The 136538-nt window shown below is 46.2% G+C and overlaps 18 protein-coding genes, 1 long non-coding RNA gene and 1 pseudogene across 39 annotated transcripts in view; 6 read left to right on the top strand and 14 right to left on the bottom strand.

The window, feature by feature from the left end:
• LOC112885255 (beta-arabinofuranosyltransferase RAY1) overlaps positions 1–957 on the bottom strand; it is a 3147-nt gene extending 2190 nt beyond the window's left edge. Inside the window, exons 1-3 of the mRNA XM_025950904.1 lie at positions 545–957; positions 161–416; positions 1–56 (exon numbers count right to left, since the gene is read on the bottom strand). The exon at positions 1–56 is cut by the window's left edge and continues 658 nt beyond it. Of these exons, the coding sequence (XP_025806689.1) occupies positions 1–56; positions 161–416; positions 545–957 (725 nt within the window). The remainder of the gene's footprint in view (positions 57–160; positions 417–544) is intronic.
• Positions 958–2662: 1705 nt separating this feature from the next.
• On the top strand, positions 2663–5334 carry LOC112884074 (rac-like GTP-binding protein 2). Its single transcript, XM_025949391.1, has 8 exons — positions 2663–3104; positions 3458–3545; positions 3632–3741; positions 4107–4170; positions 4287–4351; positions 4469–4534; positions 4651–4763; positions 5028–5334. Exons 1-8 carry the CDS (start codon positions 3006–3008, stop codon positions 5059–5061), a joined length of 639 nt encoding a protein of 212 aa, XP_025805176.1. The 5' UTR covers positions 2663–3005; the 3' UTR covers positions 5062–5334.
• Positions 5335–5401: 67 nt separating this feature from the next.
• Positions 5402–9247, bottom strand: LOC112884073 (proline iminopeptidase). The gene is made up of 11 exons (XM_025949390.1): positions 9006–9247; positions 8643–8866; positions 8409–8507; positions 8195–8305; positions 8055–8117; positions 7848–7941; positions 7473–7570; positions 7218–7319; positions 6672–6785; positions 6284–6358; positions 5402–5730 (listed from the first exon to the last, which is right to left on the bottom strand). Exons 1-11 carry the CDS (start codon positions 9091–9093, stop codon positions 5635–5637), a joined length of 1164 nt encoding a protein of 387 aa, XP_025805175.1. The 5' UTR covers positions 9094–9247; the 3' UTR covers positions 5402–5634.
• A 3054-nt stretch (positions 9248–12301) lies between these two features.
• On the top strand, positions 12302–17023 carry LOC112884071 (CBL-interacting protein kinase 19). Of its 16 annotated transcripts, none has more exons than XR_003227021.1 (5): positions 12302–14024; positions 15941–15994; positions 16160–16253; positions 16338–16467; positions 16732–17023. XR_003227021.1 is itself a non-coding variant. In XM_025949388.1 (2 exons), the coding sequence occupies exon 1, from the start codon at positions 12511–12513 to the stop codon at positions 14014–14016; it is 1506 nt and encodes a 501-aa protein (XP_025805173.1). In that variant the 5' UTR covers positions 12302–12510; the 3' UTR covers positions 14017–14024; positions 16732–17023. The 16 variants fall into 16 exon arrangements, 2 of the variants coding, with proteins under 2 accessions (XP_025805173.1, XP_025805174.1); XR_003227022.1 differs by having other exon boundaries at positions 16160–16241; XR_003227015.1 differs by having other exon boundaries at positions 15941–16253.
• Positions 17024–18875: 1852 nt separating this feature from the next.
• Positions 18876–24437, top strand: LOC112885795 (tubby-like F-box protein 9). The gene is made up of 4 exons (XM_025951441.1): positions 18876–19436; positions 20218–20305; positions 21540–21669; positions 23623–24437. The coding sequence occupies exons 1-4, from the start codon at positions 19095–19097 to the stop codon at positions 24176–24178; spliced, it is 1116 nt and encodes a 371-aa protein (XP_025807226.1). The 5' UTR covers positions 18876–19094; the 3' UTR covers positions 24179–24437.
• A 111-nt stretch (positions 24438–24548) lies between these two features.
• On the bottom strand, positions 24549–26454 carry LOC112885794. Its single transcript, XM_025951440.1, has 2 exons — positions 25546–26454; positions 24549–25427 (listed from the first exon to the last, which is right to left on the bottom strand). Exons 1-2 carry the CDS (start codon positions 26452–26454, stop codon positions 24795–24797), a joined length of 1542 nt encoding a protein of 513 aa, XP_025807225.1. The 3' UTR covers positions 24549–24794.
• Positions 26455–39348: 12894 nt separating this feature from the next.
• Positions 39349–42725, bottom strand: LOC112884319. 4 transcript variants are annotated; one of them, XR_003227083.1, is made up of 7 exons: positions 41703–42725; positions 41545–41619; positions 41247–41399; positions 40962–41061; positions 40658–40762; positions 40500–40561; positions 39349–39659 (listed from the first exon to the last, which is right to left on the bottom strand). It is a non-coding gene; the product is annotated as an uncharacterized LOC112884319 (long non-coding RNA). The 4 variants fall into 4 exon arrangements; XR_003227081.1 differs by lacking the exon at positions 40500–40561 and having other exon boundaries at positions 41703–42142; positions 42247–42723; XR_003227082.1 differs by lacking the exon at positions 40500–40561 and having other exon boundaries at positions 41703–41779; positions 42089–42723.
• A 554-nt stretch (positions 42726–43279) lies between these two features.
• Positions 43280–44448, bottom strand: LOC112885256. Its single transcript, XM_025950906.1, has 2 exons — positions 43852–44448; positions 43280–43810 (listed from the first exon to the last, which is right to left on the bottom strand). Exons 1-2 carry the CDS (start codon positions 44446–44448, stop codon positions 43280–43282), a joined length of 1128 nt encoding a protein of 375 aa, XP_025806691.1.
• Positions 44449–45757: 1309 nt separating this feature from the next.
• LOC112887356 (dof zinc finger protein 5-like) lies at positions 45758–46738 on the top strand. The gene has a single exon (XM_025953501.1). It carries the CDS (start codon positions 45840–45842, stop codon positions 46500–46502), a length of 663 nt encoding a protein of 220 aa, XP_025809286.1. The 5' UTR covers positions 45758–45839; the 3' UTR covers positions 46503–46738.
• A 50-nt stretch (positions 46739–46788) lies between these two features.
• On the bottom strand, positions 46789–48119 carry LOC112887029. Of its 3 annotated transcripts, none has more exons than XR_003227475.1 (3): positions 47577–48080; positions 47293–47391; positions 46792–47208 (listed from the first exon to the last, which is right to left on the bottom strand). XR_003227475.1 is itself a non-coding variant. In XM_025953102.1 (3 exons), exons 1-3 carry the CDS (start codon positions 47747–47749, stop codon positions 46984–46986), a joined length of 525 nt encoding a protein of 174 aa, XP_025808887.1. In that variant the 5' UTR covers positions 47750–48090; the 3' UTR covers positions 46804–46983. The 3 variants fall into 3 exon arrangements, 1 of the variants encoding a protein (XP_025808887.1); XM_025953102.1 differs by having other exon boundaries at positions 46804–47208; positions 47293–47419; positions 47577–48090; XR_003227474.1 differs by having other exon boundaries at positions 46789–47391; positions 47577–48119.
• A 392-nt stretch (positions 48120–48511) lies between these two features.
• LOC112886255 lies at positions 48512–50708 on the bottom strand. Its single transcript, XM_025952086.1, has 2 exons — positions 50313–50708; positions 48512–50214 (listed from the first exon to the last, which is right to left on the bottom strand). Exon 2 carries the CDS (start codon positions 49954–49956, stop codon positions 48739–48741), a length of 1218 nt encoding a protein of 405 aa, XP_025807871.1. The 5' UTR covers positions 49957–50214; positions 50313–50708; the 3' UTR covers positions 48512–48738.
• A 6188-nt stretch (positions 50709–56896) lies between these two features.
• On the bottom strand, positions 56897–61708 carry LOC112886010 (calreticulin-3-like). The gene is made up of 14 exons (XM_025951745.1): positions 61512–61708; positions 60835–60942; positions 60220–60412; positions 59388–59646; positions 59250–59306; positions 59124–59171; positions 58730–58816; positions 58593–58650; positions 58334–58401; positions 58138–58233; positions 58006–58062; positions 57795–57884; positions 57383–57406; positions 56897–57285 (listed from the first exon to the last, which is right to left on the bottom strand). Exons 1-14 carry the CDS (start codon positions 61600–61602, stop codon positions 57274–57276), a joined length of 1248 nt encoding a protein of 415 aa, XP_025807530.1. The 5' UTR covers positions 61603–61708; the 3' UTR covers positions 56897–57273.
• A 2271-nt stretch (positions 61709–63979) lies between these two features.
• On the bottom strand, positions 63980–65979 carry LOC112886409 (60S ribosomal protein L38-like). Its single transcript, XM_025952307.1, has 3 exons — positions 65886–65979; positions 65090–65273; positions 63980–64209 (listed from the first exon to the last, which is right to left on the bottom strand). The coding sequence occupies exons 1-3, from the start codon at positions 65886–65888 to the stop codon at positions 64187–64189; spliced, it is 210 nt and encodes a 69-aa protein (XP_025808092.1). The 5' UTR covers positions 65889–65979; the 3' UTR covers positions 63980–64186.
• Positions 65980–66464: 485 nt separating this feature from the next.
• On the bottom strand, positions 66465–67320 carry LOC112887842. Its single transcript, XM_025954115.1, has one exon. It carries the CDS (start codon positions 67182–67184, stop codon positions 66684–66686), a length of 501 nt encoding a protein of 166 aa, XP_025809900.1. The 5' UTR covers positions 67185–67320; the 3' UTR covers positions 66465–66683.
• Positions 67321–67697: 377 nt separating this feature from the next.
• LOC112887841 (ribosome production factor 2 homolog) lies at positions 67698–70872 on the top strand. The gene is made up of 6 exons (XM_025954114.1): positions 67698–67889; positions 69056–69259; positions 69588–69833; positions 69918–70154; positions 70324–70389; positions 70481–70872. The coding sequence occupies exons 1-6, from the start codon at positions 67818–67820 to the stop codon at positions 70586–70588; spliced, it is 933 nt and encodes a 310-aa protein (XP_025809899.1). The 5' UTR covers positions 67698–67817; the 3' UTR covers positions 70589–70872.
• Positions 70873–72117: 1245 nt separating this feature from the next.
• LOC112887840 (GDSL esterase/lipase At2g27360-like) lies at positions 72118–73658 on the top strand. Its single transcript, XM_025954112.1, has 4 exons — positions 72118–72371; positions 72469–72851; positions 73024–73297; positions 73401–73658. Exons 1-4 carry the CDS (start codon positions 72122–72124, stop codon positions 73631–73633), a joined length of 1140 nt encoding a protein of 379 aa, XP_025809897.1. The 5' UTR covers positions 72118–72121; the 3' UTR covers positions 73634–73658.
• A 121-nt stretch (positions 73659–73779) lies between these two features.
• LOC112885257 (GDSL esterase/lipase At2g27360-like) lies at positions 73780–74801 on the bottom strand. The gene is made up of 3 exons (XM_025950907.1): positions 74774–74801; positions 74114–74359; positions 73780–74009 (listed from the first exon to the last, which is right to left on the bottom strand). The coding sequence occupies exons 1-3, from the start codon at positions 74799–74801 to the stop codon at positions 73780–73782; spliced, it is 504 nt and encodes a 167-aa protein (XP_025806692.1).
• Positions 74802–76265: 1464 nt separating this feature from the next.
• Positions 76266–77645, bottom strand: LOC112888029 (annotated as a pseudogene).
• Positions 77646–82268: 4623 nt separating this feature from the next.
• On the bottom strand, positions 82269–94031 carry LOC112887891 (protein RNA-directed DNA methylation 3). Its single transcript, XM_025954178.1, has 21 exons — positions 93747–94031; positions 92534–92778; positions 92295–92450; positions 91752–91910; positions 91564–91647; positions 91044–91111; positions 90553–90930; positions 90424–90472; positions 90195–90347; positions 89696–89851; positions 89558–89615; positions 89325–89483; positions 89221–89257; positions 89016–89074; positions 88769–88820; positions 87124–87173; positions 84795–86312; positions 84306–84350; positions 84066–84173; positions 83920–83970; positions 82269–83801 (listed from the first exon to the last, which is right to left on the bottom strand). Exons 1-21 carry the CDS (start codon positions 93982–93984, stop codon positions 82585–82587), a joined length of 5040 nt encoding a protein of 1679 aa, XP_025809963.1. The 5' UTR covers positions 93985–94031; the 3' UTR covers positions 82269–82584.
• A 3580-nt stretch (positions 94032–97611) lies between these two features.
• Positions 97612–99848, bottom strand: LOC112886268 (protein SULFUR DEFICIENCY-INDUCED 1-like). The gene is made up of 4 exons (XM_025952107.1): positions 99599–99848; positions 98665–98877; positions 98425–98580; positions 97612–98317 (listed from the first exon to the last, which is right to left on the bottom strand). Exons 1-4 carry the CDS (start codon positions 99716–99718, stop codon positions 97913–97915), a joined length of 894 nt encoding a protein of 297 aa, XP_025807892.1. The 5' UTR covers positions 99719–99848; the 3' UTR covers positions 97612–97912.
• Positions 99849–136538: the final 36690 nt, after the last annotated feature.

Consider the following 136538-nt stretch of genomic DNA (forward strand, 5'->3'; position numbering starts at 1 on the left):
ATCAGCCCCTTGTCAGAGCTTTCTGATGCCCACTTGTCAGCTGGAATCTCCCGCAACTAATGGAGATAGAGAACATCTGATCAGCAAGCTACATGTATAGAACCAGTGGTAATTTTATATTAATTAATGTTACATTGTTCACAGATGGATGAAAAGGTACCTTCCTGAAGCTCACTGTTTTACCATCTGCTTGTACCCAATGGCTTCCGTTGTCAGCAAGCTGGTAATGGAACTCGGTGATGTTACGCGACATTGCAACAAGGAACCAATCACGATCAACCTTGCTTAAATGTGCCAACGCGTTGACAATTTCAGGAAGAAGGATGATCTCGGCATCGACAAGGACGCAAATGTCGGAGTCAGAGGCAGCTTGTGCCCTCGCGACGATCGAGTGGAAGAATGGCGTCCCCGTGAACCTAAACCAAGGATGAAGACGGCACTGATCAGCTCCATGTTGCAACAGAAATCTCTGAAGAATCGGGTTGGGGGGAACTGATTTTGTCTTGCGCAAGATTATGAGGTTAAGGGGGTTGGGAATGCGTACGCGGAATCGATGGCGGCATCGACGGTAACCCGGCGCCCGAGCCGGCCGGCGATCGCGAGCGAGGAGGCGTGAGCGCCTAGGAGCACGACGCTAACATTCCCCGGGAGCGCCAGCCAAGAGCGCACCGCCAGCTCCTGCCGCGCCGGCGAGCCCTCCGGCGCCGGGCGCGGCGCTGAGAAGATCGTGACCCTCGGCGTCGCTCCGCTGCCGCTGGGCAGGGTCTCGCGGCTGCCGCCGTCCTCGTGCTGGAGACGGGAGCGCGCGCGGGAGGACGAGGAGGACAGGCAGAACACGGCCGCGGCCGCTACGAGGGCGAGGAGGAGAAGGCACCCAGCGAGGTCCGCGACGCCGCTGCGGGGCCGGCGCCCTCCGCGGCGCGGGGGAGCGCAGCGGTGGTGCGAAGTGAGCAGCATCTGGGTGCGCGCCGCGGCGCGCCGGCGGAGGAAGCGTAGGAGTAGTATAGTTTGTTTGGCTGGTTGGTGGGGCCGACCTGTCATTGAGTCGAGGTCAAAGGACTAAGACACAAACGTTATCCGAAAGCAAAGCGCTGTACAGAAAACACAGTAGAACCAGGAAGCGCGCGTCGCGTCGGGGTGCGTACCCACATTGTCACTTGCATATGGGGCTCATGTGTATATGGGACCACATGTCAGTGGGCTGTAGTCGTCTCGTCTTTGTCGAGTTCTGAGCAGCTGCAGAGACTCGGGGAGCTAACTAACGTGACGCTGCAGAAAAGATGATCGTTCACATGCGGGAAAGAATGGGCTGAATTCATGCTGCCAGACCTTCCGACCGGGTGGGCACGGCCCAATGCAAGACGGGCTCGTCCCAGTTGGGCCCAATGCACAGCGGAGCCGCCATCCCATAATACCGATCAGGACTCGGGAATTTTGAATCGCCAGTTTGGACTCGTCCAACGGCCGCATCCTCCCACCAATAAACCACCCAGGCCGTTACGCTACGCATTCAATCCCCGATCCCCCCGGGAACCCGCGCTGCTTCGTCACGCACCCCACCAGCTGCCTGTGGGTCCCGGCGCCCCGCGTCCCCTCCTGTCAGTGAGCGGTGGGACGCCAACTTCCAGTAGATCGGTCGGATTCCCCCGCATTTAATTCCCACCCGTAGCAGGGCATAGAGCAGGTGGAGGGGGAGTCCGCGGAGGATCGGGCGTACGAGAGGACAGCGCGGCCGACCCCCGCGCGCCTCGGAAACCGTTGTCAAACGGCGTGGCTGGCTCGCTCGCTGCCGCTGGCTTCAAAAGGTCGCTGAAAAGAAAAGGACTCGAGTTTTTTTCATCAGAAAAGAAAAGGACTCGAGGAGGCCTGGATAGAGAGAACTAGTGAAGAGGAGCGTAACAGGCACGTGGCCCCTGCAGCGAATCGGCCCCACGGGTCAGCCAGCAGCGCGGGTGCTGTTACCGGTCGCTTAAACCCTGCTTCGGTTAGCGAAATCTCCTTGCTTTGAGGCGAGCGACCGAGGAGACAGGATCCCCGACCCGCTCCGCGTGCCGGGGTAGGCTCCTCGTGGGCCGGGCCGCTGCGGGGCCCACCGCCCCGCTCCAGTCTTCTCCCCGCTCCCCTCCCCTCCCGCTGGTGATCGGTTTGAATATGCAACAGGGCAAGGAAAAGCAGCTTCCGACTCCTTTTGACTCTTTTCGCTTTCTTTCGGGGAGGAATAAAAACGCTCCCCCAGATTTGAACGTTGAAACTTGAGCTCGAACTTAACAAATTCGAACGCTTTCCGTGCACACGAGTCCTACCCTTTTCACATGTACTACTAGCGCAAGAAATTTGAATATTTTGCCCCTTTTCGCTTAGTAATGAGACCCAGATTTTTTTTAGAAAAAAAAAACTAGGCTCAAAGGTCGCACGTTGTGGGCGTAGTACAGCGTACCGTGCCCTCCCGATCCGTGATCACGCTACCGCAGCACGGAACAGGACGCGTGCGGTTAAGATTCCGTAACACGAGCAGGAGGGCAATCTTTGTGAGGAATAGTAGCAGCGGCAGGCCGTCAGAGGCTCAGAGCGAGAGCTGTCAGCGTAGCTGGCCTCAGGAGAAGGGCACTTGCGGCAAGGCGAGCAACCTTCTTCTTGAATCTTGACCGGCCGGCCCCGGCCCTGCCCGGCCCCTGCGCGTCGCATTTACACCGCGCCTCCCGAGGCCAGCGGTAGCAGGGCGCACCACAGACAGCTGCGAGCGGCGAGTTCTTTAAGGAAGCGGCAGGCCGGTGCCTTTGCCCGGCTTGGCTTGGAGTGGGAGTGGCTTGCCTTCTCGGAGAAGACAAGCGAGCATTCTTGTCTCTGTCCCTCCTCGCTCCCTCCTGCTTTCCTTCTTGTCCTGTTTCTACTAGTAGCAGCAGCAGCCAGCCGCCGCCTCTGCCTGTGGCGCTGTGCGTGAGGAGGAGGAGGAGAGAGCCAGCAGGGGAAGAAGAGGAGGAAGCGGCCGGGGTTGGGAGGGAGAGATGAGCGTGACCAAGTTCATCAAGTGCGTGACGGTGGGCGACGGCGCGGTGGGCAAGACCTGCATGCTCATCTGCTACACCAGCAACAAGTTCCCCACGGTATGCCTGATTCCCTCCTCCATTCGCGGCGCCCATCTCCTCCTCCGTGAGATTCATTCTGCTCGATTTGGCGCTCATCTTTTGGGCCGTTTCTTCTCACCTCCCCGTGCAGAACTGGCAGTTCAGTGGTAGGAGTGGTACATTTTTCAGTTTGTTTCTGAATCGTTTCATGTTTTCCGGAATTCGAAGTAGGCTCTTTAAACTCACTCATCGTAACCATGTGTGTTCTGCTCCATCTGCACCTGTTCGTTTCCTCTTTGAGAACGAGGGAATCATCAGTTTGCGATGCGCATTCAGTTCCCTGGTTGCTGAAACTGACGGCGCTCTGCTCGGCTGCTCGCGATTTCTGACAGGATTACATCCCCACGGTGTTCGACAACTTCAGCGCCAACGTCTCCGTGGATGGCAACATCGTCAACTTGGGCCTCTGGGATACTGCTGGTACTGCTTCCCATTTCACAGCTCAAACTTTTATACAGTCAGTGGCTCAATATCTGAAAATTGTTCTGTCTGTTATCTTCGTTCAGGGCAAGAGGACTACAGCAGACTGAGGCCACTGAGCTACAGGGGCGCAGACGTGTTCGTGCTGGCGTTCTCCCTGATCAGCAGGGCGAGCTATGAGAATGTTCTTAAGAAGGTATGCACATAAGATCGGCAAGTGCTTTGTTTGGTGGGGTTGTGTTTTAGGGAGACTGGGAGAGAACCCGAGAATTAGAAAGCCTGAAGCTTGGAGTTGTAGTGCAGATTAGATCGGCCATTGCCTGTGTAGGAGGGGATCCAGGAAAACCTGAAGTTCCAGTGTAGATTTCAGATATCTCAATCTCTGACACATGATAATGGTACTGAACAAAGTAGCTGCAGAAGAGCATTGTTTTTTTTTCTTGTGACTGACCACCTTGGCCAGTATTCCTAGCAGTATATTTGCAGTTTCTGTCTTTTCAGATTATGTGGTTATTATTGCTGGAGCATCATGAACTGATCATTCTATTTCTGACCAAACAGTGGGTGCCAGAGCTGCGCAGATTTGCACCCAATGTTCCAGTTGTTCTTGTTGGGACCAAGTTAGGTGAGGAAACTCTGAATATGGCCTTGATTCAATGAAGTTTAATGCCACATATTCGTTGTCATGATTGTTCTTCCAAGTTCCAATAGCTAATCGAGGAATTGGGTTGGATTGTCCAGATCTCCGTGACCATAGAGCCTACCTTGCTGACCATCCCGGAGCTTCAACAATCACAACGGCACAGGTTAGCTCTTTCGTCATCTACTTTTAAGTGCTGAATGCTGTATCTTACCAGCAGCTAGTTATGCAAAGTAGCTTACAATTTCTGTTATGGTCTTATCCTTTTTCCTCTTGTATGCAGGGTGAAGAACTGAGGAAGCAGATTGGTGCTGCAGCTTACATCGAGTGCAGTTCCAAAACACAGCAGGTAGTCATGTCCTATTAAAAATACGGATTGTTGTTTGGTTATTTTGAGTTAGACATATATGGATAGTTGGTAATAGACCGATATACTAACTTTTGTAATGACGTTGGCCATACTAGAATGTCAAGGCTGTCTTTGATACCGCCATCAAAGTGGTCCTTCAGCCTCCTCGGAGAAGGGAGGCAATGCCTGCCAGGAGGAAAAGTAGGCGTGGCTCCGGATGCTCTATTATGTAAGCTTCATCTTTCTATCGTTTACTAGTTCATCATATGATGATATTAAACTGTTATAGTGATTTCAAACAAGTGAAATATTAAAATCTATGTTTGAAGACTTGAAATAAATTGAGAATGTACAGTCTGCTGGTCAGTTTATATCAGAAAAAACAGTCTATTACATCAAGAAGGCACCTGTCTGTACTACTGTTCTGACTTCAAAACAAAATTTTGGAGTGAATGATGACACTGATTTTCTTGTAATGACTCTCCTCCTTCAGGAACCTGATGTGTGGCAGCACGTGTGCTGCTTAGGAGGTCGAGGGAGGTGAAGGCGTGAATCATGGTGTGTATGTGTCGTGGCAAGTGAATTTGCTATAGAATGGGACAGCATGGATGCCTGCTGCTCTTGTTTTCCGTGGCTCTTCTGCTGTATGCTTGGGTTTTTAGTCTTAGTGCGTCAGACTCTTCAAGGACTGACTTACCAGACTTCAGTGTCATGTAACAAGTTTGTTAGACGAGGATTGCTGTAATCTTCTGCAAGAGGGATGTGGTATAAGTACTTAGTACTAAGATATAAGTAAGCCAGAGCGTGTGTTGTGCATCATGAATGTTCAAGGCTACGTTGGCGTTACTTTGCTACAAATTCTGTAAGTTTACCGGCAAAAGTAGCCAATCTTGGAATTTTAATTGCTTGAACCAACCAACAAAGCGGTTCTGAAAGATAACACGGAGTCAAGCCTGCTCTGATGGTAAAGGCATGTTTGAAGGTGACATACACATTCCAATCAAGATCTGCTAACAGCTAACCGCTACAGCCATGGCTTTATTCCGCGCCTCTAAATTTCATCATAAGACAGGTGCTGCACATGTATGCCTTTCGCCGGCTCATTTCCGCCACATGTCTCTCAGCTTTTCTGTGGCTGACCTCAGTTCGGCAGCAATACCTACTTCATTGGCCGAGTGCCCTGCATCTGGGACCACCTGCATCCGGTAGAGGAATTATAAAGTGGTCAAATTTACCAGGGATTAAGAGCATAAGGTACAAAGTGGAAAATTCTAGTCAATTTGCCAAGGGTTTTGAATATTGGCTATGCAGATGCCAGGTGTGTCAAACAATGGTAAGCAAAATATGATACCATCTTAGCTCTTGTGAAATCATGCCGAGAACTATTGCTTCGCAAACATGTTGGACGAATGATTAGTCATATGGCACATCGCAAGTCAAATAAAGATGTCTATAAATATTTAGCACTGTGCTCGACAAAAGTACAAACACAGCATGTCTTCCAGCTTCAGTTTAGTGGCCATATACTATCAAAAATGCTCAAGACTTCAAAAGGCCACAATCAATTGACAGTGCCCTATGTTGATTGAAAAAAGGAGATGACACCAACTTTCGCCACTGGTTCATTCAAGACCCAAACTCTTTGGAGAAACTATTTTTGTGCTCCAATATTAACAGTCTAATTAAAACCAGCTCCCAACATGAATATAGCATATGGTATTTAGAAGAATAATTGAAGCATCGTTGTACCTTGAATTCTGCTTCAGGCCAAACTTTATGAAGATCCCAAGCAGACATCATGGGGCAACAAACATCATAACGCCCCTGCAACAAAATAAGTAATCAGGTATATGAGCACACTGGCACTTTTTAGCGGTTTCATTTCCATCATGGATTTGAGGTTCCAACATTCAGGCAACCACACAAGACAAGATAACAAAAAGTTAAATGATTGGCCAGAAGTGTAATGGCAATTGAAGGTAAACGAGGATGAAGAGTTAAAGGTAATGTGCAGCCTTGATGCATGAAATATAACATTTACCATTTGCTCATCATTACTGATATGCACAGATATACCCAGCTAGCAGCAGATGCACATGGATATTGTGTAAAGAACAAAGCTTAATGGCTAGCATACCTGTACAATAAAAGCTTTAATATGTCGAATCTTGTCAACATTATCTAATAGATATGAGTCTGAGGGTAAAAATCCCTTATTCACAAAATAGTGATTTTCAATCCTTGCAAATGCCTGCAAAAATGAATCATGTGTCAACAAATATAAGGGAGTATGTAATTCGACCACATAACTCATAGAAACATCAACTTCCTGCCTTAGAAAGAAATATGTTGCAAATGTAATTTTAAATACAAAGTCAGTGCAGATTTCTACAGCCACCGGTTGCAACGGTTTATTAGCATTATGGAATATGTTTCAAAATTGTAACTGTACAATGATTGCTTATTGTTGCTATTTTAAGTCCAGACTCCAAACTAATATTGAGCGTATAAACAATTTAATTCAAATTGTACAGGTCCCTTGAAGGACATATTTTTCTCAATCTCTATACAAAGCTAAAGATCAGAATGAAAGCTGAAAAAATGAACACACTAAGTTGGTGACACAAAAGGAATTGGAATAATGGTAATGATACCCAAAAAAGGTGCTTGTGAGAGGACTTGCCAGTGAAAACTTGTCATCTTCCCCTCGTTTAATGTTATCATTATTTTGGATAAGATGCGCAGTCATCATCTCCCACATCGTCCATCGCTTCGCAGCTTCAATCTAATTGGGAAAAGGCAAATGTCTCTTTATCAAAAGAATCATGAAAGGATACCTATATCTTGACTTCTAAGTAATAACACGGAAAAGAAATTAAGAAACTAAGAGAAGGCATACAAGTATTTAGACATATTTACTTGTGTGGGGCCATCATACCTGAACGGTAGGATCAGATGAAGTTAGCCTTCTGCTATATGCAGCTATGAAACAATTCCTTTCCTCCTCAGGAATAAAATCTCTAAATGGTTCCCATGCTGCAGATTTGAAACTAAAGTTATTAATATACTCAAACAAAAGCGTTACAGTCACATAGGTTGGCTTTTATATTTCATAAAATTGGAAAGTAATGATTTCAGAGAACACCAGAACACATTGTATTAACATTTTGTTTGTCATTTAACTTCAAGTATAGTTGCTGAAAAGGATGATGCATGATTAATAAAAGTAGCTACTATCATTCTGGAACAGTGAAAATGATTTGGTAATACAAAGCCTTTTTTTTCTCTAGGACACAAAACTGAGAACACAAACCATCTGGGAAAATGGCTGCTGCACCACCCTCATAGAACCAATCAAGCTCCTTTTTCCTAAGCAAGAAAATCCCTCTTAGAACAATGCCAGTGACCTGGTGAGCATGTAAGGAGTGCTAGTTAGATCCACAATATAGCTTCCGTGCATACCTGTACGCTACACAAGATTCAGGTGAAATAGAAATGGAATGGACGATAAATCACTTGCCTTATCAGGGTGTGTCTGACTGTAAGCAAGGGCCAAGGTGCTTCCCCATGAACCGCCAAACACCTACATTATATCAGAACAGTAAGTTCCACTGCAGAAGAGTGAGTAACCAAAGCTGATGGGGAAAAAAGGATAATTACCTGCCATTCAGGGATGTCAAGATGTTCCCTGAGCTTCTCAATGTCAGCTACCAAGTCCCAAGTAGTGTTCTGCTCTAAGCAAGCATGGGGAGTACTTCTGCCTGCGCCCCTCTGCAACCACAGAAAACCCATATTAAACAACTAAATGGAATCCCCAGCATTCCAGCGATAACGATAAACAACGACGTGAGAGTGAGAGGGTCGCCAAGATAACCTGGTCAAACAGAACGATCCTGTAGAACTCCGGGTCGAAGAACCTCCTGTTGCCAGGCGACGTGCCGGCGCCGGGACCCCCGTGGAGGAACACCACCGGCTGCAAAATCGACGGGATGAGAAAGCTCATCTGAGACGGCAGCGCAACCACACGGTTCGGGGCAGCGAATTGGGAAACAAAATCCCCCCGACATCTCACAATCCGACACGGGAGAGAGGAAAATCAGACGCTCACATGGCCCTGGGGGTTCCCAGACTGCTCGTAGTAGATGGTGTGGACGTCGGAGACCTTGAGGAACCCGGTGTCGTACGGCTCGACCTGCGCGTACAGCCCCTTCTTCACCTCGGACGGGTCCATCTCCATCCGCGCGGCGGCAGGGGCGGAGGAGACGCTCGCGCGGCAGCAGCGGCGGCGCGTGCCTTCCGCCTGCAGGTGCAGGCGACCCAAACCCCGTCCCCCTGCAGAGAGCGGCGCCGGAAACCACGTCAGGACTCGGGAACCCGTGTGTGCCGCTCGTCGAGGACGGCGGCGTGGATAAGGCCGGGATCGCGGTTGGGGGGGGGGGGGGGTGGCTCGAGGTGAGGAGGCGGCGGTTACCTGGCGGCGTGCGCGAGAGGCGTGGGGGAGTGGGGCAGTGGGCGCGGAGCGGGGAGGCGAGGGCGTGGGGGAGGCGGCCGATGATCATTTGAGTGCGGCCGATCGGAGGGGAGGGGTGGTTGGCACCTGGTCTGGTAGAGCCTAGCCGGCCGCCGGTGGTTTTGCGGGTTCTCACGAGGGGAGTGAGGTGCGGCCAAGTGCCAGCCTGCCAGGCGGCGGGTGAATCTGGACGGGTCCGGCTGTTCGTTTCGGCGCCTGCGAGGTTGGCGGGACCTGGGACTGGGAGCGTTGAGGATTCCTCCCGGCGTGGTCGCGTGCTCCGCGGACTTGGAGTGTTGAGGGCCTCCGCTATGAATGTACAATGGTAGTGACGGAGTTATTCTCCGGTCCGGTGAATCTCCGACGTCTGATACGACGAGGGCAATTTGTGAGGCAAGATGACTAGCAACGTTGCTAGCAAGGGCATCATCAACTTGTGCGTGGTAGGCGGTGATGCAAAGCGAGATCGATCCTCTTACGTACTGCCGCGTCGCTGACGCGTGGACCCGGAGCCACGCGTTGTGACCCAAGAGGCACATCAGAGGATTTGCTTCCGGTGAGGCAGAGGTAAAAAAAAAGTGACGGGAATCGAAAGGAAGAATATGATCTCATACGGTCATACCGCGTGGTTTATGCTTATGTATATTTTTCTAGATTAAGAGAAATCCTCGATCCCGGTGAATATTTACCGTCGTAAAGAAATATATCTAACCACAAAGACAGAAGCTACATAAGTACTTATACTTCAAACCTCCAAGAAACACAAAAGATAAAAAAAGGAAGAATTTAAAAAAGTATAAAAGACTAAGTTTCGAACTTCTTCTACATCCTTCCTTTGGTTCTCATGCAGTAATAAATATCTCACATCAGCTATCTTCTTATAAACTTACTTTTGATGTAAGGATCGTCGATGGTCCTATATTATCTGGTCACCATGTGATCTAGAAATCGCACTGAGTCGATCTCTACTACGCAAATAGATCAGGCACCACCCTTGCTTCAAGCTGACCATGGTGTCGCCATTTGGGACTCCAAGACGACATCTCAAGAGGAGAGCAACATCAAGATGCCGCCGCCGTCCGAACTAGTGCGTCGGCTCTTTGATTTTCACCTAGATCTGTCCCTGTAGGTTGAGATCCTCACAGTAATGCTTTCAAGAAGAAAAACTATGCCCATGGCACCGTCATCACCGGCGGTCAAGGGCTAAGCTAGACTTTCGCCCGAGAACCTGCACACCTAGATGTAATTCACGACGACCGACGACCCATAGCAGCTCCACCATCGTGCCCATAGGGCACCCAACAGATCTATGACTCCATGATGGGAGGGCACAAAAAACCCCACGGCAGATGCTAACGGAGGCAAGAGACGTCCTCCACCGGGAGCTCAGTCTAGTAGAGGTCGGTTCCGCGTGCGCCATTGTTGCCGCGTGCCATTGGAGCCGCGGGCCATCGCCGCTGTCATAGCCACGGTGGCGAAGCTGAGGGATGTCGCATGCTTATGTATATGTTTTTTTTCATATATCTATCTTAGATGCATGTAATTTGTGAATTGTTGCTTATTCATGCAAAAAATTGCATTCGTACCTATGCTAATGAGTTTAGGGCTGCTGAAGTTAAGGGAGGAGGGTTCCAGAGGTTCCCAACATTCACATGCTTAAAAAAGATTGTAGGGTTGTCCAACTTAGAAGATAAGTGGGGATACGGAGTAGCAAAGCCTGAGAGCGCCAACATATGCGAGTGACATCGAACAATGGTGGGCAGCTAAATAGGTAAAAGGATCCACATCACAACTTTGTTAGCATGGTGTGGAAATAACAACAAATCCGATAGTGTCCATGGGTCATAACGGATCATAGCCCTAATGCTCTCTTCACAATCCACCTTGATCCTTATATATTTTTATAGCTCAAAATTATATAAGATTAGAATCCGACGCTTAAACCATCTAGACTAAAATTTAAAAACTTTACCACCCCTAATAGTGTCTGTCACCAAAACAGCAGGGGGCAGGAGGGGCGATGATAAAGGCGGATAGGAGGAGAAAAAAAAAATATCATGGTGCGAGATCGAAGAAGAAGGGGGAACATCAAGCTGGCGATCCAAATGGTCTGATTATATAGAATCCAATGGCCCTCCCATCCTTGAAGAAAAACGAAAATTTGGACATCCGTGATGTCCTTGCGGGACAATTTACCATTCTCGCGTTCAAACCCCGCATATTCTTGAATTAGCACGAGCCCAACCAGCCAATCTTCTAGGCCTAAATGCCAAAGAGCACACCGGGCCTTACCAAGAAGCATGGACCCATCATCATCCCCCTTAATCCTAATCAAGAGCTTTGGCCCACTAGAGGCGGCATTGAAGAGAGAGAGAGAGGTGGCAGCAACAAAATCGTCAGCCTGGGCCTCGCTGTCGTGCTCGACGCGCCCCATCAGATGCCAGATCTTTCTTTTTAGAGAGAGAGAGAGAGAGCCCAGATGCCAATATGCTGATTTGGTGGTTGTTCCTGATTGTTTTTTTTTCTTTGCGGCACCAAGGCAGCAAGCAAACCACCAAATCGTACGTCGGCGGCAGCCGAGCTGAGCCCGTCGTCCGCGCGGAAACCCCCTGCCGAAGCGCGGGAGGAGCCAGATGGTTCGCGCCGACGACCACGCCCTCCCCCTCTGGGGTAGTCAGCTCGTGAGCTCGGTTTCGACTTCCCAAGATGTCCCCCTCCGCGGCGGTCGCCGGTCGGTGCCGGTTCGCGACTCGGAGCCCCGCGGAAAATTTCCGCGCGACGCCGACGCGCACCGGCCTAGCTCCCGGCTGCGCCGCCCAGACTGCTCCACGTATGCCGGCTCCACCGCCTAGCGCCAGCTCTGGCCTCCGGGCGCGCAGCACGTTGCGGTCGTTGACCGTACCAGTGTGCAGTGTCCCTCTCCTTCACAACCTCCCTAGCGTGTGGCGTGTTTGCATTCAAGCCCCCGGAACTGTAGCATGTCAAATTACCGTCCTCGTGCACAAATCAGAAAACATGCAGCGAATTCTACGTGTATGGAAACGGGCACATCTGTTTCCCGATCGTGTTCTTTTGATGAAACTCCACTTGTGTTATACTGTAACCCTTTCGATGTACTGCATATTTAATTTAAAATAAGATTTTTTTTATTTCTATGCAAAATTTGATGGCACACTTGCAACTACAACCTCTACAGTTGTGTATATTACACTCTCGACGAAGTTCGTTCGACTCCAGGTCTCCAGCAGGCAGCAGGTCACGTCCAGCGCATCGCCGCGCACAGGGCGAACAGAAAAGAGAGAAACTATTCGGGAGCCGTTGGCTGTTCCCCCTCCAATGCCGGTCACCCATCACCTTCCCCTCCCGCCCGCGCCCTCGCCCTCGCGTCCTCGCCACCGCCTAATCGGCTGACCCGCCCGCCTTCTCCTCCGCTCCCCCGCGCGCCCGGCCACCCTCCGCCACCCCGATGGCCGCCACCCCGCCGTCGTCGCGGGACCCATCGCCGCAGCGCCGGCGGCCAGCCTCCTCCGCGGGGCCCCCCAAGCGCGGGGGCCTCCTGCTCGGCCGCTACGAGCTGGGCCGCCTCCTCGGCCACGGCACCTTCGCCAAGGTCTACCACGCCCGCCACGCCGACACCGGCGAGACCGTCGCCATCAAGGTGCTCGACAAGGAGAAGGCCCTCCGCAACGGCCTCGTCCCGCACATCAAGCGCGAGATCGCCATCCTCCGCCGCGTGCGCCACCCCAACATCGTCCGACTCTACGAGGTCATGGCCACCAAGTCCAAGATCTACTTCGTCATGGAGTACGTCCGCGGCGGGGAGCTCTTCGCGCGCGTCGCCAAGGGCCGCCTCAAGGAGGACATCGCGCGCAGGTACTTCCAGCAGCTCATCTCCGCCGTGGGCTTCTGCCACGCACGGGGCGTCTTCCACCGCGACCTCAAGCCCGAGAACCTCCTCGTTGACGAGCGCGGCGACCTCAAGGTCTCCGATTTCGGACTCTCGGCCGTCGCCGACCAGTTCCACACCGACGGGCTTCTCCACACCTTCTGCGGCACGCCCTCCTACGTCGCGCCGGAGGTGCTCGCGCGCCGCGGCTACGACGGAGCCAAGGCGGACATATGGTCGTGCGGTGTCATCCTCTTCGTGCTCATGGCAGGCTACCTTCCTTTCCACGACCAGAACCTCATGGCGATGTATCGTAAGATTTACAGGGGGGAATTCCGGTGCCCGAGGTGGTTCTCCAGGGATCTTACCAGTCTCTTGAATCGTGTGCTTGACACGAACCCAGAGACGAGGATTACCGTGGCTGAGATCATGGAGAGCAGATGGTTTCTGAAGGGGTTCCGACCGGTCAGGTTCTATGTCGAGGATGACCAGGTGCACAGTTTGGCAGACGATGAGAATGAGGTGCCGGACCTGGGGCCTAGTCAGCCTCCTCCTCAGCCACCTCCACCACAGCAAGAGGACGACGGTGATGACTCTGGGTGGGAATCAGACTCGTCCGTAGCATCCTGCCCAGCCACATTGTCATCGGAGGAGAGAAGACGGCCCCTTGGATCTCTCACACGGCCAGTAAGTCTAAATGCGTTTGATATCATATCATTCTCAAGAGGATTCAATTTGTCGGGGTTGTTTGAGGAGCGCGGCAACGAAGTGAGGTTTGTCTCAGCACAACCCATGCAAACGATTGTAACAAAATTGGAGGAGATTGCAAAGGTGAAGAGCTTTGCAATTCGGCGGAAGGACTGGCGGGTGAGTCTGGAAGGCACAAGGGAAAGTGAGAAGGGTCCATTGACAATTGCGGCCGAGGTATTTGAGCTCACACCAAAACTTGTGGTGGTGGAGGTGAAGATGAAGGCAGGGGACAGGGAAGAGTATGAGGACTTCTGTGAGAGGGAGTTGAAACCTGGGATGCAGCACCTTGTGCACCATACAGCCTCCGTTCCAGATATACCTTCTGATACTGAGTAGCTTGTCAGGTAGAGCTCTTGCTTGGAAGGAATATATATATAAAAGAAGAAAATTTGGATTGAAAGGATGCACCTTTCTGTTTCAGCATAAGCATCTGTGCAGAAAAATGTTATTCATAGATTTACTTAATTACTTCTTTTTAGTAATATTCTTTCCGCAATCCAAAATGTTTTGCGATAGTGGTTGTGTGCAAATATCAATTATGAAATGTTTCTTCTAGTTACAGTTTAAAGGAGTGCCTGTTTTACTATAGCCTTATGAAAGCAATAACTCTAATGTTGTTAGTCATGTAATTGGTGCTGCGAATATGTATATTCATCATGTACAAATGTCATCTGTAAATTTGTTCAAGAAGGAATATTAGCCTTGGTGTGTACAAAAGAGACTAAACAGTGTAATTTTTGTATATTCAGTTTTTTTCCCCATGAAAACTGGAATCAAAGTAGAATTGAAAAGACCATCGGTTTGCTGTCCAGCTTCACCAATTTATTAATTGAAAGCAGTCTGTTAGATCAAACTGAAATGGAATAGTAATTCGGTAATATTGTAAAATCTCAATTATGGTGTTTTGTTGAATTCTTGTTCACTCACCTACTCACACTTTAGCCATGGTGTGTGCAGAAGACTAAATATTGTATCTTTTATATTCAGGAATCTTTTTGGGTTCAAAATGTCCATTGGTCTGTAGCCTGTTGAGCTTCACCAATTTAGTAACTGAGAAACTCTCGCCGATCCAAATTAAATAGGAGATGGCTAATAGTACAAACAAGTCACACCATTAGGATGGGTAATTGATGGCAGAAAAATTGTGTAGAGACTGCAGACAAATGCATGTACTGTATTCCTAATCAACTTTGTTACCCTTTGTTAATGAATTCAAAATTGTGTTGTTTCTTTGCTGCCAAAAAAAATGTGATGTTTCTTGCTTTTCGTGTAAGTTTATGTTGCTTCCATCAAAGTTCAATTACAAAACAAGGTTCCCAAAGGGTTGAGTTCCTTTCCTTGCATGGGTATAAACCTTAGAGCCCCCCTTGCTGCATTTGTGATTTGCTTCACCTGAGGAAAATTTCATCCAAATGATGGTGCCAGAATTCAGCCACAATGTGGAAATCTGTTTTCTGTTCTCTAGACATGATGACATCATTGGAAAGAAACATCGAAGCTAAGTGCTCTAGCAAAACTTTTCTGTTTGTCGAAAGAATTGTCATGCTAAACCTCTAGTTGTCGGTCGGTTGTAATGCACCTATTTGCACTGTGCAGTGTGCATCCTGTTGTGCGCTGTGGGAATGCTCACTTCATACTTTTTGTAAATAGAATTATGACTTAAATATTTTGTTAATCTAACTAAATAGGATGCTGGATGGTTGCCTCGGTTTTATTTTGGTGTGGAAGGGAAATTGGTAAACATAAAGATGTATTTTGTATTGCTCATCTTTAGAATTTTTCTTTGCTACTTAACTACATACACCAGTCACATAAATAATTGCCAAGGATAAATATTCTGGCTGCTCATGTGATGCCGTGAAATTAGTTAGTATGCTTAATTGTATTCATTCTATGTCGACCATGTTTCAGTGCTCATCCTCTTTTAAGATGTACCCACAGAATTTCATCATTTTATAGCACTAAAGTACCAATTTTTACTAAAACGATTTCATGGAGGGAAAAAAAAGTAAGTACATTGAGTGCAATCAAAGGCCAATTTTAGTAAATCACTTCATCAGGAAAAAAAGTGAAGTGTATTGAGTGGTACCAATTAATTTGACAGCGAAATATACCTAAGCAAAATCATGACTTGGAAACTATTAGCATTTAAGCCAAAATGAACATGTGGAGGAAATATAATGTTTGATACACTGTCTGTCATAAATTGCCTTACTTTCTTGTTTAAAATACACAAAAATTTAATCACTTACTCTTTCAGGACAGCTACAGGTCAAAGATGCATATGTACACAACAATAAGTTTCCCAAATGCTGTAAGATTTTCATTTCGTTTTTTGTATGTTATATTTTGTTTCCCTATCTAAGGTTGCAGGTTATTTTTTCCATGAAGCTCAGTGGGAGGCTTCATTCTTTTCCCTCATTGATTCATTACATTGTTTGTAATGCACCGCCAAAAGTCAAGCCATCTGTCACTTTAGGTACTCGCAGAGGACTCGGAGCCTGCTGTTACAGAGTACAAGCACGGGCAAATGCATAAAACACAAGCATGCGCAAAGTCAAGTGCATATGCCAGTACAACATCGAAGTTGTTTTGTTGCAGCCTGCTTTATGCTGATTTGAAGCAGACTAATGTGCGGTATTATTTGTGTCCTCCAGGCTTGTATTGGTTAAACAAACAACGTCTCAACTTGAAACTAGCAGCGCCTGCTGGCTCAACGTGTCGTTAAATATACTGAACTAAGTTTGCTTCCTCCAGAAGTCTGCTGACAGAAACATTCAGCAGCAGGTGAACTCCATGATATCTGGAGCTTTATTTTCTTCCACTTGTTTTGTGACAATGAGTTGAGGCTACCATATGCTGTGAATTCTTATCTTACTTGGTGCATATTGACTAGAATTTGTACTTTCATAGTGAATGAGGTGTGGAAACTGCTAGAATTGTTTGGTAGACACTACCGGATTCAGCTAGATATTAAAAGCTGAAATGTCTGGAAGCAGTTGATCTGTTCCATATGGACCAGCTTAATTGACCCGTTCTTGCTTTTTGCAGGTTTCTGAACGATTTCAAGGTTCATTGGTCAGTTTTCTCGAGCAGTTGAGTCCACCCACTGAAGCTGCTGTCGCAGTTTTCTTCCTGTTTGCTATCTGTGTAGAACTTTCAGAACCTTGAACGGTACCCACAGTGCTGCTGGCTGCTGCAAGGAAGATATTTTAGGCTGTAGGGACTTATGTTCTTCCTGAGAAGGGCCAAGCAACCCTGTGGCCAAGGAAGGTCGCAGCTGATGATCGAGAATGGAGAAAAGGCGCAGTACTGTTGCTGTATACAGGGTTTAGTAGAAAAATGCTCAACATCTCTGCTTCGGGAGTTCAGCAATTACCTGATTTTGGTAGTTTTGAAATTTAGATCAGCGCGAACATTGGTCTGTTTGCCGTGCAATGAAATACCTTGTGGTGACCATCCAGTCCTCTTGGGTGCTCTTTTATCACATAATTGTATCGGTATATTCAGTAGCGGTCCATTTATGCCTTTCCAAAGACTCCAGTCTCGACAGCGATGAACTCGCCCATTCAGCTATTCAGACATGCAGCCCAAACATCTTGTGGATTGCGAGGGGGCCCTGATCGTGGTGGCGAGGAGGTCGACACCTCCAGTCCAGTTCGTGCAAACTCATCAAGCAGCACAGCTGTTTGCAGGGCCTCGTCAGAGTTCATCAACCGGGCCTAGAAAAGAAAATCCTTCTCCCTTAAGAGAATCAACCACACACTGACCGATGCCATCAGCGTCGTGGGGCCAACGTCGACAGGCCATCGAACACCTCGCTAATGGCGATCTCATCTCTAAGCTGTTTCTTATATTATATATAAAAAGATCACCTAGTGGCGATCAATCATTCACGCACGCCGCCGCGCAGCTGCTAAAGATATCAGATCTCTCTCTCTAGATCATCCGGAGTCCGAGCTCGTCGAGACGTTTTCCAAGCGTGCGGCCGCGGCGTCCGACGCCAGCACGAAGGGGCCCCCTGCTGGACCACGAGAACGACCCAGTCAAACAGCGAGCGGCGCGCATCGCCAGGCCCCGCCGGCCCCCCGGAGACGGCCAGGTCAGCAAGTCACCTCGCCAGGAGCACGAGCACCGTCACGCAGGCCCGCCGCCGCGGGTGGCCACTGGCCACGGCACGAGCGGCCGCACGCACGTCCAGAGCGACCGCAGTCAGCAGCAGTGGAAAACCCGCGGCCCGCCCCGTCGCTGTCGCTGGGCGCTCGGCGGGGAAGGAGGGAAGGCTCGCGTCGTGTCACGCCGTGCGACTCCGCGCGCTGGTGGACCGCGACGTGGCGCGGGCCTGGGTGGGGTGCGCCGTGCGCGCGCGGGGACGTCGCGGTCGGCCGTCGGGGCGGTGGTTGGTTTGCCGGGCGTGGGGCGCGTCGCGCCGATGAGGTGGGGGATGGAGGAGGGCCCCGGCGCGTCGGAGGAGCGGCGGCGACTTTTCCGTCGAGCCCCCGTTCTTCGGCTCTGCACTTGCAGGGCGCGCTGTTGGGTGATGGGGGAGTTTGACGCTGAAACTGAGCTAATCGCGTCGTCGTGGTTGCCGGTGGTTGGGCGGTGACGTCACCGCACCACAGGCCACAGGGGTGCATCGTGCATATCCGCGTATGTGATGGAAAGTTTCTAACACGGTTCACCTAACATCTTAATTAGCGAGGATTTAGAGCATGTTTGAATTCAAATGTTAATAGATGAAAGGACTAAATTTTAGCACTAAATTATCCAAATAGAAGTGCTAATAGGATAGGCTAAAATTTAGCTAAGACTCAAACATTTTAATATATACATGAGTGCTAGTACGTGCTAAAGTTTAGCACTCGTTTCTGAAATATCTTTTTGAATCGATCTGTTTCCTAAATGTTAGGTGAGGAGATCCAGTCCAATTCAAAAGCCCGTGTGAACGCGTCAAAGATGACCGTCTTTCAAGCCGGTTTGACAAAACTCTGGAAATTTTTACTAATCCGCACTAAGCTGAGGTGCAAACGGGAAAACCACGGGGGAGTACGAGTGCACTGTCGCGGCAACTGCGACCGCGACCCACCGCTTCAGCGCCGCATCGTGGGGCCGACTCGCTTAATGGCCCCACGTGTCATGGCAGACGGGGGGCGTATAATTAGGAGGAGATCCGGGGATTAATTTAGGCCAGCGAAAGGCGCACGACGAGAAAGAAGCAGCCCACTTTTTCATTTTCCGGCTCCGTTTTCTCGTCAATTTTTTTTCTTGGTTTCTTCTCTCGCTCGCTTCTCTTCTCTGCTCTCCCCCTTCATTCCCCGCACCCTCCCGCTCGCGCCAATCTGCTTCCCCATCTCGTCTAGAAAAGCTTTGAGAACCTTCGGAGGGCGGAGATCGGCGCCCCCGGCCGCCCGGCGATGGTCTCCTGGCGGCGCAGCGCGTCCTGGCTGTCGTCTGCCTCCCGCTCCTCGCTCGGCGGCGCCGTCGGCGGGGAGGCGAAGGTCACGCCGGAGGTGGATCCGGCGGCCCAGGAGGTGGTGGAGGAGGAGGAGGTTGACGAGGAGCGGTGGTCGCGCCTGCTCCCGGAGCTGCTCACGGAGATCGTGCGGCGCGTCGACGCCGGCGCCGAGCGGTGGCCGCTGCGGCGGGACGTGGTGGTCTGCGCCTGCGTGTGCCGGCGGTGGCGGGACGCCGCGTTCTCGGTCGTGCGGCCGCCGGTCGAGGGTGGGAGGATCACCTTCCCGTCGTCGCTCAAGCAGGTGGCCCCGCCGGACCTTCCCGTCACATAGTAGTTGTGCCGAAAAAACATAGTAGTTGTATTGATCTGTTTTTGTGACTGACCTTTTCTGTGTCGCTCGAAATGGTTATGTGATTTGAGGATTTTGGGGCACATGGTTACTGTGGTTCTGCGTTTTCTTAGGGTCCATTTCTGTCCTCGTAAAAAATAGAGTTAGAAGCAAAAAATCCTATGGTTGTCTTGGATTTCAAGCTGTAGATGCAGGAGATGTCTTCTGCGCCTTTTTCTTATGCAGGTTGACTCGATCTAAGGCGACCTCTGGACAGTCCTTTCTGTATTGACGTCTAAGCCTATTCAATTTCATCGTACGCAAAAAATGCTTAAATTTTATTTGTTAGATTTTATATTTTTCTCACGGGTCACAGGATTTAGTAGATCCATGATTGCAGTTTAACAATTTCAGATGTTTATTTATTTGAGATCTTATTGTTGTTCTTGCTGTTGTTGTGTTGTTCTTTGTGATGTTTTGTTTTAGAAGCGAGTCGCATGTTTATCTTCATCATTATCCTCTTTGTTTTCTTTGTTTGGCTACATAGCACTATAGTTTTTGGTGGCTAGTGCTAATAAAGTATGTAGTGGAGAAGTCGGCACAAATACGGAATTTCTTATTTTCTTATGCGATAGCTGGATTTTGTATTTGTCTGTAAATGAAAATATGGTAATACCTAAAAGCTTACTTCTTCGAATGGGCTTTCAACATATTGATTGAATAGATGTGTATATTTTCCTTTTCTTTTGCACAGCCTGGACCCGGGGATGCACCAATGCACTGCTTTATCAGGAGGGACAAAAAGAACTCAACCTTTTCCCTCCACCTCAGCTTAACGCAGGGTGAGTAGGCAGGCTAGCTTCTTGTTCTGCCACGCTTATGATTTCATGATATTATGCGTCTGGTGCGCTTCGTGGATTATGGCAGGCGTTTCGGATCTTTCTTCCGATTTAAATAGGTAGTGCCAAGTAAGCAAGTAAAGAGGACACTAACTTACTTTCTGAGGTTCCTAATCCACCTATGATATTTGACATTGGAATCCTACAGTTCTGTCAAACCTTGTTTAGAAAATTGAAAGTGTAGCAGGTACTGCCAAATAAGCAGAAATTACAGCTGTTGCCTCCGCAGAGGTTCTTTCGCATGACTTTTTGATGCTGCACAATTGTACCTAGTCTTGTTTAGAAAATATGAAAACGAATATATAGTTTCTTTATTGCTGTAATCATTTACAGCTTTCTTACACCATTTTGACAAGGACCTGTACGTTGCCATCTCCACCTACAATTTTTCAAGGGTGCTGCTTAAATATAATCCTATCCATGCTGTAGGAAGATATTGCGGTCGTCGACTTTGTTTAATTGAATACATTCTTAGCAATGACTTGACATCTACTTGATTTGATCTTAATGGCCAATATAAATTCTTGGAAACTCTACCTGGCTGGCATGATAATACATAGTAGAACCTGTGAAGTGGATCATTTTGCAATATTACCGGAGTTTTGGAAACTCTACATGATGCATTTCATAACCAATTCAACTTATGATCTGTCAAAGGAAGAAGATGTGCAGCGCTTTGAATATACTGGCTCTTGTCCTGTCAAGTGAATGATTCACCGTATAAATGGGGTCACAGTTTAACACGAGTATGGTATGCAGGCCTTGTGGCTTGGGATCTAGAAACAAAGAAAAGTGCAGCATAGTCCAGTTGATCTCTTGGGTGTTCTTATAAATAAATAGTAGTAAACCTACTGGCAGGGAAGAATATGAGTAGACATTAGACAACTGACAGTTATGGTAGTATTGAGTTGCATATTTTTGAGCTCACGTGTGTATAAAGTCTCTCCTTAGAAATACAGTGTTCATAGCATTGTTTAAAACTGGGGTCCATAATTGATGGTTATATTTGATTAGGTCCCTGCAAAATCAATCGAAATTAGTTTGTTCTAGAGATTATGACACTATAGTTATATGCATCATTTTGTTGTAGACTGTGTGAGCACTTTGTCTGGAATTCTTATATAAATGCCAGACTGCAACTTCATGTGATCTTTAATTTATTTTACTCTCTTGGCAGCCCTAACGGATAAAGGGAAGTTTCTTTTGGCTGCTCGAAGGTTCAGACAAGGAGCGCATACAGAATATATAATCTCTTATGACTACGATGATCTTCACCCAGGAAGCACTTCATATATTGGAAAGTTGAGGTAAGGTCCATTCCAGAACCTAGTTTTTCCATATTGATTGCCTGATTTTTTATTATGCATGCCGGTAGGTTAAATGTTCATCTTTGTTAGGAGTATAGAGTCCTTTGCGTATAGGTCGTTAGAGTCCTCGTTTTGTACCCCTCATGCACTCATATATATTGCCCCCATGGGTCTATGAGCACAAGTAACAATCTTTGGATATATTAGCTGAGGTCTATGTTATGGGCAAAGAGCTGTAGAATTTGTCATGTGCGTTGTTTCCATTGCTTGTAATTCTATTATTGTTCAAATACTTTACTAAATTAACACATCCTCTCTTTGTTTCTGGTAGTTATTTTGTCTAATGCATTATCCACGTTCATATGTGGCATCGAGTTCTGTGTTGAATCAGCTTACAAGCAAATTGCTAGAATGAGTGCAGATGCCACAGATCCCTGGAGTACTACCTCCGTTTTTATTTACATGACGTTTCGGACAGCTGCTTTAGTGTTAATGAGCCTAAGTTTCCATCCACCGGCGTCAAATAAACAAAAACGGAGGTAGTATGTAGGGTATTCTGCTAGCAATTGCTGAAATCCTTCTAATTGATAGGTTGAGTTCTTGCCCAGTTAGATCTGATGGGGGTTTGGCAGCTTTTTTCCTTGTGTTTAGCAGTACCTGTTAAAAAGAGGTATTTGTATGAAAACAAGGAACAGAGTTGATCTCTTGGACAATCTACTCCAAACACTGTCCTGTACTCCTGTTAAGTTCACTATAGGGGTACAGTAAACAGTATTGCCTCGCCTCTGAACTTCCTTTAATAGAAGTTGCATGCACATTGGCGCTTTCTATTTTCATGCTATTCATGCCCGGCATTATTTCTTTATAAATTGACTGCATCCAACAGCAAGGCCATAACTCACTGTACCTGCCATTGCTGCCCCCAGCCTCAAACCAAAGAATATCCTTTATCCTGTATCATACTCTTCTCTTGCATATAAAGCTGCCATGATGGATCAATTCTCCATCTAGCAGGGTGTGTTCTCCCCTAAATTTGTTATATGTGTGTGACCCCAAAGTTTGGCTTGTGGAAACCTTTTGAAAACGTGTACAAACTTGCGTTACGAACATTTTTCTTTTGATTTCATTGCTAGTAGTACCAGGATAGGTATACAAATTCAAGATTTTTCCGCCATGCTTCCAACCTTGTTAAAAAATGTGGCCCATCCACGTGTATTAATACCTGATCCAAATCTAGATCTAGCTCTGCGTTATACAAGGTATCTCACGCTCATATGCACTCCCCCCGTCATTGTATTGATTAAAAAATATGAATATTGAAAGAACTAAGCATTGTATATCCAGAAGGAGTAGACTGTAGAAGCCGAGTAAAATACAAACATGATCTTATAAATTTGCGCAATTTCCTTGGATTTTTGGATAGTGACATTGAACATAAAACATTAACACTAATATTTATCTAGAGGTGGAGAAGCATCAGCGGATGCTGCACAGCTTAGAATCTTGATTCTAATAGCATAAAATGCTCAATTGCGATACAGGTGATTATGAAATTAATGGGAGGGTAGGCTGATAATGTTGCAGCATACAGTTGATTGGGACATTCATTTAGATCTATTCATGCCGTCAACAATGCGGTGACATCTGGAGGTCTGGATGTGAGGGAACAGAGTTTAGATTGTCATAAGCAAGTACATGCTAAATTTAAAGCCCTAACCCAACTGAAACTACTACAATCCTGGAGAGACATCAGACTTTCTCAATCCTACAAACACTAGCTCTAATCTATATGGAGAGACACCAGACTTTCTACCTCTTTCAAATGCATTTGAACCAGCATCAGCAATGATAGTAATGAAGGCCTAATTTGGCACTTTATGCAAGTTTCTTATATTCTCGTTGTTGTAAAGGCTTGCAAGGATGCTGATTTGATCCTGTGCCTTCTGCTTGTAGATCTGACTTCCTGGGGACAAAATTCATCATCTATGATAGCCAGGCACCGTATGATGGTGCTAAACCTGCGAGGAGCCGATCTAGTCGCCGCTTTGCAAGCAAGCAGATAAGCCCGCAGGTTTCAGGAGGCAATTACGAAGTAGGACAAGTGACATATAAGTTCAACTTCCTGAAATCAAGAGGACCAAGACGAATGCAGTGCAGTATCCAGTGCCCTGTAGGTCAGGGTGCTGCATCAGATCTTTCCAAGGAGAAAACACCTGCCCCAAATTCCTTAGATCTAAAGAACAAAGCTCCACGGTGGCACGAGCATCTGCAATGCTGGTGCTTAAATTTCCATGGCCGGGTGACCGTGGCCTCTGTGAAGAACTTCCAGCTCGTTGCCACGGCTGGATCCGGTGGTCCGTGGGGTGTTGGAGACGAGGAGACGGTGATCCTGCAATTTGGTAAGATAGAGGACGATGCGTTCACGATGGACTACCGGCAGCCTCTGTCAGCCTTTCAGGCGTTTGCCATCTGCCTCACCAGCTTTGGCACGAAGCTGGCTTGTGAATAAGTGACTCGGGTTGTTTACCTTGTTATGTGGGGGGTCAAAATGTAGCTGGTAGTCTGAACTAGTTGCCCTGAGCTGGGAGAAAAAGGCAACAAGAAACATGGGTCACATTTTGCCCCTAGCTTGGCTGTTTCTTGTGATCGCCTAATGATTTGAGTTATATGGATGTGCATCTATGTTGTTTAAGAGATGACGATGACTTGTTGTAAATGTTACCCCCTTTCTTTTGGTGAGATTACTCATAATGACTTGTTCCCATCTAGTGTGCTGTTAAACTTCCCTTGGTCTACATTTCTTCAAAGCCTATGGCTGAAGAGTGTTTGTTCAGACATGATCGATCACGTATCAAATTGTGTTTGCTGCTAAAATGGTATTAATAAGCTAATAATATATTACTGCGCAGCATGAGCAACATACTATATTTTACATTGATATTAACTTACCTCGTTTTGCATATATAGAACATTGTCGGTACAAGCATGCTACACGCCATTAGAGATCACTAAGAAGCCATCGCTACAGCATTTCCTAGATAAGCACCAGCAGGCAGCAGCAGCTAGTTGACAGTTGGGACGATCACGCGAAGTCGACGTACAACATAATGCCAGGGTAGGTTCCATCATTTCTGCAGATCGTGCACGCGTCTCTGCCGTTGCCCGTCATGGTCGATGCCCTTGCCCGAATCAATGGAGCACCACGGCAGCGGAGCATGTTTCTTGGACTGCACATGGAGCCCCAAGAAAGACGCCGCCGGGGGCGGCCGCGTTGACACGGAGGGCAGCGCGAGCGACAGCCACGACTCCGAGGGCGACTTGGGCAGCGGCAACGAGAGCAGGGGCTGCGGCGACAGCGCCATCTCGCGGCCGGCGACGGCCGCCGCGTCTTCCAAGAGTAGCGGGAAGCCGTACTTGCCGGCGTCGTCGCCGGCGACGCCTCGCCCGAGCTTATTCCCGGCGTTCGGCGAGCTTCTGGTGGTGGCGGGCAGCAGCAGCGCGGCATCGCCGGCTCTAGAGAGCTTCCGCGTCGACGAGCCGTGGTACCCGCGGCCGCAATCCTCGTTTGACCTGTCGAGGACCAGGAGCAGACCCAGATGGCTCGCCTTCGGCTTGACGGCCTGTCCTCCTCGGTGCCTGTAGAGCTCGCGCACTGTTCTGTCCAGCTCCGACACCACGGCGGCCGCCGGTCCCATCAGGCCGCCGCCGCCGCCGCCTGATCGGAGCAGCGATTTGATGTACACCTCCTCCCATGATTGCTGCGAGGTTCCATAAGACGATGTGATCATGTGAATTGTTCATGCATGAATGTGAATTCTACGGCACGCAAGAAGTGAAGTCCATGCACGCGAGGATATGTAACCGTAGCAGCGATACCATGCCGGGATCGTCTCCGGTGTGCTGCGGTTGCTGCTGCCCGTTCCGCGACCGCCGCAGCAGCGGATCCGCCGCTTTCCGGCTTCCGCCGCCGCTGGACAGGAACGGTCTGCCTGCCCCTCGCCGCGCTCCGCGGGAGAGCAGCCTGGAGCTCTCCAAGCACCGGCCGGGGAGCAGCCCGCACCTCCTAGGCGCGAAGCCCGCCGTGCTGTGCGCGTCGGACCCGGCGTCGTCGTCGTCGCCGTCCTCGTTCTTGCCTTCGGGAGGGAGCGGCGGCAGGCGACACGCCGCGATGTGCTGGAAGGGCAGCCGCATTTGCGCTGCCGACCTCCCGCCGCCGCCGCCGCCGCCCGTGCGCGCGCTGCTTGGCACCGCCGGCGATCCCGTGGGGTTCCGGGCGGACCCGGCCTTCCGGAAGGTGCTCTGTGGGGAGCCGGCGGCCACGGCGTGCGCGGCCGGCAGGAAGCGATCCATCATGACGCTGCCGCGGGCGCCGGGCGCTGCTCGCGCCCCCGCCCCCACGGACGCGGCGTCGCTGAGCCCTGTCGCGCTGCAGTTCACGGTGACGCAGCTCACGTCGTCGCGGGAGAGCGCGTCCGAGAACCGCTCCTCCTCCCGCGCGCGCTCGGAGGCCGCGGTCACCGCCGCCGGTTTCCGCGCCACGCGCGAGGGCGCGTCGGCGATCGTCGAGGGCAGCGCCCGGCGGGTGCGGACGCTCTTGGGGTGGCCGGGGCGGTGCTCCCACCCGAACGGCACGGCGCCTGCGCCGGTGTGGCCCAGGGGCCCCGACGTGGCGTCAGCCCTGTACGCCGGCAACCCCGTGGCCGTGGGCCCGTTGCCGTCGCCACCGTGGCGCCGGACTGAGATGAGCGGCGCTGCGAGGTTGATGCGCTTGTTGGCGTCGGCCATGCCCAGACACGATCGGTGCGTGCTCGCAGCCGTGCTCCGCAACCACCTGCTGCGAGTGAGCTCACCACTGCACTCCACTAACCTGACGATTAAATAACGGGAGGCTCTTGGATCTTTCGGCTTAATGATTCCTTGTAGGCTTGTACTCGTTTTCAGCGCAGTGGCTTGCATTGCATGTTAGTATCGCCGTACACGACGTGGCAGGAAGCGGCCAAACTGAACTGCCAAGTTGCTAGGTATCTTGTCAATGCAATTCAAGTCTGTCAGTCTGTGCATGAGGTCGGAGAGGGATTTGGTAAAGATACCAATGCCGCCGTGGAACATGCTCGTGCTCCACCTGCATTGCTTTACACCTTGTGGCAGGTGAAGATCTTGAGATCCCCCTGTCGGCTGCAGCCATTGCCGATAGGAGGGAAACGGTTACGAGCATCTTACCACACTCTTACAACTACATTCCTCGTCCTCTGAAACTCTGATTGATTCTATCACTTGGAACATTGCGTCAGCATCAGCGACGACGAAAGTGGCCAGAGAGATTAGCATAACAACCGGTTGGTGACCATGGCGTCGGATGGATGGGTGGCCTTGTCAGCAGCGGATGGGGAGTCGTCGTCGCGTTCATAACTGCCATGCAGACTGCCGCGAGGCCGGTCGTTTCCGTGTCGCTGAAGAGGTGGGAGAAAGAGCAGCACCGAGCCACCGACACAAACTGATGTTCCCTTTCCACGTGGCGTGAGAAGGAGTCAGAATCGTGCTACAGTAACGGCACAATCAACCATCATGTTATCGGCAGGCAATCCTATGCAATAAACAGAGTATACCCTAATTGCAGTTTTCACCACCATCAAGGTGTCTGAAATTCTCTGAGGCTGTTTTAGGTGCCTGTTTCCCTAGTGTGACAACCGGTGAGAGGGGAGAAATGAGAGAGTGAGAATCCTTATTAATGCGGCAATGCTAATCGTTTGGATTGGCAAGCATAATTCTATGCACTGTTTGTTTTAGAAATCCAAGTACTAGCAAGTGATAAGCATCACCAATAGTGGTTAAGGTGTCCGAACTTTGCATTTAATTAAGCTGCATGGGTCTCTAACAACTCTATGATCTGCATCACATGTCTAGCTCGTTTGTTTTGCAGTCAAGAGCACATTTGCATGTCTTGCGATGAAACGCCCTTTCCTACTATTTTCAAAACGAGATCTAACAAAAACAGAGCGAATCTAAATGAAGGAAAAACAGCAAAAACTTCCATTGATCAGCAAAAGGAAGAATTTCTCGAGCATGAGGAGCTGAGGACTGAGGCGATGAAATGAGGAGTAGGGCACAATACGATTTGCGGTGCCCGATTAGTGATGGGCAAACTCCAATGGGATTGAATGATCAGTCATGGAATGCAGAAGTCATATTATAGGCTGGGTACAGTTTCAGCTTCCTGACAAACAAAATGTTGTCCTTGATGAATGTAAACACCTGGAAACACTAGCTGTTCTGATATTGGTTGCATGGCATATCGATCTATGTATTTAAGTCCAGTATATCTTCAACGAGTTGTTGGCTAATGCGAAATACTTGCATTACTGTTTGCTAGACCCGTGGGTGCTAGATGAACATTACACTTTTATTCTAAGAGTGTAGAATTTAAGTAATATTTTTTGGCTCCATGAGTCGTGGCTTGTGTTTTCGAAAATACCTGAACTCCTGCAGTTGCACCTTGTGTTTCTTCCTATTTGAAAAGCGGATTTTACTCTGGTGTTTACATAATTTTTTATATGTATGTTCTCCTGGGCTGCATGGTAAAATAACTTTTACTGTTGTACATTACAGAAGCTAGAAAAGGCAAAAACCGAAAACCAAAGATTGACAAGGACCGGCAGGCTATTTTAGATGGCGGACACGAGGAACCAAAAGAAGGAACAAAAAGGAGCTGGCCTTTTTTGGTGATGGGGCGATCATTTGTGTTTCTTATGTTTACTTGTCTTGTAGACCTCTCAAGATTGCCGGACCCTATCTTCCATGTGATATACAACTGAAGAAGATGTTTTGGATGATAATTCATCTTTTTGTCACACGAGCTGTTTTAAAAATATCTGCATCAACATGAGAGCATTATGGATGGATGACCTTTCCAAAAATACTTTTACTTTGAAACTGCTATGGATCACTGAAGGATAGGAAATTTGTCTTTGTGCATTTGATGTTTATTCCCCCCCCCCCCCCCCCCCCACCCCCACACTATCGCAACAATCTTTCCTGACCATTACTCATTCTAGTCTAGCAATATCCTGTTTGCTTCAGAAATCAGATGTGGCAGATCGTGATTTCTCATCCACTGCAGCAATTCTTGTTTAGTTCACCGATAAAAGCATCAATTAGGAATGTAGGATCAACTGAGGGAATCGGAATCGTGCAACATGTGGATCGGCACGCAACACTTCGGTGCTCCGAGCACGTGCTCGCTATGTCCAGCATCGTGCGGCGTGCTTGAAATTTCTTTATGAGGACGTTTTAGGTTTTAGGTGCTGAAACTTGTGCCTAGTAGAGATTCTGAAAAAACTTTGTTGCCCGACATGCATATGGTTATGGATAACCGGATCCTAGCAAGGATCTTGACCGAAGGGGATTTCGAATCATAAACTTGGTGCTCACCGTTTACCTAGCTTGACAGCCAACAAAATTGGACACAGGAGAAATGAGAGGGAATCCTAATGCAACATTGCTAATTGCTTGGTTGGCGTTGTTTGCTTTAGATTGCTTTAGATCCTGTTTGGATCATCTAAGAGTAAACTTTAGTCCAAACTAAATTTTAGATGATTAAACTTTAGTCTATATCTGTTTGTATCCACGGACTAAACTTTAGGTGGGATACATATAGAAACATAGAAATATCTTTTTTTTTTATTTCTGGATTTTGCTATTGTTGTACCTGCATGCCCATGATAAGACGTAGTTTGATTTATTCATAGTTTGCTGGTTGGTTTAGTCTAAATTAGGTGAATCTTGAGGATTAATGAATAATTTTAATTATAGTGAAACTAAATTTTAGTTTATATTTTAGCCCATCTGTTTATATCACCTACTGAACTAAATTGTAGGTAAAGGTCAATTCATGGATCCAATCGGGACCTCAATAACTCAGTAAGTGATTTCTTAGGGTGTTTTATATAAAATGACGGAGGTACTCCCACATCATCGCGGTCCTTTCTTCTTTCCTGCGTCGCAAGAAAGAAAATAAACCCACCGATCAAAAAAAAAAACAAAAAAAAAAACCAACCACCCGAGCAAGTAGCGGCGGCGATGGGAGGTCCTGGGCAAGCGGCTGCTGGCGGCGCCTGAGGCGTCATCGCCTTGGCTGACGTCCTGCAGAGCTTCAAGTTTAGGACCCCTCGGTAGTACATCATCGCCCCATTGAAAATTATTTGGCTATGAAGTTTAGTTGTACTTCCTGTTCTATATTGCCTAGAATTACTGAGCTCCTGCACATTTGTATGATTGAAACCTTATGCTGCCCATGGAGCTGCTGCTCTGATGATAGAAATTGTGATTTATTTATTTAGGTCACAAACTATCACGTTTTCCCCTGCATTATGAAAGCACATAATTAAAATAAGAGTTATGCTTTTCCTGATAAAAATGGTATGATTTAGAACATAAATAGATAATTACAACTAAACTGGGCTTGATTTGGTATGCCAGCACCTTTCCTTTTAAAGGAAAAAAACATGATTACCAATGCATACAGCTGTGATCAACAGAGAATGCATATATGCATGTGAAAATGAAATAAATTGATTGAATTTTGAGCAAACTTTGTGAAACTGACTGAGTTGTGGTTTTTACATAAACTGATGATAAATTTTTTTGGTTTGGTGCTTCTATGGCCCATGCACCTTTGGTATAATGATACTCTCTTTCTTAATATGGTGTGCAGAGCTTCAAAGTGACTGCGGTCACAAAAGGCCTTGGAAGGCTATCTTTCTAATCTGAGCTATCTGGATGCACTTCTGACTGAATATTATCAACATGGCGCATTTGTCTGATTGAAAATTTAATGCATTGCAAGTGTGAAAATGATTCTTATCTAAATGAACTTGCTTCACCTGAAATTATCTGCATGCACATCAGCACATGGCTATGAAGTTTACCCTATTCTATTTGTGACTGAATATTATCAACATGGCGCATTTGTCTGATTGAAAATTTAATGCACTGCAAGTGTGAAAATGATTCTTATCTAAATGAACTTGCTTCACTGAAATTATCTGCATGCACATGGCTATGAAGTTTAGCCCATTCTATTTTGCTTACAAATACTGGTCTCCTGCTTCTTTCTTTATTTGATTGAGGGTGTAATGCTTAGTTCGCAAACAGTCATTTTTCTCTGCATTGTAATGCAAGCACATGATTAGAATAAAAGAGGTGGGGTACTGTGTTAGTTTCCCTAGAATTGAGATTTTACCATCTGCAAGATCATTGAATGGATACTGGAGTTGGGATAGCAGGTAGGGGCAGCGTATAACTTCATTGATGGTAGTTATTGATTGCTCACCAAAAGAATCACTCTACAGAATGAGATTGTTGATTGGTCGGACCTGGATCGGATGCAGTGATAACTACGACTGCAACTTAAGCAGTACCACCACCATCTGCCGTCAAATAACCAATCGATGCTCCAGATTGACAGTCCCTCTCCAGACTCTTCTTCCTCCTCCATCCACTTCGTACATCCCAGTATCCCACGCCTACTTGCCTCCCTCATTCCGAACACAGCATCAAAATGAAATCACTCTGAGAGTCAAAGTTTGCACTACCTTGACCATAGGTAAGAGAGAGAATGTATGAGGCTATGAGCAGCTCGGTCAAAACTCTCTACTTGTGTACAATTTCTTCTTCTCCCCTTCATCAACCAATTCTTCTTTGTTTCCCTATCGACTTAAATCAGAAAAGGAAAATAAACCAAGAAACATCACCGGAACAAGAACCCTGTCCCCCAGTTCCACGCAGTTCATTTGATTGGCTGCTCAAAAGTCAAATCCATCGGATCACCAAGCCATTCTCATCCGCTTCGTTTCATCAGAAGATATGATGTGGGTGTTCTTGGAGTCGTACCCAGCGAGGCAACTCTTGGCGTTCATCCTGTAAATCTTGATCAGCTCCAGAGCACGGCCACCGCCAGTCACGCTCGGTCTTCGTCATCTTGCCCGCCATGTCCGCGACGTCCTCCTCCGCGTCCTCGCACAGCACGGCGCAGTCCTCGGTGCAGGCCGTGCCGCCGACGGCGGACCTTAGCAGGCGCAGCGAACAGAGGAAGAAGAGTTCGGGAGGGGAAAGAAGAGGAGGTGGGCCAGCTGTAAATCTGGAGCGTTGGTTAGCTTTTGGATGGCAGATGTTATTGGTACCGCTTAAGTTGCAGTCGTAGTTATCGCTTCATCCGATCCAGGTCCGGAAGCTTCCTAACGAGTGCAAATAGGCCGCAGGATGAGCAAGGCCGTACATGGCGTGTGGTTTGATAAGACAACCGATCATGCATGGGGCTGAATGATCCATCATAACACCATCTCATAATGGGTGTTCAGTTTGATTAATCGCCTCATCCTAAATGGAGGGTCCGTCTTGAGTTCATCCATAGAATTCTTTTGGAAATAAATTCATAACATGACTCAATCCCACATGTTTATTGCTAATTATATGTTTTGAGGAAATAGGTATACTAATTTTGCGTACGAGCAATGAGACAAACCCATTCCATTCCCCAAAAATGTTTTGAGTGGACAAAGTCTTTGTTTTCTGTCTACTAGGAATACTGAGACACACTAGTGTATCCCTACCCGCTCCAGCTCAAGAAATCATGGAGCTAGTTATATCCAGATCCACAAATTCTTGGAGCTAGAGCTCTCTTTTAAAAAGATAACAAAAGAAGATGCGTGTGACGCAACAAATGCAAGATTAACCAAGAAACCAAATGAGAATATTCCATGATATGCAGATAGCATACTCATTCGGCCATCATCGTAGGTGCCACACCTGGCGTGAACAGCTTTAATTCCCGTCTAGCGTTCTCGGCGCTAAGAAAGGGGGCATTTCCATCATAGTAGCACTATAGCAGGAGGGATATACATCGTCTTCCACGAAACAAAGATCAACGATGCCTCGAAGTTTTTATTAAACCAAAAATAGTCCTCAACCTGAGGGTCACTGTTTTTTCAAATGCAAGTATGTCAAGAGATGTTGGAGAGAAGTGGAAATGGAGTCCATTAGAATGGCACTCGTGGAGTTGGATTCGTCACAAAAAGTAGCGCAATATGTAGTGTCGCTGAAAGAAGATAAACTCTTGGTCATTGGTCTCTTGTGGACTTGGTGGGATGCAAGAAACAAAGCAAATGTGGGTGAGCAGATGAGGCCAACGGAGGAAGTTATTTACGGAGCTAGATTCATGGCTTCTGATATTATCTTAACTAGGGAAGACTATGAATCACCGATATGCGATATGAGTACGGCGATACGTGAGTTTGAAAAACGACACGGTGGTAGTATAGAGAGAGTATCGAAGTATCGGATACGGGTACGGCTGGGTTAGTGAAGTATCGGTGATTTACAGAGAGAAGATCCACCATGCATGTCTCCTGCTCATAAGATCAAATGGTCTCCTCCATTGCCGGACATCCGAAGCTACCCTTCACTCAAAAAAAAAAAAATTTGCCGGACATCCCGAAGATAAATTTTGATGGTTGTTTTCTATATAAGGAGAAAACAGGAGCTTGGGGCTTCGTGGTAAGATATTATCACGTACAAGCTGTCCTTGCCGGCGTAGGCAATCTTCCAATGGTGTATGATGCTCTCTGCCAGTGGCGGAGGACTTTTATGGCTAGGTGTGGCCAATACCATACCTTAACTTTTCACAAATATACTACATATTTATATATCCATTTACCTTATTTTGTTAGATTTTGCTGGATAATTTATGCTAAAATTTATTACCTACCACACCTTAAATTTAATCTATGCTCCGCTACTAAAATTTATTACCTACCACATCTTAAATTTAATCTATGCTCCGCTACTGCTCTCTGCTGAAGCGTACGCGTGTGGCGTGCCTAGCCGCCCTAGAAGCTTCTTCGATGCATGGTATGCCCAACATTCTGCTGCAATCCCATTATAGAGTCCTGGTGAACGCCCTCAAATCAAATTTGCACGATCAGGCCATTGGTGGTGTTTTGTTCAGGGATGCAAAATACTTGAAATCCACACAATTTCATATGCCTCTTGAAATTATAATGGTTATTCGTATGAACTTGCTTGCATTAGTTTTGGGATCCATATCAATCTGTTATTTGGGTAGATCCCCTCCCAAAGTTTGTAATTTCTCTTTGTAATTCGTGATCTCAATGAACCAGAGATGATGCAATAAACGCGAGCTCTTTGTGATAAAAAAGTTTTTTTAATAAAGGAATAGTGAATATCCCGGCTTCTACATCGCAGTGCAATATATCCAGCATTTATTACAAAAATGACTACTTGTGGCCAACTGAAAGCATCTAGGCCCCTAATTCGAGTTTTGGTAATTAATGACAATGGTTTGTGGATTAACAATTCCTTTTGAGAAAATGAGTACAGGTTGATCCACGGATGAATGAGAGTTATCTGTGAACGTGTGGATTTTTGGAGACGATGAGCAAAGCTTGGGCTCAAGGCAAAGGTATAAAATAGGATCTTTTGAATTTTACCGGTCACAAGGTGTTTAGTGGATGAAAAGTGACCAGATTTGTTGGATAGATAGCCGTACTATCAAGAGGGGTCATGTACTCATGCTTGACGGGTCGTTAGTGCCATTTTGCTCAAAATGTCTAGATGCATGCATGAGGGCTAACAACGCTTTGTCAGGTTTTGAAAAAGAACAAGTTAGAGAGCTGACTGCTCAAGCGCGGACGGTCCGCTCCATGCGCGCGGACGGTCCGCTGCCATCACAGAAGGTCTGGTGGAAATCACATGTGGCTGGCGGACGGTCCGGCCCACTTGGGCGGACGGTCCGCCACTCTAACTCTCCTCATTCCAGAAAGGGTGTTCTCTGGTCAGGCTTGTGGTCTGGTCCGCGGACGGTCCGCCGCTGGGGCGCGGACAGTCCGCAGGCCTTTTGTTAAAGTGAACCAGAAACATTGCTGTCTCTGCTTGTTTTTCTAGGATGAACTGCGGACGGTCCGCTCTTTTGGAGCGGACGGTCCGCTGGCTAATTTCAATGTTGTTCCAGAGACTGTTTCGTATCTGGAGTTGTGGAACTCTTAACTGCGGACGGTCCGCCGATTGTGTGAGCATTGTCCGCCAGGGCTGAAACGGCTAGTTCTGACACGCATTTAATGCACTCTGACTCTCTGGCTTATAACGGCGGACGGTCCGGTTTTTGAAACCGGACGGTCCGCGATCTCGCAGAAAAGACTGTAACGGCTAGTTTTTGATGGGATGTCTATATATACCCAATTCCCGGCCATTGGGTCACTCTCTTGGCCATTTGGACTGCATTCTTGACACTATAGAGCTAAGACATCTCTCTCTCACACACACACTTGCTAAGGATTTGCATTTTTGAGAGTGAGAGTGCTTCCTAGTGCATTGCATCAAGAGTTTGAGCTTTGTGGCACTAGGGAATCTTCAAGCAAGGGGTATTGGCTTGTTACTCTTGGGAGTTGCCGCTCCCTAGACGGCTTGGAGAAGGTGATTTCGTGGAGCTTCTTGAAGGAGATTGTTGAGAAGCCCCGATTTTGGTTGTGTGAGGTTTTGTGCTCACCTTACCGGAGTGGTGAAGAGCAACTCTAGTGGAACCGAGGTGTGGAGCGGTTCCTTGGTTCAAGCCGGCTCAAGATCAAGAGGTTCTTGATAGAGGAGCGGTTGATTCTTGAAATCCACCTCAACGTGGATTAGGGGTGACCGGCAAGTCATCGACACCACGGGATATATTTGTGTGTCAAGCTTGGTTATCTCTCTTGCTCACTTTAATTGTTGTTTCATTTTGAGCAATTTACTCTACTAAAGCTTGAATTGTATCTTGTCACCCTAGGTTGCAAACCTTTCTAGAGGTAGTAGTAGCTTGACATAGGGCTTTCTTTTATTACTAATTAAATTTCTCTAGTGTTGTTGGTTTTAGTTTAAACCGTCTATTCACCCCCCCTCTAGTCGGTGTTCTTGATCCTACACCAACAAAGCCGAAATAAATGTAATTAGCTTATAAGTAAAGTCTATTACTAAACCGCCGCCCATTCTTTGCAAAGATATTGATTGCTATAGGCTCCAAAGCTCAACAAGCTCCTAGTATAGTGTCCCGCACCTCCTGCTTCTATAATAAGTAAGGCCCAAAATCTGATCTAGTGAGTAGCCCTGAAAAGAATCTGCAGGCAAGATTGTGTGTTTATTTTATCAAAAATAGAATCATTCCTGCTGAGCCATATGGACCAACAAACAATACTTACTCCTGTTAGAATTAAATTCTTTTTCTTCCACCTTACCCGTTGTAGCCAAGACCCAAACATATGAATAATATTATTAGGTTTATGTAAGCCGAAGGTAGTATGAATTATTCTCCAAATCAACCTAGCCATTTGGCATTCAAAGAAGAGATGTTGTATAGTCTCATTGTTACTACAGTAGTAACATTTCTTATTTCCATGCCAATTCCGTCTAGCCAAGTTATCCTTAGTTAGAATAATGCATCGGTGGAGGAGCTATAATAATATTTTAATCTTAAGGGGGAGTTTTAGTTTCCATAAAAAAGTATTGATTGGGGGAACTCCTACATTGAGAATCACTCTATACATTGATTGAACAGAGAAGATTCCATTTTTTGTAAAGACCAAATGAACATGTCTGGTTGATTAACCAGCTGGACACTTGCTATCCTAGTCACCAACTCATGCCAATTTTTAAGATTATTCTCTATTAGAGCTCTCCTGAAAGAAACATCAATCAGAACTGAAGCTATGATCTTTTGCACCGGGCATGCCTCCTAACCACTAGGTTGTAAATACCTAGGTATTGGACACTAAAGCTAGTGTTTTCCTAGACACTTGTTCTTCCAGAATCTAATTTATTCCCCATTTTAAAGTTTAAAAGTTACACGGTCAAGGAAGGAACTCTGCCTTGATGTTCATTAACCCCGACCAAAAAAGTGAGTCTCCTAGCTTTTTCTCTACTTGAGAAATTGTTTTGGAACCTAGGTATTTATTTTTAAGAATTTATTGCCAAATTTCATCCTCATTAATGAGCTTGAAAAGCCATTTACTTAAGAGTCATTTATTCTGAATTTCTAAATCCAGAATTCCTAGACCCCCTTGATCTTTAGGTCTACACAAGATACTCCATTTTGTTAATCTGTATTTTTTTTTATTTCCATCTCCTTGCCAAAAGAATCTAGACCTAAAGTAATCTAACTTCTTAAGAACTTCTTTTGGAATTTCGAAGAAGGAAATCATGTACATAGAGAGATTACTTAGGACTGGGTTAATCAGAGTAAGCCTGCTTCCGTAGGAGAGCATCTTGATTTTCCATGGGCTCAGTTTCCTTTCAAATCTTTCCTCTATAACTTAATCTTTGTTGCGGATTCGGGTATGGTGCATTAGAATGCCAAGATAATGAAAAGGGGCCTCCCCAACAGGACATTCGAAGATATTCCTATATAAATATTAGGCCTCTTTCGCTTCTCCATAGCAGAATAATTCATTCTTATGGAAGTTTATCTTGAGATCAGAAAGGTGCTCGAAAACCGTTAGTAGAAGCTTCATATTTTTAGCCTCCTCGAAATTATGGTCCATAAATAGTATTGTGTTATCTGCATATTGAAATATCGATAGACCATTATCAACTAAATGTGGAATTAAGCCTAAAATTTGTCCATCCTCTTTCGCCCTTGCTATCAGTGTTGCCAACATATCTGCAACTAGATTGAAAAGCAATGGGGATAGTGGATCACCTTGTGAAAGAACATCTAGACCCGTTTAGTGGGGTTTGGTTGATTAATGACATACGCTTATGGGAATAACGCTATCTATAAGCATGATGAGCAGGTACTACAGGTGATAGATGAATCAATGAACGGAGATGACTACCAAAAAGGAAATGAAAGTTGCAAAGCAAAGAATCATGAGGATTTAATTTGTTTATATTTTAAAATTAAGTATATGAATGTTGTACTATCAAGAGAGATATGAAATGTACATGCTTTGCGTAGAACAAGATGCTCAAGATGATCTAACAAACCTATGAGAGATACCTTTGCACTCATACAACACTTGGGTTATCTTTAGAGTGACTCTGCAGAAAAGTCTGGAGTTTCCGGAGATTTCTCCGGAGTCTCCAGACATGGGATTTTTTGCGGAGAGTCCAGAGTCCAAACATGTGCGGAGTCTCCACACATCTCCGGAGTCTCCGGAGGTGTTGTCCGGAGTCTCCGAAGAATTCTTTGGAGTCTCTGGAACTTAATTAGTCAACGGCTAGTTTTGGGGGTTGGGATATACATACCCCTTCACCCCCTCCACCCCTTCACCCCTCCACGAGTGCTTCCCCAAGGGAACACCACCGAGGTCGAGGCGCCCTCGTGCCCGAGACGCCCGAAGGACCACCCGCTTCCGGGCCTCAACCCGGAATTGGGTGAACCTGACATTGGTGGAGGTGGTGCCTCCGAAGGCGGACTTGGGAGCATCAAGTTGGGGTGGCACCGTGATGATTGATGCCGGCCCGCCCGCCTGGTGCGAGGGGATGTGGTTCCACCGCCCCCGCGCTAGGCGGCGTATTGGATGGCCCCCTTCGGGGGGCATGATCACTGTTGCTCTCACCATTCTTTATCGGGGATAGAGATCCTATGCGCTAACACCCCCTACTTGGCGCGCCAGCTGTCGGTGGGTGAGTACTATAAGCAGGTCTTCGTGAGAACCCCCATTTAGAGATTCGGCCAGGCTTATAATACGTGGTAGGATTCCGGCGTGTGACAATCAGGAGACAAAGGGGTTCAGACAGGTTCGGACCGCTGTGAGCGTAAAACCATACATCCTATGTGGAGCTGGTAGCTGTATTCAGCTGAGTCTGAGTTCTGGCCGATGGGATTCCCTTCCTTTTACACATTGCCCTCTATTTTATTTATAGCCCTCCCAGTGGATCCCGGGAAGAGGCTTACCGCCTTAGGTGTGAATATGGCGCCTAATGAGGGGTGCCGGCCTGCAAGTGATGCCTGCCCGCCAGGCAGGGTCCTGCGCCGTGGGCTAGGACTGTCGTCACCCAGGGTCCTCCTCGAGGGACCCCGGGATGCTCCGAGGTCCCTCTCGGGCTCTGTGCATCGCCCAAGGTCTTTCCTGTGCGTTGCCCGGGGCCGCAAACGCTCCTCTCTATGTCTATCCGATGTGATGGGAGGTGCAAATGGCGGAGCCACCCCACCGCCCATTGCCAGACGACGTAACGTGACCCGGGAGGGGAGGCTCCCTCTGTCCCGGTCGCCGCACCGTCTGAGAGCACGCCTCCTCCGTAATCATGTTTGTTTTACGGGAAAGGCGCGCCGTCCACGAGCCTCGCCCAGTTGTAGCAGGGCGTGCGCATTAAATACGCCGTCAGGCGATCCCTTCTCCACAAAGGAACCACCCTATCCCGGGGAGGCGCTTGCCTCCCACGGTCTCGGGTTCTCTAGGAAGCAGCTCAGTTTGGCCCATTACTACTAATAGGCGAGGAAGGCCATTTTATCCTTGATTTGTCCAGGGCTGGGGGACCGCATTCCCTTGGCGCCGACAATATCAGACGCCACTTTGACACTATTTTGCCCAGACACCGGTACCACAGCCAAGTTCCCATTAATGAACAAATTATCATCATCTTGAAGTCAGACAACCTCTTTTATTGAGAGAGTTTGATTAACCTCATAACAGCTTCTGATCACTGAGACAACCTGTGTTCAAGAATGAATACAGAATTTATGATCACTGAGACTTCCATCAAATTTCATAAAGTATTGTTCCTCAGCAGTTATCGATTAAAACTACCGTCGAACTCCTTTGTACAATTTTCAGAAGTCACTGATTTCTGATTGTATCTCTTGCATGTATCTGGACATCCTATTTCTAATACAAAATGAATTCATTCATTCATATTCCAGATGATTGCACCAATCATTTACAATAAAAACTTGGTTCATCAAGTTCATCGAGTTCCATTGAAATGTGAGAATGATCACCCATGCACTGGACCTGATTACAGGAGATGGCAGTCAGATGGTATGCACCACAAAAAGGTAAAATACTAAATGAAGAAGAATATTTGCATGAGTGAATACAAGGCACACTGCTAAATTTGTATTAATTAATTTGTATATTAATTCTATGATCAACTGCTAAATGCTGCAAGATGTAACTAAAACCAACTTGAGGTTTTCAGAATATAATAATACTAATGCTGCCACTTGCTAGTATTGTTGTACACAACCATCCATTGGATATAAAAACAATCTCCCAGCTGCTATCAGTTTCAGATATAAGTGATATCAAATGCTATGAGTTTCAGGCATAAAAGATATGAGCATTCCACGAACTAACTTGAGGCATTCAGTTTTGAATAAAACAAATGCATTTTGCTGCTCACAACCATCAATTATCTTCAAGTTGTGTTATCAGCTTCAGATATAAGACATGCGTGCATTGCATCTAAGAGTATTCCCAGATCCAAGAAGGGGTGGTCATCTCAATTGTGTTCTGTCAGCAGTTTTTTTTTTCAATTCACCTGAATTATATATGAATTTGATAACCTTTCAGAAGGCATGCATAGCCCTGTTTATATAAAAAAATAGGCCTTAAGATGTAAACTGAGACCATCGTGCTTATGGAGTTGCATTCAAGAATCAAATATGTGAGGGATCTAGCTCCAGCTTCTGTTCCTTTTCTATTAGGCAAATGTGATCGTGCAGCTGATGCACTTGAGTTTTGCAGTATAAGAATGCTATGATTTTGAGACAATGAACGTTAACAAATTATCACACTCTAACATAGTACATAACTGTTACAAATGAACCCCAAGGTGCTTGGACTGCCTACCAATCATGAGTATCCACATATCACATTGCCTTTCAGATTTGAATATTGCCAGAACCAACTGACTGAATCAGTTCCGAATAGTAGAAGAAATGCTGCAGCTTGTACCATCATTTGGATTGGCAAAAAAACTCAAATGACAGGCTTGATAGTATGCATACCTTGATCAGGTGCCATATGATGGGTGAAGATCAATTGGATTCAGGCACGACTGTGCCTTAGACTGGCCGATAGGCGTCTGTAGATCGTGTCTGACCTGGACTTCACTGTCAAAGACAATAGTAAAATTAAGGATGCAATCCTGGACAGTACCAACTAAAAGAGACGATGTTCAGCTATTTCGAAATTCACACATATGTTTTAACTAAATTAACAGAAAATAAACAAGTTAAAGAAACATATAATACATGGGAACTACTCTAGCAGGGTGTAAATTTGTTGCATTAACAAAGATATTGTACTTACATCGTACAAATGGTGTCAGCATGCTGTCAAATTTCAACACTGATTGAAATGCTCAAAATCAAATTTCACCTTTTTTTCTCTGTTGTTTCTCGAAGCACCCCTAGAGACCAAACAAGTAATTGTCAGAGGATCATCGAGCAAACATCTATTATGCACTAAGCAGCTTGCATTTCTGCTGCAACGACAAGAACTACATTTCTAGAATTGATCCCAATAATTACACAAGAAGCTAAGAACTAAAACAAGCACCATGGTTCTATGACCACTGAAGATATCTAAACTTACAAAGTGGTCAAATATGAAGCAATGCCAAATGGAAGAGTCTGCACATCAGGCCAACACACATAAATTGCTTCGTTGCTCCCTGTCAGATATTATTCAGAAGGTTGGAACATCCTAGCAAATGCCTTTCTTCACCTGATCTCTACTGTCAGCAACCTGTAGCAGTTTTCAGAGTTAGCTAGACCTATCTAGCACATGTATCATGATTGCATCCTAAAATCTAACCTCTACACCTGTAACAAAGATGGAACGATCCACCAAACAAGCATAGGATAAATGGCTAACAAATTGCAATACATACCTCTCATCTTGGCGTTGGCCTTGCGCATGCCCTTACCTTTGCATCCACATTTATTTTAAAGTCTCATAGTACCTCCTAATTCATAAATTAGCCAACCAGTTAAACAATAGAACAAATGAAGACATCAAGTAAATCAGTCAATCAGGTATGTGCCTTACCAACGAAACAGAGGAGAGGGAGTCTTGACCGACGCTCCAGGCCTCCAGCGATTTTGGTTGGATCAGGAGCTCCTGTCCTGCCACACAGATCACGGTGAAACTGGAGAGAGGCAGCAGCGCCGCAGGTCCTATTAATTCCTTCCAGCCACGGCCCACGGCGGGCGTTGGGTCGGTGACTTGGGCACTCAGCGGCACGGATTGAGCTTCCGCCTGTTTGCGGTGGCTAGGTGGCGTCCAGGCCGTGGGCGGCGGCAGCAAGGGACGACGGCGTGAGCAGGCAAGCGACGGCGGGCGCGGCAGGCGATGGCATGAGCACGCAGGAAGAAAACTACCACAATTTTTCATGACCAAGGGCAATTAGTGAGGGCTATGGAAATAGAACCTACCCTAACGATTAGCTGCTTGGGTGGTGTTCTTCTCTTCTCCTTTTCAACCTAAACCTGGTGAGTGCAAAAGAATGAATGAAGATTCAGATATTCCGTTAACAGATAGTCATGGTAATCCAAAACATCCCAGGAATCTATAGGGCTATTATCGTTCTAACTTAAGAAGCGCGAGACGGACGGCGGCGTGGAGGAGCCGAGGAGGTGCGGCAAGAACTTGAGCCGACGGCGTGAAGGAAGCGGCCCGCGCGGCGTGTAGCAGGTTCAGCCGCAGCGTGTAGAAGCGGCGGTGCGAGGTGGACGGCGTCGTGGAGGAGGTGCAGCCGCCGCGTGAAGGAGCGGCGGCGCGAGGTCCAAGGCGTGGAGGAGCGGCGGTGCGAGGTCCACGGCGGCGTGGAGGAGGTGCAGCGGCGAGGAGTGGGCGCCGATGGCGACGGGGACGGCGGCCGCGTGTGGGGAATCCGCGGCGGGGGGCGGGTCGGGCGCGTCGAGGACGGCGACGGGGACGGTGGCTGCCCGCGCCGCGCGTGGTGGATCCGCGGCGGGACGGGGATGGCGGGCGCCCCTTGGTGGGGGACTTTCCGCGACGGGGGCGGATCGGGAGGGAGGAAAGGGACACGCGTCTGTGGCGATTGATACGGGGAGTCGTTGATTGGCTGCGGAGGCTGTATCGGACGAACCAGGTATGCCAGATGCCGGACGAAACGAAAGGGAGCGACGTAGGTCGTCGCACTGCGGGGCTGTTTAATTTTTAGTCCGGATTTTGATGCTAACTAGAGGGATTAAATATAAATTAATTATAAATTAGTTGTATAAATGGAAACTAATTCATGAGACGAATCTATTAAATCTAATTAATCTATTATTAGCACATGTTTACCGTAGCACAATATTATTAAATTATGGACTAATTAGGTTTAATGGATTGGTCTCACAAATTAGCCTCTATTTATGTAATTAATTTTATAATTAGCATATATTTAATACTTCTAATTGGTGTCCAAATATTTGATGCGATGGAGACAGATCCAAACAGCCCCTAGGCGATGGCGACGGAAAATTTTATCTCCCTTAGTTCCTTTTTAGCAGTAGAGATAAATATAAAGAAACTCTGTATTGGGACTGTAGTTTTTTCTGATTTGGCACCATACATACTGTCTATAGACACGAATAGGGACTGCCCTTATTACTATGCTAAACCACCAGTTCCGGCGGGAAAATCCACAGCCGGCTGCTAAACAGACGCCTATGTGGCGGCAGTCTGAACGGCCTACAAGTCCGACATCTGGTGTCGAACACATCGCCAGTGTCAGCGAAGTATATGAAGCCCGCGCTGATGTCTCCGTACACATGTGTAGACCTGCAGAAGGAGCGGCTGAGGAAGAGAGCCTCGTCTTCGGCCAGCCCGTCGTCGGCGGACAGTACCCACTCGCCCGCATCGAGATCCGCCTTGAAGACCTCGACCTCGAGAGTGTAGGAGCTAGAGAACGGAGGCACCTGCGTCTGCCTCCTCACCATGAGCAACTCCCCGAGCCGCGACCTGACTATTTTGCTCGTGGTAATAATGTAGTCGTTGGCTTCGTAGGGCTCCCCGTCTTGCACTGCCACCTCGCCGTCTGAAATCATGCCATCGCCGTTAAAGCTGCCATCATCCTCATCTTGGTTCGGTACCTCCTCGTCGTCGACGTCGTCGTCCTCCCTCTCATCGTCATTGTGGTCCTCCTCCTCCTCGTCCATGTCCATCCAGCTCAAAAAGTCTACCGTACCAACGGCATGCCTTTGCCGGGGCGGCACAGGATGATGTTGCAGCGCGTGCTGTTGGTCACTAAGGCGATGACGTCGTCGCCGGGAGCTGACGGCGACCGCATCAGCACCTTGCGTTCCTCGAACACCTCGGAGACAACGCCGGCGACGGCGTCCAGCTCGGGGAGCGGCACCGTCGCGCCGGAGAACGGGTTGTGGAGGAGGTACGCGTGCGCGTGCTTGACGTTGCCGCTGGGCCCCCGGAACGCGCCGGAGTACATGTCCTGGATTGTGGTGCGCCGGTGCGCTTGGTCGGTGCGGTCGAGGGCGAGCCAGCCGTCGGTGGAGCCGACGCAGGTCGCGTCCTCCGGCAGGCCCGGGATCGTCGTCCGGCCGTGGAAGTAGGTTCCGCTGTCGCCGACGGTGACGAAGGATCCATCCGGCAGGACCAGCCACGGGAGCTGGCTCACGTGGCGGCGCGCCGCGGAGTACTGCCAGCCGCGGCAGACGACGCGGAGGCGCGCCCGGTCGGCGGGGAACGGGAGGTGGGCGGTGACGTGGCCTAGGAGCTCCGGCAGGAGATCGGACCACGGACGGAGCGACGCCGGCGAGATTGTCATTGTCGTCGGTGCTGTTTCGCCCTTCCGGCGGCTGGAACGATCGTCGAAAGAGATACTGGAGGGGTCGGTGTCGAGACGATCTCTGTTGTGTCTATAGGTTGCGTCTGCTGGGCAAGAAGATTCGCAAGAAGCCTGTCCCAACTATATTAGGCCGCAAGCCCAAGATTCGGCCCACGTAGTAGATTTAGATTGTTAGATAGGCTTTTCCTCGGCCCAATAGCGACGAAACCCACCGCGGGCTGTGTTGTATGGCGTCACGGCATGATGGATTGATGGATGTGAACCGAGTTCAGAGACTCCAGCAGATCGAACGACGGGTGATCGTTTCTTCAGAAAAACAGTTCAGTAAATTCATGGGGTTAGCCTTTGCGATCGAGTTGCCGGGCAGATCAGTTTTCCTATCAAAGTGCAAGCAAAGCTGCTAGGTGCTAAGGGCAACTTTCTTTTGGATTGGCAGGAAAAGCAGTGCATGCATGGTTCGGCACTTGGGGCTTTCCAACCAAAAAGATTTTCGCTTTTGGCACTGCCCTCATCAAAAGCCACTGGCTGGTGATTCGTACCATATGGATAAAGACCATGTCGACCCCCAAAAGCTTGCGTTTTGTGGAGATAAATTAAAGGCGAGAATCTTGCTTAGGGTGGGTTTTAGTGCTTTTTGAGAACTTTTATGCCACAAACGCAAAGTGATCAGTCGATGGAAAAGGGAAGGAAAAGATTAGGAAGGTGCAACTGGTAAGCAAGTATGCCGGCTTTAGGACCTAGGTTGACTCCTCCTAGGAGTTGTTACCATTACGCTAAACATACTACTTGAATGGGGACACTATAAGCTTGTTCAAGTGCTTGCAGGCTCGTTGATTATACTGCAGTGATTCTTTTATTTGTAAATAGCAAAACACCTTACAACAGCGTTTAACTCTTATCGGGTATTCCTTTGGTTGAATCCTTAAAGGTGTCAAGATTATGGAAGCATCTATAACTTTGGTAAAGACCGCTTTAGTGGTTCCAAATTGATGAAGAGCTGAATGAATTGAGCAAGTGTGTGTGTGTGTGTGTGCTCAGTTTTTACATTTTTAGGTTTGTCAAAACCTTGCCTAAAGCTCTCCATTCTACATCTACAATTGTTGTAGAGGCAGATCATTCTGCGATGCAAGTCTGGAAAACGACTTTGCAACGAGGCGTACGCGAGTAGTACGTACGTGCAGGAACGCCGACCGCGCCCAAAAGGCGCCACGGCGCAAACCATGCTGTCCACGGCGCGCGCACGCACCAGAGCACTGATCCAGATGCTATATATACCCATGGCCAGAGGTCTACTGGATGGCCGATGCGTCCTCCTCCTCCTCCAGAAACCATCGAAAGCCAGCCATCCACGCGCCTCGCAGTCGCACGGCATGCTGCCTCACGCCGAGGTGCCGGCCAGGGCCGCGGCCGCGGGCATCAAGCTGTTCGGCAAGGTCATCACCACGCAGCAGCAGTCGCAGGCGCCGCACCACGCGGGAGCCGGCGCCGGCGCCGCTGCCGGGAGCGCGCCGCCGAGGCTGCTGCAGCAGGCGGCGTCGGGGCGCGGGGGCGCCGACCTGCTGGAGGAGGCCGCGCGGGCGCGCGCCGCGGCGGCCGAGGCGCGGCTGCCGTGCGCGCGGTGCCGGAGCCGGGACACCAAGTTCTGCTACTTCAACAACTACAACGTCAACCAGCCGCGCCACTTCTGCCGGGCCTGCCACCGCTACTGGACGGCCGGCGGCGCCATCCGCAACGTGCCAGTCGGCTCCGGCCGCCGCAAGAACCGCCCGGTGCTGCCGCCGCCGCCCCCGGCGCCGCACGCCGGCGACGCCACCGCAACCGCCACTAGCGCCGACCACGTCTCGGAATCCGTGTCTCCCCCGGTGTTCACGACCGCCTCTGGCGGCCTCGCCGTCCCCTACCGCGGCTCGCCCTTCCACCTCGCGCCGTCGCCGGCATGCACCGCCGCCGGCCTCCCGGAGACGGCGGGGCAGTACTGGTGGCTCGTGGCGGGTGGCGCGGCTCGTGCGGTTGCGCCGGACCGCGCGTTCTGATCCGAGAAAAACGGCGCGTCCTTTTTTTGGCGATGGCTCGCTCTTTTCACGGATGGGATGGAACGAGCCTGGGCGCCGGTTGCGCGGTGAATAGGGTAGGGTTTGACCCGGTGAGGACGCTCGCCGAGTGCTGGAGGCAGGAGGCTTTTTAGGTGTAACCGCGTGGTCTTTGCACAGGAGTCGAGGTGTCTGTTCTGATTCGTTTCTTTTGACTTTGCATCGAACTTTTGGTGAAAGCTGTTCTGACTTTTTTTTTGGGGGGGGGGGGGGGGGGGGGAACTTTTGTGAAGATGGGTTGTGAGGAGGGTGCTCACCTATTGTTTGAAGTAGAAACGCGCTCACGAAACCAATTTAGGGATCGGATGTCTCGAAGTAGTTGGACAAAAGTCGTTTCCTGAACGTGGACAGTCGGAAGTCGGAAGTGTGTGGGTTTGTTTGGGAGTTGTACATCAAGGGAATACACGGATGGATCTACTACGACCTATGATGTTTGAGAGGTGATGGACATGGACGTGGGCTCCAATTTATCGCATGCTTGTTGGGCTATAGTTTTGTGTAGCGGACGGGAGAAGGCCCGTGAGAAACTCGCGTTGCGACAAAGCCTACCCATGAGAACATTCCGAGCAGCGTCCGTTGCTTCCCATTCGATTTTCAGAGACAACATTTTTTCCCCAGTGTAGGTGTCTCCATTGCTTCCCAATCCTGTCTGTACCAGCGTCCCAGAACAGCAATGCATTCAATAGGCTACCTCTAGGCTCCTAGAATTACTGAACCATAGCGACTGAAGTACCTGATGGTTGAATTCTTTTGCAATCTTTGGGTTCGACCTTCGCGCAATTTCAACTGGGACACCTCCAATGGCAAAACCTGAAGCTTTCGGGGCTCCTGGCTGGTAAACAATGTGCAGTCTCAAGGGCCTGTTTGGATCAAAGATTTTTCACAGGAATTTTGGAGTTTTTCATTCCTTTGGAAAGGAATTGCAGACTTCCATTCCAAAGGAAAGGAAACTATCCATGTGCATTTCATAGGGGGGAAAAAACATCTACTCGGAGCTAAGGGAAATCATCTTCTCACAGTTTTTCTCTCCTCCGTTGCTGTCTGCTGACTGCTGTCTTCCGTAGCTCTCTCCTTCCTCCCGCTGGAGGGAGCCACCTAATCAGGCCGCCGGCGTTGGTGCCGCGGTCCCCTGCTCCGGGCAACCATCCTCCTGAGCAGCCTGGCCGCCCTGATCTTCTACCAGCCTGCATCGTCCCCCAGAGCCGGTTGCTGTGGCTCTCCAATCCTCAACCGTAACCTGGCTTGCTAGCTACCTCCAATCATATTTTCATAGCTTTGGCGAGAGGGGAGAGATGGCAAATGATAGATGAGATGGGGGCAGCAATGGGAGAGACCGAGAGTTAGACGGGGCAATACCCGGATAAGAACAAATGAAGAGATAAGGACACAATTTTCTTGTGCAAAAAAATTAGAAAGGCTCTACAAAGAGGGTCACAATATATCGAACCAAAGAGCCCTCCTGCGGCAGGGTTAAAAAATATTAATAACGTTAACTAATCTATCCTTAAGCTATGTGTTTCTATTACTAATATATTTTCCTATTATTGTGATTAAAGTTCCTGCGTTCTAAACACCTCTTTCAATTTATTTCTGTAATTTTTCCTTTCCTCTGTTTTGCTACTACACCATCATCCTATTCGTACGTTTTTTTCCTTTCCTGTATTTTCTGTTCCTTCGTTTCAAACAGGCTCAAAATTTCTGAATCCTCGAGCAGTTTGGTAATAGACACAGCCGAACAGCCCCGGTTGGCCCGTTGCTGTTGCAGTCTTTGCTTCTTTCGGAAAATCAGAGAAGGCCATTGCTCTGACAATCTCTGGAGCCTGCCGGTGCCATTGCTCACCGGAACCCTGCGTTTTTTTTAAAAAACAAACAAACAACAAACAAAAGAATGGTACAACGGCACAAATGAGGATCACTGTACAAAGTTTTATACTCGAAAAAGATCTCTAACATAATGAGAAATAGTAGGCTTTTACTGATGATCGCCAGAGTTCCCAAATACACAGCAGAATTCGGGGAATAACAGAGGTTGAGCATCGCTAATTACTTGGAGACTCCTCGGATACCAATCAGGCAAGCATTTAACACGAGATAAAAAATGGACACAAAGATGGATCGGTCCTGATTCCTGAGATGATTATTTCAGCTCTAACCGGGCTAGAGGAAGGAAATCAGATACTCAGAGTACCAAGTCGAGCAACATACTATTCGCCAACCTGTAACGTTTGGACCTGTGTGTGATCATCCTGAGCCCTCCACCAGCCTCGCCACAGCGCTCCACCTCCACGCCGGTGAGCACGGCAAATCTCTCACGTCCCCAGCGGATGAAGGCCGAGCCATCTTCACACGGTTCTTTTTTCTTTTTTAGCGACCGCGCCTGAGTGCGTTTTTCATTAAGAGGATCTTCACACGGTTCTTCCTCCGGCGTTTCGAAGAACCTGGCGATGCAAAACTTGCCAGACCCTAGGTGCACCGCGTAGGCCCATCCTCGGACCCAATCCTCAGGGGGTCTGAGCTCGTCCTCCCAGATGTGGCGCAGAGTTGGCGGCTTGAGCACCGAGGCCGCTGACAGGTCTGACGTGCACAGCAGGTTGTTGTCAGCATATGATGAGAGGCCGAACCAGAGATCATACTCTGGGATGTACTCAGCACGGCCGGAGAATGGCAACACCCAGTCACCGGTCTTCCTCCACGCGCGACTCACTGTATCAAAGGAATAGGTTCCGACGTCCTCGACAGATACAAGGATGTCCGAGTGTCGTACCACCGTGTAGGACCTGATATATCTTTTTGGCAGCTCGGGGAATGGTTCAAATACAAACGGCGGCGGCGGCAGAGTCTGCCAGTCAAGCTTGCTGAACAGATTGCTAGAGGTGGGGCAGTGAGTGAGGACCTCGAAGCATTTGGCGTCAGATGGCCGAGGGAAGGTGTCCATGGTGTAGAGGCTGTCGCCAACGACGAGGGAGATAGGCATCCTCTTTCGCTGCTTCAGGGTGGGCATGACCCGGATGAAATGCAAGTCCGTGCTGTACAGGAGCGTGTTGCCCCACTGGTCGATGCCGACGATCTGGTCCTTGCCGCCGCGGGCGCTGCTGAAGAGCATGAACCCCATGCATCCGAGACTGCTGTATGACGAGGGGGACTGGAAGGTGATCAGAGGCCGGGGCAGCCGAGCATCCTCGACTGTAACTGTGGTGTTTGGTGATCTGCCGGCCGCCGTCGTGCGCCCTGCATCTGCGGCACCTGTGGGTCTGTTTGGTGGTGGCCTCGTTGGATAGAACAAGCCAGACATGTTGATGCGGTGCAGTGCAAAGTTGCTCTGCAACTGACTGATGCTGTCCCCCAATCGATGACTGACGCTGTCTCGCAATAGATACAGAAACCTCCGGTTCATCATCAGTGCCAATCCAAGCCTCTGGAAGACACTCCTCCCTCTCTCTATAAGAGAAGAATCCAAAGTTTCCCTTACTCTCTTGTGAACAAATCTCCCAATTATGAAGTTACTAATATTCCTCCAATCATAGAATTGCCAATCCAAAAAACACTCCTCCCTCTTTCACTGAGAGAGGAATCAAAAGTTGATCCCAATCTTTTGCCAAAATTTTTCCCGATTATGATGTTACAAAATTCCTCCAAACATAGAATTGCCGATATCCTGCTTTGTTCACGGAAAGGGAAAAAATGAACCAAAATTTTCAAGTTGGGTTCACATAATATGAATGTATAACTGGCAAGGTTTCAGTCGACGACTACCTTTAATCAGCGATGGCATCGGCCATTATTCTTCATCTCCGGCGACGGAAAGCATTAGAACTCCAGAGGAGGGGTTAGGGTTACCAGAACCCAACCTCATAGGAACGCTGGAGAGGTAACCCAGGGTGAGTGCGCGGCGGCGGGAGGACCGCCGCCGGAGACGTGGAAAGAGGGCGAGGTGCAGGAGCGGGCTCGCCGGAGATACAGCACGCGAGGCACGGTGATGGTTAGGGAGGGGAGACGGGAGAAGACCGCGACTGTTAGCCGGAGAATGAGGTCGCCGCGAGATGGGGAGGGTGGCGGCGGGAGGCGGGGATGGGGTGTCGGGCGGCGGCGGGACGACTTCAATACCGACGCAAGGGAGCAAAGTAGGCACGGGCGTTAGGGTTAGGGTTGAGAGAAGTATAAATAAAACTGTAAAGGATGGAATAATATCCAAGGTGGTGTCTGATTTGGCAAATTTTGGACGGGCTCTGATTGCGGTGTGATCTAATTTCCTTAGGCCTCGTTCGTTTGTATCGGATTGGCCCGTTCCGAGTGGATTCCTGCGGCTCGTTTTTTAATCCAGATGCGAAGAATGGTCGTTAGTTTTGATCTGGCATGGAAAGAAAACTGGCGCGGCTTAGCCTTTCCCCCACACTCCACAGCCTGGATCAGAGCCTTGTGTCTTACCCTCCGGTTCGGATCCTGGAGCCCTCACGAGCGACGGCTGGGGGCGAGGTGACGAAGCAGTTGGCGGTGGCGCAAGATGACAGCACGGCGGCGTGGCACAACACCGACGGCAGCATGGCACAGGATCGCGCGGCGGCCATCTCCCATCCAACGTCCAACGTCTCGCCGCCTTCTCACCAGTAAGGCGCCTCTCTTCCTTTCCCTCTCCGATCCTCGTGTTTCTTGTTCTTGAGGCGCACGTTGGTGGAACAACGATGGCACGGGTAGTTGGGCGAGCTACTGCCGGCCAGTGAGAATGCTTGGAGGTTTGGGCTTCAAGGCATGTTTGGTTCGCTGCCTCACGCCTAAGGTTAGATAGGTTTGACCGAGTTAGGCGTGCGTTTGGTTTATTTCCACATTTATGGTAAGATTTTTCTTCTACTGTGTAGGTTCCACTCGTCAATGACCTGTATAAGTGTGGCAAGAATCCCTTAGACATGCCAAGGTGTGGCGCAGAATTTCAGCGCCTAACCTTAGCTAGGTGTGGCAGAAAATATGTGGTAATTTTTTGCGCATGCAACCAAACATGCCCAATTTGTGTGGGGAGCAGAGCGGCCGGAGAGGAGGGATGGAACCATGGGTCGGTCGACAGATCTGAGCTCGTAGTGCTGTAGCTGCTAGCTTCTGGACTGCTGTAGCTTGGATGCTTCATCTGATTTTGGGAAAAATAGAGAGGAGAGGGAGAAGTGTGAGCTGCTACTTCTGGTCTGATGTTGATCTGCTCGTGATAAATAAGTAGCACAGAGAAAGAGAGAGATTTGCCCAGATGCAGAGGGTGTAGGGAGGTGCTAGCTTGCTGTGCTCGTGTAGAAGTGAGTGGAGAAAGAATAATTGATAGCGGTATATGCTTGCTGCTTGCCTGTTTAGTGCTTAGTTGGGAGCATTTTGGTTAGTTGCCATCGATTAGATGGCAAGAGAATGGAAAATTGATTTTGGCTAGATGGCTAAAAAATGGAAAAAAATCATGGTTGTTAGATTTCTCTTAGTCAAAGGTAGCAATGTGTATGGTGCTATGCAAGTCCAGTCTTTATCGTTACTGCCGGCGTTCGTGCTCGCAGTCACGGATCCCCTCCGTGCTCGCGACCGCTCGCCAGCGCTACCATGATCCACTCATGACGACGCTGCAGGCGAGTGCAGCTCTCGGAAGTGGCGGACAGCGTGGGAGAGCGCGGCTGGCTGGCGTGGTTCAAGAAAGGGAGAAATAAGAAAGTGGTAGTTTGGGCAACATGGAAATACGAGTGTTTGCAGATGGGCCTAAGACGTGGTGAGGTGTACAAAATGGCAAGTATCAGCTACACTGGCAATTGTAATTGTAATGGTATGTTTCTAATATTATGAGTAGTAATAATTTTATACCCTCCGCGAGCTAAACATGCCATTCTGATCCATTATATTTGCAATGTCATGGTTCCAATTAACCCTAATTTTATACATTATTTTTTGACAAAGTATGAATGTATTAGATGATGAGTAATAATAACTACGAGTCTACAATAAATTTTTTGTGAAGTTTAGATGTCATGGCATTTTTGAATTATAGAAGTTTCTAAACATGCCATTCCACTCCGTGATATTTGCGCTGCTATGGTTCCAATTAACCCTAAGTTTATACATTATTTTTTGACAAAGTATGAATCTATTAGAAGATAAGTAATAATAACTACGAGTCTACAACAAGTTTTTTGTGAAGCTTAGATGTCATGGCATTTTTGAATTATAGGAGTTCTTTGTGCTCTGTTATTTGAGTAAACTATGAAGCATTGGGACAAAATGGCATATGTACTTTCTGAATAGGAAAGTAGCAGCCAACTTTGGCTGTCATCAAACAAGGATGACACCTGAATGAATTTGAATAGGGAAGAATGGGCTGTGTATGCAAACAAGGATAACCATCAAACGTTGAGCTGTTATTAACTGATGGTTTTTTTTGAAAAATGTGTTTTTGTAGCATTCAAACGACCAGCGCTGGTGAGGGATATGGAGTTGGTGCTTCAACAGCATGAAAGGCTCATGTTTCCGGTGCTAGGTCTTCTAATTGAAAGAGCAAGTATCTAGTTAGTAGCTTCTTGTGGCCTGAATTCAGTGTGTTGTGGAATTTTGGTTCTCTTTTACTTTTATCTTGCATATCTATATTATCAAGGCCGGAGGCAATTAGCTCTACAGTTCTTCACTCTAAATTCTACTGTGATTTTGTTTAATGCTTCAATGATACTACAATATTGGTCATGTTTCATGTAACCTATATGTTGGTGGATTTTTAGCCCCAACATGATTTTGGAGCTCAATGCATCAAATAAACGTGGTATTGATGTTGTGAGGCAGCAGATCCAGGATTGGTTCCTGTCCAGCCAAACACATTTTGTGGGAAATGGAATGGTTCCTGGATAGGATTTGAAGTAGATCAGGATCAAGTGAAGGAAGTGGATCCACTCAAATCCTGTTCCTGAACGGTTCCTGGACAGGAACGGAACCAAAGCAACCGAACGAGGCCTTATCGAATTCTCAGGAAACAAACATATGGTCTTATATATGGGGGTCCTCTTGCTTCTGTTCTGCGAGAGCATATAAGCAGTTGATTGGCTATTGAGTGACTCATCCAGCATTCAAATGGTTGTGGAAATCTGTCTTTCAAAGCAAGTATAGAGTTTTCTTCCGTTGTTGCTCAAGGATAGACTAAGTACACGAGGTTTATTGAGACGATGAAATTTGGCCCTACCTTCCTATAATTGTGTTTGCTGCCAACTTGGGACTGAAGAAAAGCTATCTCATCTTTTCGTCACCAGCCCCTTTGCTATTGACACTTGGTTAATGATTGATCTCCTTGTGCAAGATGATGATCCGTTTGCTATCCTGGAAAGTTTGAAGGGCCAGAACGGTGCTCTTTTTTTTTTATGGATGTCATCATCCTCATATGTTGGTGCATTTGGATGCAGTGTAATGACCTCATTTTGAGAGGAATTCAGCCTTCACCAGCTGCCTGCAAAGCGCACTTTAAGGAAGAGTTTGCCTTAGTTATCCTAAAAGTCTGAATGGCTAGAAGTCCTGTTATAATTTTTCTTAATTTCTTCATTTCCTTCTATGTTTCTTGAGCATCGCTTTGGGCATTGTACCTGCTTTTTTCTTTTACGTTAATACACATCTAAGTACGGTTCACCTCTCCTGTTTCATAAAAAAAAATCATACAGGGCGCGCATGTTTTAAACCAAATTATAAGCATGCTCGTTGTATAAAACATATGCAACTTGATTCATCGTCGACCACATGCCGGACATCTATAGCGTGATGGCGAGGGTAGCGTCGTGGAGATGCTGAGCGTGGACTTCACATATCTGTCGCGGTTGGACGTGTGAAAAGATTAGCGCTGATCAGTTGCTGTGAACGAGTTCACCGGACTGGAGCACGGAAATGGGCTGGGTAGGATCGGCGCCTTGCTTGTTTGGTGGCCTGCTTTCCTTTACCGGGCCATGGAGGCCTGCGCGTACGTGGCCCATCAACAATCGCGGCCCTGGCGCTCAGCCCAGCCCGCCTTGCGTAGCACCCTCCCGAGTTCTGAATCTACGCCTCACGTAGTTCACTGGTGTGGTGCTGCAAAATTGCATCGCGAATAAGAGAGGCCGGCCACCTTGGATCGCAGTTTTTTTTTTTATAAGAACACCTTGGGTCGCAGCTTGGCCGCGTTCCGAGAGGTGTGATGACAGATGACCATTTTCAATCCAAAATGTTCCACCAAGAATGAATTGGATTCGACATTTTGAATGAAAAAATAAAGGCGGGGGTCGGGATCGCTGGCAGTGGCCGCCGGTGGCGCGGGGTGCGACCGCGCATCGAGCCGGAGATCGACAGCTGGCGATGAAATCCATATGTTTCGTCAGACGCAAGTCAGGCGCGAGCGGCGACTCCCACTCCCACCGAGGCCGCGCCAAATTTAAAGCGAGTCCCGGGAAAAACCAAATCTCCGCGTCCCCCTTTCGCCATCTTCTTGCTCTTGCCCTAAACCCTCTTCCGATCTTGCTCTCAACCCACCTCCGGCTCCGATCCAGACCGCGCGCGATGCCTCTCCCGCCCGGCAGCGACGTTGCGTTCGCCCCCGCCGACGACGGGCTCCTCGCCCTCCTCCGCCGGAAGCTCGCCGGCGAGCCCCTCCCCGCTGCCGCCGGCGCGCATTTCCACGACGCGGACATCTACGCTCACGGCGGCCCACCGCCCGGCCCCGCCGGCGAGGAAGGGGGAGGGCGGCTCCTGGTTCTTCTTCACCCACGTGCGGCCCAAGAGCGCCAGCGACAGCCGCAAGTCCCGCCGGGTCGGCGGCGGCGCGGGCACGTGGCACTCCGAGCGCGCGCCCCGGCGCGTGTTCGACGGCGAGGGCAACTGCGTTGGCCACGGCCAGTACTTCTGTACAAGCGCAGGGCCGGCAGGAGCTGCAGCGTGAGGACCGACTGATACATGGTGGAGTGCAGCGAGGATCAGGGGGCCGACCATGAGCGCGTCCGCGGCGGCGAGCCCCAGCTGGTTCTTTGCAAGATTTACAAGGCGCACGCCCACTCGCGCAGCGCCAGCGGGTCCGCTTCGAGGCCGTCGTCGTCTGCATCAGCGCGCAAGAGGAAGGCTACGGACGACCGCGCCGATCTGGCCTCTGCTCCCGTGATGGCGAAGCGGCGGCTTTTCGATTCCCCTGCTCCACTTCTGGCCGTCACGCCGCAGGAAGAGCTCAGCACTATCGCGTGGTATAACCTAGCGGCGTGGCAGGAAAACAGCAGCTCTACAGCCATACCTGATTCTGCTGTCGGATCTGAACAAGGGACGTCGCATGAAAACCTCAGCTCTGAGGGCCACGTCGATCCGGTCTCTGTTCCTGTGAAGGCGAAGCGGCGGCTTTTCGGTTCCCCTGCTCCAGGTCCGGCGGTCACGTCGCAGGAAGAGCTCAGCGGTATAGCCTGGTATTATTAACCTTGAGGCGTGGCAAGACACCACCAGCAGTTCTACAGCCATACCTGATTCTGCTCTCGGATCGGAACCAGGGACGTTGCAGGAAAAACTCAGCTCTGAAGGTTGGTTTGACTTGCAGGACAACAGCAATGCCACAGCAGACTATTCTTTCAGACCTGAACCAGAGCCGTCACAGGATCAGGACAAGATCACTCCATGTAAGTCAATTCATAGCTTCTGGATGCCTGAGACGGCCGAAACAATGAGCTTCTCGACTGCCGGCGATGCCCCTCCTGCTCCTGCGCACTGTGATTCGGGTGCCTCGTCCCCTGCTTCTTGGATCGGCAATAACATCACGTCGTCCTGTTCCCGCGGTTGGTTTCTTGGAGCGCCAACTTACGACGATGAGCTAGGTACTGCTGGTGCTGCACTCACAGGTGCGTCAAACATGTGCAGCATGCCCTCTTCTGCTGTTTCACCGGCGACGGCGCCTTCTTGGTGGTGGTGCCCGGTGCAACATCTGGACCTGCTGATCGTTGGGCAGTTCCCTCATGACCTGGACAAGGTGCTTTTGAGTCGCTGGAGTGCCTAAGCACGTTCTCCTGTTGTTCGATGACAGATGACAGACTTTTGACAAGACCTCACCTTGGAAGTCCCGATGTTCTTCGACCTGTTGTTTTAGTTGGTAGAAGAGCATGTATTTGTTCAATTGATGCTGTTATTAGAACCTTGTTGTGCTATGCTTTTTGACAGGATATTAAGCCCATTATTTGCTTTCATTGTCTCCCATGTTCAATCTAAAATTTTGGATGTTTGTTTGGATCAGGTTCCCATCAAAGCATTCTCATGTCAAATTGTGCCACGGTCTTTTTTTTAGCTGTGCGAACTCCTGAAATAGTAAAAATTTTGAGTGAGGAGTAGGCCAATTAAATGGACAAAGCTAGTCGTGTTGTTCCTTGTCCTGAAAGCAGAACAACGGTGATATCATAAAACTGAAAGGTTTCTCAACACCTGCAGCGTGAATGTAACACGACACGGTAAACATAAGAGTACAAATACATACAGGCTACAGCTCACATTTCATGGCCATGGAAATTTAGTTACAGCCGCGGCATGGCGTGTTGAATCTGTACGAAATCGCAGTCTCAGTTTGATTCAGGTGTACAACATACAAATTCTGTACGTGTGCTCTCCATAACTGTAACAGTACGGCTAAGGACTTCATTATCTTTGCCCCGAAGTTGCACATCTTATTAACACAATCATCAAGGTCCCTTTCCATAGACGAACAACTGATGTCCAGCAGATTTCGAAGGCGCAAGATCTATAGCTCGTCCTAAACATGAAAACAAATGATTTATAACGTCAGACACCTCTTTCTTGTATTACTTTGGGCGTTCGAGGATAAGAAATGAAGATGCTTTGCAACTTACATGGTAGTCGTAGTGCCTATGACGCTGCAAATGCAGATGAAAGAAAGAATATGTCAGCATGTTGATATATAAAGCACTCTACCATATTACTGACACTGACTATGCAGCTATAAATACTTGGCATACAGTTCCTCTAAATTCGTTCACTGGAGTGATGAAGTCTAAAATTCTTCACTGGTGTCTATACTTGCCATGCCTGTTATCATCGTATTAATTGTCTATGCTGCCTATCTACAGGGAAGCAAGCCTGAAACTTCTGGCAGATAATCCTTAAGAAGGCCAGGGATAAATTAAAGGGGACGAAATATATTGACCTACAAACCATGAAAAGAAGAGCCTATATGACAAGGACAAGACGAACCAAACTGTAACAGGGAAAAAGGATCCGGTATGGCAAACGGAAGAAATGTACCTTATATCTATCCCTGTAACGGTCCCTGCCACGGTCCCTATCCCTCTCTCGCCTTCGTCTCTCCCCTTCCTCCCGTGCCCGCCGTGCTTCCTGTGAAAAAGCAACGCCGGTTAACTCCTTCCAGGCTCACATTCAGAATTTCAGAATTGTTAAAAGACAACGGCAACCAGAGCAGAAAGAGGATCAAAATTCAAATTCCATTCTAATTAACCTCTTCTTCTCTAGCCTTCCTCTTCCTTTCAGCTCCTTCGAAGGCCTCCTTTTCAGCCTGCAGTACATAAATAAACTGAGCAAAGGGTTCCCAGGGGGAGACATCATGGATCACAACATGCCGTGTGCCTACCTCCTTATTTGCAGCAAAAGTTTCGTCTACAACATGTCTTGCATAGTCCGGATCATCGCAAATCAAAATGTTGTCAAAAACAGAACCGGCTTTGACCTGTATATTATGATAGTAGTAAGTTCAGATAGGATTTACGACATTTGATACAACCAAGGACTGTGATGGGGTGTGTTTGACCAACTATGATGTTTGGTACCTGCCAGACTTCAATCCCCACATACTGCAAAGGTTTCAGAACGTATAGGTCTGGGTCATCCTCAAACTCTGCAAAAGATAGTTCAATTAATGTTGGATTGAGCATGCAAGATTCAGTTCAAAGTCAGATATGCAGTAAAATTACTATCAGGAGAAATACATAAAACTGTTATGTGACAAACAGTAGACATGATCTACATGACAATATGCAAAGGGCATTACTACAGCACAAGGCAGAAGATCAGATATATGTCTCTCACCTGGATTGTCAATCCATGGGGTCTTCCACTTTCCTTTGTAGTTAGGATTCTTAATTTTCTGAGAGCAGAAATGCATGAGTATGTAAATATTTGAGGAATAAAATGTTAAGGGAAGATAATTAGTCAAGAAAATAAACCTTCCGCTTCCATGGTCCCTTGTATTCTGGATTTGGTATCATTCTGCGCTTCCAAATACCATCGTCGTCGTCATCCCATGACTCAGGCTGATTTAGCATAAATCAAAAGTATTGTCATCTTGTGTTTCTTTAGTGATGAATGTCTAGAAGTTATTGCCACCCGCTAGTGAATCAGTAAAAGTGACTGAATGTTTAAAAGGAAAGGAATAGTAACAAATGCATAAAATGGAACATTTTTCTATCCTCATTTGTCTTATAATATAAATAGTAAATGTGTATCATTTGCATACTGGGGTTCGAATACAGTGTTCTGAAGCATGAAGGTGCCAGTTAAATTGTTAAAATTTTACTGGATTTATATTATTAAAAAATCATAATTCAAAGTCATGCATACCTTTTTGTCCATTGGATCAGGTATCTCTTTAGGAATTGAGTCATATCCCTGGTCAGTGCAGGTTAAAAGGTTATATAGAATTATGTATCAAGATAAGTTTATGACAGGAAATATGACAAAACATACCTCTGGCTTAACTTGATCAGGATCTTCTATATACTCCCTGTCATCCCAATCTTTTGGCTGAAAAGAAACCAATTATAAGGAAAGGCATGGTTGAAATTACTGTATGACATGCTTTTAACATGCCAGAAAATCCCGAACCTTTTTTGCATTAACATCTTTGATCCTACGAGGAGGAAGGATATCCCAGTCAGTGTACATGCTCCCAAATTCTCTCTCCCGGTTATCAATGAGGAGGCTATAAGTGGCATCAGGTCTGAGAATAAATGTGTAAAAATGTGTCAACTTGTCTGTTTCACATTTGAGATCTTTCTTGATAGGGTAGTTTTGCCCCTGGTATGAAAGAATGAGATGGAGCTTCTTTTTCTGATCCCCACATATATCAGGCCCAAACATGAAGCTGCATAAGTAAATATCAAGACAGTTAGTAGGTAATAATCAGCAGAAGATAAGACAGACCGCGGAATTACTAACAGTTCAATTCCATAGGTAGACAATGAGTATGCGATACATTAGTCACTAGATCATTCATGGTATATTGGTATGTACTGCTTAGGCTTTCCTCCAACCAATTTTCAGCTGGTACCTACCTGTAAAGATATTTTCATGATGCCCATTAACTTTTTGAAGAAAAAGACAGTTAATGAAATCAATGTTATAAGCTTGAAGCAGGCTAATATGTTGATAATCTTTTGGGTAAAGTCATGGACTGTCCTTGACAACTGCAATCAATCTCAACAGATGACCAAGTTGATATTGGTGATTCTCTAGGCATATGCACGAGCTCCTAAGGTAGCACCAGTACCAGTTTTACTGAAAATTTTGTTCTACTTTGAGGTGAAAAGCGTAAAGCTGCAGATGTATGGTTCATGGATAGACAAAAGCACATTTGTTATCTATAATTTTGAATATTAGATGAAAAAACCTCATAAATAAAGCCATTTCTTAGGCCAAAAATAGAGAGAACATCAACCTGTAAGGTGTGTCGCCACCAAATTTCTTCTGGTTGACATAGCTGGACATAAGTTTGATGTAAGCACCGCCACATTCAATATCCTGCTCGATTTTTAGCGAGTACTGGACCACTAATGTACGGTTCTTGTTACTAAATTCTGGGAATTTTGCCGATATAGCAAAATGCCGGGCATCCCCAGTTGTTTGTATACCTGAAAAACAGTTGCCAAATGCAAATAATCATATAATGCATGAAACATGACTAAAATAAGGATGTACCTTTTTTTGGTTTAAAAGGTGAGATAATTGATAGAGTATGTTCAAAGCTTTGCAATGCCCTCCCTCCCTCCCTCTCTCTCAAAGTGTTTATTACAAAATAGAAGCAGAGACCAAATGAAACTGGTACAGTCTGAACTCCTCTGATTGAAGTTTTCTCAAAAAATAATGCTTGAAATAACATGAATAGACCCAAGGCATATCAAGCCGGAAACTGAGTGTCAAATATCCACTGTCACTATCAAAGTAGAACCTCTCTTTGTAAAATACAAAATACTCAACAAATAAAGAGAGGGGTCATAAGCCCCTTACTGCACATAATGTAGCCATGTAGGTCCACCCATGAATAGACCCTCACCTCGATCGTCAGGATCTCCAGAATAGGTTCCCGCTGTGTGCCGGAACGTTCCAGCTTGTCCTTGGCTCTTTTTCCAATCAGATTTCACCCAACGGTGCTCCCACCCATCTGAATGTTACCATGTTGAACAATTTCATTAAGCACAAAAAAAATGCACAAAAAACAAGAAATTCGAGCGTGAGGCCATTGATTACTGATAAGTTCTTGATTGCACAAGACATCATATCAACAGAACCGTAAGTTGACTCTCACTCTATCATGCCCTGTTCTTTGACTCTGGAGGTTGGACCGCTGGAGCATACAAAAAGGCACAGCTAACAGTAACAATCTCTAGACTAAATTGAAGTCTACTGAAAGCACTCCTCTATTAATACATGCCCGGTAAAGCTCTTGCCGGTTGTTTTTCTTTTTTAAAAAAAGGTCTACTGAAAGCTAAACCATAGGAAAATAAACAACTCTCTGAACCAACGAACTGAAATTCTGAATCTCTCGGTGTCAGCAGTAACTGGTGACAGTGACTCCAAACCACACGAGCGGATAGCACAAACGAAAACCGAATTGATCCGGCACAGTCCCAGTGCCATCGAATCTCACCTCGAGGACAACCGCTGACACCGAATCGAGCTCGCCAATTAGCCAAACCGAAAACAAAATTAACCACAGTGCAGGCACAGTACCATCGAATCGCTCCTCGAAGAAGATCTCGCCGGAGGCGAGGAGGAGCAGCGACGAGAGGACCAGCGCGCGGTGGAGGAAGGCGCGGCCCATCGCCCCGCCCTCAGTAGCCGCCCGGTCACCCGAGCTGAGCACCCCCCTGTACGGCGGCGAGCTCTCCTACCAGTCCCTCCCGGTGGCCGGTGGGCAACTGGGAACCGCGGAGGGAATATTTGTAAAGCTAGGGGAACCGAGAAGAGGCCTAGGTCCAGGGTTTATTCACGGCAATGCCACTGAGTTTTGACGCTGTCTGGCCAAGGGGAATGGCATTCCTGTGGTTGCTGCGAACACGCGGGTTGGTTTACGAGAGAGTGGGGAGGTCACTCGCTGGTGGAGACCACCAGTGTGAAGGCCGGTCCGGTCTTCCGTAGCGGACCGGCTATGTGGGACAGCGACGCGGGCGGGCGACGACGTTGACTTTGTCAAAGTCCACCGTGGACCGCGACTTCCCATCCCCCGGCCCGAGCCGTGGGGCCCGGACACCGGGCCGCCGGCCGCTGAGCTCGACGGTAACAGCGGAGCGTCACCGACCCCCACTGGGGCGAATCGCCGCTCGTCGGAGCTGCGGCGACGGCCAGTAGGAGGCCGCCATGTCACCGGGCCGACGTGTGTTTCGTTGCCCACGGCATGCTCCACGGCCGGAAGAACCCGAATTTTTTCTAAAAAGGGGATTAAAAAAAATTCGAAAAAGGGGTGCCAGTTGGAGAAATTTAGAGAAATGGGTGCCTCCCGCCCGCTGAACGGGCGGAAAGGAGCCTCCCGCCCAACCATAGGGCGGGAGGCTCAAAAAAAATTTCAGGAACCTCTTCGCGAATAAGAAAACTTTTTTTATTCGCGAAGAGGTCCCTGAAGCAGGCCTCCCGCCCGGCCAGTAGGCGGGATGCCTCCCGCCCGGCCACAGGGCGGGATGCCTACCGCCCGGCCAGTGGGCGGGATGCTCCTGGTCCATTTTTGTTATATTTTTTCTTAGATTTTTTGTTTCAGAAAGTATTTGAAATTCAGAATTTTTTCAAATATAAGATTTATTCGCCATATTCTTATGTATGCATATAAAATTTTAATTCAATTTTACGAAGAAGATTACGGTATCTAAAACTTGTACGAAGATAGTTAAACGATAACGTTTGCAACGTAGAATCTAAATATTACGATAGTACAATACATGAAGCCATTAAAAATAAAATAATATGATAATGAACATTACAAATATTACAAATACATGAATCCAACTATTGTGTCTTCAGTCAATGCGGCAAATATTACAAATACGTATCCAGGTCTGATAGAATCTCAACGCAGCAAATATTACATATGAGCAAACAACGTTATCTGTCAATAATTAATAAACTAGTTATACTACATATTAATACACAACGAACGACGATCCTAAATTTCAGCGACTCTCAGATTATATTTTACATATTCTAAACTATTCAGATTATAAATTATACTAAAAACAAATGAAAATACTAAAAACTATTCAAAACATAACTATTCTAAGAAATATTTCCTAAATTATAGTTATTTTCAAGTACTTATATGGCTAGAATGAGAATATACCTTAAAATCGACGTGTGGACAGGGCTTCGCCGCTTCCTCTTCTCTCTTCCTCTCCTCTCTTTCTCTTTTTTCTGATTTTTGCTGGATAAAATGATATTTTTTGGGCAGGTTGCGGCTTATATAGCTTGTGGGGTGACCTCCCGCCCTACCAATGGGCGGGATGCCCCTCAGCACAACATCCTGCCCTTTGGTTGGACGGGATGCCCTCCCAGGGACCTCTTCGCGAAGAAATTGTTTGCGAAGAGACCCTCGGGGGCCATCCCGCCCGCTGGGCGGGCGGGATGTCCGGGGCCCAAAGCGTCCCGCCCGTTCAGCGGGCGGGAGGCACCCATTTATCTAAATTTTCGCAACTGGCACCTCTTTTTCGAATTTTAATTTTTTTAAATCCCTGTTTTGAAAAAACCTCGGAACAACCCTTCTGGACTTCTGGTCGTCGGCTCGTCGCAGCTTCTTGTGCGTCTATATCAATCATAACACTTACACATCCAACGTGTATGAAAGGTAAACGCGGATTGATCTGAACTTGAAAGGTATGTTCGTGGTTGAGATTGATGTGCTAGTGTCAGTTGGCCAGAACTCGAGATTACAGTGTTTGGCTGACGGAAAATTCCACAAACCCAGGTACAAGTCCTCAATCATTCTCGAAATCACCTGTGATGCCATGCGACGACCTGCCTCAAAAAAAAAAAGGAAATAAAACTAGTAGACAAATACCTGACTACTAGTAGACAAATACCTGACTTGGTCGTTGGTCAACAGGCACATGGACGCGTGTTAGCCTATAGAATTTGAGATACGAGTATCTCTAGCTTGCTGTTGGGTTTTCGCAATCTCCCCATTCGACAAACCTAACTTAATTTGACAACAAAACTAACAAATGCACTGTTTTGAAAAGAGAAAAGAGAAGAACACGAGTCCATTGGAACATCAAATGTAGGCTCACAAGCCATCATATTTCGTCTCAATCCCAGCAATTCATTTAAAACACTCAGAGGTCACCTACAGAAACTAAATTGAAGGTAGATTGGCAGATATTTGAAGCAACCAGCACAGGTGCTGTAGTCACTATTTCGAAAGCTTAAACCTCCTGCACGCTCAAGCCTGCCAAAAGAAGAGATGAAAGTCAGTATCTTGCACAATGGCCAGGAAATTTCAGAACCATGTTTCAACTTGAAACAAAATAAGTATAAAAAAAACTTGCACAATGTAGGAAGATGCCCTGATGCACACAATACAACCAAATTTTCGATCTAATCCTTGTCTACTTCTCAAAAGAGAGCCTGAAGGCTAGAACAAAATCAAAGAAAGCATGTACAATCTATGGCTTAACTAAACACTTAGTTTAAACAGGCATGCCCAATCATGGAGTACAAAGGCATAATCAGCGGTAGTGACATTTGAATTCCTGCATCACTCAAACTAAGTAAGCAGCAAACGACATTTACAGGAAATATCAATATTGCAATGGGGGCTTATGAGTTATGACTATTTAGGCAAAGAACAGAAAGCTTTCAGCTAAAAGACCTGAGTGACAACCAGAGTCAAATAAAGCATGTCAAACAATAGAAATTAAGCAGCTTGTGTAAAGCTCATATGGTGCGCACATATGTAAATCTAATGGTTCTAAAATGATGTTCACAATGAAGTACATGCCGAACAAAACCAAATAAGCCAAAAATCTGACAGAATGGCTTGCCTATTCTATGAAAAGGTTACTTTGTAGTGCAAAATTTCTGCTCACAGCTTACCATTGTGAATACCAAAATTTCAATTTCTTGAGTCCTTGACCAATTATTTTCATTACAATTCCATGCCTAATTTTATCATATGTAAGCCAATGAACAAAAGGTCAATTCCATGAAGCATGGAGATATCTAGAATCTAGATACATACCAGGCGCTAGTTTAGATCAAACTGGGTTTAGCCAACTACACATTACATTGTTTCAAAACAAAAAACAAAAAAACTATACAGCACATACCAGGGGGTAGAGACTGCTTCAGCTTGTTGGCCTTCTCAGTGTCGTAAACACACAGTGTGTAGAGATACTTGGAGCAGCGAACCTTGAACTTGACAGCATCCTTGCTCCTCTTGATCCTCACGGAGCGCGCATCCTTCCTCCTCGCTGTGAGAAGGAAGTCCTTGATCTCATGGATTTGTTTCGGCTACCACCAACCATAAAAAGTCAGAACCCACCACTTATGACAAAACAAATTACCATTTCTGCTCAGCACCACGACATCACTATTTTGTAAGGAACTAACCTACAGGTAAGTACTTTACTGTTAAACGAGTTTAAATTAATCTGGTGTTCCCAACAGTGTTTCCTCAATGGCATTATAAAATCAAATTAATTAATGGACAACAATCAGTAATTCAGTGTAGAGCTCCCTTACACCCCGTCACGTCTGAGTACTATGAATCCTTTAAATTCTATAATTTCAAAGTTTAACATTCTGGTGTCACAATTGTCTCACTTTCTTTGGAGTATGAACTCCAATGACAGTTTGAGTCGCTCACAGTTCACTACTAAATTCGATTTCAGCTACAGAACCGAAGGATATGTACACGAATCGCTAAAAGCCAGCTAGATCTGAAGACAAGGCATCGTCTTACACAAGTAAATACCAAATCGACGGCACACTAGTGAAACAGAAAGAACAACGAAGGCGTATAAATTCGCCCTCTGAATCCTAAAAATGCTCAATTCGTCGGTCTACCAGACGGAAAAGGAACAAGAGCATGGGATGCAATTGCAATTGAGAAGCGAGAATTACCATGATGGCTGCGCTTGAGAGAGGCCAGGAGCCCTGCAGTCGCAAACCCTAGCTATACGCGGAGGACGACACAACGGCGGCGGTGGCGGACTCGTGCTTGGTTTTGTAGCAAGGCGGAAACCCTGCCTTTTATGGGCCGTACCTAAGGGCCCAGTATTGCAAAATTATAACGGCCCAAAGAAGTTTATAATAACGGCCCACCACCCTCTGACTGCGTAGGCTTTAGCCTTCAGAGGTTGAGGAATGCTTAGAAACTGCAAAATATATGCAAGAGAAAAACCTAAAGCTGACCACAGATTCCCGCAAGGCCCCATAAAATTATCTGTCACTTCAATTTGTTAAAAAAATGGATCACTGTAAAATTCTTCAGCTTAGTGAATGAAAGTTGAAAAACTGCTAGGTTTCTATTTTATTTTGCTTTGTTATATTCGGCAAAGCTTGACAGATCACTAAAGCATACTCATCCATCATATCAGTGATCATGCAAGTTCATGTTGTTTGGAGGAGGGCCTTAGGTCTTAGAGAATTGAGAGACAGCCAAATCTCTGAAAGAGAAGAAACAAGAAACTGACCACACTATTGTCACTGAATCAAAATTTTCCTTCCAATTTATACCATATCAAATGAATGAAACGAATACAGAGCAAAGCAATACATTTGCCTTTGCACTTTGTTACATGATCATAATAACAAGAGTTGACCGATCCCCGATCTGCAAATAAACTAACCCCTCGTTCGGATTTCTGCTTTGTGTCTCTCTCCAGTCTTCAGGCTCTGCAGCGCTGGATCAGAGCAGAATCAGACATGGTAACCAGACGCCCAGCTCTTGGAGTACTCGCCGTCGGCTTCCTGGGCGCCATCGTCGTCGAGCCGGAGCGCAAAGGCAAGCGCGAGCGCGGCCCACTCGAGGACGAAGATGGCGGTGCCGAGCCCGCCGACGAGCTTGAGGATGATCTCGCCGTCCTCCTCCCGGACGTAGGACCGCAGCTCGGCGAGGAAGTCGGCGGTGCGGGTGAAGGCGAGCAGCGCGGCGGCGCCCTGGAAGATGGCTGTGAGGACGGCCCCCGCGGTGTGCGCGGCGTGGGCGCGGCCGGCCCCGGCGCCGCCATCCGTGAAGGAGCCCGAGCAGCCCGCGGCGGCGAAGACGGCGGTGAGCGCGTGGAGGAAGACGAGGAGCAGGCCGCACGGGGACGGCGCGAGGCGGAGCGAGAGCGTGAGGAAGATGCACGCCGACGCGGCGCCCAGCAGCGTGTAGTTGCACAGCAGGAACGCCTTGTGCGCCGCGCGTCCGCCCGCCATGGATCACCCCGAGAGCGCGCTAAGCACCGGCTGCCGCTTGTTGCTCGCGATCGGGACCTGCGGCTGCGACTGCGAGGAGAGCAGAGAGATCGAGAGGGGAGGGTGGGGCGCGCGAGTGATGAATGAACCGGGGAGCGAGGTGGCGAGCATTAATAGAGCGGCACGCGGCGGGAAGGGGGGCTCGGCGTCGACGACCGTTGGGCGGCGAGGGGTTAACGGCTAGTGCCGGGGAGGAGCTACCCGCGTGCGTTGCAGTCGCGTGCAGCCGAAGCGAGGGGGCAAGGGACAGAGAGTGAGAGACGTTGAAAGCTGAGCCGAAAAGGTGAAAAAGAAGCTTCCTTCATGGCCTCATGGGCCTAAAGCGACCCACGAAGTACCAGCCCAAGAAAAATACCGAGCCGGAGAAGGCACCGGGCCTAACGAGGCTGGTTAGGTCAGCCCAGAACAGCCCATATCGGCTTAAGGCGAGGCTCCCATGCGCTGCGCCGCCGTTCTCTACTACTACTCGACAAAAGCGGGGCGCGGGATTTCTAGGGTTTAGTGATCGGGAGCCGTGTGCTGTCAGGTAGCCTCCTCTCCTCCTCTTCAGCTTGTTCTCCGCGGCGGCGGCTTGGAGCGGAGCGGTGGGAGAAGATGGTGGCGGCGATCAGGGTGCCCAAGACCAAGCGCGCCAGGCGGGAGCTCCTCAAGCACGCGCCCAAGCTCGTAAGCTTCCTTCTCTGCCCCTCCTCCCACCACCGTTCTCCCTGCGGCTCGCGGCGTACTGTCGAGTGGGGGCCGTTTCTAGGGGAGGACTGCAGAATGAGCGACCGCGCCGGGCTTCCATCGAATTAGGCCCCCACCCTTTTTTTTTCCCCTCGAAATTGTGCAGATTGGTGGTGGCATTCCAGTGAGATATGGCATTGGGGAATGAAATTCGAAATATCTGGTTTCATAATACCCATCGATGAGGGTACACGTACATATTTGAGCCTGTACTTCCCTTGTCCAGATTCCTCATCTAATCCACAAAACTAGCTAGCCTAATCTGTGTTGTATGGCCGTGCTGTTTAAGGCCTCCAAAATGTGTGGTATGGCCCTGCTGCTCGCCGTGGGCTGCCGCCAGATGACCAAAACCCCTCACCTTTCTTGCGTGTCCCTCCCCTAACCAACCGCTCACTCGCCAGCGCAATTCATGGTTCCATGGGCACTCTTGTCTGCTGGGTGCCCTCACAAGGAAGGCCGCTGGCTCGATGTGCCTCAAAGACATGCTTCAATGTTTTGTTTTGGCAATACGCACACATGTCAATATGACGATACTATCATATTTGTATTTTTGTATGTTGCTTATATTGCCATTTGGCCCTTGGAAAAAACTAATGATTTGTTGCTACTGGATACTAGTACTAAGGCTTCATGTCATCGTACCAAGTCCTATCAACCACCGCCAGGAAACATTGTGGTTGCCCTGCTGCTGCCCTGCTGCTGCCCTGCTGAGTCAGTGTGCAGGAAACCATCTTAGAACAAACAGCACCGATGAAGCAATCTTGGGATAACCTTCAGCAATCCTTGTGTTCTGCTCATATCCTGTCTCTACCTTCCTTTATAATTGTTATCCATTGTGAGCGATGTAGCTCTATATAATTTAGTAAATCTAGCAGTGGGTTGGCTAACAGGAAAAAGATGTGAGCTTTTGGCAGAGTGTCCAAGGCACTGTGCTTTATGCTGAAAATCATGTGAAATTCTTTATGTTAGCTTGCTGGTATAGGTATTTGGAGGTTCTGCATATTTTGAACCTTGTATGCGAATAAGACATCTGAAAATGGAAATAACATATATGTTTCTTTGTGACTGAACCTCACGTCTGGCTTCTGCTTTGATAATTTTGATAGGTTGAGACCGGCAAGAAGACGCTGATCCTCCATGGTACCAAGACTAGCGCTGTGTTGAACTCTGTGTTATCAGATATTTACCACCTGAAGCGTGATAATGCTGTGAAGTATACCAAGAAGAATGACAACATTAGGCCTTTTGAAAGTGGTGGAGAATCTTCTTTGGAGTTTTTCTCCCTAAAGACAGACTGCAGCCTTGTAGTGGTGAGTGACATCATCCCGACTAGTTCCTAGTTTGTCATTTGGGTGCTCAGAGTGAAAAGTAACTGTTTCCATTGCAAAATGATGCCATATTTTATTTGCTGACGCTTAAAATAATTCATGCTGTCGAGTAGAAATAGAATATTCTAATGAGCTACACAATGAATTTCTGACAAACCTGATAAATAAATCTATCTGAAAAGGAGTATGCCATTTTCTATTTCTGTTTAATGCTTGAGTCCTATGTCCTCCTATGTTGAACGTGGTGATTTGATGACTCGTCTTAAGCTCACTCCAATGTTTTCAACTGTATTTTGAATTTGTGCTGTAGTATGGTTCTCATTCAAAAAAGAGGCCCAACAATCTGATTTTGGGAAGGACGTATGACCACCACATATATGACCTTGTTGAAGTAGGAGTTGAGAACTACAAATCGATGGAATCTTATGTTTATGATAAGAAGCTGGCACCAAAACTTGGATCAAAGCCTTTCTTTGCCTTCATAGGAGAACATTTTGAGAGCTCTGAAGAGCTGAAGCATTTGAAAGAAGTGCTGCTTGATCTTTTCAGAGGAGAGGTGAGCCATTTGTCAATTGAAGTTGGTATGCAGGACATGGATATTCTCTTGAGCTTCATAATAAACTGTTGCTGTTAAATGCAGGTTATAGATAATCTAAACCTTGCGGGTGTAGATCGGATCTATGTGTGCACAGCAATCTCTCCTACTACTGTCTACATGATGCACTGTGCTCTCCGCCTAAAAAGGTCAGGCACACCTATTCCTAGAATGGAGCTGGTTGAAGTTGGACCTTCAATGGATCTGGTAGTTCGGAGGCATAGGCTTCCAGTTGAAAGTTTGAAGAAAGAAGCTATGAAGACTGCTGAACATGCTAAGAAGGTATACCTGATGGAACTGTCTCTCTTTACTACTTGAATTGTTGTTATCTTTTATTGGACATTGCTAGTGATTGCTAACTTTAGTTCCATTAGCCTTGAAAAACTACTGGCCCCTTGTGTTACGTTCTCACTGAAATCTTCCTGAGTCACAATCATGAACCTTCTTGCAGATGAAGAATGTCACCAAGGATCCAGTGCAGGGCAAGCTGGGCAAGGTCTACATGCCAGACCAGCAGGTCTGTATTGTACTTTGTTTCTGGAACAATAAAAAAAAGGTCAATATTGCTTTTGACATGATAAATGATTCGTGTCTTTCACTGAATTCAGGTTGGAAAGTTGACCTTATCGAATGACATAAAGGGACTGAAGAGGGAGCGCCGTGAGGCCAAGAAAAACAAAGAACACTCAAAGAAGCAAAAGGTCAACCCCGAGTAAAAAACAGAGGACTTTTGCTTGTAACTGTTCCCAGCCGCTGTTAACCAAGTGTAAGCCACTTGCTGTTAGATTGGGTGGTAAATAGTTTAGTGCCATTTTCGTATGCTAAAGAGTAAAGACCTCTGTGGTGACTCGCGAACTCACTACGGCACACATAAGCATGGAAGTTTTGAGCAATGGTATGTTACAGTTATTCTTACATTTGGTAGCTCTGAACTACTGATGTCACTAGTCTGTGAAGATGGATGAGTTTTTCCCTCAGGAAATGGATGACATTTTCTATCCATGTAGCTGTGAATCCTGAATTTATTAACAAATGCGCAGTTGCTATAGAATCGTATTGCTACGCAATCAGTTCTATGCTGTGCCAAGATCGTCAATCATCTCCACTTCGAACAAGTTTTGTCTGCTATCTTGCTTTTGCTTCTCGATGGCCGTAACCAGAGCAAGTAACATATCACTGCCAAGAATAAGAAGGCTTAGGGGGTTAGTATGTATGTGTGGTCGATGTGAGTGTAAGCCCAAAATGGAACGCTAAACAAAGGCTGTTCCGTACTTCCCTAGGGGTCTAAAACTACCATTTGATAAAATAACCAATTCTTTTCGACTACTACCTTCCTTCGTTTACCTTTTATACATAACGTATGTTTAAGTACGTTGCAAAAGCTATAGATAAAAAAAGTCAGTCAAAATGACCTATAGTTTGGGATGGATGGAGTAGACAGTAACAAATTCCAAAAGCTAGATGCAGCCTAATGCTCGAGGTACATCACAGTTGTTTCCGCAATCCATGCAGTGTTCTTGCACATGGTCCGAAGTCGTCTATCAAATAAAACTTGCAACTAGTAGTAAGAAATCTCTAGAGAGTGGAGATGTCGTATGGCTCTCTAAGGAAGTTCTCATGCAAGCACGATCTGATCTTGAGGCACCTCTCCAGGGAAGTTCTCATGCAAGCACGATCTGATCTCGAGGCACAAGCGCGGTGTAAGTAAAATTGTATCTAATACCTACAAGTGCAAATTGAATCTTTAAAACTGTTGATCGATTTTATTGTTATTTGGCAAGTCCAGACCTGTTTGATATGTTCCTTGTTAAAGCCATAACTTTTGTAAAAACAAAATGTGTTGGTGGTAGCCACACAACTTGTCAACTAAAAGGTTAGCAAAAGAAGTTGCTATTATTAGTGGCAGACTGGCAACTTTGACCCAACATAAAAGAGCGTATCAAACTTACGATTGCACATAGGAGTATTTAGGATTTAACATCAAGTGGGAGTAAACATCTGCTTTTGTTTAATTGTAAAGTTAAATACAGCTTGGTCCACACTGATTCTCTTTTAGCCCTGCCACTGTCGTCAGTAAGCGGAGGGCCACAGCTTATTAGGAAACTTCTTTCCACAATTCAAGGCCAGCAAAGTTTTCATTAAAAATGTCACGCGCTGTTCTTCAGAGCAGTTCTCCCGTACTTACTACTATAACTAGTGCTTATGTGCGCTTGGTTTACTTCACCGTTCTAGGCCCTAAGTTTGCACCCATGGACCTCACACTTGTCTTCCTCGTCTCCTTCATCCTCTCCTCTCTACTCTGTGGCGTGAGCTCTGCCTCATCACGCAACATCACCTCCATGTTCACCCTCGGAGACTCCCACATTGACACCGGCAACGCCCTCGTCATGGCGGCTCCAGTGATGCCTGTGTGGATCGACAAGCCTCCTTACGGCGAGACATTCTTCGGTCACCCCTCCGGCCGCTTCAGCGACGGGAGAGTCATCATCGATTTCATCGGTGAGGAGATCACCAATCTGATTCAACTATTTCATCATGCACTCCTGCCTAACCGTATGAGCATCACACATGCGGACATGCGACGTTTACTTTGTAGCCGAGGAGCTTGGCCTCCCGTTCCTCCCGGCTTTCCTGGCCAGCAGCCCGAACGTCTCCCATGGCGTGAACCTCGCCGTCGGCGGCGCGACGGCGATCGAGGTCTCCTTCTTCGAGACCAACGGCCTGGTCCCGTTCAAGCTCCTCAACAACTCGCTGGACGTGCAGCTGGGGTGGTTCGAGCAGATCAAGCCATCGGCCTGCGACGGCGCGTCGGAAGAAGGCCAAGGGTACAACGACAGGGATTGTCTTGACAGGGCGCTCTTCTTCGTTGGGGAGCTCGGCGTGAACGACTACAACTTCATCTGGATGGCGGGGAAGACCGAGGACGAGGTGAAGACGTACGTGCCTAAAGTCGTCGACACCATTTCCATGGCCGTGGAGGTACACCCAACAAGATGATTATAAGAACATAACCAGTTTTCTGATCACGCCAGTGGATCTCTTGCTTCTTTGCACACTGCAACTCCATTATCCTTCAATGGTTAACGAAGCTCGGACAACTTCAGCTTTGTTGATTTTTTTTCTGTATGTGTGTTGACAATTGACACCACAGAGGCTGATCAACCAAGGGGCGGTCTACATCGTGGTGCCGGGGAACCCACCGACGGGGTGCTCGCCGGCCATCCTCACCTTCCGGTTGAGCCCCAACAGGGCGGACTACGACCACATCGGCTGCCTGCGCGCCGTCAACGCCGTCGCCAGGTACCACAACCTGCTGCTCCGCGCGGCCGTGGGCGGCCTCAGGGGCAGGTACCCGCACGCCAGGATCGTCTTCGCCGACTTCTACGATCCCATCATCAGAATCCTCGAGAACCCCGGCCATTTCGGTAACTCCACTGACGACTTCCATCCCGGGTGCATCCTTCCTGCACGATCACGACGTCCATCCCGGTGCTGTCGATCTGAACTCTGAATGTTTGGGATGTGCAGGCTTCGCCGGCGACGCCCTGAAGGCCTGCTGCGGAGCCGGCGGCGGCGCCTACAACTGGGACCCCAGCGCCTTCTGCGGCATGCCCGGGGTGGCGGCGTGCGGGGACCCAGCGGCGTACGTGAGCTGGGACGGGGTGCACTACACGGAGGCCGCCAACCGCTACGTCGCCGACGGGTGGCTCCGCGGCCCGTACGCTGACCCGCCGATACTCAGCGCTGTTGGGCGTTCATAGTTAGCTGCTGCCGAAAAGCCAAAACCATTGCTACCAAGCTTCCGAATGCTTGTATCCAAATGAATTATTCTGCTTCACCAAGCCTTTCTGAAACTAACTGATCATAGAGGTGTATTTATAGGCTTGCAATTGTCCAATCCACTGAGCTAGTGCGGAACAGCACTCAGTATCGGCGGATCCGCGTAGGGCCCGTGGAGCCACCCCTTAGCGACGTAGCGGCTCACGGCCTCCGTGAAGTGCACCCCGTCCCAGCTCACGTACGCCGTCGGGTCCCGGCACGCCACCACCCCGGGCATGCCGCAGATGGCGCTGCCGTTCCAGCAGTAGGTGCCGGCGCCGGCGCCGCAGCACGCCTTCAGGACGCCGCCGACGAATCCTGACACTCAGGCCGGACACATTTCAGAGCTTCATTCAGAGACTGGAACCAGCACAGAAAATTTGTACTGGTACAGTACATAAACAGGCGCAAGGCTTAATTACCGAAGTGACTGGGGTTCTCGAGGATGCTGTAGACAGGTCTGTAGAAGTCGGCGAAGACGATCCTGGCGTGGGGGTGCTTGAGCCTGAGGCCACCCACGGCCGCGCGGAGCAGCGCGTTGTGGTGCCTGGCCACGTCGTTGACGCCGCGGAGGCAGCCGACGCGGTCGTAGTCGGCCGCGGCGGGGCTCCGCCGGAGGGTGAGGATGGCCGGCAGGCACCCCGTCGGTGGGTTCCCTCTGTTTTTATCTGTTTTTATTTACGTATCTTAGTTCGTTCTAAGTCAAAATTAGCTAATAACATTAGCAATACCAAATTTGTTTCATTAAATCTACTATGAAGTATACGTTAATAATGCATATATTGAATAGTATAGTTGTTGCTATATGTTTCATATGTTTCTATATATTTCTATAGATTTGATTAAAGTTCGTTAAGTTTGACTTAGAATAAATCTAATACGATATATAAATAAAAACGGAGAGAGTACTAGCTCGCCAAGGCGTTCCTGTTAGGATAAAACGGTTGGCGTTGACACGAAGAGGAGAAGGCAGGAGCCTTGATCCCTGATGGTGATAGGTTCTGAACTCATACTGCTAGGCTGACTCTGCTTTTGCCGCCTTCGTGCAATTTAGCCACATTGCATTCTTGTTACGGACCCACCTGAACTGAAAGGGTCCTTCCAATGCATCTTCGTAGAGTCCACTGCACGTCGTTTCGTTTGGGAGCATTGCTGATACCATCAGAGCTTGCTACTTTGTTAGGCGAGGCGAGGCAGCCGTAGGTTTACTGATGCTAGTCCTAGTTTTGCAGCAAAACCCACGGAAAATCTCGGTTAAAAATTCTAACTTTTTGGTTACGGGAAGCATCGACGTCGTTGCGTGTCACGAATTGACCATCGGCGCGCAGCCGCCGCCGCAGAAGCGCGCAGGGACGGGTACGCTCGCAGAAGCCAACGAAACCGCGGGCGCCCGGCCGGCTCGCTCGCCGTGCGTGGCTGACTTCCGGTTCCGGATCCTTTCGCGCCTCTGGATTTTGATACGTTGACCTCATGTTGGGTTTCGTCAAGTTTCTCCTGCGCAACGGCTCCAATGCGCGAACCGAGGTACCACACACACTCTGAAAGAGATGACATGAGAATCAAAACAAGCTCCTCAGAGCAGTTTATCATGGAATGGGTCGATCCATATCTTCCAAAATACATTTTTGTGGATTGTTATAAACATTTAGGATTTCAAATAAAGTTCTAATCTCACTTAAAATTCATCAAAAATTTATGAGGCAATCATCTCATTTTAGATATAATATTTACTAATTTTAGAGTTGTTATTTTAAAATATTTATTTAATTGTTGATTTTTTAGAAATTAAAAAAATGCTAAAATCATTTATCCTTTGCTCTAAAAGCTCCTAAGAAAATCATAAAAGAAATATCCATAAAAATTTGGATTCACTTTGATGGGGAATCAAACTTGATTTGAAATCCAGATAAATTTGAAACAATTTGCAAAAAAATATAAATAAATAATATATTTTAGAAGCGTATGGATCTGGATGGAAGTGTAGAACAAGTTTAAGGACTGGGATAAGAGCGTGGGACAAGTTTAAGGACCGTTACGTGTATTTTGAGAGTATCGGGATCGGGATGAAAACTCCGGATAATTTAAGGATGGGGATGAGAGCCCGAGATAAGTTTAAGTACCATTACGTGCATTTTAAAAGTACCGGAATTAAGGATGAAAACTCGGGACAAGTTTAAGGATCATCAGCAAAATTTACTCAAATTCAAACTTCATTAGGGACTGGATTGACCCAATATATCTATTTATTATATTATAGTAAAGGTGACCGTGTCCTAGTTACGATATCATAGGTCTATGACCGTGTTCAAGATAGTCTGGCACTGTTATTGCAGCGAGCTGTCCATAAATATAAGCTTTAATTGTACAGTTCTCTTGCGTATTTGAGGGACAAAATATGAAAAAAAAAGGGAAACACAATAACAATGCGTGATCCATCCAAACTTGGTGAAATTTACAGAGCAAATCAATTGTAGATTTGTATTTTCACTGTTCTTGTGAAGCATTTTCGTCTTCTTATTGACTTATTTTGCGGTAAGCTTTCTTGGATGAAGCAATACTAGTCGTTCCAGGAAGCTAGTGGTGGATAGCTCTCAGTATCGGCGGATCCGCGTAGGGCCCGTGGAGCCACCCCTTGGCGACGTAGCGGTTCACGGCCTCCGTGAAGTGCACCCCGTCCCAGCTCACGTACGCCGACGGGTCCCGGCACGCTGCCACCCCGGGCATGCCGCACACGGCGCTGCCGTTCCAGTTGTAGGCACCGCCGCCGGCTCCGCAGCACGCCTTCAGAACGTCGCCGGCGACGACGCCTGCACTCGATCACAGCGCAGATTTTCAGGCATCGTCCCAGCAATTCTACGCGTGAAGAGCGAAAGGTCGATGTGCAGGGGCATACCGAACTGGCCGGGGTTCTCGAGGATCTTGCGGATGGGTTCGTAGAAGTCGGCGAAGATGATGGTGGCGCGGGGGTGCCGGGCCCTGAGGCCGCCGACGGCCGCGCGGAACAGCGCATTGTGGTGCCTGGCCACGTCATTGACGCCGCGGAGGCAGCCGACACGGTCGTAGTCGGCCGCGTCAGGGCTCCGGCGCAGGGTGAGGACAGTGGGCGAGCACCCGGTCGGCGGGTTCCCCGGCACCACCACGTACGCCGCGCCGTCGTCGATGAGCCTCTGCAACCATGCAGAGCTCAGCCGGCCGATCCGAGCTAGAAGATGAACTCTTTCTTGAAATGGAACAGAAATGCTTGCATTGTAGCCTTGTACCTCCACGGCCAAGGCGATGGTCTTGACAACTTTCGGCACGTAGGACCGCACTTCGCCCTCGGTGTTGTTCGCCATCCAGATGAAGTTCTAGTCGTTGACCCCAAACTCCCCGACGACGAAAAGGGATTTGCTGAAACAGCCTCTCGAATCTGCAGGCATCAGACTCAGTAAAAAACACTCAAAAGAAGGAGAGACATGACATGCATCATGGTGGTTAGTAACAGCAACCTTCCGTGGTGTTACAGAGCGATGGCCTGAGCTTCTCGAACCAGGCCAGCTGCACGTCCAGCGAGTTGTTCAGGAGCTTAAACGGGGCCAGGCTGTTCCTCTCGAAGAAGCCGACGTCGATCGCCGTCGCGCCGCCGACGGCGAAGTTCACGCCCCGCGAGACGTCGTCGGAGCTGTTCGCGAGGGACGCTGGGAGGAACGGGAGGCGGAGCTCCTCGGCGATGAAGTCTATGATGACCCTTCCATCGCTGGGGCGCCCGGAGGGGCGGCCAAAGAAGGTCTCGCCGTAGGGAGGCTTGTCGATCCACTCGGGAATGACGGGCGCCGCCATGATGACGAAGTTGCCGGTGTCGATGTACGAGTCTCCGAGGGTGAACATCGAGGTGATGTTTCGTGAGCCGGAGCTCGCGCCGGAGATACGGACCAGGAGGAGGAAGACGAGGGAGAAGAGAAGCTCCAGCTCCATGGCTGCCTCGGCCTGGGAGAGAGACGAGAACGAAATTAAGAAAGCCACATGCCGCGCTAGCTATATGGGCATGGAGGAATGATTGGAATACGTCAATCAAGGCATTCTGTTGCCAAAGATGGAAATGGAAGGGTTAGCGTTGACGAAGAACAGGAGCCTGATTGATTCAGATCGAGTTCAGGATGGTCATGGTGCCCATGGTGATGGTGGTATGCTCAAGTCGTTGGGTGACTCTGCTTCTGCCGCCCACGTGCAGCTGAGCTCGAGGTCCAACCAAGTACGTCTTGGACCGTGATGGGACCTCCATGTTCTTTCTTTCTATCTATCTATCAATCTATCTATTATATTTATTATATTAATAAAAAAGTGTTAAAAAATCACCACATTCGCCGAGAAATACTAGAAATTCTCATATTAATCTAAAAAAATATTTTCTACTGTTGGATTTTATGAAGATCTAACGGTCTAAAGTAACTCAAAAGTCCATATGAAATCTCTGATTAATAAATAGCTAACTTCAAAATAAAAAATTAAAAAAATAGGATCTGAAGCATCCATGCTAAATACGATTAGTAAATAGATAAATTCTAAATTAGTAAAATAAGAAAATCAGGATTTAATTCACATCAAATACGATTAGTAAATAGCTAAATTTAGGATTAAAGAATAAGAAAATCAGCCCTTGGCAAAAAAAAGTTCACATTAATCATATTTACTAATATGATTAATAAATAGCTAATTTCGAAATTAAAAAATTAAGAAAAATAGGATATGACTAAAACGTCCATACCGAATACGATTAACAAACAGATAAATTCTAAATTAGAAAAATAAGAAAATCAGGATTTAACCAAAGAGTTCACGTCAAATACGATTAGTAAATAGCTAAATTTAGGATTAAAAAAAAAGAAAATCAGCCCTTGGCAAAAAAGAGCAAGAGCAGGTTATCCTTTTTCGCATGGCATGCAGCAAGAAGAAACTTTGCCATTGCTGGCACGACGCAATTGCATTTTAATATATCAAGAGCAGACTAGGGAGGTTCAGATGAGCCAAGAGTAGCTTATGGTGTGGTGGCGCTGCCAGCAACGGCTGACAAGGTTGAAGCACGGTAACATTAATTGGGTGCTGAGGGCAAAGGAGCATGGTGCGGCCGGTAACTTTGACGATTCTAGATGCAATACAGTAAAGTAGGCACATACAAAGAGAAGATATTGGACACTTTCATCATAGGAGAAAAAATATAATGATTGATTTGTGATGATGGAGCGGCATTCTCATACAGATCAGAGCTCACCAAACCGTCGAACAAAGGGACACTAAAGAAATCCCTAGACTTTGGTTTGCTTTGATTTCAGGTTCATAAATATTTACTCTGCGCATCAACTCCAGCTTGATGGGTACACACGAAGGGACGCGACAATGGGCATGTGCTGCCCCGCATATTTTCCGCGTGCCGAGACATCAGCTGAGCAGCTGTATGGCGGCAGCGGACTGTTTATAATCGAAGTTTCAGATTCATCTTCCTCATAATGTCATTGTGGAATTTCAATTAATAATTTGAACTCCAACTGTTTTATCAAGAATGGCTAGGCAGATCCCACCACAGACCAAGACCCCAAGATGTTAAATGAATCATCAAAGAAGATGAAACAGTAATAGTTGATGTGGCAAATAAGTCACGAAAAGTAGGCACGATTGAAGATCTATCTACCAATTGACAGAGAGTGCTATTTGCCCCGTGGAGTGAAGCACCCTGGCTGGAGATCTTGACAAAGTCAATGGAGAAGACGAGGACACAAACATCTAAAAATGGTAGCCGACAGGGTTTGCGAAGTGGAAGGACAGAGAAAATTCAAGAGGATCAACCTCGCGTACACCACACACCTATGCAAATAAGTGATGACGCCACCATAGCAAGAAAATATGTTGGTCATCTCGCCATTATAAGATTAAAGGGAAAAATCAAATGAGTGGACCAATTGGAATAGTTTGATTAAATGGAACTGTGCTCCATTTGCCATCTCCTCACAACGGACTACATAAAAACCAATAACTCATCAGCATCTTCTTAATACCTACGAATAATTTGTCACCATAACTAAAATTTTATGACAGAAGCTCATATTAGAAGACAAAAAACTATTTCACCTCAGTAAACATAAAAGTTATATTTCTGCATAAGATATTCTATTTTATCATGAATTCATATTTGAGAAAATAAAATACGATGATAATAAAGATAGTAACTTGGTGTAGACTATTTGAACAAAATAGTAAACATTCAAATGTCAAAATAAAAACCATTTGAAAAATTTATATTTAGTTAGGAGCTTGAATGTTAGCATGAAAAAAAACTAGATACTCGCGCTATTAGCGTGGGGCACCAATAAGTGAGTGTTAAAACAAGCCACCATATTCACCGAGAGGGTCTAGAAATTCCCTATCTGAAAAAAGAAAGATTTGCACCGTTGTATTTTATGCACATATAACGGTCCAAATTAACTCAAGATTCCATATCCAATATGATTAATAAATAGCTATTTTCAGATTTAAAAGATAAAGAAAATTAGGACAGGAACAAAGAGTCCATGCCGAACGATTAGTAAATAGCTATCCGAATTAGGAAAAAAAATTAGGATTTAGCTAAAGAGTCCATGTCGAATAAAATTAGTAAATAGCTAATCTTAAAATTATAAAAATAAGAAAATTAGCATTAGCACTTGATAAAAAAGAGTTACTATTAGCAAAATAGCTAAATTCCCACTATCGCCGAGAGGAACAAAGAGTCTATGCCGAATACAATTAGTAAATAGCTATCCAAATTATGAAAAAAAGAAAATTAGGACTTAAGTAAAGAGTCCATGTCAAATACAATTAGTAAATAGCTAAATTCGAAATTATAAAAATAAAAAAATTAGCATCAGCTTTAGCACTTGATAAAAAAGAGTTACTATTAGCAAAATAGCAAACTTCAAAATTAAAATATAAGAAAATTAGCCGTTGATAAAAGAGTCCATATCGAATATAACTAATAAATAGATGAATGCAAGAATTAAACATAGAGAAATTAGTATTTAATTTGTATAGTGATTAAGAAGCATTAATAGATAGTATAGGTCAAATGCAAATAATAAAATTCGAAATTCGAGTTATAAACGAGACAACAAGTTCACAAACATTTCATGTCAAATATAGCTAATAAATAGCTAAATTTAGAATAACAATATAAAATTAGTAGTTAATTTATATATGAATTTTGAACAAAGTGTTAAAAGAAGCGATCACGTTCGCCAAGAGGATTTAAAAATTACCATATTAATTAAAAATAAAAGAAAATTGATGAGTTAGCCACAAAGAAGCTTAGCCTAACAGTAGCATACTCTGCATAATTAGAAGATAGAAATATTGCTAAGAAGTGATTTTGATCTGAAAAATGATGAGAAGATGAGAGTCTCTGAACATGGGAAACATATAGGTAACTAGACTAACAAAATTAAACTAGATGCATAGCAATGAGTGCACGGTGGTGCAACCATATCATAGCCATGACATAATCTTAGCCGAGTCACTAAGTTGATGATTACTCTAATATGGATTGCATTGTCTTTGTTACCAAAGCATGGCGATCACCACTAGCGAAAACAACAAGAACTGAGATGGTGATATTTTGCTACGTAGCATTGCCATTTGTTGATAGTCGAGAGCTAAAAAATTTTAGAAGAGAAGGAATGATAGATGGTACAACTCTTGTGGAGTGATGATGCGAGATCTAGAACAAAGCAACTTGAAAAATCGATGTTTGACATGCACGTCCGTCCATAGCAAGCCACGTGTAGTGCTCAAAAGTAACGGTGTACACTATCAGTGATTCATCTTAGTTACTATGGTATAGCAGATAAAAATTCTCAGGAGCATAGTGAAGATAGATATACCTAAGCCACTTCTATATTGAACTATTTTTCTAACTTCTTTTCTACAAGTCTAGGAAATAATTTTTTTTAACATGCACAGTAACTAGAACACTCACATCGCAAGTATTTTTAGAAAAGTAATATTGATATCAAAATAAAATATGTAAATGTTTAGTTGCTTTCAGTAAGTACCCCAAAATGTATTTTTATATGAAATATTTATTTTTATTCTAAATTATTATTAAAAATACACCACAAAATATAACAAAGAAAAAAATAAAGATTGTACCTGTCTGAACCACAGCCATTAGGATAAAATAATTACAAAGATATAAATAAATAAAACTATTTGCATTCAACTTTTTTAAGTAAATAAAAAGTTTGGAAAATAACTAGGCACCCGCACTATTTGTGCGGGGCACCTTACTAGTTCAGATAACGCAATGCTAAATGTCAACGCCGTGGCCAGGTACGACTTGCTGCTCTGGGCAGCCTAAGAGTTGTCTGAAATTTGGGACGTGCAAGCGTCGTCGCTGACAAGGACTGCTGCGGACCCGGCGGCGCCTACATCTCGGACCACCAGCACCCTTCAGGTACCTGCACGGGGTGACCGCTAGCCAGAGTCGCCGGCGCACGCCTGTATCCGCCGACGGCATACAGGCTACAGCAGGTCGGAACAGATAGAACCCACGGCATAAAACATCATCCGCGAAACAGAAATAGCTACGCCGTCCTCACGATTTTTCACAGGGCAGCTTTTGAGTACCACAGCAACAAGCTTAAAAACGTCACCAGGCCGCAGGCCACAAACACGATGGAGCAAAGGTACCTCGATTACTGCCACGTGCCACTGCCAGTACTGGAAAGGCGAACAGGTTCTAGGCCATGGTTTAGAGTTAGAGCAAGTGGCGAGGGAGCTAGCAGACGCTAAGGCTAGCAGCACACATCTGGTTCACAAGTTCAGATCGCACGGTAGCACTATTTACATTGTCGCGCCAGCAAGGGGCGCAGCTTATTGCGTGGCTCGCTTACCATCCGCCACTGCCGGCGGAGCCACCCTTGCTGCCGTTCCATGCACCATCCGCTGCTTTGTCCCAGGAACTGCCGCCACCATCCGCCACTTTGTCCCAGGAACTGCTGCCACCTCCTCGGCTGCTGCTCCCCCACGGGCCATCATCATCTTTCTTGGGAGGAGCTTCTGACCCACCACCCCATGAAGACTTCTCTGCGGCTCCGCCTGAGGAATTCCAGCTATCTTCATTGCTCTTTCCCTCGCCGCCTTTCCCCCATGGGCCATCATCATCTTTCTTGGGAGGAGCTTCTGACCCACCGCCCCATGAAGACTTCTCTGCGGCTCCTCCTGAGGAATTCCAGCTATCTTCATTGCTCTTTCCCCAGGAACCTCCGCCTCCAGCTCCGCCACTAGTAGCACCCCATGTGCTAGACTTGTTAGCATCACTGCTTGGCTGACCCAGGATAGAGGGAGATGATCTGTTCCGACTCCAGGACTTGTTTGCGTCACTATTTCCTGCCTGATCATCTCCACCAGACATATTTTGCGCTTCCCAGCTGGGCTTGCTTTTCGCAAATGCTTGACCTCCTTCGCCGCTTCCTTTGCTGCCATTCCAGTCAGACGACCAGCCACCGCCTTGACCGAAGGACCTTTGCTCATTGTTACCGTTCCAGTTTCTGTAACCACCACGGTCACCATTTTCCCTGCCAGACCCCCAACTGCCACTATCTCCAGACCCAAAGTTGCTGCTGCCTTGGCTACGGTCGCCTCGCCCAAAGCGACCTCGGCCTCTTCCTCTGCCACCATCCAAATCCCTACTGCTCCATGGCTCTTCAGACCTTTCACCACCTGATTCATCGTTCTTGTTGCCTCCATTCCACGAGGAACCACCATCCCCGAAATTCCTTCCTCTCCCTCTGCCTCGATATCCACGTCCAAATCCACCCCTACTGTTTCCACCATTATCACCAAACCTTGGCTTGCTCCACGCCTGGTCTCCTAAAGAGAAATTTGGTTTGCTCCAAGAAGACTCCTGATTCCCACCTGAGGAGCCAGCACCCCAGCTATCAGTTTTCTTGATGTTATCATTACTCCCCTTACTACTCCAGGGATCACCAGCCTTTTCCTCAGATGGAGTGTCCTTTGCTGTAGTGTTCCAGCTAGAATTGTTGTCATCAGAACCCACACTAGAAGGCACCTTGCTTGTCCAAGGATCAGTTTCTTGTTCTTTATCTACAAAAATGAAATATAATATAACCTTAGTTAGAGACCCTGAAATGATAACTGTTGTTCAAATCAAAAAGTCAAGCAGAGTGACCAATACAAACAGTGTAGTTAATCCGTTGAGTACCTTTATTTGTACCAGCCTTGTTTGCCCAAGGATCATTTTGTCTTTCTTCACCTACACACAGCAGCACAAATAAGATCGAAGTACGTCTATAATTGAGTAGAATAAGAAATTTGCTTGGCTTCAACACCACCACATTCCCAACTTACCCCCATCGGTGCAGGAGTCTTTTGCCCTGGTGTTCCAGCCACCACTGTTATCCTCAGCACCAGCAGAAGTCATCTTGCTAGCCCAAGTATCATTCTGTTGTTCTTTGCCTACAAGTATAAAACATAATAAAAATAAGCCCATAAGAAACCAAGTGGATAAGGAAGCGCAGTAGAAAGCTACAGCATAAAACACCAAACATAGCAAGAAAATATGGATGTCTCTGATTGCTTCCTAATCACCTTCAATAGAAGCCACCTTGCTTGCCCAAGGATCATCTTGTTCACCTACACACGGAGGGGGGGGGGGGGATTAAATGCTCTGTAGCATATAATGTACCACAAGAATTTGCATTATTCAATTAGAATATTGATAACTCTCAGCCTGAGGGTAACCGGAGCATTAATGGGTTTTTTATTTGAGGAATCACCTCATCAAGAATGGAATGGTCCATCATGGGGTCATCCCGTGAATTTCGGGATGGAACCGGTCCTCATTATTAAGCTAACCATATGCATCCAAGGGATGAGGTGGTGATGTATCAACCTATTCCATTCCCAAAACAAACAAAAACCACCAGCAGCGAGAAGGTGATGGTTCACCCCATTCCTCAAACCAAACACCCCATAAGCAAAGCAAGAAATTTCGAGTTCCTTTTGCCATTTAGAGATAGTATAGCACTTGAAATTTTGAACAGGAAACTAGAGGTAGAAATTAGACAGATTACTGACCTACAGATGGTTTGTTATCCTTTGAACTATTCCAAGTGGAAGGCTTATTTTCACCAAATGACTTTGTGACCCCACTGCTACTCCAGGGCTGGTTACTTGGTGGATTTGTGGCATTCCAATTATCTCCACCACCCCAAGAACCTTTATTAGATGAATCTTTATCCCAATAGGAAGAGCCTCTATTTCCCCAATTTTGTCCATCAGCACTGTCATTTTCCCTTCCAAACCCAGAATCGCTTCTATCACCATTTCTCCAACCATTGTCTCTTCCCCTCCCTCGCCCTCCATATTGTCCCCTCCCTCCTCTACCCCTTCCCCTGTATCCACTAGAATCTCCAACTTCATTGTCTACCTTACTATCAGACCTCCAAGAGGTCCTTCCAGCACTCTCACCACCCCATGAGCTCTTCCAACTTCCTTGATCATTTCTGCCATCGAAGTCTCCACATTCCTGACCCCTACCTCTACCCTGTCCTCGCCCAAATCCACGTCCACCTCCGAAGTTTCCAGGCTTGCTCCAGCTGTTATTCTGATCATCTGCCCTAGTTTCCTCTCCCTTGTTCCACCTTGATGAACCATCATTGCCAAAAGATTTTGGTTTTTCCCAATCACCACAACCAGCTTGGTCTGAAGCTCCTTTTCCTTTGCCCCAACCTTCCTCCTGTGCTTCACCAACTGCAGATGATTTATTCCAGTTAGCAGCAGAAGTATCCCAACCTCCTGCGCCACCGTTTTTGTCAGAGGATCTAGCCTCATTCCAGCCACCTGCTCCATCACCATTATTGTCTTTTGACTTGCCCCAGGTACCATCTCCAGTGGCAGGCAAAGGAGTATCCCATGCCCCATTGTTGCCCGCATCTTTGGAAATATTATCTTTTCCCTGGTCTTCATTTGACTTGCCCAAAGGTCGGCCCCATCCTTGACTGACACCCTCCAACTTATTGTCTGGAGGCATTGTAGCCTTTTCCCAGCTATCAGTTCCTTCTGTATCTATTGCTTTAACCTTGCTTCCCCAAGGGTCGGCATCAGCTCCAGTACCCATGTCCACCACCCTGCAAGCCTCTCCCCAGTTGTCACTCTTTTCACTCTCCTTATTGACTACCGTTCCATCCCAAGAGCTGCCAGCAGCATCAGATCTACCAACCCCAGCTTGTTTACCCCACGCATTGTCACTGGAACTTTCCTTCTGAGCGGCACCAGCGTTCCATACTCCAACAGCTGAAGATGTTGTTTTCTTACCCCATGCATCAGAATCACCGTGAGCAGGAGTCACCACTTTCTTACCCCATGGATCAGAATCCCCATAAGCAGAAGGTGCCACTTTATTACCCCATGGATCAGAATCACCATCAGCAGAAGGTGCCACTTTATTACCCCATGGATCAGAATCACCATCAGCAGAATGTGCCACTTTATTACCCCATGGATCAGGATCACCATCTGTTTTCTTACCCCATGGATCAGATTCACCTTCAGCAGAACTTTTCTTACTCCACGGATCATTTTCTGATTCTCCACCTGGAGATGCAAACATTCCATACTCAGCAAAATTGTAAAAACCTCAACACTGGTAAATGAACTAAACCAATTTCATAAACATAAAGGATAACCACCTTGTATGCCAGAACCGACCTAAAAATCAAGTTTCTTTTACTAATATTACTATCACAAGTGATGTATTCTATTGCCATCTTTTTTGGTTAATGTGGCTTGTGGCTCCTGTTGGGTTTATTTCCAATCTACCCAACTTGTTAGGGATTAAAAGCTTTCTTGTTGTTGTTTACAAGAAACCTGTCCAGCCAGTGTAAGATAGGAAACTACAGCTGCTGCACTGCATGCAGAAATGAAAAGATGCAATAATAAGCTATTCAACACTGCATGCAGATACGAAAAGATGCAACAACCACATGTCTCAACAAGTTGCAGGCAACCAACTAAACCAACCTCGCAAAAAAGAATGAAAAAATTTCTAAATCACATAAGAGATGCACCATTTGTAAAAATCATTTAGAAAAGAATTAAAAAGGTTGTGATAAATCTTGATTATATGTCATGCCCCTTTTTATCCTCCCATGCTAGTCCAACCCTCAGCAAATCAATGGGCCTGTCACACCACTCCTAGTGGCGCAGTCAACTAAAGCCTAGCCACCTTTTGCAGATTTAACGTAAGCAAGCATTTGGACAGATTAAATAAATCAATGCCTCTGCCCCAAAAAGATAAAATAAAAATACAATTGTGATCAAGAAACCAAAAAAATCAGTGAAGCTCCAAGATGTGAATAAAGAGACAGCAACCTATGTCAACAGAAAGAAATAACACAAATATCACCTGTATTCTGGACTGGTAAGGTGGAACTTGAAAAGGGTTGCCATGAGTCACTGCAGCACATCAAACAATTTGGTGAATAAAAGGATATGTGCAAACAATCAACATTAGTTAAGAGCATCTATGCCTTCAGGTGATGCTCTACATGAACGAAGAGGAATGATACAAATCAGAAAGAATTTAGCATCTTTGTTCTCTTCAGAAATTTGGAACAGACAAGCAAGAAACTAACAGGGATAGCAGGCAGTGCAAAAGCAAAATAGCTGATAAATCAACATCAGAAAGGCCATAAGGAAATCTTATACTTCATGCCAAGCAAAGATAACCTTTTCTTAACCATTTGAAATCAAGGAGGGATTAAATAAGTATTAAACAAAGAAGGTTCTACTCACCTTTCAGGTGTCATGTAAAACTCCATGACTACCAAAAAATGATTTTGATTAAATTTATTCCTAATTTAATATGAAGGGTTACTGTATATCATTTGTCTTCTTTTTATGTGCATCTCGCACGACCTAGGATCATGTGCAGGTACAGCAACAGTACAGATGATTGAGGAAGCTCATTATTAGCTGTTGTGGGGGACATGTAATGGGTACAGGGAAGTTCAATCAGGTATTTGGCCAGTTGGTCAATGAAGTTCAGGCGGATTAGGAAAACAATCAGTACGGAAAGGAAGATGGTGTGCAAGCAGTCCAAGACAGCTAAGTGGTGCAATCAGCTAGCATAACAAGAAAGATAATGAGATAAGCTGAGACCATGTTAATATTTAAGTGTGGGTTGAAATTCAAGTCATGAAAGCATTCTCATGGATCAAAGACTGGCTGTCATAATCTATCGCCTCTATTTGCTATCGCGACCTCTCTAGTCCTCTCATCACAGAGGCCCAGCCTATTTCTTCTCTCCTCATGCATCGCTAATTGCAAAAATCCACGCTAGCTATCTTTGCATCACAATTGTAGTTTTATCTGAATACGGACCAAGGTTGACAACAGTAGCTCAAAGGAAGATCAAGGATGGTCAATATTATGTTGTTATGCATTACACAAGTGCTTTGCGGAACAAAATGTTCCAATAGGTAAATGATGCTAATATACAAAATTAGGCCACTGCTCCCTTTCAAGGGATGGTGTATTTCGCTTCTTCAGAAATGAATGGCAGAGCTCATGATTATCTACCAAAAGAAATATCATAAAAGATATAAAATGTTATAGGGCCTTCCCTCTGATCAAAATTTGTTACTCATCATGCTAAGTATATGAAAAGATTGCTAATAGAAGACAATAAAAGGAAAATACCCCAACAGCACAAAGGATATGTGCAATATTAAGTTTTCCAATGAATCAGCTTGATGGTCAATGCCCATTTCTAGAAAAATGTCAACAGCAATCCATCTAGCACAGCATGCAACAGTAGATTGAACTTGTCGTTGGTTTTCTTTATAGTTCACATACGTGCAGTAGCAAGTCTTCCACAGTTAGATTTGATGGGTGGGACAGAGCAGATACTCCCAAGAAAAAAAGAGGATTCTAGATGTAGAAGAAATGAAACATAACAAAATCAAGTCCAAGCTTAGCAGTTATGAGTAACCAGCAAACTACTACTAAATTGGACAGCAAGCTCAAAAGGTGAAAAGCACAAAACAAACCTGCCAAAAGATGGCAACCCATTGTCCCATGAAGTTTTCTCTGCTTCCGAACCTAAATTAAGAATCAATATAAATAACAAATCCCAAATTCTAGAACATCATGCCAGCAGTAAAGAGAACAAAGAACTCTAATCTCATACGAGCACCCTAGATGAAGTTTCCCATCAGAGAAAGTAATTCATTCCTCAATGGGGTAGATGGCTCAGCAGGCGAGCAGCAAATATGAAAGTATGAAGCTCCCACTTACCAAAGAAAGATGTATCTTGACTTCCAAAATTGCCAGCTGGAGCACCAGACAAGTTATCCCTGGTATGGCATGTAACATATTGAGAAGCTAATACAAAAGTGATGTTATACTGCAATAGAGTGAGAAGCTAACATAATGATGATGCAGTTGCATTACAGCACAAGTAACAAAGCAAAGATAAACGAAACATGGTCCGTTTGCTTACCCCCTATTAGCTGGAACTGACAGAAACTCAGCTTGTACTGCACACAACACAGAAGTCAGTCATTGTCCAAACAAAAGCTCCAACAATATGCTAAGCTTACTAACCTGTAACAATCTTCAGTAGAGAATCTAGCTTAACAGTCACATCATTCCGAAATATCCGAACTACTCGACAGAGATAGCCCTTCAAAGGACCCTTTCTAATGCGTAGCATTTGCCCGATAGAGAAAAGTTGTTCTCTGGTGCTCCTGTAAGGCCTCTCAGCTGTATTAAGAAGGAAATCAGAACAGCAAACTTACATTCAGGTAGCAAGACAGAAGAAATCAACAAACACTTACTGCCCCGATGCTCATTTTGCTCATAAGAAGGCTCAGCAAACATGGGAAATGGATTGTCCTGATACATAGAAAGCAAAGTGAAACAGAGAATATCTCCAATTCATTGACAATGACAAGTGGATACACGTATCTTCGTACCAAGTTTTCAGTAGTAGAGCCTCCCAGATCCTTCCGTTTCTTCACATTTTCACAGGACCCGCATTGAGCACAGAAAAAACCACAGTTCTCGCTTTCACTCTCATTATAGATAAATAGTATGCCCATGTACAAGTGTTTAACAACACCTTGCTTACCCTGCAAATATATTAATCTATCAGCATGCATGCTAAATGGAGGAAAACACATCGTTGTATAACTCCAAAAACACATCTGTCAGAAGTAAATAGCACGCTATACATTACTGCAGAAACAGTGACATGCATCATAAATCAGTACAACGTAGCAGTACTAGTACATCCACAATGTTAAACTACCACGAGCAATACTCAGTGCAAGTATCTACTCCAAGTTTTCGAAAATATTTAAAGTGAATTGTTTCCTTGAAATAAAAACAAAAAAAAGCATGAATTCCCGTGCTGCTCACAAAAGGAGAAAGACAAATAACATATTAATGTTAGATTGATAGTTAAGGTTTCACCTGAAATGGGCCTTCCAGAACGTTAACAGTGTCATTAATAGATACTATCTTATTCTGACGATCAACAGCTGTAAACATTTTGTCTACACAGCTTTTCTTAATGTCGTTCTTTTTTACTGTCACTGCAGATCCTTCAGGACCTCCCTTCAATATCTACACAGAGACAAACCGATTCTTCTTAGACCAAAACAAGGATGTAAAAATGAAGTGTGCATTAAAGGGTTATTACCCTAAAACCATCTTTCTCAATAGCAATTATCACACCAAAATCTTTTCGCCTGCTCATTAGGAAATGAAATATAAGTATGACATCTGATAGTTAGTGGACAATGATTATAACCATATAACACAGCCTCACCCAAAGAGTACAAGATCATGGAGGTTAAATTCATCATTATCATCAAAATCTTCCGTAGAAATTGAAGCTTTTGATGTTTTGGAAGATTTCATTTTAGAAGATGATGATGACTTAATATCTGGTTTTGCGGGAATGTTCCTTTTCTTAGGACCATAGATGCTGGAGACCCAATCCAAGTCATCAGCAGAAGCTCTATTGATAGGACTAGAGGAGAACTTCAGGAGTTCAGTCTCTGTTGGTTGTATCCCCCAGTAAATCAAAGAACTAAGTGCAACCCTTTTATATAGAAAACCATCTTTGAACATCAAACCATCAAGTACTTCAAAAACTTCACCAGTCTGACGATCACGTTTCATTTCAATATGAGGCCTGAAGAACCTACATGACAAGTGAGATCATGGAAACAATGTCAAAGGCTAGTTAAAAAATAGTAAAAGAAGTTTATCTCATGCGGGACAAGGAAACATCAGATGTAGAATGGAAATCATTACTCTAGTTCTTGAGAGCTGATTAACCGTGGAGCAGGAACTGCTGCTCCTTTTAACGAAATTGCACCACCCTGCCAAGACCAAAACGTAACATAAGTTAAGCATTCAGCAATCAGGCTGTTAGCAAAATAGAATTGTGAGAGCCTGAAAGGAGTAAGATGAAAACAATTTTTTGTTCGCAAGCACATGGGAGCCAAACAATACTGTGGGCCGATAAACCAGTGGTGATACAGTTAGCTGGTCAGTCAAGATATTATACATTCAGTAAACAGAATGGAAACAGGCAACATGCCGCAGAAATTCAGATATATAATATCTACTGTAGATCACACACGAATACTGGTGTACCTAGTTTCCTCAACAAAGATGTGGCACACAGATTGACACAAAGGCCCCATGATACTCAGATATACATTCTACTTAATCATGGCTAGGAACACAAGAAATTTGATAGTTTGGATGAATAAAGAAAGAAAATCAGTTCAAAAACAGGCATTTCTACTGCCAAGTATAAGAACTTTACATATTTTTTCGAAATAGCATGGAGGTCGACTCTGGGTATGATTTTTATCATTACTCTTTTCCGTCCATTATCCACGCTGACAACCTAAAGAGTCACAGGTAAACAGTGATGTAAGAACAAAGAAGATAGAAAATATTTAGAGAGAAGATGCCAATAGAAAGAGAAGCCACAAACATATTATACCATACCTGTGCTAGATCACCTTTATAGTTTCCATTCTTCATGCGGACCCATGTACCACGGGAGATTTCAAATGGTTTTGTACGGCTGGATAACAAGCTAGGAACTTCAGCTGCAGGAACAGAAGTAATTCTGCTTGCATACACGCTACAAAACCCTTTGCATGCCTGTATAAGAGATGCCGATATGGCCCACGAATCATTTGACAGACAAAATACAAGCACATATGTAGAGAGATATAAAAGGAAATAAAAGATTTTTGTTGACTACTATAAACAGTTTTTACAGATTCATAAAAAGTTCTTCTTTTTCTCAAACTTCCGAGGTATGAATTAGTAAAATTGGTGTGCATGGGAAATGAAGACAGAAAAGACAAAGCTGATAGATGCCACATGCAAAATCTATCTGTGTTTCACAAATTGGAAGTTACATCTTATATTCCACAAAACAGTTATAGCATAATAAACATAGTGCAGTAAATGTCACCCGGCATGTCATTGCCAACACAAATGCATTTTTTCCTCTTGCGGTAGAAGGAAAAAATTGTGTACCTCTGTAACATCACAGGCCTTCTCCGCTTCAACAAAAACAAACCCTCTTACATGATCAAGTGCAAATGCTGTGATAATTGGCACTTTGGTACCAATTTTTTGCAGATCAACAAACTTTTGCATGAAGCAGAAAGCCATTTGGCGCTCACGCCCAACCTGGAAAGCAGTTAAACAAATCAGCATCTAGCCAACAAGTGCTAGTTCAGCAATGTCAAGTCAAGTTTTTGTTAATCACAAACCATGCATTTAACCCTCCAAATAGTAGGCTCTTTGAGTGCACCATCTATGGGGAAAATGTCATCATCTTCCCTAGAATAGCTACGATCAGCAGCATATTTCACACCATTACTGTATCGGGTCCTGATGAATTCCTCAAGTTCATCGCCACTAAGCTCCTCTTCCTTTACAAGAAAAGGAAGAGGGTGTGACCTTTCAGTTCTTTTGTGACTGAGATTTTGTACATGCTCCCCACCAGTAAAGAAGCCTGTGGTTGCCATAAACAAGATCATATAAGCAGAAGATCCCGATTCCTGACGATCAAACCTTCAGATATTTTTTATTTGAAAAAACTAACCTTAAATTGTGCACAAAGAGTATGGGATAAAATTGACATTATTGCAAAAGTGCTTAGAGAAGAAACGAACCTAGAACACCCAGATAATTGCTAATAACATTACTTCAGCATTAGGTTAATTTAAAATTTTAGATACAAATATAAAACAGCAAAAATGGAACAGGAAAACAACAATCAACTCATAATCTTATATCTGAACTACAAGTAAAACAAAGCAAAAGAGTTCATAGATGACTAATTCTGAATGTTGCATATTTGCTTATTCTTGACTTCTTATTTTTTTCAAAAAAGGTAAAAATAAAAGACATTTTTGTTGATTCAAAACAGGAAAATCACATACAGGAGCAATCCATTTTGTGCAAAATGTGTCATGGCAAAAAAAAATACTAATGCCCTGAATGCTAGTATGTCACACTAAATGCATTTCATAATTGTAGAGATGTATTGTAACCACATAAAAACAGAACTTTGGGTAGCACAGGTCAGTCACCACACTTTGCTGAAGGGCAAACTTCCGAGCCAGAAACTAGCAAAGGCACCCCCGTTCCCTAACGGACTCACAAAACCATCGAATTAGTATTTCTATTAGCCAGGGATTGTTTGGTCCTCGTAAAAATTATGGATAATAGGTCAAATTCTACAGTACTCGAACTGTTCCTGTCGTTAAGCAGGGGAACCACCCCCCCCCCCCAAAAAAAAACAATTGACACAAATCAAACGTAGGTAACAGAGAAGGTGGAAAAAATATATCCCCAAATAATCGATCCAGTAGTCCACATTGCACAGACCAAAAAAACCAGATCGATCCATCCAACCGATCCACACCCCCACGCACGACGCTAGCCTCGTCTCGGGAACCGCGCCGAATCCGTACTCACCGTCATCGGGGTCGGAGGCCTCTTCCTCGGACTGGAGCACCTCGTCCTCCTCATAGTCGTCGTCGACGCCGGCCGCGTCGTCCACGAACTGAAGAACTCCGGCGCGGCGGCGGCGCTTCGCCGCGGAGGACGACGAGGGCCCCGCCTCCGCGTCGCCGGAGCCCTTCCGCCGCTTCCCGCCGGCGCCAGGGCCAGGGGATTCGGCGGCCACCTGCTTGCCCTTCCCCTTCACCGCCATGGCGAAGGGAGCCGCGAGTGGCCGAGTTGGGGGAGTGCGGGATGGAAGACGACGCGACCTGCCCGAGGAAGTGGAGGGGGCCTTTAACCACTCCCGGCCAAGGCTACCTTCCGTTTCCGAGGAGCGGAGTTTGCAGATGCCCCCTCAAGTTACATGAAATTTCATTTTCTCGTAGACTTACTGGTCAGTGCTGCGACCGGGTGAGAAGTGTCCGGTTTGTGTGCGTCAATGTGTGGTATGAGTTGGGGCGGGAGAGAATTTTTGTCGTTTTAAGGGTGCGTTTCCGAAAGATGGGAGTCAGTGGAACCGAAACGGCTGGACGGAAACCTGACGGGCTGGCATCACACTGTAATTCTATTCAGCTAAGTTGGGCTTGACAAGGGATTGGAAAATATTAAATGGTGAAGAAAATGCCTATTTTGTCTGATTTGATTATTGCAAAAATCTAATTATCCTTACATACTTAACTGTAATAATGGCTATCAAACATTTTAAAACTTTACGTGAACTAGATAATTCTATTTCCGACAGTTTCAAGTCTCAAGCACGATAAAATTTTAATATGTGTTATGATTTTTGGTGACCTGATTAATATATAATAAAAATGTTTAAAAAGCTAAGTAGAAAGCAATTACAAGCAATTCGATTGATATATCAATTCAAATAATGTAAGCAAATAGTTATAGTCGCATCAAACCAAGTAACAAAATGAGCAAGGTAAATATCTTTCAAAAATTACAATAGTGGACACGGGTACTATTTGGGGTCACTTTGTCTCTCGACTACCGTACCTACAAAGGGAAAATTATCTAAAAAATAAAAAAGATTTCCTCTCAACAAATTTAGAAAAAATAATTATACGAAGTATGCCATGTACAAAATGATCAGCCTATACAACGGCCAAAATACACTTCGAGTTATTCCTATAAGTGCTTTCTAAACTTTATATCGTGGTAGCATGGGCTTTTTCTCATTTGTATATATTTTCTATCATAACCACCTATCACCAAATTAAAAATATTTTGTAAAGATTATGAAACACTAAAATGTTTCTTACTTCTATGCACAAAAATATTTTTCTTATTTATTCTGATTAACAAAATTTCAATATTCCCTCATAACAGTGTATGTTCCAATACCGGCAAACTATATAACAATCTACTGACCACCTTGCTACCATTAATTTTCTTAATTCTAGTAAGTTTCTACTTTCTAGCATCCACACTCTATCTTGCCTCTCCTTCCCTTCTTTGGATGTTCTCACTGCCACCCATCACCTTGCTAACACGATATGCCATCATCCTGATCCTACTTTTTATTTATATGCAAATTTAGGCATTTTAAATCTTCGTTTTCTTTGTTTCCATATTAACCCGTTTCAAAAACGTTTTCTTTTATACCATGTTAAAGCTGAAATCCTAGCGGTCGATCATACACACGACGGCCCATGTGTGACGTGCAGTTTCCCAGACCCCAGCAGGAGACGGGGCCCGTTGGGTTTTCGACCAAAATCCCCCAACCGCCTCGGTTCGTCCCGCCTAAACGAAACCTCCACCGCGTTCCCCTTCCCTTCGCACACCAAATCAAGAAAACACCACCAGTTCTTGGATCCTTGATCGGTCCTCCGCACGCAGCAAAATGGAGTTCTTCGAGAACGCGCGCTTGGTGCGGCTCAAGAGCCACCTCGGCACGTACCTCTGCGCCGCCGACGACGCGGAGGCCGTCTCCCACGGCTACCGCCGCAACTCCCGCGGCACCGTCTGGGCCGTGGAGCTCGCCGGCGACGAGTACGTCCGCCTCCAGTGCCAGCGGGGGCTCTACCTCGGCGCCGCCGACACCGCCGCGGCGCTCGACGCAGCCACGCCCAGCTGCAGGGTCGTGCAGGGCCTGCCATCCACGCCCAACGACAGCGCCTTCCTCTGGACGCCGCGCCGGGAGGAGGGGGAGCGCGGCGCCGGGTGCCTCACGCTTTCCGGGCCACTCGGCCGCCTCCTCCGCGCCAGCTTCTGGGAGACGCCGCGGGACAACACCGTCACCCTCGACTTCGAGGTCGGACCGGAGGAGAGCACGTGGGTGGTCGAGGTCGTCCCGGCGGAGCAGGCGGCGCCGCCGTCGCCCTGCCGCGCCCAGTCCTGCGACGCTCGGCTGGAGGCGGCCGCGGCGACGTTGGACACCGCGTCCAGCGCCTTCGTCAGGTTATACTCCGCCAAGGTATTCGAACAGAACCGCGGTTCTGATTGCTTGCTTCGTTCGTTCTTGATCTGATGCTTCCGGTTCTTCCTTTGTTTCCATTGATTTCTTGGAGAACGAATTCATCTCGTTGAGTTGCTAAGATTGATTTCCTGCGTAATTACCAGCTACTAGTTCGTCCAATTAGTTTCTTGGGATAAGAAGAATGTTAACTTCTTTGGTTCTTGAGGATTTGAAGCTTGTAAATTTCTTAGGCAAAATATACTGTTCTTGTCGTTTCTTTTCTGATTGAGTCGCGTCCTGCTGAATCGGAGTCGTTGATCAGTAACTTGTTTCTTTTTTTTTGAAAGAGCAGTAACTTGTTTCAGATCGGCGATCTTGAAATGGCTTAAAGTCGTAATGGTTTGCAGGAATCGAAAACCAAGCTTGAGGAGCCGCCATCGATCGAGGAGCCCCTGCACATGCCGGCGCGGCGCACCATCTTCCACAACACGGCCAGGGAGGACGGCGGCGTGGACGACTTCGACGAGGGGACCTGGAGGTACTTCACGTTCGACGAGCAGAGCCTCGCCGCGCTGCGCCGCAGGCTGCAACAGGAGACCAAGTACAAGGACTTCGTCATCTGCCGCCGGAGCGGCGGCGACGCATCGAGGTTGTTCCCCGTCGTTCTTGACCTGCCGCCCGGCAACAACGAGATGGAGTTTGTCCTGGTCTTGGTGCCATCTAGAGGTACTACCACTACTGAAGATCTTGGCGTAGGCACTTGCCAAATCTTCTGTTCGTGTTTGGTTTCTGAATATATACTAGGCATTATTGGAACCAGTACTAATAATATTGTTCATAACCTGTAATTGCAGCGGCAAGTGATCTTCGGTGGCCATAGGGACGTGACCTGGTATCACTGTAAGAAGGATGGGGAGTAATTCGACAGTTCGGCATAACCTGAACTGAACATTTTTGTAGTGTGTACGGAACAGTATCTAGAGTTGTTCATAACTGAAACTGAACATTCTTGTGCTCTGAAATTTCAGTCACTTAGGGAAGCTCTCATCTTGGCCTCGTTCTCTAGTTCTCGACACTGTTACGAACGTGTAATTAGCTTGAAACAGACTAGCAGTAGATGGACAAATATGTCAGAAAGGTATACCATTTTCTTTTTGGAAGATTGTGATGAATTGTGTCCAGGAATGATCTTGGAGTTTCTTTATACCCGCTCTTGTGAATTGCTCTGTGTCTAAACGTTTCTGTGTGAACAGTATGTCCCTTAGTGGACTGTGTGGTGTATGCTGTACTTTGTTTCCGCATGCATTTCTGATGCAGTGTTGCGGATGTGTCTTTCTCGTCGCGTTTGGCTTTGCCTTAGCTGCAATTGCAGTTTAGACATGCTGGAAGCCGATTCGTTTCAGTTTCATTTCAACAAGTCAAGAAGCGATCAGCTCACAGCAACCACATTGTGCATCCTGCATGTACAATTTCACAACATGAACCACACAGTTACAACATGAAGAAAAACCACGCTGCTCGTTGAGGGAACGCTTTGCATCGACCCCAGCTATATGATTCTATCTATCTGATCTCTATTTCTCACTGTAACAACCAGTCAACCACAGGCCCACAGCACCACCCCCCCCCCCCCACCCCACCACCACCACCACCACACGCACACATATCTGCACAAAAAACTTCTAGGGCGACATTAACACGTTAAAGATAAAAAAGAACCATGCCCAACAATATATCAACAAGCTATTTGGTCCCTGAAACCGGCGATCTCCTCAAATACAGGCAGCCGCCTTGACCTGAACGGTGTCCACTCGTTCATCACAAGGTCTAGTCTCTCCATGATCTCTTCATGGACACTTTGGCCAACATCAAATGGCGAGGAAACACAATTGAATGGGTTGAGCTCGTGCAGAAGCTGCTCCGCACGGGCAACCACCTTTTCATCATCCGACCCATAGATTCTGTGTAGTAGGACGTCCTCGAGTGTTTGTCTTGCCTCCCCATGCCTGCCCAGCTTAATCAGGCATAGCCCAAGGTTGCACGCCCTGTTGGCATCAGGCTCAATAGTTTGTGCCTTGCGGTACACCAATTCGGCGGCTTCATAGTTGTTCTGCTGCATGTAAGCCCAGCCAAGGTTGCCCTGTCATGCATACCAGGGAATATTTCAGTAAGCTGGATGTAACTGAGAATTTCATTGGTGAACAAATTATCGACGGTAGGAGTAGCAAGAGCAGTTGTGACCCATACCAGAATACGAGATGTCTCCTGTTGGATTGAGACCTGGAACTTCTTGCCATGGGATCGTGCTTTCTTAGTCGCCTTCCCGTTGAAGGCCTCACCAAGGTATATCATCTTCAGTTTCTGTTTCAGTAGCTCAATTTGTTCCTCGACTTTCCCGCACTTCTGAAATATATGATGGCATCAGGTTAGAGTGCAGGAACCCTTCAGCGCTTGTGCAAGATGTGAAGAAGCAAAAAAATGTACTACCTTATACAGATCGATGAGTAGGTTGTCAAGAGACTCTTGAGCCTGCTTGGAGCAGAGGTGCCTGAAGGATCTGATGGCCTCGATCGCCTCCTCGGAGCGATCCTGCTGCTTCATCACCACAGCCATGTCCTTCAGGGCACTGTCCACCCTGTCACCAGAGTTGATGGCCTTCCAGAACCACACAATCGCCAAATCTGGCTGCTTCTCCACAAGCTGATTCATGCAATGAAAGTTATTGTGCACAAATTAGCAGTCAAGATTATTAGGAAGATTACAACAAAATCTCGCACTGGTAATCATAAATTAAGCTGTGTGTAATTAAGTGATATAAGTAATTAGATACTAATCGAGTTTGAAGCATATCATTTATTGGATCAGTGAATCGTTTGCCGTGCCAGTTGGATCTCCCTCCATTTCTGGTAACCACGTGCCCCGAGCCCAACATAGTACACAGAATGATTCAGCAATTCGGTGAACAGTAACATCTGAAAGGCTGAAAGTACAGTTCGAACAAGAACAGTCACAATCAATTTCCATATCAAGGCAAAGGAAATCTTGCGAACCGAAGTTTGCAAACAAACGAAATCTAGCTTCAATTGACAAAATAAAAGGAATCAAAATATTTACTTTTAGGATTTTCCAGAAAAGACCTACTAATGCATGCGATGGTTTACGTCAAAACCAGCGTCTGATCCAGCGCAAAGGTGAAATGGCTAGGAGAGCAATTGGAGGCGCCCAAATACGATGGAAAGATGCTTGATTTATTTTTACACAAAGATGCTTGATTTGATGCACATATAACTGGACGCTCATGTATATATGCATACATAATAAGCTACTGCTGCGTGCTAATTTCCTATTGCCAATTCAGTATTGTCACAGTCTACTGGAGAAAGGACAGGGGGATTTGGCACGATGAGAGAGAGATGGTAACCTGGAGGTGCTTGGCTCTGACGTACGGGCTGTCGCCGGCGGGCACCTTGTGGACGACATGGAAGAGATCCTTCTTCTCCCCGCCAACACCACCACCACCCCTCCTCCTGGAAGAAGCCATGGCGGAGCAGTCTAGACGGAAGCTGGCTTGGCGAGAGGGGACCGGAGGCGAGCGATGAGAACGCTCAGAGCCCACCGATAGGCGGTTTTGTTTTCGCGGTTTGCGGGATCTGGGGGTAACGAAGAGGAGGGCCGGAGGAAGATGACGAGGCGGGTGGAGCGAACCTGGACGGGATGGCGTCCGGGTTCCGGGGCGGGGGTTGGATGGGGACATGGCGCCTGGCTCCCATCCCGCGAGGCGGGTGGGGGTGACGTGTCAGGACCCGAGCCGGGTGCAATGACGTGTGCTCGCGGCGCCTTGAAAGGGTGGGAGGACTTGGCTGGGTTGCAAACTTGCAACGGACAGGATGAGAGGGAATCTTTCATCGCAGCTCACATGAGCACTGAACACGTCCAGTTGTGTCACGATTTGCAGCCTTCGTAATCTACAGTAGTCTTAAATGATTAGGCAGCGCTCTTGCCATTTGTTCAAAAAAGTAAATAAATCTACAGTAGATTTCTCCGTCTTTCAAAAAAAAAATACAGTAGATTTCTCTAACCATTTGTTTTATGCTGCCTGTATAGTTAGGGGGAAATGATTTGAATTTGTACTCCTCCATTTGTTTACTATATGAGGCGTACAATATTTTGTTCATGGTCTTTTTTTTAACCTGTCAACTTCTCTTGGTCAACTAGCGGCATAATAATCAATAAAACTTCCCTAATCCTCCCTTCCGGAAAGGAAGAACGTGAAATTCTTTTTTCTTTCTGCAGGGATCAGAAGAGAAGATTGGACCTAGCTGAATGCTTGGTATAAATAAGCCACTTCTTGATCTTCGACCCCCTAAGTCACGAGTGTCCCCGGTTACTGCAATGGGATGTGGTTATTTATCTATCTCTTGACTCGAAATACTCGAAATAGGAGCAGAGGAGGTTCGAAAAAGGATCTTAAAGTGTCTAGGGTTGGGCTAGGAGGGTCTCTTAACCCTTCCTTTTTCTGACCATCGGAATTATTTCCCAAGAACTTGCCATGGTAAGGGGAGGAGGGGGAAGAAGCACACTTGAAGAGCGCAGTGCAACAGGGAGTAAATGGCAAAATATACAGAAAATCCCTACAACATGCAATTGCAACAAGATGACGAGTAAATTATTGATAATAAAATTTAGGGGTGTAGTGGTAAATAATAAAAGATATTAGGGTAGGGTGATGGTGCAGCATGAACACCGTCATTACCAACTCCAATATTTTAGCAATAAAAAGGGAGAAAATTCCCTACTTAACACCACTAAAGTCATTAGTTTTTTTATTGGCTCTCTAAAAATTTTCGATCCCTACATAGTCACGATTTCAACTTTCATCCCCAATTTGACATTTCGTCCATTTTTCCATCCATCCACCGTTACATGGCACGCGAAAAGACCATTTTACCCTTTTGAAGGATGTGGGGCCCACTGCAGCTACCTTTCTCTTACCTCTCCTCCCCATCCCTCTCGGCTCAGGATGGCAACCGAGCCCGTGGGGGTGGATCCCCGTGGGGACCCACCTTATTACCAGCGGGGACCGGGGGAGTTTTTCCCGCGGGAAGGCTGGGGCAGGGCCCCGAAATGAAGCCGGGGCGGGTTCAGGTCTGGAATTTGCCCAGTTGGGACCCATGGGACCCGAAAAAATAAAAAAGAATAAGGGAACCGGCCTAATACAGCCCAACAATTGAGCCTGATATAGTTACTGTTAAACCTTAATCATTCATCCACTCCTCTCAACCTCTTCCTCTTCCTCTCCTCCTCCGCTCCTCCGCCCCATCCCCATCCGCCGTTGCTGCATCTACTCGAGCCCGGTGCCCGCTCGGGCGCAACGCGCTCGCCGCTCGTGGGCCACCTGTCGGCCGTCGCCCTACACCGGCGCCGGCGCACCACCCATGCTGGCCGCTACTACTTTGGGAGCAGGCTAACAGGGGACGCTCCGACCGACACCCGTGCTGGCACGGGAGCAGAGTCCTCTCTTCCCTCTCCAGTGGACCCTCTTGGACCGTCGCCGCTCACCCGCACAGGAGCAGAGTCGCCCGCCGGCTACCGCCGCTCCAGTCTCCAGCCTCTCTTGGGCCCTCGCTCGCCGCCGCTCACCCTAGCCACCGGCAGTGGCGCCGCCCGCCGCCGCTCAAAACTCCGTGTAGATTCATGAGTCGCAGCTCGGCCACCCGCCGCCACCCTTAGCCGACGTTGCCACCCGTCCGGTCGTCGCTCCAGTCCCCGCGGGGCCCCGTGGGGGATTGGGGACCAGCAGGGATCGGAGACGGGGAACGAAATCGCCCCGTCAAACAATTCGGGGCCGATGCGGGGACTATGTTTCGGGGAACGGGGCGGGGACTGGCGTCACCTCCCCAGCCCCGCCCCACCCTATTGCCATCCTGACTCTCGGCCCTCGGCGGCGGCGAGCCGCGGGCGCGGGTCAGAGGGGCACTCCGCAACAAGGCACGCGAGCGCGTTGAGCGCGTCCTCGAAGCACGCGTCCACGGTGTCGTGGAGCACCAGAGCGAACTGGAATGGCCACGCCCTTTGGGCCCACCCTCGGCCTCCGCGGCGGAACAAGCAAATGCTCTCGGTGGAGACGGGCCGGATGCGGAGTGTGGCGACGGCGAGCGCGTGCGCGGCGTTGAGGAGGAAGGCCTCCGGGGTGAGCAGCGCGTCGAGGTTAGCGCCTAGGGATGGGTGGGCACGGGCGAGGGCGAGGTGGCCTGGTGTGGCGCGGTAGGCCGCCGGGGACAGGAGGCCGACGGAGGAGGGATCAGAGGCGCCCCGCGTCGCCGCCGCTGACAGCGTGACGGCGGAGGCAATAGCGAGGCCGGCGCGGCAGAGGTAGCGCGACATGGGGATTGGGGGATGGATGGCTAGGGGTCGAGAGAGATGGGGATGAGAGATAAGAGAGAGGTATTTGCGGTGGGAGCCACATCCTTCAAAGGGGGCAAAATGGTCTTTTCGCATGCCATTTAACGGGAGATGGATGGAAAAATGGATGGAGTGTTAAATTAGGGATGAAAGTTAAAATCGTGGCCATATAGGGAATGAAAATTTTTAGAGGGCCAATAAAGGAACGAGTGTGTCATATAGAGAATTTTCTCGTAGCATGTTCCTTGCTGCTGAATGTCGATGGGCTCCTCTTGGTCACGATCCCGGTCGTTAGCGTTGGTGCGCCGTGTAAATTCCATCTCATCCTGGACAGCTTGGGTGCCCACACAAAATATGTGGGTGCCCAGTGTGGATCAGTTTAGTCATTTTAGGCCCAAATCTAGTCAATGCACTTTGTAATGGGTTGGGCTCGTGCTTTTTGGGGTTCAATATGCTATATATATTTTCAGATTTTAGGACAAATATTGAAGCTCGAGCTTGCTCGATTATCAGAATGATCCGTAAATTAGGCTAGGCTCAATCTCATCTAATGCACTAACTAGGTCAGGGCGGTCTCCATTTGCTTGGATGGTATGGGGTCTTTTGTCCGATGTTTATAGCAAGCTAATTAATTGTTTTATTATCCCACCTCATAAAATTTCATTTTAGAAAACCCCAGTAGTGCACAAGGCAATTTACACGAGGGCATCTATTCCCCGCATATGCGATTGGAACTCGTCCAATCGCAGGCGCCGACGCCCCCGCCTTCCCCACCTCCGGCGCCTCTGCCGCCATCCTCCACCGTACCGCCGCCGCCGCTAATCACCTCCGACCCGAACTCCCCCGTCTGGTCCTTGGCCCACCGGATATCAAGCCGCCGCCCCCGACCGGCGGTGTCCCCGCCGCTGCCTGCAACCCGCCACTGCCGTCGGTCTTCTCGTCCACCCCTCCCCCCTCTTCTATAAAACCCGACCCTCCGAAGTCTGGCCGCCACGGCTCGCCAGGGAAGATGAACAGTACACCTGCAATTGGATGATGTCTACTCGCATATGCGATGAATAGATTTCCATTTACACCGCTATCTACTTTCCTCGTGGACAGATACGTGGACCCATTCCAGAACCCCAACGGACAGAGGGTACATACGGATACGCACCGTATGATGTCTTTAACAAAAGACTGGAATAACCTCCATCATCATCTCAAAGTGCGTAGAGCAACAACAAAGGAAAAGACACCTCCTGATTCGTAGAGGGATCACATGCACCTGCAAGGATATACGCGCCTTTCCAAAGGATCTCTACACATCTTTTTTTTTGAAGAACTAGCTAGGATCTCTACACATCTCCATCCATGCTCGACACGAGCTCGCAATGAGTAAGCAAGACTACACGGGTTAAAGATGGCCGTATTTGACCGGCCCCTTTGCGGCGAGATACATCATGCGGGTATCCTCCCCCAAAGCCTGCGAAAGAAGGAAAGTGCAGGGGTTCTTTTGGAAAAATCTCTTGGGACAATAGAGGGAAAAAAGAAGCGCTTGCCACTGCCATGTACACGTTCAAACAATCAAACGCCATGGCTAAAGCGACCCAGCCCTTCTCGTGGTGGCATCATGCATGAGCAGTCCTAGCTCTCTGGCCTCCATGGCCGGGCCTGTTGAAAGAGGCATGACACCAATGGAAGATTTTGTTTTTATTTTTCCTAAAGAAGAAGGATGCTAACGTGTAATGATGTACTGCAAACAACATATCGTTCCTTTTTTGAGTAGTGATAATAGCTTTGAAACTTGTATTGACTGTAGTATTGTTTTGTTTTGGGCAGGATGTGCTCTGCTAATAAGGTGCCTGTAGTGGGACTGTAAAATGAACTAAATGATGTCTTGATACAAAACAAAACGGGCTGGGGCAAGGGCAGTCTTCGGGGCTGTTTGGTTCATCGGCATTAAACTTTAATCTCGTTGTATCGAATGTTTGGACACCTATTAGGAGTTAATTAGAAAATACATTGCATAAATGAAGGCTAATTCGCGAGACGAACCCATTAAGCCTAATTAGTCCATGATTTGACAATATTGTGCTATAGTAAACATGTACTAATGATGGATTAATTAGGTTTAATAGATTCGTCTCGTGAATTCGTATCCATTTATACAATTAATTTTACAGTTAGCTCATATTTAGTTTCTCTAATTGGCATCCAAATGTCCGATGTGATCCGGACTAAAAATTAGTCCATGGATCTAAACACCCCTTTTTCAACTCTAGAGAAATGATGCTAACATACGCCTTTAGAGGACAAAAATGGCAAAGGCTGTTCTTCCGAGAAATTCTAGCTAAATCTTCTAGCTGATGGATATCAAAAGTAAAAACAGGCATGCAAAATGCTGCCACCAGTCAGTTTGATGATGTTACTGTGGGAGGGAGATGAATTATGCCCGCTCGATTAATACCTATGCCTTTTTGATTGAAGGAAAGTGTAAATTGATTGACAATTAGTTCTTCTAGAAAAAGGAGGCAGTTTGGAGTATAGTGGATTAGCATATACAGATAATGCCTCTACTGATTCGAGTATATTTAAATAAAACAAAAAAAATACAGTGTGTTAGCCGAGCCAAAATATGAGGAGGACATTAGGAAAAATATTCTAGACATTGTGCAAATGAAGGGAAAATACCCGATACCCCTTCGCTACTGCATCCATGATTATTCTGATTTGACCATTTTGAGAATGAAAACGTTGATGATTTTGTAGGAGTCCGATCCTTTCATATATGAAACCGTCTTTGTTTATTAATGTATCCAAAGAAGTCCCACTTCATAGTGGGGTTGGGATAGCAAATTTCTTTCCTACCAACTTTCTTTTAGTGACCGCGCCTTAGCATGTTTTTTATTAAAAAGGTATTTTCCTACCAACTTGAAAATTTACTTGTTTTCAGTGGGGTTCCTAATCAAACTAGAGGAACTTTCATGCGGACTCAGGTTCAACCTAGTGAGGGCATGTGCCCCACCTCAAAATTTTGAAGTAATGCTGTTAACTAACAGTTTTTCATCATGTATAAGATTATACTTGCTTACCGAACTAAAAGAGAAATATCCGCACCGATATAACAAAGACATCCATCAAAAAAGAGAAAGGGAGATGAAGAAGGGCCATGATTATTGTACAAGTACAAATATTCCTTTGAAAAAATCAGTAGCCCCTGAATGAACTCATGTGCTTGGACCTAGCCGCCATCGGTTTGTGTTTCTTTTCCCTCCAACATGCACTGATATTGCACATACTGTTTCGTGCTCTGAAATTTCATAATAAGACCAGTTTGAATGCAGTCTAGTTAGCAATCGATTCACCGAGCCATATCTACCACTTTTATTTAGATAATTGTGGTAAATCTTGGGCCTCTACACCTGACAGGAACAGAAGCATGGAACGGTCGAGTAGTTGGCATGGAACAAAATTAAATAGATTTTCTTCCATATAATGGTGGCAACCATGTCCTCTTCACGCTCAGAAATCGAGCAAATCAAAGCGAACTAAAAGAAGATGATGATGATGATTTTTTTTTTGGAGGTGAGGGGAATAGGAATATAGGACGCTGGAAATGAAGTAGCAATGATCTGACAATCCTCATCTGAAACCCTGCACGAGACTCGACAAGAATCTAGTAGACGTCGCCAGCTCGCCAAGCGGGGACGCCTTGTGGGCGGCGGGCGCACAGCCACTCACAGAGGCGTCCTGTCGAACGGGAAAGAAGCGAAGAGAAGCGAGAGGGGACCATGTCCGGGGGCCCCGCCAGCTTCCAAAGACAGAGAGGGAGGATCGGAGGTGGAGCTCGACCAAGGAAACGAAGCGCAGCAGGCCACGTTGGGAAGGCAGCTCCCCGCCCCATGCGTGGTCCTACAAAAGCGCGGCAGATTTGCTTTGAACTCGCAAAGACAAAGAGCAAAGAGCAAAGCTACCGGGGAGCAATGGATATACACACCCACACACAGAGAGAGTACTGTGAGGGGGGGCGAGAGAGAGAGAGAGAGAGAGAGGAATTAAAGAAGACAAAGGAAAGCCGGCAAAGCGGCGAGCAACGAAAGAAGAGAAGAGAAGGAGATAAGAATGTTTTACGAATCCAACAAGCGTTCAGGATCTATGTCGCAGACACCCACACACGACGCACTCCGTCCACGCCACGCAAAGCCCGCGAGCAATCTGGATGCCCATTGGTGTGCCGCACTGTGTCTTCCTCGCCGAGATCATTGATCGCCAGCTGCACCACCCCGGCATCGCTCGCCATCATGCCGCCCTGCTCCGCCCTTCCATTCCCGGCCACCTCCCGTGCTCCTCTTTTCCGCGGCCCCGGCTTCATATAGCAAGGAGCTAGAGCTCCAGCTGATGCTCACAAGGGCTCCCGGCTCGTGCCTCTGCTTCGCACAAGGACGGCGTGCCATTGCTAGCGTCGTCTTCCCCCCGCGAGAGCTCTACTAGGTCTGAGGTGGTGGTGCGGGGAGAGAGAAGCAAGGAGAGAGGGAGCGCGCTCTCTCTATATGGGAGCAAGGCCGGGCAGGTCGCCGGGGGATTTGGTGTGCTGCGGCGGGCTGCGACGACTGCTAACCTTCGTCCTCTTGCTCTGCACTTGCCTTCTGATAGCCATGGCGGCAACAGATGGCGCGAGCTTAGGGTCGAACAATGCGGCGACCATGGCGACGACGACGGGTTCGCCGGCTCGGCGTCCCGGCGGTGCGGACGCGTTCCGGAGCAGCAAGAGGAGGATCCCCAAGGGGCCCGACCCTATTCACAACAGGTACTGCTGCCTTTCTGCTGATGGCCGCATGCATGGAGTTGGCGTTTTAGTTTGCCTGCATTTTGTCATTTTCTACTTTTACACCTGATAAACTGCAGTTTTGCTCTTCGTCCAGTTCTTGAGTGCACGCATTTGGTAAAATTCTAACTGCTAGCATCATGGTTCAAATATATCGAAAATAGAAGATCTTTTGGTATTCAAAGTTATCTTAGGTGGGTTGCTGAAAATAGTTGAGTCATACAACGAACACATGAGCATGGTACATCTATGCCTTCTCAGAGGAAAAATGTCTATAATTTGCAAAAAAAAGAATGGACGAAAAAATGTATATAATTCAATTTTTTGAAAAACAAGTATATACTAGAATTCAAATAAAGTAGGAAGCATAATGCTTTGCAGATATATAATCCTCATCTCGTAGTTCGAGATTTATCTGGTTCGTTTCCTTTCTCTTCTGCCGAAGCAGAGGAATTCGGAACCCACATGGCCCACATATGTGGCGCGCACATGATCGACGCCTAGTTTGTTGCATTGAGGCAACTGTTCTTTGGATGCTTCTTTGTAAGTTTTGGGTTTTCGGCAAAGCGAAACCGAAGAACGAAACGAGTGTACTTCTGAGCAGAGCAAATCATTGCACAGGGTCACTTTACTGACAGGAGAAGCATCACGGCTAATACCCGCGCCTAAGCTTCAAAGCTTGTAGTGTTATAGGTTCATCAGCTTACCGGAACACTTGGCACTCACCTTCTTCCTCCCTGTGTTGGAAATGTGTTCATTCCCAGGCGTGCCGGGAAGACGACGATCGAGCCGCGGCGGAGGGGCTAAGCCGGGGGAAGGATCAGCCGCTGCTCATCTTCTTGGTTCCGTCGAGTGGTTTGGGTGGAAGGAGTCATCTATGTAGCATGCAGCTATGGACTAGCTACCTCAGCAGGCTAGCCGTGCTGGAGATGAGATTTGTGCAGTGCAGAGAGGTTCCTGGCACCCTCCTTCAATGGGGATTTTGGTTTGCGGGGGTATGTATAAAGCTGCAATCTCCCCTTGAAAGATTTCTGTTCATTTTTTTTGTTTTCACCAACTCAAGCTGGTGAGTGAGATGATTGATGATCGACCAACCTTCAGCATATTCTTGCGAGATTGATTTGAATCTGATGTTATTCTATTTCTTTTTTCCTGTAACCCATCTTTTGCTTGCGTGCAAGAAATTCAGAAACCCAAGAGCTAGCTGCCGAATTGGCAAGCATCCGTGTTGCCTTGCCAGCTTGCCCGGGGTGGAAGAGCTCAGCTTGTTCCAGTGCTCATGCAGCTTACTCTGTTTGTGGTTGGAACTTGGAAGCATGCATGTTGGCCTAGTGTTGTGCGAGACATGAATCTAGCTGAAGTAGTAGTAGCCGGCGAAAGCAAAAGAGACTAGTGAGTGGTAGTACATGCTAAAGCTAAGCATCGATGCGCACGGCTGCTTCTCTGTTTGACTGTTTGTGTTTGTGCGTGTGCGCGTGTGCCCTGCCGTGCTTTTCCCTTTTACTCCTTTTGTTGCAGGCGGCCACTCCCATTTTTTTTTGAAGCGTTCGAGGAGCAACAAAGGGTCGGGAAAACTCTGTGGCGTTCCCTTGCGTGTTCGAAGCACCCAGCAGCTCTGGCTCCTAGCACACGAGCACACATGACATGGCGCAGCCACACGGCTGCCTAGCGCTGGTAGTGGTAGAATTTGGAGCAGCCAAGCAAATATGTGGTAGAAATTGCAGAAATCAAACTCGGCAGCCGATCGGTTGGTCGGCTGGAACGTTGTAGACTACACGCAGCCACAGTTTTTTTAATAAAAACTCGCCTCCACAGGTGAGGTGGTTGAAAAAAAGCTCAAGCGAACAACATGGAGTGCTACGAGCGATGATGGCATTTTTTTTCAAGGCGAACAACACCTTCTTCAGCGCTACGAGATTTAGAGCGATTGCGGCGATACGGCTCGCTCGATCGGACTGGATCGCCGACGGCAGTCCGCGGCCAGCTTAACCGACTCTTCCAGCCGAACCGCGCGGCCCTGCGAACTGCTCCTTCACCTAAAATTCCCATTGCATCCCATTCCCAGAGGTTATTGAGCCGCTGATGCCACTTGACATCTGCTCTCTCTTGTCCTTCTCATGATCTTATCTCTCCGCATTCTTCTCTCATCAGCCAAACGGCATGGTACGTGTGGCGAGGCAAAAGCTTTACAATTTCAAGTGTAGCTCACGGCCGCATGGTGAAGGTAGCTACTGTTTTATATCCAAGACGCGATACCGAGGGAGCATGACTTTTAGTGTTCCACCTACCCGGTGAACAATTATTCATCAAATAATTCAAAGAAGATCAAGAATATCATCTGACTGTGAGATTGTACTTATTCTTCATTTAAGCTGTTTAGCTTATATTCATGCTGCTATAAAAAAATCAAAGGTACTGTACATCAACAGTAGTTGGTGGCATCAGTAGTACATGAGAGTAAATAAAGATAAAGCAGCACCTATCGTGGAAAAAACCTGGGCAAAATGTGATCTTTCATACATAATATTTCCATTTGCTTTGACACTACTTAATAAGTAAATTTATATGCTCTCTCTTATATAGCCAGACACTAAAATACATACTACCTCTGTTCAACACAAAATGCAATTATAGCAATTATCAGACACATTAGTGTTGAGGAAAAACGGCACTAGTTCTCTCTTTGACCACGTTACCTTAAATTATTGACATGACTTGAAAAACATAATTGCAAACTGATGTCCACGCACGTTAGGATTGCATTTTTTGTGGGGTGGAGATATACTAGCTCAAGCACTAATCATCGGGTGAACTAACCAATACTGCCGAATGATGTTTTGTCCGTGATTAGTCAGCCGAAGGTAGCCGTGGATCACTAGGCCAGCAAGTCATACCGATGACGAGCTGCATGGCCACAGAGTCACAGAGTTCTCGAGTGTCTCTCGTCGGTGCCATAGACGAGATAGATGCTCATACCCTAACACCTCCCAGTCCTAGTATGCAGACACCTCATGCATCGCCCTCAGCTCGTCGCTCAATCAACCAAGGGTACTACAGCAGCTTGGAGTTTTGGACTCTCGGTATGAGTCTTGGCTCCGATCCGGCGTCATAAATGGAGTGGCACGGAAGGAGTATTTATAGGCTTTACAGGTTGGTTCCTTGGACTGGGCCGGGCTGGGTCGGGCGTGATTTGGTTGGACCTGGTGACATCTCTTAATACATTTCTGCACCAAAAGGTGGCCACGTCGCTGGTCTTTCTCGGCCGTCGGCTCAGCCGGACGGATGGCTCAGATATTACGAGTTTCAGTTATTTTGTAAAGAAGGTTCTCAGACTTTAGATAAATCAACCGGCCGGCCTCCTCTCTTAGTTAATTTTAAGAAAAAACCCACAACTTTTTCTAAAACCAACCCATAGCCCGGCCTCCTCTTTCAGGTAATTTTGCGAAAAAATCTATAATTTTTCTTAAAATCAATCCGCAGTCAAAGCTTCCCGTTCAGGAAAATTTACAAAAAAACCTTAAATTTTTAGAAAATCAACCCGCGTCCTGATCCTCTCATAGGAATATTTTTATAAAAACCCTTAGATTTTAATTAAATCAAACCACAACTCGTTCCATCCGTTACTTCTACACGAGTAAATATTATACGTACAATTTGAACACCAAAACGTGTTGAAATTAAAAGTTGCTCAATACAGAATTTGATCAAAAATTCAAAAACTACAACTTCATATAGAGCAAATTTAAAATTTCAAAACATTTTCGCAACTCGTTTGCACAAATGCTTGCATGCGATTCGTGGTACCTGCAATATGGACACCAAACCGTCTTCAAATTAAAAAATATTCAATACAAAAATTTCTCAGAATTTTAAAATCTACAGCTTTATTATATAGTAAAATTTTAAATTAAAAGTATTTTTACAATTTATCCGCATAAATGTATACGTAAGATCCATTCTACCTACGATTCAGACACCGAAACATCTTTACGTCAAAAATTTTCGAATACAAAAATTGCTCAAAATTTCTAAACAAAAAGCTTTGCTACGCAACAAGTTTTTAAACAAATGATAATAAAAAAAAATTATAACCAAAATCGCTAAATACAACAAAAAAAGATAGTTCTATTTCCGTACCAAAATAAATATCCTACTTAAATATTAGTGTCACGATAATAGTGAGTCCAAAATATACCATAAATATAATAATGAGCTGCAGATCATGACGCATAAATATACGATAATTATTGCTCCATGCACCAACTATACCAACTAAAATCTGACCGCACGAAATACGAGTCCTGCGCAGCGAAACTGCGCGCCTTTATAGTGATACACGACAGGCCCAACGGTCGAAACTACATCACACTGTCCATGATGTGCTCACGTATTCATGGTTCTTCCTGCGCAGTCAACTCCATAGACGAGTTGGATTCCGAGGAGGAGACGAGCTCAATCTCCCGACGCCTCCCAATACCAGCTTGCAGGAACAGGTTGGTTGCTTGGCCCAAGCCAGGGTCGTCGGACCTGGTGCAGCCGCGTGAGAGGCTGGGCCGGCAGGGGGTGACGAGAAAATGCTACACGGTAGGATGGGATGTTAGCCTGTTAGGCTATATCATTTTCTATTGTCCGATCCCTCTCGATCATTCTCACTACACGTACTTAATTCTCCGCCAAATGATGTGGGCTTTACAATCTGAAGTGTCTGAGATCGATTATTGCCACATAAAGTATATATTTATTCAGTTGCCTGCGTGCAGTAAGTATATTTAAGTTTGTTGGTCCTCCACCAACCAACAACACCTACCAAGGACACAAATTGGTGACTGAGTATTTATATGCTGTTCAAAGTTCAGAGGCCCATCTGTATGTTGTAGCTGAGCCGATCATGTTGGCAGATAGATTAAATTTTTGATACATGCTATAGCTAACCCAACAGAGTTACGGATATTAGCGTAGTTATTAGGCGCATAGGACCGGACTTTGATCGTGGCTGTAGGTTCGCAGCCAACGGCACAAATGAGTTGGGTGCCGATAACTCAATCTCCCCATGCCTCCCGATCCCAGAGCTTGCAGGCACTGCGCGTGGATTTTCACTCCACTCGTTGATCTGATGTGATGACTCATCCCCTCCCCTCCGCTAATTCTCGTCCTCCCTAGCTCAATGCGATCAGCCAGCAGCTAGAGGAAACGGCGGGCTAGGTTCTACTCCAATATATAGTTTCGATTCAGAGAGTTTCGCTCCGAGCTGCCGTCATATATTTATGGCCGCGTGTTAGTTGATGCGCCGAGACACCATCAACCATAAAGTAGTAGTGGCACCAGGTTTGAGATTTTGTCTTGTTATCTCTTTGTGACCATGAGATTAGTTCTTCACCAACCAAGCAACATGCCAATCATTTACCACGTTCCGAGAGGTAGCTCAATAATCATTGAAGAGTTCCAACGAAGATCCAAGCAAATATGATGTCTATATTACAGTCAAAAAAATTCCCGATACGTAGATACGAGGAACGTGGATCGATAATTTTAAATTTCCGGTTCTCAGAGGATATACCTCTTCGGAACATTTAATCGAGATTGGGATCACGATCCCTATTTAATCGAGATGAGGTACCCAGAACATAGCTATGGAACGAGGTTCGTGATCCCGATATAATTAGCAAAACAGCTCCTCCTAACTGTTAAATATCTATAATACTTCTCTTTACTCATTTACCGACGTGGGGAGACCGCGCCGCCGTCGCTGTCCGCGCTGGTACGCGGTCCCCTATGCACGCTCGCCGCTGGCCCAAGTTTCCGTGAATCACGCCGCCGCCGCCTGCTCTCGTAGCGCCCGTCACACTCTCGATCCGTGTGAAATGGTCTATATAAACCCATAATAGCTAATAAGCCATCCAACCACAACATTCAGCTGGTGCCGGAAAATAGACCCGGCCCATTTCAGGAATTCCGAAGTAAGAATGCACGGCATCCAATAGTCGTAGCGCCACACACGTGTATATATGTGTATGTTTTCGCGTGATGTGACTTGTGACTTGTGGCTTGCGACGCAGCTAAGCCAAGTTGGTGTAAATTGTTTGTCATCTGCAGTCAATGCTATAATCTCGAGTTAAATGTGCAGTATTAATCTAAGTTATTGGGAGGTTATTACCATTAATTAGTGGGTGATTTTATAGCGAAAACGGTCAGCAGAGAGCTGCCTTCTCGTATATAAAAAAATTCTGGAGACGTCCATGAACATATATGAAAAAAATCCACATCTCCTTTTCTCTCACTCTTTTTCCTTTCGGAAAACTGTGCAGTCGTACTGAGCTGAAGGGTGAGCGGTATGTCTGAGCTGTTGCCGTCGTGAAGCCTGCACGAGGAATGACAATAAGATTTCTGGCTGCGCGACTGCTCAAGGCCGATCGACTAGGCTCTGCACCACATCGTATTTTCACGAGGACGGAGCGCTGATCTATAAGTGTGATGGATTTATATATGAGTTTGTTTCAGCTCAATACATAGAAGTGGTATTGTTTTATATAATTTGCCTTGAATTAAAAACCGGTAGATTTAATCGTATTTTTCCAACAGCTGTGTGTCTCGAGAATGCCACAAGCATGCTAGGCAACTGAACGTAGGCCTGCTGGCGTTTAGGACGGCGAGCAGGGACGCACTGATCGAAATTAATTATTAGACGACCATGCGCATACAGCGCGTGTCACAGTGGCTGCCAGATGGCAGGTAAAAAAAAAAACCTGCCTCACCGTCGTCGTAGCGAAAAGCCTAACTAGCGTTGAAGCTGATCCCTCGGCACCTCTCAGGTGGCGCAGTACTGAAAAGAGAGTTAGAACTAACACTGCTCCCATTTCTTTGCTGGAACGTACCCAACCATTGTCACTCAAGCAGTAATGTTCCCTACTTTGTGGCCGTTTGCACTGAAATATCAGGAGCGGATGAGAGGGCCGGAACCGATATAGAGGACTAGTTTACATTGTTTCTCTCCTAGCAAGTAGCAACAGTTTGCTGCCGTATACCATCAAGTTCCCATTGCATCCCATTCCCGGCTGGGTATCACGGAGGATTGGAGGCTGGGTACTCCGACTCGAAGCATCTTGGCGGAGACTACACAACACGGTGCGGAGATACGTTACGAGCTAGAGTGCAATCCATAGACCAGCTGAATCTCCAGATGCCTCCCAATCGCAGCTCGTAGGAACTGCAATTCGAACTGCCGGACGACGTGGATGGTCGACACATCCCCCCCCCCCCCCCCCCCCCGAGATTCTCGGTCCTCCCACAAGCAGTCAAATGAAAGTCTTTAGGTGATCAGGGTCTAGACCAGGGTCCAACTCTTGAGAGTGTTGCGTGTGGTCTCAAACTTTCCTTCATCAACCGTAAAATAGCACAAAGCTTATATATAGGATTGCAAACTAACACCGCAGGTTGGTTCCTTGGTCCGGGCCAGGCTGCTTTGGTTCTGCTCAGCTAGCTGGTCCACCTGTTTATATAAGTTTGTTCGCAAGCCCAGGGCTGGGCGCTATGCCGCTATCCTACCCGTGCGGCCGCCTCCTGTAACTGTGCACGTTCGGACGGTGCCGCGTGCATTAGCTAGAGCGGCCCCGTCGCTGCATTTTGCAGCCCGCGAGGTCCTTACTTGAGCGTCCAACAAAATTAGCTTTTCGAACTCTAAATATTAAGCATGCCCCAAACTAGTAAAAATCCAATGCAAGTAATTAAACATAATTAACCAACGCACCGCCCGTTAATCATTATTAACTATCACGCAATGTTAGTATTACAAATAAACTAGGCTATCAACCCGTGCTCCCGCACGGACTAATTAGAATTAATATAAAAATAAGGCCTTATAGCTAATAATTATAGTTATATATCCCACACCCTCTTTCATCTAATAAATACTCTAATATATACTCTAAAATCTATATTTATCATTATCTAGTTGCAATAGATTTTATTTTGCACCATACCTCCATGCGTGTTTGATATATATTTAATTGAACCATTTGTTTGTGAATTGGTATTCTTATTTCTTACATCATACATGAATACATGGTGACACATATCGTGGGTAATATTTTTTATATAAATAATATATTAATAATGATAGAAATAGTAATTTAGAATTTTATACCGATGCATTTTAATATTTTTTATAATTATATAATTTAGATTCAGATTTAGAGGTTACTTTAACTTTTAATAATGATATATTTGGATAATTTATATGCAAATTTAGGTGGTTATTTGTATTATTTTTATAATGGCATTGGGTAATTTACACGAAAATTAGGGGGTTACTTTAGATTTTTTTTTATAATGGTAGAGATGGGTAATTTAGATACATATTTAGGGGGTGACTTTAGTCTATTTTCATAATAACAGAGGTGGGTAGTTTATTAGAAAAGATAACAGATCCAACGACTATTATGATTAGAGTTGTCGGATTGATGGCCGAAAGTTCTGATTTTTATGAGAATTTCTAGAATTTTTTTTATTTTTTAGAGTGTACACCTAGGATCTTAGGTGGCTTCACGTGGAGGTTTGAAAAGAAGACTTCGATTAGTAATTGTAAGATTATTAAGTTTTCCTTGGCACCGTGCTGCTCATTTTCTCGCTGATACTGTATATTTTTGCCTCGAGGTTCTTCTTAGGATATATACATATGGGATGTTATACAGGCTAAATCGTCCAACATGGGCATTGAGAGCAGAGGTAGCAGCACAGCTCGCGTTTTGGTTGATGGCAGCCTATACCATAGCGGAAGCAATAACAGCTACAAAGCTCACGGTTGGTCTAAATTCACCGAACCAGCTGAGCAGGTGTGCGGAAACTAATTTTGATTGGGTCCCTGTTAGACCGACACCCCTCTTGTGAGCTTCCCTACCTTCACCTCAAATTCCCATTGCATCCCATCCCCAGGAATCGTTGAGCCTATGATGCCACTCATACTAGCTCCTGTCCCTATCATTCTGGCCAAATGGTGTGGGAGGTTTTACATGCAGCAAAATTTAAACACTGTTTGATACAGCCACCTAAAGAGAAGCTAGCTATTTATGCAGTTGCATAGAGTAAGCATGATGAAGAGCTCAGTTCTTCACCCACCCACAGAGTGCTGCCAATTATTTACTTATCTTGTACCGAGCTCCTGTAAGGCAATAACTTACAATATTTCGCCCTAAAATGTATTTTTTTTCTTTTTTTTTCAGTGTTGTGTTTGTGTAAGTATGCTATCTATAGCATTGTTGTGCCTTGCTCTTCTCTAAGGCTAGGTTTCTTTCGTAGCAAGGGGCTCTCGTTGCACTGTATCTGGGCAATGGCTTTTCTTAACCAACAACGGCCAATCAAGCTTTTTTCTTTTTGTGGACATGCATGAACCACCGGTTATGTGAGAATGAGCTAATAATGACCAGACCGCTTAGCCTTTCTTAAGCAAGGTTAACAGTCTAACACATGCCTGACGTAACCACTTGCCTATGAGAAGCTACAAAAACGCAGGATCTCATTCCCATGCATGTTTCACGGAGTACTATACTGTAGCATGGATTATCAATTTAGATTTTTTTTTTGCGCTTTGTGGTCAACCGTCCTTGAGCAGAGTTTCACGCCGGTGCATGCCAAATCGTCCCGATCAGGTGCTGTTCGCTAGTCTGATTTGGCCCGTGGAGTCGCCAGCAAATGCAGCCGGGGATCGAGTGTACACGCAGGCCTCGGTTGGTGTAGAGCGATCTGTGAACGTTCTCGAGCGGTCGAGCCCACGGTTTTTTGTTTCCTTGTAAAGGAGGCAGCACACCGTGCAACAACGTTGCCTTCTCCTGGCACACACAGCGATGTACTCCGTAAGCCGCTGAGGCTGGCTTATTTAGGACGCTGGTGGCTCTTCGGGCGTGGCCACTCAGTAGGAAGTTTCTTGGTTGGGCCAGGTCCTCTGCTCTAAGTTCTTTTGGACTGATTTCGCTGGAGCCGAGAGCAAGCTGCAAACATACACCACTAGTTTAAAGCTTTACCTTGGTACCCAGCTTGTTTACTTTCACCAAGTGGAGCTTTGAGATACTGTTTCTCTTCACCCCAAATTCCCACTGCATCACATCCCTATATAAAATCACTGAGCCGCCCGTGTCGCATGTCCTCTCTTATCGCTCCTCTTTCCCCCCATTCTCTTCTTATCAGCCAGATAGTATGGCAAATTCTTTTTACAATTTCAACCTCATTCGGAGAAGCTAGCTATTTATGAGTAGTAAACGGTTGCACCGAGTGAGAATGATTTCAATTCTTCACCCATCAGCCAACCAGTAGTAATTTATTAAACCTTGTCCTCCGAAGCAGTTCAATTATCAAAAAAAGTGAAAAACATCATCATCTAAGTTTTGAGATTTTAAGATCTAATTAATTTGACCTATATCGAAAGAGAGTACAACAAAAGATGAGCCACTCCGTGATGTTCAAAGCTTAAAATGGGGCTAAACTATAAACCAATCAACCACAAAGTCAGTATAAAATTTAGTTTGCTTTGGCTCACAGAAACTATTTTATTTACTTGCATATATATGTCATCCAGAGACTGTCAGACGGCATCCTAATCATCATTTTGGTCTCAATTTTTAATTTCCTTCTCAAGCTAGACCAGCTGGGTTAACAATTAACAAAACAAAACATATCGCCCAGGCTATTACCAAATGTATATTCGACTAATTAGCAACCAATAATTGCGCTTTGATTTAATATGCCACTACATACCATATGTGTGCAAATTACACTACTACGAAAAGAGTTTTTAGAGGCGGGTAAAAACGTATTTTTAGGGGTGTGTGCGGTACCCGTCCCTACTTCCCGCAGCTAGAAACAACTATTTGCAGGGGCGGGTACATCCCTACAAATCGATTTTTAGAAAATAAAAAAATATGGTATCACCCTAAAAATAGTGGCATTTCTTAGGAGCGGATAACGCCATCATCCGTCCCTAAAAGTGTATTTCCAGGCGCGGGTTAGATGCTACAGTAATTCCGCTCCATCTATAGGAGCGGGTTACCTTTTAGGACACCCCTAGAAAAAATGAGGTGTTCCTAAAAAATCATTTTTTATAGTGTTAGGGCGTCTCGAATAATGTAGCTAGCTTTCTAGCTATTAAATGGTCCATGTCATTACGCATTAGTAGTCAACCTCTCCAATCCTTTAGCTATGTATGATGTTTCCCAAACTATTATCGACCCACATATATGTAATAGAGCAATAAAATTTACATGTTTCTAGATATTAGTTAGTAGCTAGCTTTTATCTTTTCTCTCTTCTCAACATAGGAATAAATGACGAAATGTACTCTTATAGGTAGCTCATTTGGCATTATTGGAGGTGCCCTTGTTAGACTTGGCTGAATTGGTAAGGCTTCTAGCTTAGTCAGCATCATGGTGAGGCAGTCCAAACTTTACTGGAAATTTCAGTTGTCTCTAAAGAAGCCAAAATTATAGTGGAAGTGTGCTACATTGGATCCACGATTTTACTAGTGTTTCTCAAAGCAAATAACTACTTTTAGATCCATGTGTGTTTTTGGTGGATCAACACATATATAGAACACAGTGTTGGACTTTGGTCTTTCTACAAAATATATTAAATTCATCTAATAACGTACGCTTTCTTTTTTATCTATACAATATGAACTGCTTAGTTACTAGCTAACAGCTTGTTGTCTTGAAGTGGCTCTATATTTACTTCAAAACAAAATAGAATCAAGCTTCTCAGTGTAATAAAGGCCCTTTTCCCTTATTTCGTTCCTCAAGAGGGGAACAAAATACAGGCATATTCAGAATAAGTTTCCGCTTTCCCAATCAGTTTTACCACTGCAACAGTGGAGCTAGAAACAATCAACTTCCAACCTTTGCACCAGATTCCCATTGCTTGCATCCCCTTCCTAGCTACCGGCGCCCGCTTGGTATATTGTCTTCACTCATAATCTTCTCTCACTCTCCTCCTAGATATATATAGGCATCATTCTTTGTTGTCAAACAAAGGATGAGAGAGAGAAACTTGCATTGAGAGCCACGAGCCCACAATAGGCCTTCTTTTCTCATATATTTATGTTACTTGTACAGGGTGTAAACGTGCAGCTAACAGCCTCGCTCGCTCGAGTCTCATCTCGGATTAACTTGAAGAGACATGAACGATGTTGGATGTCTTCGCGTTGGTAGTAACGAAAGTCTACATGTTAGAGTAACGGCGCCGCCGTGCCGCCTCTTCCCCAGCGACGGACGCGACTGTGGTTGGAGCCTGTACCGCAGCTGCAGTTTATGTTGATGGCACCGCCCAGTCTTCTCGCGGCACAACGCCGGCACCCAAGGATTCTGATTCCCCATACTACAGGATGATGGAGTAAAACCGGTGGGCACTTAGGTGTTAGGTGTATCTCCCAAACAAGGTACCAAACCCAGCGCACAGCGCATTGATACAACCGTGCTCAGCTCACATTCCCCATGCATCCCACACCCAGGCAGGCACAACCTGCGCTCCATTTGAGCCTCCTCCTCCTCGCCACCGTGCGCCCAGCTGATCAACAAGCCTTCCAAGCAATAAGTTAGCTAGCTAGGCTGCCTGTGACAAACTAACAATTACCTAGTTTCTATTGCCACACCACATGTGGGAAATTGTTATTGATCACTGGGATAGCTGGAAGCGAGGGGGCTACTTCTTCAGGTCTAGCAGATATATAGTAGTCCTGCTTGGACAACCAGTTCAGGCATTGTTACTGACGCTAACAATGAATAGTCCACATGTAAAATGAGCACTGAATTCAACATGCATTTATATTATGTTGTACCCTACTGCCTCCTACTAGAATATAGCTAGTTTTAGACTTTATCAGATAGACTAAGAGGGATTACAGGTCTAAATCTCCTTTCGTTAACACGTTCCTGCTGCATGCGCGCGACACTCTGGACATGTACCGGGGCATGCCAATTTAGTTTGCATACGAGTACATTGCGCGCGCCCCTGCGCGCCACTTGTTAACTGAGATTTTGTTTGGGAATACTGAGTGAGAATTACTGTTAGAATCAGTAGGCTGACATTTTATTTATAATGCAGGCATATAAAAACGTATACTATTAGTTGATACATGCAAAGATCAGTTGTTGTAAAGGTAGAGTTAAATTTAATTTTGAAGTGAGTGCAATAGATACTTGGAATCATAATTTACTTGTTAGTACCTTAGTGAGCGGAAATACCCATGTTTGTACTGTTGGTGGCTAAAGACAGAGATTACATCTTTGACTGGAGTGGACTGCTACATTTATTCATAATAATGGTGCATAGAGACTTGTACTATTAGCTGATAATCTAATTAAACGCAGTTGCCAGGAGCTGGCATGTGAGTTTGCATAGACTAAATGAACAGTCACTGCGAATAGGTCAAACTTTAGGGTTACATCAGCAAAACTGCAGATTGTGGATTTGATCGCACGATTTCTGATTTTCCTAGGGGGTTAATACAAAAGCCTTAGGACACAACAGTGGACGGAGAGTTGATTTCATTATTCTTTAGGGACTCTTTAGAAAAAGAACGAAGGGGTACGCTACCGTGGGCGTCGGTTGCGAGATGGACCGATGAGGAGAGTTTCGATCGCGGGTTTATTTCAACAAACCTCGAGGTCTTTTTGAAAAGATGCCAGCTTCTTAAAAGATCTTGCCCGTTCATCGCTCGATCCGACGAACAGGATTTGCAGACGACGTGGCTGGCCTGGCCGGCCACCGAGCCCGGGGGCTTTGATATATAGAAAGAAAAATGTCACCCTGATTTAAAAACAAAACCACCTTGACCTTTTTTTTTAATGCAAAGAGGAGTTAACGATGGAACTATGTGTATTTTTGATAGACCATCCCTTGGAACCCCGTCGAGAACTAACAAATATTTATATTCTATGATAAAATCTGACCGCAAAACTAGCTAGCTATACTTTGGGACAAATAAGAACATGCATAGATCTCCCTATAGCTAGCTAGCTAATTAATTGGTGTAGCTTACTAGAGACAATCTAAAGAAGATACTCTAGTACTCAGATAGTGACCGTTTTGCAATTATATGGGGGGAAATCTTTCACAGAGTTGTAATATAGGATTAGTTCATATGCACCCTTGTCTCAGGGTACTAGTCATTCTTTTAAATAAAAATGTATTTATTTTTACCTGAAGGATTGCGTTAGTAGCTATGAACATCGGTGGTGAGAGTGTTGAAAAAGGAACACGATGATGTTCATATTAGTGACTTCCTCTTTACTGAGTCAATAAAAAATAGTTTTTTTGTTTTAACAAACATTGGCAGCTAATTCATTTCTCTTAAGCTCCTTTAACGAACAATGTCCCTTACGCGGATTATTTTCTCTCCTTTATTTTCTTTCATTCAACGAATGCCCCTCCAGCAATTACGACTTTTTGATCAATCAAAGCATGCACACATATACATGGTGATCTTGTAAGTATATAAAGCTGAGGCATGCCAAATCCATTGGAATGTCAGATAACTAAGGTTAGAAGGAAAGTTAAGGCGTTGTAATAAAATTCTAAAATGTAGTTAACTTTGCTCGACTACTGTTCGCGGACGAAGGTTCCGAGACTAATTGTTAGGATGGGAGATGGATGCCTGATTTTAGATGGACTTCAATTGGATTCACGCGATTGGATTTTGGATATCAATCTAATGCCAGGTATAGACAAAACTGACGGCGCCTGATGATCCTACTGCTGAGAAAGCGTCCCGCGCCGATGTTGGTCGGGAGTGGAGGATCGAGAGCACCAGGGCTCGTAGTCTACTATTACACCACTACACAACTTATTCTCGCGGCATTTCTCAATGAGACCCAGCGCAACAAGAGAGAAGAAATGAAGCGGTCCATAACTTATTAGGCTCCAGACGGTTGGTTCTTGGAGACGGCAGCCGGCACCTGCGAGCGAGGCGATCCATAACGGCTGACAGGCTTATAGCTGGTGGACCGTCCATTGCATGATGTGGTTCGGCTTCATTCCCCATGCGTCCCGCTCCCAGAACACCATGACCTGCTCGATGCAGGTGCCACCCCCACACATCATCCTTTCTCATCAACTCTTCGTGAAGTAAGAGGGGCTAGCCAAACTAGCTACCTGCATCCGCATTTTCTCATGTGTGGACGTAGTAAGCTGCGCAGGTAAAAACTGCTGACCTATTTATGATCTAGCTAGCTAGATAGGGCGGCCGATGGGCGAGACGGCGGCTCGAACTTGAAATCTAGCTGCAATGGTTAGTGCTTTCCAACCACCCATCAGATAGTAATCTTACCCACAGCATTACTACAGTACCAACCATCTATCTTTTGCTGCATGCATGGTTGCTGCCTTGCTGGTAGAGTGGTAGTACTCGCCAGAGGTTGGAGGAGTTGCAACATAACTGTTCATAATAACAAGAGCGCATGCAAATGAGCCATACTTGAATAATATCAATATGTCTGGCCAAACAGGCCCCACTGAAAACGTAAATCTCCACCATGATCGTAGCTAAACTGAGATCAATCGCTCCACTAGCTAAACCATTAGACACGCCGGAACAAACAAACAAATTAAAAGAACGTGCTGCTACCAGCTAAAAGCAACGCATGCGTTAATTTCAGAATGAAGGATGTAACAGCCCAAAGAGATTCTGTGAAGTCAAGTCAATAAAAAATAAATTCAATTATTGTACTTTGGTGGCTAGTTCAGTTGTTAAGTTTCTTTTTGTCTACAATCCTTAAAACAGATTTTGTTTTCACTGAAAAAAAAACGCCCTATCTGAATGATGTTTTCGCTATCACGCGCGGGGCCGCACATGCTAATTAACTTTTATATATATATATATATATATATATATATAGTGCTTTTGGTACTGCATGCATATAAAATGGCATCCAGCAGAGAGGCACATCATTTACACCATTTCATTCACTACATGACCAAAAGGCACAGCGGAATACTGCAGCGAGGCACGACTGTTCCCTGCATGTTCATTAGAGACCCGTGGCAGGTGGCACGAACTTTGATGGCTGTTGGCTGGCCACGCAGGCAAAGAAATATCAGACAAAACAAGCACGTGGTCGAACTATATACCCAGGCATCTAGGCAATCGTATAAGTATGCTCCATTTGATGTTGTTATGTGGTATCATATATTACAGAAAGCTTACTATGCTATTTCCAGATGTAGTTTAAGCAAACACTAGTTATACCCTGCTCAAGTATTCAGGAACAGATAGTTCAATTCTTTTCTTGCATTGGAGCACCGCAACTATCTTTTTCTCTGAGATAATTTGGGCTGAACTGGCTAGCCCAATCGATTGCAGCTGATTAGTTGCAGAATAATGGGAAGCTCCTTTTTTTTCTATGAAACAAGAGGGGAGAGCTCCCCTACTAATTATAAATAGGGAAAAGTCCACTTTACAGCATCAAATTAGTTATCACAAAAGTTTAATTTTTAACCTTCAACTACAAAACTGGATAGAAAGGTCATCCAACTGTTGAAACCGGATAAATTTTACCCTTTGGGTGGTTTCAAAAGTGGTTTTATAATTTTTTTTAAAATAAAATTTCTGATTAGACTTTCTTTAAAAAATCAAAACTAATCCATTTTAAATCCAAAAAAATACGAAACTGGTACCAATTTTTTTCTAAAAGTGTAACCTAATTGTTGGTACTCTATTTGAATCTTATTTATAAAAAGAATAATAAGCATAACTAGAAGCAAATAAATACTAGAAATATATAAAAAAGATCTGAATAACTAACAAATAGAGTGCCAATAGATAGGTTATACTTTTATAAAAATGATGGCACATGTTTTGTATTTTTTTATTTAAAATGAATTACGTATGAGTTTTTTAGTTTAAACTTGAATATTTTAATTTTCACAAAATGAAAAACTACCTTTGAGAAACCACTCAAGGGGCTAAATTTGTCCAGTTTTCAACAGTTGGATGGCCTTATTATCTGGTTTTGTAGTTGAAAGTTGAAAATCAGACTTTTGTGATAGTTTGATGGTGTAAAGTGGACTTTTCCCTTGTAAATATTAGAAAAAACACCAAAAGAAGCTACCAAGCCAAATCTCATGAAACAAAAAAGAGAGAAAAAAATCAAAGAAGCTACAAGCGGGTGTCTATCCATTGTTTCATTGGTGTTTGTAAAGAGCTCTTTGCCCTTAGAAGAACTAAATTATATTGAATTCCTCTTGAATTGAGAGATGCAATGTTGCACATCCTGCTGCAAGTTTCTGAAGATAAGATCATCGCGTGACATCCAAATGCTCCAACTTAAGAGAATGATGATTTCTATGAAGAAAGACACCTGCAACTGAGTTCTGAAAGTTGAACTACCGTTGGCGGTGATGAATTAGGAGGTATAAGAAGGCCGATACCATGCCAGCAGTCAATTGCAAATGGACAACAGTGGACAACTAGGAAGAGATGTTCCAATGACTCAGTCCCTTTAACCAAGTGCAACCACTTGGCCATTTGTCCCTTCGTACGGAATTCCTGTTGCATCCCATTTCCAGGAATCACTGAGCCATCAACGATGCTCCACGCCAGGATCCACATCATTGTCCCTTTCCTTCCTTCTCCTAGCTGCCAGCTATAGGCAGCAATTACTTAACTGTTAGGCCGAAACTCTTTTAGGAAAGAAAAAGGACGCTTTACAGTTTGGGCAGCTGATAATGCTCGCTGAGAAGCAAGCTATTTATGGGCGTATATAGGCTGCAGTAATAGCATGCAGTGGAAATAATCTCTATTTCTTCACCAACCAAGTAGCTGATAATTTATATTTCTTGACAGTTCTTGAATTTATCTTGTGCGGACAGAAGCTCAATCATCAAGAAAAGGATTTAAAGGACCACTGACGCAGAGCAAGGTTATTTAGTTGCTAGGGTTAATCATGTTTTGGTGTCAGCCTGTCAGGGTCAATCATGCTGTTTTTAAAGAGAAATTGTAGTGGATTAAGCGAAGTTCATCGAGCTCGGCTGACCCCGATGACAGCACATACCTCCGCCCCTCCACTAAGGATTATTATTATGCCTGATTTAAGCTTACTTAGTACATCAGATCGATCAGATGGGTGGCATGACCAAGGACAACAAATTAAGATGAAGGAAAGCATAAACAAAACAACGAGAAGTTCCACAAAAAACAAGGAAAAATAATCTAAACATTCTTGTGTATAAGATAATAATACACCTGAAGAAACAATTACAGGCTCAGAACAATACAAATCATTATGCACCGCTGTGACACCCCAGATCGGTAAGTTTTTTCATGGTAACCAGTAAACATGATCCGACTAGGAATCCAGAATACTAGACACAGTTAATTAATACACGAAGCCTATGTAACCCCGACCCTACAGTATCATTAGGAGAGGATCCTTGCCTCCTAAGCCTATGCGATTTATCCTTCCTACACTAAAAGACCATCAGAAATTCAAAATGTCTGACCACTAAGGTCAATTGCATAGAGAGGTAGGCGCAACGGCCTTGTGTTCTAGATAATTAGACTCTCTTTGTTACTGAGATCTGACATGCTTTTGCTTAACAAGTGTAACATTTCTGTATGACTCTAACATGTACGTGTGCAAGCATGTGCGTTTGGTTTAACAAGCGCGGGCCGGGCAGTGTGCACAGTTTAAGTGTGAGCGGCTGCATACATATGTTATTCAAAATTCTGTGGTCCGACTGTGGACTGTGTACTACTAGATCACACCATGTTTGCACACAGGTATTGCTTCGAAATTAACTACCCTACCATATCATCCGCGAGAGCTACGCAGCCCTGTTTTCTTGGTTGTTGCTTTGTGCACGATTAGTAAGGTGAAGGTATGTGGACTAGGTGAAAACAGCTGATCAATGATGAGCTGTAGTGCCCACATGGAGTTCTTGTCTGTCTCAGCGCAGCAAGTGTGCCATAGGTAAGTTAGATCCTCATCCACTGACCATCTTGATCTCCCAATGCCTCCCGGTCCCATTATGCAAATATTTTTGGAGTAATATACATATGCAGAGGCAAAGCGGAGCCTGTTTCATTTCATAGGTTGGTTCCTGGTCCTGGGCCTGGCTGATTTTTTCCTTAATCTAAAAATCTGGACCTTCACTTTTTGAGGACACATGTTTCACTAAGAAGAAGGGAAGGTTAATTACAATCGAAAGACACACCAACCAACCGACGGCATGCCAAGCAAAGCAGAGACAAGGCCACCTTCCCAGTTCAACTGCCCCTATGCTGGAGCGTCAAGCAAAGTTGGCTTCGGCCGACGAGGGTACGCCAAGAATGTCAAAGGCGCCAGTTTGTACAAACCGAGAACAACGGCACATTTTCCGTTCTAGGAACCATATGCAACTAGACATCTTGTTGCGTTGTCCTTTTCTTTTTATAATTTTGCTATTTTATCTGTCATCAGATACATTTTTTCCCTGGAGAACTCTTGCTTTTGTTCTTCTCATATTCTTGCGTGCGTCAGGTAAATATGTAGGCATGCCAAATCCATCAGAATTTTTTACTAAAAAAAATCCATCAGTATTTCAGATAACCAATAAGGCTCGAAGGAAAGTTACTTATGACAAAAAAAAATGTTCTTTGCTTGTAGGCATCAGTTTTTGCATGTGCCGCTCAAATCATGCACGTCTGTTCACGGATAAAGGTTTCAAGTTTCATGACAAAATTGAGGGCGGTGGATTCCACGAGAAGTGGCACTATACTGAGTGACACGTTGGCGTTGAGATGTCAGAGCTAGTGATCTAGTGTTAGCGTTCCGCACTGCGCGATTATTGAACAAGGTCCGGCGCATCAAGAAATCAACAAGAAGCTGCAGGCCCAGTATCCTGGTGGCGAGCCCATCAGCAGCAACCGTGGAGGCGTGGACAGAGGTTCGACCGACGAGCGCAGCAGCAGCATGCCTGGAAGGCTCGTTTGTGTGGGGTCACGCAGACTGCAGCCGGCGCCTGCGAGCGAAGTGTAGAACTTGTGGATGCTCTGTCGGCCATGGTATCCAACCCAACCGCCCTAAGCCTAGTACACCTGACCAAGAAAGTTCAGCTTGCGTTCCCCGTGCATCCCACTCCTAGCAACCATGACTCGCCGATGCAATTACCATGCGAGCGGCCACCACCACGTCGACCTGCTTTCTCATCAGCTCTTCCTGATCATACATACGGTGTTCCATCCAATTTCCACCCAAGAAGTAAAGGAAGCTTATGTGCAGCCGCTAAACAAACTACTTGCAACGGCAATTGCTCATGTGTGTATGCTAGGTTACATGTAAAACCTACCCACTTATTTATGATGTAGATAGCTAGGGCCGATTCATCAATGCATGGGCGAGGCGTCATCTCTCAAACATCACTTCTAGCGGAAGAAAATTCAATAGGGACGGTCCCCAAAGAACTCAACGTGAGGACCTGCTCTCTATTTCTGACCACCCACCATCAGCCAATAAATTAAATATTTTCCATACAATTACTACTTCTGGATGCAATTGCTAGAGTTAATTTATTAGTGGATACAAAATGATTCATAATAAAGAAAAGGTGCATGCAAATAATCAAGCCACAATTCTTCCTCGAAACGGCGACAAGAACATTGCCGCAATTTTTATTCAAAGAGAAAGAAAGAGAAAGAATTGGTCTAGTTTCTAGGGAAAAATGAAACCAGATCCGAATGCCGAGCAATTTCACGGTTTACATTTGAGGGAGAACGTGCAAAATCCCACAACTTGATGAGTGTATGGATGGTTCCAAAGATTGGAAACCGGGGCAGAGCTGCAACGAACGAACTATGAAGTCACCTCCACAGGCAACCTGGAGCCAAACACAACTTGGAGCAGTGATCAGGTTTCTTCATCCCATGGCATGCGCCATGCCAATAATGCAAGTTAGATGATGAGCACTGGCGCATCCGTCTCTGCCTCAGCTACGTCGCACGCAGGTGTTCCTCGGCTTAGGTCACAGCTGAAGCATGCGTGGATGGGTCTCCGCCACTTGGTCTCGCACATGTTGGAGGTCCACGCATGCGCCGCCTCCATGGAAGAGGGCAGCAGCTGGCTTAGAAACAGCGAACGCGTAGGCGTATCTCTCGGCCAACACAAGCGCTTAGGGTGGACCAAGAATGGTGAGATGTTTCTGTTCAGCTCACATTCCCCATGCATCCCACTCCCCAGCAGGCTTCAGATTTTGCCATGCAACTACCACCACTTCAACTTCCTCGTTGGCCCTCATGCATTTCATCCTTTGATCCCTAGCACGTCTGTGAGCTTAGAGTAGCATCAACCATGTATTATGTATAGTAAGCTACTTATTAACGTCACATACACCATGTCTCATACGACATGTTAAATAAGTTGTTCATAGGCCAGCTAGGAGTGAAACGACTAGTAATTCAGGCACATTGAAGATATATAGTGGTCCATGCAACCAGTTTTAATCTGCACCGTACCAGTGCCTTACAGTAGGTATAATGGTTTTATTAGAAACTCCGAAACAATTGCAAACAGGCTCACACATGCTAGCTTTGATAACCGGAAACTATGTGTACCTGTATCAAGTCGGTAAGTATATATCAGTGGTATTTATTAGAAACTCCGAAATGTTGATGGTATTTTTTTAAAGAAAATATATTCTTTTTTTGAAAATAAAGCAGGAGCACCGCTATATCTTCAAAGAAAATATGAGAAATGGCCGTGCGAGGATCAGATGTGAAGCATGCGTGGATGGGTCTCCGCCTCAGGCCATGACCTCACACGGATGTCACCAGTACGGTGCTTCTGACCATAAAGTTCTCCACGAGCGGCTGGTGCTTCTGAGTTCTGATGACCACCGGAACTGGAAGCATCCGGAACCCCCAGGAAGGTACTTCCACGCTCGACTCGTGTTCCTTGTGCATCCCAATCCTGGGCAGCAAAAACCCCCCCGCCATTTCAGATTGCTGACCGATCGGCTCCCTCCAATAATTCATCTTGCACCCCAAAGCTTGAACATGGCGAACGAGCTTTTCACTAGCAACCACTACTAGGTACGTAGGCTATTATCTAACAGTTGCAGTCTCTCACGTACGCTACATGCCAGTTTATGTAGACAATTTTACCTGTGATACGGCTAGTGGATGCATAGTGCTTCCACCAATTCGGCTCCCTAGTACGTACGCTAGCTATGCGTATCAGCACCGTATATATAAGGTTTGCTACATGCATGGTCGTAGGTAGAGCGCAAAGGATTAGAACGTTGGTCTTTCAGAAAAAGGACTAGAACAGCACGTGGTTTGCATCACTGCACGCACAAATACATCAACAACACATTCTTATACATGCACAACACATTTTGCAGGACTGATGCATGGTAGGTGGCAGGAACTTTAATTTAGTATGAACGTCGTATGCTGTGTTGCACGCCGCACGCAGGTGCAAGGTCAGGGGCGAAGCTACCTGAAAATGGGTATGTGGTCTTTCCTACCGCATGCTGGGTTCTTTGACTTTAGAGAACGGTGACGAACGGTGAATCTCACTGGTTTTTCACAAATCCATTGGGGCCAGCTGACCATCTTCCCCACGTTCCATTCAACAATCTTACTATTACTAATTGAAGGCTCCTTTTGAAGCCACCATGCGTAGCCACCTATGATCCTATGTGGATACTCAAAAAATAGAGAAATTCTAAAAATTCTCATGAAAATCAGAAACATTCGGTAGATCTGTTATCTTTTCTAATAAATTACGCACTTCTGCTATTATAAAAATAAACTAAAGTAACCCCCTAAACATGTATCAATAACCCACCTCTGCCATTCAACAATACTGAAGAAGATGTTGCGGCCAGTAATGTAGTTACCCAGGCCCTGCCCTTGGTCTGGTCTACCCCACTATATGGCAGAAGGTTCATGGGTAGTCCTTGGTCTGGATGTCTGGTCAACCCCAATATAGCACAAGGTCCATGGTTGGCTGGACCTGAGTTCCACAGTCAGGCACAACCATCAACCGGTTGAGGGTTTGGTCGCGTTCCACGTTAACGCTAGCATCACATCTTCCATGGTTCGATCGAACCACACATGCCTCAGGCAGCCGGATTGCAGTTAAACGTGCATATATTGCATGCTCCGCCTGCGGGTGCCACCTCCTGTCGCTGGCGATTGCACAGCCAAAACAAGGATGCCAAGCACTGTGGCATTGAATCTGTTGGATTATGTGAGCCTTTGGCCCAATATTTATAATTAAAGAATTAAAAGTTTACCATTAAATGCTAAAAAGTTATTGTGTGATTCCATAATGAAAGAGGAAGAGGATTTCAATAGTAAAGTGCTGTGATGTGGGGCGGATGTTTTGAACTAAGTAATAGACATTGTGACCGCGATTCATTCACAACGATTCATTCTTGTGATTGATTCTGCACGAGTTAATTGCTATTACTCTGTTTGATGGCGTTGATGACGTCCAAGTGCATCCTCTCCTCCCCGGACTCTCATATATATCACCCAGTGTCTTCTCCTCTTTCAAACGCGCGAACACAACTCTCTTCCTTCCTCTCCTACTTTTCTGCATTCTCATCGCCGGTGCTGCGTGCACATCTCCGGCGAGAGTAGGTGCCTCTGGAACCATTGCCCTCTGAAAGACCTGCACGGGATAGCGGGGCAATCAGGTTTTGGCCGAGCGTCTTCACGCGACTGCTCGCCGAGAACGTGACGTCTTCACCGGCGTACTTCACCATCAGTCCCTGAGCACCGACTCCGTCCATCGATTCGTCTCCCGTACTTCAACAACTCGTACGACTACTTCCTCAACAATACGATCACTCGGTGTCTCGATCGACTACTTTCTTTCTGTAGTTCGATCGACTACTTTCTAAAGTACGATCGACTACTTCAAACAACTCGTACGATTGCTTCAACAACTGTGTGACTACTTCCTCAACTCTACGACCACTCGACTTTTCGATCGACTACTTCAAGCACCTCGAAATTTGCACTGCATCGAGTTCTTTGACTACTTCAAGCAGGCCAGTCGAGCATATCTGCTCCAGCTGGTAACAGTGCATCTGGTACCTCCGGCACTGGACCCACCTCGGGGTATAGTTTGATACTCCTTTATTTGATTAAATTCATGTTAAATTTAAACAAGTACATATATCTTGTTTCACTTATTATAATCATGAAATTATTAATAAATTGTATGTGTAATTTTAAAATTACAATGTACCCGAAAATATCTATTTATTTGATAGTATGTCCCAGTTCGCTGCTTTCCCCATGCGTCCCACTCTCAGGAAGCAGATCATCTATCGTGTCATATGCAACTGCTCTCATTATTTCAAGTCCAGTCCAAACTTCTCTTGGCTAGCTCCTATACTATGGTCTAGATTTCTAAGCAATCAGCAAGAGCACCTATACCACCACGAACAGCTACGATCTCTCTCTTTGCATAGCATACATGTCGAAGCTAGCTAGCTATTTGTAGGCTAGCTACTAGGAGCACGATATGTCAGACTTCAGGCCCAACAGCTAAAATCTAATAAAGGAGGTGGGCAAGTTTGTACTCTGGTCTGTGGTTTGAGAGCCTACTGCGCATCTGCTGACCATTGAGTAACTTCAAGTCCAGTTTTTCATATTGTAGCATGACTAGCTGCTTTCTGCTTGTGAATGTCCCAGATCAGGACAACCTCTAGCTCATTAACGCCACAAACAGCTTCTGCAACAGCGTGTGGCCTCTTTTCGGCCTTTCAGGGTTAATCAACAATGTTAGATGGTAATGACCATACAGACGACGACACTGAGTTTGGGCTTTGTCCGGCGAGGTGGCGACTGGCTTCCTTGGCTGATCTGGACATGTGGAAATTGGGCTCTCTTTACAGCACACTGGGTCATGAAAAATTGATAGGTCAAGATGGCCGATCAGCAGAGCTAGTCCGTTGCCTCTCTCAGCTCTTGCATCTTCATTCATTGTAGACTGTGAGCCTGGCCAGCAGTTTTTCTCATGCATAATGCTGGGATGCTGAGTTTGTCAACATACAGTGCGCCGTGTTTTTCCTCTTTTAATTTGTTTTCTGTTGTTTAAACACTCTTGCTTCCTCTGTTATCAGTACACACGCCCCAGCTGCTCTCCTGCTGGCGGCTACTATCTTTTTTTTTACCTTAAAAACAAAAGAAAAATAAACACGACAAACTCATGGCTACTAGTTGAAAAAGGTTGGTCTCGTGTTGCGTCTTCTTGCAATTAATTGGTGGCTAGAGCTTGAGAGTTTTGTCCCACTGCGCACTGCCCACCTCTGTGCAGGATTCGGACGAGATCCGTCACGCATCAAGTAGTACGTGAATGCCAAGAGAGAAGCTTTTGCCAATTACACAACACTGCAACTGCAAGGTTCGTCCTCGAATCCAGGGATTGGAACGGCAGCATCGCAAATGCAGAGTGTGTGGTCCGCTGCCGTCAATGGCACACGCGCTCGGCGGGCGATACTCGCGAGTGCTTTTCGTGCCACATGCGATTGAGACGGAACCGCGAAGGCTTCCTAGAATATTCAGGCCAAGGCAATAGCGCTAAAGCCAGCGGCAGAAGACGCGTCTGTCTAGCCTCCATTCCCCGTGCATCCCATTCCCATCCCCAAGAAAGAAACAGGTCTTTCCATATACCACCTCCGCCATTGTTTCATGCTCATCACCTCGCGTTCCAACAGACAACTGGAAGAGATCTCATGCTACAACGAGTTGCACATCAAAACTACCTCTATTTATGGGTTAGGGAGGGGAGCTAGAAATGTGCGGCTAGGACTTCAAATTGAACAGCTCTAATTAGTGCATCACCAAACACGTACCAATCAATCTGTATCTTACTAGTAGGCAGTAATGACTGATTTCAGGCACAGCAACTAAAATCTATATAATGTTTGTACTCCTCTGTGTGTGTGTGTGTGTGTTTACGAGAGTCTGCTGCTCATCATTTAGTGAGGTGTCAGGTTTCAGTTATTTATGGACACAATATGATGAAAGATGCATAATTTTTTTTCAAATCAAGATACAACCACAAACACTCTCACACTTATATATATGCAGATCTTAGAGACTGAGGCGTCCGATCCCGAAATTAATAATATGAGTAACTCAGAGTGAGTCCAATATTTCATATTTTATTAGCATGCCTAGTTACTTTGTGCGTGTGAATATGTTTTAGATCGTAGGAGAACATTTCATCAACGTAGACAGCTTATGTAATCTCTTTCGGGGCAATGAACAGTGTGAGGATGAGAGGCGTAATGAACAGTGTGAGAATTGGATTGAATAGATGGACCAAATGGGTGCGCTGAGGTTGATCCTTGTGCAGCGGATGCCTCTACGTTTCTAGAGCATTTTTTGTTAGAATTGGCTTTAGGTTGAAAAAAAATAGCGTGTAAACTCTGGTTAATGTTTAGATAGCATGATCTACTTTATATTTTGTGCAAAATAGTGGAAGCCATGAATTTACGTCAACATTGCGCTATACTTTTCCTCTTTTGATTTTTACTTTTCAAAGACTCTTACTTCCTTCGTTATCAATACACATGCTAGCTAGCTGATCAACCACGACGAACTCATGGACACCACAGTTGAAAACAGATTGGTGTGTTCGCGTTTCATCTTCTTGCAATGAGTTGGTGGCTACAGCTTGATGTTTTTGACCCGCTGCCCACACACCAAGCAGTGCGTGAGAGTCAAGGGAAGCTTTTGCCACTTTACACGGCAGCGCAACCTTAATCCTGTGAATGCCGGGATTGGACCAGCAGCAGATGCAGAGTGTGTGGGCCATTTCTGTCGACGGCACACGCGCACGGCGGCCGGAAATAAAACACTTGCGATTGCTTTTTGTGGCACACGAGATTGGCCTAGACTTGCGCGGGCTCCCTGAGACCAGCAGGAGAAGGCAACGGCGCTAAAGCCAGCAGCTAAAGACCCTTTCGTCTGGCCTGCATTCCCGGCGCATCCCACCCCGAAGAAACAGGTCTTATTTCACCGTCACCGGCATTTTCAGCAACTTGCTCGATCGTCCCCTCACGTTCCAATAATAGACAAGTAGACGAGATCCCAAGCTACACCATCTCTCTATTTATGGGTTACGAAGCAGCAAGATGTAGGTGTGGAAAGGAGAATCCCATCAGATATTTGGATGCCAATTAAGAGGGTCAAACATGAGCTAGCTAAATGGAGACTAATTCGTGAGATGAATCTATTAAATCTAATTAATCCATCATTAGTATATATTTATTGTATCACAGCATTTGGACTAATCAGGATTAATGGATTTGTCTCGCGAATTAGTCTTCATTTATGTAATTGGTTTTGTAATTAATTTATATTTAATATTTTTAATTGATGTCCAAATATCTGATATGATAGGACTATTTAGTCCGGGGGAACAAACGGGGACTAGGATGGCTTCACTGGATGGAGCAGCTGTAGCTAATTAGTGCATCACCAAACACCAATTGATCGATCTGTATCTTACAAGGACGCTAGCTATTAGTAGTTTCGAGGTTGACGAACCTTCTACATTTAAATCCAAACTGGTACGTACATTGTTTGTCAAATTGGCTAGCTAATTCAAACTTGTCGACTATATCATCGCTGCATGTGTACGAAGGAGCCATGGTTGGGCTCACACGCGATGCGTACAGGTCCCCGGAGCGCCGCCACGCGAGGCTAGAGGGTGCGCGGGCTCGACTGGTTGGGGCGGCCGCGATCCCTTTGGAGCCTGAACGCCGGCGCCTCCTCTTCTGCAGTTGGAGCCGGACGCGCCTCGGGTGGCAGCTTGATGTGCTTGGATTGCGTGCTGCAGCCGCGCGTGGATTCGGGTATCGTCGGTTTGTCAAGATCACACAGCCGGCACGACCGCACTCTGCATGCATCCCACTCTCAGGTCAGGATACAACTGATCGACGATCTCCTCATCACATCGTATGCCATGCCATGCCACGCAACTGATGCTGTCATTACTTCAAGTGCCTTTTCGCCTAGATTAGTTTCAGTTCTAAGCGAATCGATCGGCAAGGTCCGGTACTACCACCACGAGCAGCTACGAGGATCTCTCTCTTTGTACAGCGTACATGCCGAAGGCTCGAAGCTGCCTACTATTTATGGGCTAGATGGGATATGGCCATGGGAGCAAGGTATGTCAGGTTTTCAGGACCAGCAGCTAAAATGTAATCAGCATGCATAAGGTGTGCCCAGTTTCAGTTATTTATGAACACAGTATATATATATAATCATCCGCTTCGAGATCCATCAGACAGACCCGCAAAAAAAAAAAGAGATCCATAAGACAGAGGTTCCTAATACAGTAGGCTGGAACAGACATCCTGAGCCAGTTTCGGATTGGTGCCAGAACAGTGAGGTTTTCTGACGATGCTGCGCTTCTGTGAAGCTAGTCAATACATGCTCCCAATGCATCCCATTCTCAGGGAACTCGTCGGCATCTATCCTTCACAATTTGTATTATCCTCTTTCCAAATTCTCTTCTCATCAGCCAAATGAACAGGCCGGGCTAGCCTAACAATTTGTATTATTACTGTTGCTCCGGCCACACGGAGAAGTCTGCTATTTATAGCTAATTAAGGCAGTTCGTTTCTGCACTCTGCACGGGTGAGCAGGAATTTGTTCCACACTTCCACATTATCAATACAGCCGATCTGGGAAACTGTTTATCTTTTTTTTAGCACGAGCTAGCATATATTATTCATGAAAGAGTTAAAGAGGAGATCAGTCCACCTTTTCTTTTTTACTGATGTCCTTAAACGGGTTTGTCTTAGTTGCTGCTGGTTGGTGGCAGTATAGCGGAGCTCGCGAATGCCTAGTCGTGTGGCCAGATGAGATAGCTGAACTAGCGCGTGATGAGTGTGTTTATTTAACGTAACCATGTTACAAGTCTTTTAAGTAATGTGTTAAAAAGAGAATACAAGTGCAAGGTGCTGGTGTGCAGCGCCACAAAACTCCTCTGTCCGGTTGTGTTTTACATCCGTGAGCCACCGGACCAACTGCTGACCTCTCAAAGCAGCCAGGCCGAGAGTGGAGAGCGGTTCGCAGTTGAATCATGACCAGAATGTGATGGAAGGCTTCCAACCGATCATCTCGCAGTCACTGTGGTTACTGTCTCAACACCTCACATCACTAGCC

Source organism: Panicum hallii, chromosome 3 (assembly GCF_002211085.1).
Source record: "Panicum hallii strain FIL2 chromosome 3, PHallii_v3.1, whole genome shotgun sequence".
In the NCBI taxonomy this organism is placed as follows: Eukaryota; Viridiplantae; Streptophyta; class Magnoliopsida; order Poales; family Poaceae; genus Panicum; species Panicum hallii.

Bases quoted from the DNA above. Each gene is read 5' to 3' on its own strand.
- LOC112884074 (XM_025949391.1), top strand. From the start codon at position 3,006: ATGAGCGTGACCAAGTTCATCAAGTGCGTGACGGTGGGCGACGGCGCG. The intron at 3,105-3,457 runs GTATGCCTGATT...GATTTCTGACAG, and splicing joins CCAGCAACAAGTTCCCCACG to GATTACATCCCCACGGTGTT. The intron at 4,171-4,286 runs GTGAGGAAACTC...TGGATTGTCCAG, and splicing joins TCTTGTTGGGACCAAGTTAG to ATCTCCGTGACCATAGAGCC.
- LOC112885257 (XM_025950907.1), bottom strand. From the start codon at position 74,801: ATGCATTGGAAGGACCCTTTCAGTTCAG. The intron at 74,360-74,773 runs GTGGGTCCGTAA...AAATAAAAACAG, and splicing joins GAAGGACCCTTTCAGTTCAG to ATAAAAACAGAGGGAACCCA. The intron at 74,010-74,113 runs GTAATTAAGCCT...CCTGAGTGTCAG, and splicing joins CGAGAACCCCAGTCACTTCG to GATTCGTCGGCGGCGTCCTG.
- LOC112887356 (XM_025953501.1), top strand. From the start codon at position 45,840: ATGCTGCCTCACGCCGAGGTGCCGGCCAGGGCCGCGGCCGCGGGCATC.
- LOC112885256 (XM_025950906.1), bottom strand. From the start codon at position 44,448: ATGACAATCTCGCCGGCGTCGCTCCGTCCGTGGTCCGATCTCCTGCCG. The intron at 43,811-43,851 runs GTACGGTAGACT...ATGGACGAGGAG, and splicing joins CCGGCAAAGGCATGCCGTTG to GAGGAGGACCACAATGACGA.
- LOC112886409 (XM_025952307.1), bottom strand. The intron at 64,210-65,089 runs GTATGTGCTGTA...TTCTTTTGGCAG, and splicing joins GAAGCAGTCTCTACCCCCTG to GCTTGAGCGTGCAGGAGGTT.
- LOC112886010 (XM_025951745.1), bottom strand. From the start codon at position 61,602: ATGGGCCGCGCCTTCCTCCACCGCGCGCTGGTCCTCTCGTCGCTGCTC. The intron at 59,307-59,387 runs GTTCGGGATTTT...GTTTCTTTTCAG, and splicing joins AAGATGTTAATGCAAAAAAG to CCAAAAGATTGGGATGACAG. The intron at 58,234-58,333 runs GTACCAAACATC...CATAATATACAG, and splicing joins TGGGGATTGAAGTCTGGCAG to GTCAAAGCCGGTTCTGTTTT.
- LOC112887891 (XM_025954178.1), bottom strand. From the start codon at position 93,984: ATGGCGGTGAAGGGGAAGGGCAAGCAGGTGGCCGCCGAATCCCCTGGC. The intron at 92,779-93,746 runs GTGAGTACGGAT...TGGCAACCACAG, and splicing joins GGCCTCCGACCCCGATGACG to GCTTCTTTACTGGTGGGGAG. The intron at 86,313-87,123 runs GTGATATTTGTG...TTGCATCTCCAG, and splicing joins CTTACCAGTCCAGAATACAG to GTGGAGAATCAGAAAATGAT.
- LOC112887842 (XM_025954115.1), bottom strand. From the start codon at position 67,184: ATGGCGGGCGGACGCGCGGCGCACAAGGCGTTCCTGCTGTGCAACTAC.
- LOC112886268 (XM_025952107.1), bottom strand. From the start codon at position 99,718: ATGGCTTCTTCCAGGAGGAGGGGTGGTGGTGGTGTTGGCGGGGAGAAG. The intron at 98,878-99,598 runs GTTACCATCTCT...TGCATGAATCAG, and splicing joins TCAGAGCCAAGCACCTCCAG to CTTGTGGAGAAGCAGCCAGA. The intron at 98,318-98,424 runs GTATGGGTCACA...TATGCATGACAG, and splicing joins AGGAGACATCTCGTATTCTG to GGCAACCTTGGCTGGGCTTA.
- LOC112887840 (XM_025954112.1), top strand. From the start codon at position 72,122: ATGGACCTCACACTTGTCTTCCTCGTCTCCTTCATCCTCTCCTCTCTA. The intron at 72,372-72,468 runs GTGAGGAGATCA...TTTACTTTGTAG, and splicing joins AGTCATCATCGATTTCATCG to CCGAGGAGCTTGGCCTCCCG. The intron at 73,298-73,400 runs GTAACTCCACTG...TGGGATGTGCAG, and splicing joins CGAGAACCCCGGCCATTTCG to GCTTCGCCGGCGACGCCCTG.
- LOC112885795 (XM_025951441.1), top strand. From the start codon at position 19,095: ATGGTCTCCTGGCGGCGCAGCGCGTCCTGGCTGTCGTCTGCCTCCCGC. The intron at 19,437-20,217 runs GTGGCCCCGCCG...TCTTTTGCACAG, and splicing joins TCCCGTCGTCGCTCAAGCAG to CCTGGACCCGGGGATGCACC. The intron at 20,306-21,539 runs GTGAGTAGGCAG...CTCTCTTGGCAG, and splicing joins CCACCTCAGCTTAACGCAGG to CCCTAACGGATAAAGGGAAG.
- LOC112887029 (XM_025953102.1), bottom strand. From the start codon at position 47,749: ATGCAGGCTGGTAGAAGATCAGGGCGGCCAGGCTGCTCAGGAGGATGG. The intron at 47,420-47,576 runs GTGAGAAGATGA...TGATCCAAACAG, and splicing joins CAACGGAGGAGAGAAAAACT to GCCCTTGAGACTGCACATTG. The intron at 47,209-47,292 runs GTACTTCAGTCG...ACGCTGGTACAG, and splicing joins CAAAAGAATTCAACCATCAG to ACAGGATTGGGAAGCAATGG.
- LOC112886255 (XM_025952086.1), bottom strand. From the start codon at position 49,956: ATGATGAACCGGAGGTTTCTGTATCTATTGCGAGACAGCGTCAGTCAT.
- LOC112885794 (XM_025951440.1), bottom strand. From the start codon at position 26,454: ATGGCCGACGCCAACAAGCGCATCAACCTCGCAGCGCCGCTCATCTCA. The intron at 25,428-25,545 runs GTATCGCTGCTA...GGAACCTCGCAG, and splicing joins CCGGAGACGATCCCGGCATG to CAATCATGGGAGGAGGTGTA.
- LOC112884071 (XM_025949388.1), top strand. From the start codon at position 12,511: ATGGCCGCCACCCCGCCGTCGTCGCGGGACCCATCGCCGCAGCGCCGG.
- LOC112887841 (XM_025954114.1), top strand. From the start codon at position 67,818: ATGGTGGCGGCGATCAGGGTGCCCAAGACCAAGCGCGCCAGGCGGGAG. The intron at 67,890-69,055 runs GTAAGCTTCCTT...TAATTTTGATAG, and splicing joins TCAAGCACGCGCCCAAGCTC to GTTGAGACCGGCAAGAAGAC. The intron at 69,834-69,917 runs GTGAGCCATTTG...TGTTAAATGCAG, and splicing joins TTGATCTTTTCAGAGGAGAG to GTTATAGATAATCTAAACCT.
- LOC112884073 (XM_025949390.1), bottom strand. From the start codon at position 9,093: ATGATCATCGGCCGCCTCCCCCACGCCCTCGCCTCCCCGCTCCGCGCC. The intron at 7,571-7,847 runs GTTTGTGTTCTC...TCAAATCTGCAG, and splicing joins AGCAGCCATTTTCCCAGATG to CATGGGAACCATTTAGAGAT. The intron at 5,731-6,283 runs GTACAACGATGC...TACCGGATGCAG, and splicing joins GGCCTGAAGCAGAATTCAAG to GTGGTCCCAGATGCAGGGCA.